The sequence below is a fragment of the Dermacentor andersoni genome, chromosome 10, assembly GCF_023375885.2.
Source record: "Dermacentor andersoni chromosome 10, qqDerAnde1_hic_scaffold, whole genome shotgun sequence".
Taxonomy (NCBI): Eukaryota; Metazoa; Arthropoda; class Arachnida; order Ixodida; family Ixodidae; genus Dermacentor; species Dermacentor andersoni.
The window spans coordinates 66,528,273-66,672,451 of record NC_092823.1 but is presented as its reverse complement, the minus strand read 5'-3'; positions in this window follow the sequence as shown (position 1 = coordinate 66,672,451).

Genomic DNA, 144,179 nt, shown 5'->3' with positions numbered 1-144,179 from the left:
TATCAACTCCGAGGCTGAAGCTGTTTTCTGATGAGGATGATGTCGGTAGCGGTAGGGCGGCGGGATTGATTTCATCGTCGCCGACAACTTCGGCAGCTGGGGGCTCGTTCAGATGTAATGGTTGCGCCGTTGTATGAGATGTAATTGAGGCGGATGAAGCCACAGCAGATTTCGTGGGTATATCGACTGTAGCGATTGCAGGGTCAGGTGTTTTATCTGCATTTAAAACGTTGCTGTGATCAGGAGGACTGATGGTAGCAGCCGAAGTGGAGGCGCTTTCGGCCACAGCACGCGTGTCCTTCGCTGCTTGGAAGGCCAGCGAACATGGCGTGTTGCGATCCGCCACGTCATGGTCTTCTTTTTCAGTAGAGGAGGCCGGCGAAGATGGCGCGTTGTGACTTTCCGAGCTGCATGCCTCTTCTTTTTCATTTCTTGACGCTGTTTCTTGCGGTGTCAGTGCGATTTCTTTGGTTACGGCGTCACGCGCAGTCGCAACCGCAGCTGACGCCGGCGGTAAGGGTGGAAAGGCTCCAGCAGCAGCGTCTGAGTATGAACGCCGCACAGGGCACGCGACCGTAGGGTGACTATCCCCGCAACGCCGACAAGGACGGTCACACCCGTCGCTTTCGTGGCCATGGATGCCACAACGGCCACAGAACGCGGCGGTGCACTGTGCACGGTAGTGGTCGCTGGAACCGCACCGACGACACACGCGTTGCAAGCCGCGGTAGTCGAACGTCACACGATGACCAGAGACTCGCAGATAATTTGGGACCGGGGTTGTGGTACTCATTTCCATACGCACGAAGCGTGTGCCCGTGAGCAGGCCACGTCGTCCGCTCATAAGACCAGCGTTGACAGACAGAACCTTGCCGTATGGTGATAGTGCCTGGACGAGGACTTCGTTCGGGACGAAGGACGGCAAAAAGAGGCAGGTTACGTTGGTTACCTGCGGGCCGACGGGGACGACGGGACAACGCTCGCCACCGATGACGAGGCAGCCAGCATCGACGATTAGAGTCATGGAAGCCATGCTCTTGACGGTGACTTGGAAGTTGAGGCCTCCCATGTGCTGAACGCAGTAGATCTCAGAGAGGCCAACTATTGAGGCCGTCGCGTCGACGACGGTCTCGGGACCATTCCCCGTAGGGACAACAACATCGAAGACGTGGGCCTTCGAGGGAGTCCATGACGCTGTAGGCGCCATGGCGTGAGAGGTGGACGTCCCCGACGTGGAACACGCAGGGGCGTCGGTAGAAGCGCTGATGCGGCATTGGCATGTTTCCTGGCCTGACCTTTGCACCCTGTGCGATGTAGCATTTCCCTCAGCTTAATGTTTTTGGCTTTCAGTGCTTGCAAAGTTGAGTAGCTTCTTTCTTGAATGCAAGCTTTCTCATTCCCATATTTAATTCCTAGTCTCGTTCGGTACTCCTATTCTTCGTGGATAGCTTGTGTTTTTGCACAAAATACATGAAGTGATTGAGTTCAGTATCTGGTTTCGCTGTTGCGCGACTTAGTACTCGTCACTTTATTACGTTTCTCGTATGTGGGAGCCTAGTCAGTTGCATTGGGAAACATTCTCTCGAGGCAAGCACCAGCTCCTGCAGTCCGCACAGCGACGTAGAATGCGAATTTTCACACACCGTGATTGGTGCTCCCCGTTCCGTCCTTTCCTGCTGCAGCCATGTGCAAATTTTGCTTGTGGCCTTCCTCGGCCATGATTTGGCGTCAACGGAGACTATTATACGTGATTACATGGTCCGAAGTGTATGAACTTGATATCTACATGGGTGGAAAGGTCTACAGAAGTGGCTGCAAAATGATGATGCCCAGAAAACCGACCATGCCCGTATTTAGAGAATGTGGGGCACCAAGTGTGGGTCACACATTAGCGGCACACGAAACAAAAAGAACAAAAGAAGCATGCAGGTTGGAAAGGACGTAACGCTGAAGTGCCGGGTACTCCATGTCGCTGTGTTGGCTGCGGCAGTAGATGGTTGCGTTACCCGATTGCTTCGCAATGCAAGTTGCTCATCTTCAACGGCGACTGTCGGTGCAAACAGGTGGGACACTGTCCAATCTGCTTGCGCTGCTGGTTGTCGCTTGTTAGCAGACCACCATGTGCGACATAGGCAAGCACTATGCCTGCAGTAGGACGGTTTAATGTGCCGTAAGCGACCTGTGTGCGTGTATGCTCACTGTTATGTGAATCGTAGCCAATGTACCGTGTACAGTGCCACTGTATAGCTTGAGCGTTATGTTAGAGGCATGCTGAAGTGATTTGATTGCAGAGTCTTGAGGCCCCATAAGGTAAAACTATTGCAATATGTTTTTATTCCAATCTGCTGACGTCAGATTTGCGTAACCGCCGACTCAAGGATCGGGCAGTGAACCGCAGGGTTGTCTTAACAGAGCAATCGAACCCTTTCCTCGTTTTTAGGAGGTCAATTCTGTTTGCTTTAAAACGAATAATATTGCCTAAACTGAACGGCTTGTCTTATCTAATTGGCTGACAAGAGGCGAGGAGCACGCTAAAGTGGAGAGGGATTCGATAGGGCCGATCCAATACACTGAACATCGATAACCGCATGAAGAGGGTGGTGCTGGCGTCTGCGATTGGTCCGCTTTCCCTTATTTAGCTTGAGGTGGCTGGTCGAAAATCGCGGCGGCATGCAACGAAAGGTTAAGAATGCCACTGAAACGGATCCTCAGCAAGGAAGAGTTGGCAGAGTGAGGTCATAAACGTGCCGAAAATGCTCAATAACGTCATCCGGCCACGCAAAATAGTTTATTGTACGCAAATCAAGCCACGCTCTCCGGCCGGTGTGAGTAGCCAGTACGCCAGATCGACGGCAGCCATCTTTTATTCCTCTCGGTAAGGGGTAGCCTACGGCTATTAAGAAAGAAATTCAGTTTTGTTCGGCATATTATTGAATCTTTAACGCACACACGTCATTTTGACGCGGTCAGTTGTCGCGGTTTTGTGACGTCGCATGACAGACAGGTGAAGTTGGTCCAGCCTCAAACCTTTTGACCTCTACCAGAGGGTTATTGGCGAAAAAGCGTCAAATCAGAAATAACAATTTTTCTTTTGTTTGATCCAATCATGCATAATCTGTGTGAACGCGTCATATCAGATGGGGAGCTGTCGCAGTTTTCATGATGTGGCGTAACAGACAGGTGAAGTGGGGGTGGTTCAAAAAAGTTTTTCACCTATCGCGGCAGACTGATTGCAGAATTAGACTAGAAAAGTTTGGAATAGCTTTACGTTATAGCGGCCTTGTTTCAATGCTGCCCCACTTTGTCATGGTTGCTATGTGACATTTGTCGGATGTGGTGGCCTGGTCAGTTGCACTGGGCAGCAGCCTCTCGAGGTAAGCAACTGCTCCTGCAGTCCGCCGAGCAACATAGACTCCCTGTTTACATGTACCGTGATTGGTGCTCCCTGTTCGTACTTTCCTGCTGCAGCCGTTGGTAAAGTGTGCTTGCGGCCTTCTTCGTCCGTGATTTGGCGTGAACGGAGACTAGCATACTTGTCTACATTGTCTGAAGCTTATGAAGTTTATATCCACATTGCTGGCAAGGCCTGCAAAACTGGCTGCAAAATGGTGATTCCCAGAAAACAGACCATGTGCATATTGAGAGTAGATGGGGCACCAAGTGTTAGCGTCACATTAGAGGCCACCGAAAGAACAAAAATAAGCGTGTAGGTTCGAAAGGGGGGAACGCTAAAATGCCGGGTAGTTTACGTCGCTGTGTTGGCTATGGCAGCACCTGCCTGCATCACCCGATTATTCGCAATGCCAGTTACGGCAACTGCCGATGCAAACAGGTGGGACACTGTCCAATTTGCTTGCGCTGCTGGTTGTCACTCGTTACTTGACCGCCATGTGCGACGAAGACAAGCACTGTGTCTCAAGTCGGATAGCTGAATGTGCAGTAAGCAACCCGTAGTGCGTGAATGCTCATTGTTGTCATGTGGATCTTAGCCAATGTACAGTGTATTCTCTGAACCTTAGGCGGTGATTGAATGCCGAGTCTCATTTGATCATGGTTGCCGTGTTACGTTTCTTGGATGTGGCAAACCTGGTCAGCTGCGTTGGGCAACAGACTCTCGAAATAACCATCTGCTGCTTCAGCCCCCCACACAGCGATAAAACTCCCAATTTACACGCACCGTATTTGGTGCTCCCCGTTCGTCCTTTCCTGCTGCAGCCATGGGAAATTATACGTGTGGGCCTTCGTCGGCCGTGATATAGCATGAATAGACGCCAGCATACGTGATTACATGGTCCGAAGTGTATGAAGTTCATCACCACATGGGTGGAAAGGCTTGCAAAAGTGGCTGCAAAATGGTGATGCCCAAAAAACCGACCATGCCCATATTGAGAATGTCGGACACTAAGTATGAGTTACACATTCGCGGCACGCGAAAGAACAAAAAAAAAAGCTTGAAGGTTGGAAAGGAGGCAACGCTAAAATGCCGGGTAGTCCATGTCGCTGTGTTGGCTGAGGCAGCAGATGCCTGCGTCACCCGATTGATTCGTAACGCAAGTTACGGTTACTGTCGATGCAAACAAGTGGGGCACTGTCCAATTTTCTTGCGCTGCTGACTGTCGCTTGTTACCAGACCGCCATGTACGACGACGAAAGTGAGCAGCTTACGGGCGCGCGGTAACGGTTTCAGCGCATCTTGGCATGCAAATTTTATTAGTGCTCTTGTACGTCAAGGTGCACTGCTTGTCTTCTGCCAATAAAGTTTGACGTCCTGGTCACTCACTTGTGGCTTGTTTGTGGGAGCGTCAGTAGAGTCTCTTTAGTCTCCTGGCAATTAAAACACGGTAGCTGACGCATGCCGCAAAGCCAGCAAGGCGAGCACGGTGCGTACGCAGCATACGTACGCTACCGGTAAAAAGCGGTCATATTAGATATTGCCCTAAACAAATTGCATTTTCGCTTCCTGTTTTAGTAGCGTCATCTACTATGCGCACCAATAGCCTTGTGCACCACATTTCTCCAAGACTAACTCTATCTGACACCCTCGAGAGGCTCTCTATGGCCGAACTTATGGCAAGCTTCGGACGACAAAATCTGTACGATAACACACAGGCTAGTGCATTGATCTTTGATCATTGTACTGGCTGTCTGAGGATCAAACACACGGGAGAAAACATTGGGAACTGGACGAGGCATGTGTCTGGCTGCAACGAAAATCCGGAGACCGCTAAGCATATCCTTAGAGAGCGAAGGGATGCACCCCGCAAAACGTAAGGAAACCTCCACTTTCGAGAGTAGTGAGGAGTGGGATTCAAAATGGATTGGAGCATTAACTACTGAGTGGTAAAGTTAGGCAATATACGCTTAGAGTATACGTGGAAAAAGCAGATAAATGTTTGGTGGAAACTGATTTGTTGCAGGCTTAGGTATATCTACAATCTACGTATATTTGGGGGTTTAAGTGACGAAAGAAAGCATCAAGGAGAGCTAGCCACAATTCTAGATTGTGATAGATGCTGTAAAACCTGATTCCATCAAGCAGGCTAGATGACCATCTTTCACCACCACGCTCGTTTCAAAAGAGATGAAAATTAAAGCTTCATTATCATCATCGGCAATAGCGCCGGTTAGCCAAAGCTTCCACCTGATTGTTCATCTGTGCTGCTCTGTTTTCTTCTGAACGTATTATTGTCGGGTGTTTTCGAACTGGCATTTAAAACTTCATAATCAGAATGGTTAAGTCTGTTCACTTACACGCTCTTCGTTCGGCATTCAATTTGCAGAAAGGGAGTATGCGCTCGTGTCGTCTGCTCTGTCTTTATGGAGTCAAACAACTTCCGCTTTGCGTCATCAATGTCCAGACAATTTCATAATGTTCATACATTTGTACTTACGATTGTTTCGAGAGTTTATACCCAAATAATGTGTAACTACTTTACAGCGCTGTCTCCATATTTTTATGGCTTATTCCTTTTAACGACAAATAATTTCGCGTCAGGTAAAAGCATCGAAGCTGTTCACATCGACGCGGCGTTCCGCACGTCACCGACGCGCATCACACATCACCTTGTTTTCAATATGACGGAAGCGTTTGTAGTATGAGAGCGTGTTTTGCAGATCCAAGAGGCTTTCCTTTTTTTTAAAAAAATCTCGATGAGTTTGTAGAGAGATTCTGACAGATATAGAAGTCTCCCTCAATCTCACTGCTCGCCCCTTCAGCTGGGATACTTTAATGTTATCGTCTTTCGTAACAGAAGACTTTGAAATCATCATACTATGCAGTTACCATGTGTTTTCATTGCCGCGTCACACAACTGGTAGCACGAATGTCACTATTTGGCATGTGGCATTGAAACAGTTTTGCTTCATTATAGCCCGTATGCAAACCTGATTGTGCTGTTGTAAAATGAAAACAAAAACAACGTATTTTGCATCACAATGTCTTTCACACATAGCGAAGTTCTCTGATATCTCTCGCCCCCGAAAATGACGCTACGCTATTTGTCAAAAGCTTTCCAGATTTGTTATGTAAACTAATGGCACGTTTATACTCCATAATTTCGACAGCGTGTTGTAACAAGCTATATTTTTTGAATGTCATGGAATTTCTTTCCAACAAAAGACGCAAGTGATAGACAAACACAGCAGATGGTTGTGTTTAAACGAAGGTGTAGATGAAGAGCAAGAAAATAGAAGCAAATCAAGGAACAAATATCAGACAAATGCCCTATTTGATGGCGTGAGAGGTGTCAATAGACCCCATTCTTGTCTCATTTTTTCTACGCGTTACCAAAATCATAAACAATTATGAAAGTCTAGAAGTCGATATTGAGGGCAGAGCTGCGTCGTATATGCACCTGTTCACTGCGCCAGGCTCTTCCTGTTTTTTCAACTGTGACACCTTCGTGTCGAAGAGCTGCATGTGTCATTTCTTTGAAAACCCACTGTATTTGTTGTATTCCGGTACATCAAGCGACTCCCGGCTCCTTAACCTTGTGAACGAAGGTTGCGGGAGCTAGTAGCACAGAATTTAATGCAAAATAAAGACGGTAACACCGACGCGTGCTTATGTACCCACTTTTCATGATGCCGGTCTCTTTTCTGCCCAACAGCTTCCTGCTACCCTGTCAACAGTCCAATGTTAAAAGTGCGGCGTGCATAGAACTTTCTATGAAAATGGCGGCTCCATGGACATCAGCTGACTGACTGTTGCGGTGTAAGTCACCGAATTTGCATCTTATTCTGAAACCTACACAATGAGTGAAATCAACGTGTTTAAGGTTGGCCGAAACGAAGGCCAGTAAAGCAGTTACGAAGGTAAATCCGCCTGGTTTAATTCACCAACAGATCACTGACAAAGGGAGGCGCATCCAGCGGTCCATTGTGTTTCTGATCAGCTGCCGTGGTGGAGTGACAACGAATGGCCATAAAAAGTTCCATGTAATTAGCGTTGCACTTATGGGGTACCTTTAAAGGGTGGTTGATATCACAGGATTTCTGTAATATGACTTTCCGGTGGTTACAACCACTTTCCTGTGTAATATGCTTTCCTACGATTACAAGAAACTGTAATCATCGTGAATAATTAGTGGTGAATTTCATATAATGCAGACACACTTAAATAAACGAGTGTGTCGTCACACAGAAGCGCGCGACCCGACAGCACGTCTTGGCCACCGCAGCATAGGGAGTCGTTCTACGATCCCCTACGCCCCGTTTGAAGACAATGTCACCTTTCGAAAGGGGACATGCCGCCTCTCACTAATTGTTGGGCGGGCCATTACGGTAAATTTAGGGATTTGCCACTTAAAATGAAACTTCAAACGACGGCCGGCCATGAAGCCACCCAGACCTGGATCCGGATGGGCCACAAAGCCCGTGTGGTTGAGGCCATGCAAAGAATCACATATCTTGAATGAACTTCTCATCTAGGCACAAAAAATTCACATCAAATGCAAGCTTTTCACACGCCGCTTTTACCCTATACTTAAACAAACTTATTAGTATGCTGTTTACTACCCAGGATTTGTCAAAATACAATCATTTTATATACAAGCCTGCCTTGTTGAGCCGATTGAGCGGAAGGTCACGGGGATTCTACTTCGCAGCATTGTTTTGCAGCCAAATGCTGTGACCGTTTCTGGAGACTTACCTCTCCACGTGCGGGCCCTGAATGTGCTGTCAATACCACAAAGGTGAAGACGTCGATGGCGCGAATGAGTGTTCACGCAATTTTTTAGCGTCATTAAAAATCAACGACAAAGAAACTAGTTTTATATGCAAATCATTTATGTCACCACACTTTTAGCTATTAGTGCGAAGCGCTATCAGCGCTTCTCTCTCATTTGTCAGTGTTAGGGAAAAACAATAGCCGACCGGTCGGACCCTTTGCCAGGACTCGTTACTGTGGGTAACATTGCAACGCAACATTTGTATATTTATCAAATAACTATTAAATGCTTAGCAAGGGATACGAGTGTTACTCGTATCATACTGTAACTCATGAAGGGTGACCATAGTTACAGTGTTTATTTCGTGGCGAGGATGTAACACTAAGTTTGTATTCTTCCAAACTTTCATCGGCTGCAACCTCCTATGGCACGGCAAAAATTGCGTGGTACTCATGCACTTTATTTACCGTTTATTCTTAACAAAAATTATGTTTGCTTGTTCACTCTGGATGGTAACCACCACAATAATATAGCTACAGGTAATTAATAGTAAAGGTCCCGGCTCCTTCCAAAACATTCAATCGCAATAACAGATTTTGCAGAATATGGATTTCAGGACACGTTCATAATGTAATGTGAGAGAACCTCCTAGTGTCAAAATTTTGCAGTGCAAAATTTTGTTAAACAAGTGTGCAAAGCTAGTAAAAGTATTACCATTCGTCAGAAGTGCCGTTTCTGTAGTCCACCGTTTCTGTAACTGTATGCCTTGCGTCGTCCTTGTCTGTGGTCAGAGCGCTAACGCAAAGCATGCTGTGGCCGCCATCTGGAGTGTAGCTCACCTCAAGATCTACAGTTGTCATCACGATGTCAAACCGTGTATTTAGCTGCAGGAACTAAAGTAAGAAAAAATTCACATGTAAGACAGGTTTCACTCATTTTGTTGTAGCACTAGGCTGGAAGCTAGACATATAAATTATTTTTATATCTGAGCTCGACCTAAGATTGAATGTCAGATAGATTCTACCGTCTAAACATACATACATACATACATACATACATACATACATACATACATACATACATACATACATACATGCATGCATGCATGCATTGGGTTTCTGACCGCCCCTCCCATACGTGCCCACTTTGATCCGTCTGCACCGGCCGAAGTCCACACTGACGCAAGCGCCTATGGCATCGGCGCTGTTCTCGCTTAACATGACAATGGCACCGAGTGCGTGATAGCTTATGCCAGCCGCCTACTGTCACCTGCGGAAAGAAATTACTCCATCGAGCGGGAGAGCTTGGCTTTAGTTTGGACTGTCACCAAGTTCCGGCCATATTTGTGCGGCCGCACGTTTTCGGTCGTCACAGACCACCACGCACTCAGCTGGCTGTCTTCCCTCCGGGACCCGACAAGATAGCTTGGTCGCTGGGCTTTGAGGCTCCAAAAATTTTCATCTAGTGTCCATCACAAGACTGGACGCCTCTACAAGGCGTCCTCTACAGGACGCCTCTGACGCTGACTGCATCTCGCGTCACCCCGTGGATCCTCCCGATCCCGTTGTGCATAATCCAGTCACCTGCCTGATGGCTTTGACTGACATGGTCGACATGCACGCTGAACAACAACGCGACGAGTCCTTACAGTGTATCGTTGCCGGAGTGCAATCTGGCAGCACCCACAGCACGTGCCGCATGTTCGTGCTGCATGACGGCATCCTCTACCACCGCGATATCAACTCTGACGGCCCTGAGTTGCTGCTTGTCCTTCCTCGTCATCTGCGACCCGTCGTTCTCGAACAACTTCACGATGCACCGATGGCGGGGTACCTTGGAGTTTTGCATACATACGACCGCGTACCACGCCGGTTCTTCTCGCCGGGTCTCTACCACTCTCTGCGTCGTTATGTCGCAACTTGCGAATTCTGTAAGCGCGGGAAGAAACCTCCCTTGGCACCTGTCAGACGACTCCATTCCATTGAAGTTCTCTCTGAACCATTCTTTCAGGTAGGACTTGACCTGCTTGGCCCTTTTCCGACAATGACTAGAGGGGCATATTTAACATGGAGACGCGGGCTAGTTGGTGGTCGATATTGGAATGCATCATGTAACCACGCAAACGACAACGGACGAAGCAGGAAACACACACGAACAAGTGGATCGCCGTCGCTACTGCTTACGCGATAGGCAACGCGATAACAAAGGCGTTGCCGAATGGTTGCGCAACCGACGTTGCCAATTTTCTCCTTCACGACGTCATACTCCAGCACGGTGCACCTCGACAGTTACTTACAGACCATGGCCACTCGTTCTTGTCTCGAGTTGTGCACGACCTGCTCCCCTCTTCTGCCACTAAGAACAAGCTGTACACCGCCTACCACACACAAACGAACGGACTTACGGAAAGTCTCAACCGAACAATCACAAAGATGCGGTCGTTGGAAGTCTTCAACGATCACTGCTACTGGGACGCCATGATGGCTTAGGTGACGTTCGCGTATAACTCGTCCCAACAAGACACCGCAGAATATTCACCCTTTTATCTCTTGCATGGTCGAGATCCCACACTGCTGTTTGACACCATCCGCCCTTCTGTGCCACGTGTTGCAACTGAATACGCTCGTGAAGTCATCGATCGCGCTCGCATACACGTCAAGTCACCCAATCTCGTTTATTAGCCCCACAGCCTATACAGAAAGAACTTACGACCGCTGCCATCGCGATGTAAGTTCGCACCAGGTGCTTGGTTGCTCCTCTGGTCACCATATCGTCGGGTTGGCCTCTCCCAGAAGCTTCTCTCTCGCTACACTGGGCCTTATGAAGTCTTACGCCAAATTAACGACGTCAATTACGAGATTTCGCCGCTACACTTTGATGCATCCTCCAGTCAGACGCCTGTCGACGTCGTGCATGTTTGGCGGCTGAAGCCATACTTCGCTCGTAATTCTTCGCCTGACATGCGCCGAGACGGCGCTTCGTCACCCTGGTGTCCTGTTACGGAATGATGAGATAAAAGAGAGGAAGATCGGAGACGCTGTCTGCTGCGTGTTGTTGGCGGTCAGCCATCTTAGCTATTCTGACTCATTCTGTATATATATTGTAAATATAGTTTGTATATACCCGCAACATCCCCGTAACAATATAGTGGATCATCCCCTCCAGCGCTTTCTACTGGGTCGCCCACTTCAGCGCTCTTGCTCCTGAATGCTGCTCGCGCTCGGGGTCCGTGCTCTGTCTAGACTGTCTCCGCTGTGCTGCTCCTTGTCCGATCAAATAAACACCTTAATAATTACGTAAATTAGTAATCTTTCGTTGATTGTTTAAATACGTGCTTCGACGTCGCGTGGTAACTATGTTCGCCTATTCGAAGAATCTAGTTCAACGCCAGGAATTATACTTTTTGCAAGAGGCGATGTTTAAAAAAATTCATAGCAGTTGATAACGCTCACCCCGTACAACAAAACGTGAGCACTACATTCCACATGCGTCAACAGAATTCATTGCCAATAAAAAAAGTCGCATGTGGCCCAGAAGAGCCATTTTTAATGTGCGTTGCATTCTTTGAAAACTTCATGCACTTTGAACGGACCAACTTTCTAAACCACCGTTTTCCCGTGAACTTGCTTTGCTATGTAGCCCATGGTCTAGTTGGTACAGTACCTAACTCCTGTGCTAAGATAACAGAGTTCGACACCAACACTCATACCAACGTGGTCCAGAGGATATGTGCCACTGAATACTTGCCGCTCTTCAATGAAACGCCTTGACACCAACTTGGTTTACTAGGCTTGTGCCACTGTTTATGCGCCGCTCTTGAATAACAAAAATAATACAAAAATTTTCCACTGAAGGGCACATTCGAACCAGCATCATGTTATGACGCTAATTGCTGGAGCCGCAGGAAGAGAAGACAGAGAGATATGGGGTGAGAGGGGAAGGGGAACAGAAGAGAAAGTATAGAGGCGCGCGAGGAGCTGGCTGTTACATGTTTGCCTTGACCATCCTTTTGCTTGCACTACGCAAACCACCTATCATTTCCTAATTAACTCCGTTTAAGCTTTGTCGTGCCTTGCTTGATGTTATCTGCATTTAAGGTTGGCCAGTGCTTGCTACCCCTTGTAAGTACACCATGTAGATAGTTTACCTGCGGTGCTTCCACTTAACAATATATATAGTGTTTCTCTCACATGGCCGAATTTACTTGCTTCTATTTGGAACCAAGATATTAAACTTATTTATGTAACTTCGCGAAGTTCTACAAGCCTGCTTCACCTACGCCGTGAGTCAGCCCGCTATTGCACTATCTCCGGCATCGTCGCATACATTCCTGTTGTCCACACGGACGTAAGTAAGCCAGGGTACCCCCCCCCCCCCCCCCCCTCTGGGAATGCATTCTGGGGATGTATACTAGAGGTAAACAGCGTCGCTGTAACATTGTTTTCAGCAAACACCTTTGCGAACATAGCAGCAAGAGCTTCGTATTCAGCTATCAACTACGCTTTCTTTAAAAAATTCAGATCAATGGAACTCAATCAACATATCTCCAGCGAGGATCTTCCTTCATTTCTTCTTTCTTTTCAAGTTTCCACACGGCTTCCGCGGAAATATTTCTCATGATGCTGACTATCTTGTTAGGGGTACTATTTTCGTGACATTACCATCCGTTTTAGAAACACCATCGACCTCAATATAAGATATCCCATTCTGTAGGTAATTAGCAGCATTACCTTATTTCTAGAATATATTTCGCTTTGTCTGCTTTAAATGATGCTTATATGAGCATCAGTGACCAGTTGTATTGTCATGAAATAAAACTGCTTGATTTTCACAGCCTGTACTCACCATTACGTTCAGCACAAGTACAAAATATTCTTTTCTAGAGATAGCATCATGCGACAGAAAAGACCAATATATCTAGAATGCTAAAGTTTTCGTACACTTATATTTAAAATTTGTTTACACTCTCTAATTATTTTTTGTTGTTCGTTAAGTTTTCTCATATTTTTTTTTTCTTTCTCTAATATTTGTGACCGCATGGTACGTAGGAGTGGTGGGAAGAGCAGGTTATTTCTCTAAAGAACGTACCGCTGCACTGGAGCGATTGCACGTGTATAACCATAATTGCTAGCACAGATATACCGCCGAAAACTGTGTAGATAGTTTGTTCAGGCCAAAATGAGCTATTGCTTTGACGCGCTGTTTAAAATGCGTTAGGAATTATAATAGGCATTACATTTCTTCATTGTAAGTCACGAGGGATGACCATTGCGAATAATAGATGATCAGTACTGTCGTATTTCTATAGAAGAGAATACGGTACGGTATGGAACAAAGCTACACACGCGATAACAAACATCTTATGGAAGACAGTATTTTATATTAGTTTATAATGAATTTATTCTTTGTAATTGCGTTTCCTATACCCGCTTGTGTGCTATTGCTCTATTAAGCTACGAACATTAAAAACCACAAGGCTGCGACAGTAACTGGCTCTAAGAAAAGACAACATCACTTTTTAAGGATGAAATTTCTTGCAATGAATAAAAAATGTTTGCTCCTGCGTTATGCCTTCACCTTTATTGGCTTCGAAAATACATGCACACACACCACCACAGCCATGCCTGGAGTTCCTAAACACTGCCAAAATAACCTAGCATAGATATGTGCGGCGACTAATCGTTCTGCGAGTCCGGCGTCTAGCTGTGGATTCTCGCAGTGGCACAAGTTTGCGTGGCAAGTGGCTAGCAAAATTTTCTTTTATAACGATAGCAGTTATGTCGGCGTGCCAGGCGAATTTCTACCGTTGTTGTCGTCGTCGATATGGACATCGCCATGATTTTGGGTATTAGGTCTAGGGGCGATAACTTCGCTTCCGCGCGCTGTATGCTGTAGGTGAGAGGGAAAGCATGCAGGAGAGAGCCTAGTGGGATGGTGGCTTGGTGGGCGGCGGCGACTTCTCGCACGCCAACTTTTCGCGCGCGCAAGAAGCCGCTTTCTAGGAAAGCGCGCACACTAAGATAGGGGAGGGGGAAGAGGAGCACGGTAGCGCGCGTCTCCACTTCTACCGCGGCCGTGGCTGTGCATGGCGCGGCTGAGCAGGTTTTCGCGAGTCCTAACATGGAGGTCCTCGGCCGCCGTTTTGAAGGCGACCCTACACAGCACAGCTTATGACTTTCTATGCGGTGTGTTCTCGCGTGCCTAAAGATTAAAGGCCCAAGTACGCTGGTTTCAGTAACTGCACACGTAACATCAGCATAGGGTGAGCTACAATCGTTAACTGATGTAAAGTGTATTCTAGACGAGAAAAAATCGGTGATTCATGCAATAATATTATATTTTCAGGGGTATTGTTAAATTGTGAAATATTAGGTGACAATCTATTGTGTGAAACGCTATTAATTTCCTTTCAAAAATATAAATATATTACGTCAACTTGACGCGCAGTGTTTATCAGTCCATGTACGCCGTTAATAAATCCAGCAAGTCGGATTTCCCAAGCGTTGGCCTTGCGAAAATCGTGCTGATGCTTGAAAATTATGTTCTGGTCTTCGAAAAACTTTATGGCTGTGTATGATAGGTCCGTGTAATTTACAAATAGGGCTGGTTAGGGAGGTTGGACGATAATTAGGCCCAGAAGAACGATCACCTGATATAAAAATGGGGCGTTATTTCATCCATTCGCTAGACGTTAGGAATGCAGTCAGTTTAAAGTGCCTGAGAATACAGAGAGGTTACATAGAACAAATACTAAGCATTCAATTCTTTAAAATTTTATTATTGAAGCCTAGATGATCCGCACTAGAAGACGTTTTAAGATATGTCAGTAGAGATAAACACCACGCTCACTGATGACTACCTCGTGCATAGTGATTCCCCTAACGCCGTAAATGTAGGCAATGACTCAACGTTTCCATGAGGGAAAATTGTTACTAACGTATCATCAAGACGTTTAGCGCAATCTAAATTGGGGATAGGAACAGCACTAGAATCACTAAGACTAATGTGAGTGCTAATTCCTGAATTCACCACACGCCAAAAGCGACGAGCATTATTTTCTAGCATGGATGGCATGAGATAAAAAGTTACGGCGAGTTGATTTGAGTAGTGCCTTGTATGCCTTTTCACACGATTGGTCTTTATCATGTGTACTCGTGCGACCTATCTGGTTTGCTGCCTCTACAGTTGCTTGTTTTTGTTATTAAGCCTTCGAAACTTGTTGGTCACCCAAGAACTGCTTTTTGCAGGAAATGGATAAAGCAATCAGAGAATGAGTCGCCTTTGTGAAAACGCATGCGACTGTAGTGGTCAAGCATTCGTCTGCGAGTAAAGGAGAAAAATGAGTTCGTGCCGTGATGCCTCATATCTGCAAAATAAATACATAATTGGTGAAGTTAACACATGTAATCTTTATAAAGGGTAATAACAAAAGATTGGTAGCATTAGAAAAAGAAATAATCAACTTGGTTATGTAGCCATTGCCACCTCAAGGTCGTAAGAAAGAAAATTAAGAAGTTAACACTTGTAACTGGTATACTAGTTTGATGCTAGTATGGGAGGGGTAACGTTCGAAAAACACTAGTAACGTCGTGGTTGCCGCGTCATAATCACAGCAGAAAAGTAAAATAAGCAAAGCTGTAGCGCAGCAAAAAAATAAAAAAAAACTGCTTGTAATCTGCTTGTGACGGCGTTTCAGCTCAGTTGCTACGATATATCTCCCAATAAATGTATAATTGGTCATGTTAACGCATGTACTTTAAAAGATTCTAAAAGTGTGTGCACTGCGGCATAAAGTTTGTAAGCAGGGATAAGGTGCCTCAGAAAGGCTGGCCAACGTGTCGATAGAAGGACCTACCTTCGTCAAAGGCGGCCTCGTCATCCTGTGCATGTTAGTTTTAAAGGGTTAGTGCAGTGACGTCACGTGTGGTTGTTGTCGGTGGCAGTTGGTTATAAAGAGGGAGACTTCAAAGATAATGAGCGCTGTCGCCTGACGTCAGTGAGCGTGGTTCCTAAGACGAGGGGACAAGAGCGGGAGAGTGGGAAACCGGGGAGAAAAGAAGACAAAGGAGAGGAGAGAAAGAAAGGGTTGACACGAAGTGGAAGAGGAAGACAAGAATAAAAAAAAAGGGGGGCATGGAAGGGCGTTGCAGGAGCGAGAGGTTACGGAGCATTAATGGGTGTCATTGGCGGCATGTTTTTGTGGCTTTAGAAGAGACGCTCAGGTGATCAGTGCGCGAGTAGCAAAAAAGACCCAAAAAGACACGAGTTGAAAGATTGACTTTAGTAGCACGGCAGAAATGTTTCGAGTGATTTTGAAATAGTTAAGATGTCGACAAGGAGTCGGAGGTGCAATGCATGGGGTACTTGGAAGGCAGCGGCATAGTATTTCAAGGGACGTTAGCCCCAGTAACTCAACTTAAGTGTTGTTACGGCGGTATATAGAAATGGCGATACCCTGTGTGGCTGAGTCGCCGGCAAAGGTATACTGACGTTTGGGACTTTGGAATGTGTTGGTGACGGTGTTTCAGCGAAGGTAGCCACGGGTAGAAATGGATAATCTAGCTAAATAAGAAAGCAAAAGCGCTGTAGCCGTGGAGCCAAAGAATACTTACGCATTAGTAAACAATTCTCAGAATTTCTGTAGCATTCTCTGCTTACACAATGGCGAGGACGGAGAAGAAGGAACCTCACGACGATAACGGCCACGTTCATGTACGGAAAGGAAAACCGGCAATCCACAGCAAATGGGGTGTACAATTTCAGCTGCTGTTGCAGTAATAACTATAGATTAGCGCCAAGATACGAGAAACAGCGATGTAAATCTCTCTTAAATTGCTTTTAGAAGGAGTGACATTCTTTCATTCGAGACATTCTTTCATTGCGAAAGATAGTCTAGTGCATTGAAACAACATTTGGCCGCACATCTGCTGTTTCTCCCCGGAAAAGGGTAATAGCACTGGTAGTGTGAATATTGAGCATGCTATATGTAGCAGGTCCTCATGCCGCGAATTTCGAACGTGTGTTATTCTTATCGTGCAAAACAATATACAGAGTTATTGTCATCAGAAAGATGGCAAATATTTAGCCAGACATTCGAAGAATTTTTCTTCTTAGGGTGTAGCTTTGTTGTTGGTTGGTAAGCTGGTGAATAAGTTGTGCCTGTGTTATTGTTGAGCTAAGGCGTTTTAAGCCCCCTCCTTTCTGTACAGACCATAATTAATATTTTGTATTGAACCTGCGATAAAAAAGATCAGGTGACTCTGCATGTGACCAGTAGTGCGAGAGTAGACAGAGAAATTAATAAGACCGCTGATGCAAAAGACACCACAGTGCAAAAAATACTCACAACCCCGACCACGCATTTATGTTATTATCATGTTTCAGCCGTTATGTTTATTTCCGGGACGGTCCTCTCTGTTATAATCATACCTCACTGATCCAATTATCATCGCTATACTAGCATTAGAGGTCTACTACACATTCCCGAGATAAGGCACATGATTGTCAGAGCCATTGTGCAAAGGCACGTTTGTTCAACGCTCATGACTACGACAGTGTTGTTACATGTGTTGCAAATTAGCGCTGAGGCAATCGCTCAATTTTCATGGTATGTACACTCCCCTTTTCAAATCTTCACTGATTTGGCTTCCTCCATAGTGCCTATAAGTGTCAAGCCAAAGCAAGAGGTAAGTAGATAACAAGATTCAGTTGCAACAACAAACAGACAATCAGAACATTGGAGTCAGTAAAACTCTACAGTGGCCCAGCAGTACCATCGCATTTGGGTTCATGGACGATGTAAGCGTAATATACTTTTGTATTTTGCCTATGGAGAAATAGAAAACCTGTGCCGCTTTATGTAGAAAGCATTGCTCAGGAAATTCTAAACTCCACGCGAATGGTGCTTTACAATCGCGAATTTGCACGAGCAGCATCGACTGCTTTGGATTGTATGCTGACGCAAAATAAGGGGACGCACACGGGTAGCTTGATTCCAGTCGACGACCCCTGCCTGCGTTAGCCGTTGTCAATGTCGTTAATGTATTGATTTCCTTTCTCTGGCTAGAGGTTCGGTACAATATTAACATTGCTAAGGTATTTAATTTCGTCGTAGTGTTTCCTCCGTGTCAACTTCTCTACTTTGCTAGAAGTTATACGTGAATCTGAAATGCATGGCGAGAGGCGCTATCGCGTTTTTTATAAAAGGCTGTCTGAGAGGGCGGTGCCACCTGTTTTATAAAAAGTAATGGAAAACGAAAAAACAAAACTGATTTTTGTCATAAATGCATTGGCGTCGTTGTCAGTGTCTCTACGAGCATAAGGAAAGTGTTCCGGTTCAACGGGCACTTAGGAAAGCATGTGAAATGAAGCACTGGTCATAAGCGAGAATTGTGAAGTTTTCCACCTCATATAAAGTTCATTGTTATCCACAAAAAAGGTCAGAAATTTGACCTCCGGCTTTATTAATCTTTAAGCAGCCCACCACTCACAAGCAAAGACGAAACGTAAACACCAAATCAGGCGAGTGCACTGTGTGAAACATTTAGGCAGTGGTGGATCGTCCAATGCTTTTGTCTCAAATAAATATAATAATTTGCTGAATATATTGCACCATCTCATTAATATGTCGGTGCACTCTGGATACCTGTGAGCTTACATTATATTACTACGACACGGTCGACAGATGCTGAAAGGACGATGCGCCACGAAGAATACCGCGAAAAGCCTGATATCACGGCGTGATCGAGTTCCGTGCATGATTTTTTTCAGCGCGGCTACTGTAAATATGGCATAGATAGTTTGTTTCTCTGTGCGTCTTCACATGTGACATATTTTATTGTAAAGAAATTTTTTTCCTCGTCCTATGATTCTGCTCAAACCCAACCAATGACGCTTGCCCGCTATCGTTCAGGGTGAGCCGAAAATATTTAACAAGAAGCTTCGTACCAAGTGACAAGAATGAGGAGGGAAAAACTTAGGCAACGCTCATTTGTAAAGGATTAAAAGACGTTATCACTGAAGTTTGTGAAGGAAGCTATGATCGAAGCGAAGATGCCATAAGAATCCATATTCCCATGCAGCTCCCTGTTTCTTATCAGTCGACGAGAGAACAAATTCAAAATCAAGACGGCTTTTCTGGATCGGAACAGTTGAGAATTCTCGGGGTACCTTCTACGCATCAACAAAAACATTGTTTACAAGAAGCTGCGACATTCTAAGAAGAGAACAATGACGTAGTTCTTCTTGCAATGCGGTAATATCGAGGCGCATGAAGCATTTCAAATAAAAAGAACTTTTGTGTCCTTCGCCTGGAACGAAACTTACGATAAAAGGTACATGTGCTTCTATATCAGTTGAGTTCACTTTAATCAGAGTCTACTGCATTTTATTTGACTGTGTATGGCAGATTTTGTTGCACCCTGAAACCCCAGACCCTGGATGCTGAGGAAGAGAGATAATGGCATTTGCTCTGGCAAGAGAACTTATCCTGAACCTCAAGAACTCCCTTACACAGCTTCTCGTCAGTCTGGCGGTCGCCAGCAATGTAGTCATTATACTTTCGACAATGCGAGTACGTGGTTGCTGACCTTACGAAAAGGAAGAAGATCTGTCAGGTTTGGTGCACCTAGGGCTTGCCCAGCTCTGACAATGAAGTTGCATCATCTAGTAGTGAATTTTTCATGACATGTTATTGACGTTTTTTAAATATTGAGAGGGTTTAACAAAGGGCCAAGAACACAAAACCACGCTAATTTTTGATTAGTGAATGAAGCAGCACATAAATAGCTCGCGCGTCTCTTCCGGTCATCGCTGAAGTCTTGTATTTTGACTTGATGTAGCACCGTAATACAGTTTAACTACAGGCTGAACCATTGTGCTTAAGCATTCAGCCTTCCAAATTATGGTGATTTCTGTCCGCCAATCCCCCCTTTATTTTCCCACTACTGTTCGCATTACGCAGCGCGGTTACTCAGTGGCCATAGCATACTGTCGCTGATTCCAAATCCTGTTCGTACGCTTGGGGCTTAACAGGGCTTAACATTAGTGCAATATGGCATCCTTCATCGTTCGAGTCCACATTTCGTGCACCAAAAAACCTTTATTATTTTGATGGAGGCTCTTTTTACTTTCGCTGTGGGTTACTGAAATGCACCCGAATGAGCGAAGTGATGACAAAGGACGCAAAATGAATAATAAATATTACATTTCCAACAGCGCAAAGCCATCGCAACTTAGAACAAAAGTCGCACACGAAGTAGTGTTATGGCCTATCGCAAATGGCAGCATGCAGGACAATTACCACAACAACTTTTCCCTTTTCATTGATGGTGAGCGATGCATGATGGAAGCGGCGCTGGTCTCACTAAAGTAGTGTTGAGGCTCAGTGACAAGTTGATGATTGGAACGCAACAGTTCCTGTTTGCCATGAAAATGCAGACGCCTCAACGGAACCTTCAGATGGAAGCTACATGAGTCCCTTACGTCTGGGCCAGGCAGTTGTACGTACATGCTTACGCCCGTAGCCCTACCACACACGTTCTGCCAACGGGGGTGTGGAATCCCCAGGCCCTGCCAATTCACGAAGCGCAGGAACACGCTAACACGATGCCCCTATCAGGTGAACCCGTAATGAGTCGGGTCCGGATCCCAGATCTTCAGCTCCCGATCCCATGACTTACCGTCACTCTGCGTCGCTTCCTGGCACGCCATCCCCGTTCTACAACACGCTTCCTCTTGTTCGTTTCCATGGGCCTCGTGTGTCACCAAGACTGGTTCTCTCGAACTAGAGTTCCTCACCAATTGATTTGTTTAGGCTTCGTGAGTTTCACCACTTGCTTTGTTTCTCGTTTGTTCTTGTACCACGCCCTCATGCTTGGCTATTCATCGTCCTGTCTTTATGCTAAATTGTGGCAGACCAACGCCCCCTACAGAGCTCAAGGCATGTGCACCTGGATCCGTGATGTTATGCTAACTTTCATGACTGCTATAAAATATATTAGACTGTGTCCTACTCTGCTTCATTAGTCGTCTAACAGCTCAAGTTATTACGCAAACTAAATGACCGCTTACTTGTTTACGTTACGGTGCTCATAGCTAAAAGAATACCAGAATGCCGCCATCTTCATGTTCTTGTAGAACAGCTCGAGAGTCTCTCCTATAGAAAACATGGAAGTGCTCATGCAAGTGCATTTCTCTTCCGACCTTCATCGACAGAACGAAATATTCCAATAGCTTCTTTGAAGGTTCTCATGTATAGTTAGTCACCCCTAGCATTTCGAGAATATAAACAAGGATGGGCGCCACGATCAAACACAGAATCACGTGTCGTGCCCCACCAAACAAGAACAACCTGCTTCCGATGTCGACATTGTCGCTTAATTCACAGAACGCTTAGTCTCAGAATGCCATGGAAAGTTTTCTGTACTCGTCCAACAGCCGTTTATTTTGTTACTCTACTTCATGTGGTATGAACATGTTAAAAGGTTACCACTCAGGTCTGCTGTAAAAAGTGTAGGTTTTCTGTCGCGATTTTTTGGCGTTCCCCTTGCCACATCACGCAGCAAATGTCGGAGAAGCAGAAGTTTTAATAACTGAAATTGCAAGACTGAACGCATGACCTATCAAGTACAACATTTATTTTTTACCTTACACCATAGACACAAAATAGCAAATCGTCCTATGCCATACATAAAGAAAACATGACAGCCCAAATTCAAAAAGCTTTTCGTGACTTCATTCTCACGGCATTTCGTTCTCATGATCAGAGTCATTTGTTAATAAACGACATAGATAAACATACTGATTGTGTGCACCTTCGGTTTATTTCTTGTCAGCGAGTATTTCTCTTGCACGATGACCAAAAATAAATATTAAAGGTTTAGTTGGGATCTTGAATTGAACACTTGGGTTTTACGTGTCAAAACGACGATTCGATTATGAGGCGCGGCGTAGTTAGGGACTCCTGAATAAGTTTGACCAGCAGGGGATCCTTAATGGGCCCCCATTTCACGGGACACGGGCGTTTTTGCATGTCGCCCCCACCGAAATGCGGCTGCTCCTGCTCAAAGTTTATCACGCGACCTCGTGATAAAATCGCAGCATAATAGCCGCTACTGCAGTTGTGAAATTCAGTAACAGTCAATGTCCCTCATGTCCACTGGTGCCATTTGGAGCAAAGTTTTCTGAATACAGAGGCAGTGGTTTCTAACCTCAAAGTTATGATCATCAGCTATTTCTTATGTTAGTAAAGAACATACTTCTCCAATTGGTGCATCAAATGCGCAGTAAACACACGGGGATAGTATTCACAAGAGGCACATATAAAGCACCTACAAACGGCCGCCTTTGCGAAACACGTAGATACACTGGCGTCTGTATGCTTGATAACTGTGTACTTTGTGTTATTCGGACCTCGTTTGTCCCACACCGTTGTCGTATATAATAGAGCAATTGACCAACTTGCCTAGTGTTAAGCTCTAGTTGAACTACTCAAGTCAGTGTGCTCAGACTTAACGTCAGCTGTTCAACTCTGTGTCTGCATTGACGTTTGCTTTGTTGCCACCGTTTCGCAAGCGTACAACAAAATTATTCCAGTTAACAGATGTAATTCTAATATTATCTTAATAGAAGGCGAGTGGTAGAGATGGGTAGGCATGCATAAGCTAGCTAAATAATTTGGCGAAACGAAGTAGCAGCCGATCTAAAGAATGTTTACGCTAGGCCACTCAGTATTTCTGTAGAATTATTCAGTTGAGTTGAGTGATTTCCTGGTGCGTTGTCCGTGGTGTCAGCTCCTCAGTGTCCCCCGTGGCCGGGTCAATGACTCCTCGGGCCTTGTGGGCGTGTTCATTGCCCTCCATATGAAGCGGGAGCGATTTCCTACACTATTGCGACAGTTCTCTCGGGCAGCTGAGCTAATTATATGCTGTGAGTCGTCGGCGCCAACGAGCCCCACGCGAAGCTCCTGCACACGTCTTGGGAGTCAGTTATAATGCATAATGCCTTGGTCAGTGTGAGGGCTAGTGCAATGGCTAGTTTCTCTGCTGACTGTGTTGTTACATCAAGCATGGAGGCACCGACAAGCAGGGGTGTCTTTGTCGCCACCATGACGGTTTTACTCCTCTGCCATGGTATGCAGCTGCATCTGTGTAAATCATCTAAAGGAATCCGCAAGTCTTGCTCATAACGTTGGCTCTTGCTTCGAACCACCCTTCATGGAGAACAGGTAGGTCGCATATTTCTCGGAAAGGAGTGGAGCATGACGTGACGTCGCCACCACCACGGACGCTACATGGCGGAGCCAATGGGAGAGAAAGTAGGGGAGCTCACGAGGAGATAGCCGCTGCCTGTTAGCCTTATATGACCGTTCTATTCCTTGCTCTGCGCTAACAAACTACCATATCGTAAAAAAGTCCTTGTCATCGGTTAGAACATGTTTGTTGAGCTAATGTTGTCTTAATCTTCACTGCGCCGCTTATTGACACAGCGTGTCCTGAGAGAAGGACAAAATAGGAACGTTGCTGCATAAACTGCTCATATGCAGATGAGCCGTCTCTGCAGCTATCGCTTACAGCGCATACGGGGACAAGGGACCAAAGCGCTCTGCAGCGGCAGTAAGATGAACAACTACACTGCTTTCATGGTAATCGCATTAACATATTCCAATCACGAATATGGAATCTGAATCTGGCAACGTTTAACGCTAGAACGTTATCTAGTGAGGCTAGTCTAGAAGTGCTATTGGAGGAACTAGAGGGAAGTAAATGGGATATAATAGGGATCAATGAGGTTAGGAGGACAAAAAACATATGCAGTGCTAAAAAGCGGGCACGTCATGTGCTACCGGGGCTTAGTGAAGAGACGAGAACTAGTAGTCGGATTCCTAATTTATAAGGATATAGCTGGTAACGTACAGGAATTTTATAGCATTACCGAGAGGGGGGCAGGTCTTGTTGTGAAACTTAATAAGAGGTACATATTGAAGGTCGTACAGGTCTGCGCCCCTACATCCAGTCATGATGACTAGGAAATCGAAAGCTTCTATGAAGGCGGGGAATCGGCGATGGGTAAAGTCAAAACAAAATACACTACATTGATGGGCGACTTCAATGCCAGGGTAGGCAAGAAGCAAGCTGAAGACATTTCAGTGGGGGAATATGGCATATGTTGTAGGAATAGCAGGGGAGAGTTATTAGTAGAGTTTACAGAGCAGAATATTATGCGGATAATGAATACCTTCTTCCGCAAGCGGGATAGACGAAAGTAGACGTGGAGTAACCCGAATGGTGAGACTAGAAATTAAATAGACTTTATACTCTGTACTAACCCAGGCATCATACAAGATGTGGACGTAGTCGGCAAGGTGCGCTGCAGTGACCACAGGATGGTAAGAACACGAATTAGCCTAGACTTGAGGGCGGAACGGAAGAAACTGGTACATAAGAAGCCGATCAATGAGTTAGCGGTAGGAGGGAAAATAGAGGAATTCCGGATCAAGCTACAGAACAGGTATTCGGCTTTAACTCAGGAAGAGGGCCTTAGTGTTGAAGCAATGAACGACAATCTTATAGGCATCACTAATGAGTGTGCAATAGAAGTCGGTGGTAACTCCGTTCGACAGGATACCAATAAGCTATCGTAGGAGACGAAAGATCTGAACAAAAAACGAAAATGTATGAAAGCCTATATCCCTACAGCTAGAATAGAACTGGCAGAACTTTCTAAGTTAATCAACAAGCGTAAGACAGCTGACATAAGGAAGTGTAATATGGATAGAATTGAACATGCTTTCAGCAACGGAGGAAGCCTAAAAGCAGTGAAGAAGAAACTAGGAATAGGCAAGAATCAGATGTATGGGTTAAGAGACAAAGCCGGCAATATCATTAAAAATATGGATGAGTTCAAGTGGCCGAGGAGTTCTATAGAGATTACTACAGTGACAGTGGCACCCGCGACGATCATAGCAGAGAGAATAGTCTAGAAGAATTTTACATCCCACAAGTAACGCCGGAAGATGTAAAGAAAGACTTGGAGCTATGCGAAGAGGGAAGGCAGCTGGAGAGGATCAGGTAACAGCAGATCTGTTGAAGGATGGTGTGCAGATTGTTCTAGAAAAACTGGCCACCCTGTATACGCAATGCCTCATGACCTCGAGCGTAGCGGAATATTGGAAGACCGCTAACATAATCCTAATCCATAAGAAAGAAGACGCAAAAGACTTAAAAAGTTATAGATCTACTGTCCGTTGCCTACAAAGTATTTACTAAGATAATCGCAAATACCAATCAGGAACATCTTAGACGTCTGTCAACCAAAGGACCATGCAGGATTCCGTAAAGGCTACTCAACAGTAGATCATATTCACACTATCAATCAGGTGATATAAAAATGTGCGAAAAATAACCAGCCCTTATATATAGCTTTCATTGATTACGAGAAAGCGCTTGATTCAGTCGAAACATCATCAGTCATGGAGGCATTACGGGATCAGGGAGTAGACGAGCCGTATGTCAAAATACTGAAAGACATCTATAGCGGCTCCACAGCCACCGTAGTCCTCCATAAAGAAAGCAAAAAAATCCCAATAAAGAAAGGCGTCAGGCAGGAAGATACGATCTCTCCAATGCTATTCACAGCGTGTTTACAGGAGGTATTCAGATGCTTCGATTGGGAAGAATTGGGGATAAGAGTTAATGGAGAATACCTTAGTAACTTGCGATTCGCTGATAACATTTCCTTGCTTAGTAACTCAGGGGACCAATTGCAATGCATGCTCACTGACCTGGAGAGGCAAAGCACAATGGTGGGTGTAAAAATTAATCTGCAGCAAACTAAAGTAATGTTTAACGGTCTCGGAGGAGAACAGCAGTTTACGGTAGGTAGCGAGGCACTGGAAGTGTTAAAGGAATACATCTACTTAGGGCAGGTAGTGACCGCGGATCCGGGTCATGAGACCGAAATAATCAGAAGAATGAGAATAGCCTGGGGTGGGTTTGGTAGGCATTCTCAGATCATGAACAGCTGGTTGCCATTATCCCTCAAGAGAAAAGTGTATAACAGCTGTGTCTTACCAGTACTCACGTACGGGGCAGAAACATGGAGGCTTACGGAAAAGGGTTCTACCTAAATTGAGGACGACACAACGAGCTATGGAAAGAAGAATGATGGGTGTAACGTTAAGGGATAAGAAAATTGGAGGACGCTTAAGCTTCGCCTTCAAGAGTCAAACGCGACAGCGTTCCCGTCGACCCGCCAAGGGGTGTAAGACAATGCGCTACGGCGCAGCGATCACTTACGAGGCGCCCCACATCAAACTTTGCACCCACCAATCACGCGGTGAGCGTCGAGCAGCTCAGCGTTCGGCGAGGCAACGAAACGTGCGCCTGGGCAAGCGGAACGAACCAAAGAAGTCGGTGTCTCGGAGGGGGAAACAATCTACGCCAACCAAACGTCGTGATCGGCACGGGCAGAGAGATATATAGATAGTGATCTTAAGAAAGGAAGGATGCTTGATTCTGCAACCCGTGAGAATGCACGGGGAAGCGTCGTCAGGGGAGAGGGAGTCGGGGCCTCGACGCGCCTCGCACCGGTCCCCGCACAGCCCCAATGCGCGCGTGGCGCGTCACCTGTCGGGGCAGCGCCATACATTGAGAGGAGAAGGTATTCTGTCTTCGCCGCAAGATGGCTCTGCGTGTGCGGAAAGCGCAGAAGAAATGTAGCGGAAACGCATTTCGCTACTCATGTAACTGCGACTTCTGTAAGTTACATGCTCATAATTACCGATATACACCACAGTATAACTTTCTACGGCGCGTTTCTAAGACAACACCGCATTCACTATGGGCGCTTTTGTACCGCTTTGAAGCATCGAACTCGTGGCTGAGTGGTAGCGTCTATGCCTCACACTCCGGAGACCCTGGTTCGATTCGCACGCAGCCTGCATGTTGGAGGTTGTTTTTATTTATGAATTGCCTGCCGGGATTTTTCGCTCACGGCCAACGCCGCGGACGTCGACACCGACGCCGACACCGACGACAGGCTTTTCTGCGACACGAGCTCCTTAACGCTGTCACGTTAAAAAGAGCAGATTGGGGGAGGGAACAAACACGAAATAATCACATCTTAGTTGAAATCAAGAAAAAGAAATTGGCATGGGTAGGGCATGTAATAAGGAGGGAAGATAACCGATGGTCATTAAGGGTTACGGACTGGATTCCAAGGGAATAGAAGCGCAGTAGGGGGCGGCAGAAAGTTAGGTGGGCGGATAAGATTAAGAAGTTTGCAGGGACAGCATGGCCACAATTAGTACATGACCGGGGTAGTTCCAGAAGTATGGGAGAAGCCTTTGCCCTGCAGTAGGCGTAACCAGGCTGATGATGATGATGATGATACATTAACATACACGTTCTTCTCAAGACGTGTTGTGCCGAAGTTTTTTGGTCGTGGCTCAAGAAAATGCTGATAAGATTACATACACTTTCTCGAATGCTTCTTAGACCATGTATTAAAAAAATCAAGGCTCAGGAACTGCGCTTTTATTCGCTCGTGAAATAGTAGCAGCGTAATTCTAATGAATGCCTTTCTACAAAAGAACATTTCGTACGTAACCTTGGAGATCAGTCTACGCTTGACAGAGGTAGACAAAACGGTTCCTTCTGAAAAAATAAAGCCTTTCTTGCAAGACAGACGAGAAATATTTATAACTCGATTGCGTTTTCCGTTGCTGCGAAATTAAACGTTTTCTTTCGTGTTCAATAGAAAAAGGGCAGTTTCCGTGTGTACATTGACATATGGTCACGTACACATACCTTCTCCGAAAAACATGCTCACTTCTATTGTTCTATAAGAACTCAAACGAGGCTATTTTTCGCTGTAGAATTACGTCATAGCTGCCATGATTCATCAGCTCCTTTTCAACGTCTCGAGTAAAACAAACAGCGCCACAAGGTCTATTCTCCTCCTTCCTTAAGCTCGAAATAAGCGGTGGACGCACGATATAAGCATAACACTTTCGCATGCGGCATGACTGAGCTGCATTGATTAATTTAACCCTGATTGATTTCATTGTAAAGAGACTTTCCAATATAAATACGGTATTAAATACGTGGTGCTTCCATTGCAAAACGCCTTTAGCAGCGCACGAAACGTGCCCCTGGCGGAAGACCTCTGACTCCAGCCCCACGTCTGTCATCACGAAGCGAAGAAGCTCTGAACTACGCTGTACTCCTGTCAGGCAGTTCACCTACCATGCTTAATAATGCGTTGCAGTTGGTTGCCAGTACACTCGTAAGGTGTGCCACACAGGGTCAGTATTAATACCGGTACGTTGGCGGATTCCACTTCGGGCATGCTCACAAAGCGACTGCTACTTAAGAGCGTTAATTCACTAGACACCGCTAAGGTTCTCCCACCTCAGGATTGCCGTCGCAGTGACAGCATTCCGTCGCGACAACATGCCCTGACAACGCGAGCAACAATCTGCGTTAAAGCTCAGCGTGCCGCAGCAATGGCACATCGCAGGCGGTGCTACATGTAGCACTGAGTATTTGCTGTTGTTTATAACATCTAGCGAAGCAATGAAGGGAGCTAGTTGGTGAATGTTCACGATTATATTGAGCTTAGTGTTACACTGACGATTTTAAGTGAAGGACAGGACGTGGACGTACGTAGCGCAATGGACGTGGACGTAGACAGGACGTGGACGTCCACGTCCTGTCCTTCACTTAAAATCATCATTGTTACGCTAAGCGCAATATAATCATGAAAGTTTATAACATCGTTTTCCGTTGGGCTTAGCTGGCATTATTATTACTATAGGGCAACATTACTCTTTTTGTTCATATGTGCCAGCCCAAGTGCAGTTCTTTGTGCAAGGGAGAACAATACAAAACAAGTAAAACATATTAGAGCGAAAGAGCAACTTCAAGAACGCGGGTACGATAGCTACAGATAATTGCGGTGTCAGTTAACAATGAACCAACATAATACTTCTTAAAATTATTAGTGCGGCACGAGGAATGGACAACCTTCTAAAAGTGAAATAAACGGCGCAATCTCGTCGTAACAGTTTAGCATTCCCAGTGTTTTAGGAATAGAACCTCATCATAAATAACGGCTAGCTGCTACCAAAGTACTGCGAAAGTTGTACACCATCATGTCCGTAACCTATAGCATGCTTCTACTACACAAAAAGAAACACATTTGAAAGACCAACAACGTTTGTACGAAGCCGCAAGCAGCAATCTGCACTTACATGATATCCGTCAATTTTGGCTTCATCTCTCTGTGTTTCACAAACCGAAGAGTCGGCAGCAAACGCACTAAGAAAATGCGCGCAGGCAAGGATGGCAGTAAGAGCAAACATTAGGATACCCTTTTACCGTGATCCACCGCTCTTATCTGATTCGCACCTGTATATAGCAGGCTATGCACACCTGACAGCCCCAGGAGGAGTTCAGCGCAAACATATTTATTCGTCAATGTACTAGTGTGAACAGCGAGTGTAATGCATGCTCTATTGTTCCCATAAAAACGTCACATCGAGGCCTTTGATGTAAAACGAATATATAAATCATTTTTAGGGAAATTGCTTCTAACATAAAAGAACTTAATATATAGAGTTTGGAGCGCCATAACCACGATCTCATTTTGAGGTAGACTACCTGGCGTTCTTTAAGGTGTGCCTAAATCTAAGTACACGGTTATTTCTGCATTCCTACCCCTGCTAAATACCGCAGCTATGGCTGGAATATCATGCCACGACTTTGTTCTTAGCAGTAAATAGAAAGTTGCGACAACATTTATAGCGATATGTGTTCAATGATTTTGCACTCTTTTTCTTTTCCAGCCTCAAATTCTAGAGTGTCTATTAAAATTTGCTTTTGTCAAAACACGGGGCCATGTATATGTTGCTTTAGGCCCACATATTTCCTCAAACGCTGTCCAGGTATTTTATTTACTGATGCTGCTTGCCTTTGACAATATCTTGAACTACTCTCTTTCCATACAGGCCATTCTATATGTATATATATATATATATATATATATATATATTGTGACGAAGAAGATCGGCAGGCTGAAAAGCCCTGTTGCCATCGCGCGGCACGTACCCAGCTCGTTCGCTGACTGCGCCCTACCTGCTCGTGCTGAGTTTGTCGCTGCTGCTCTACGAGCTGAATAAACCCCCCCTTTACAATTGGTGGAGGTGCTGGGTACAACCAGAATTCTGGAACTTCGTAATCGGACACTGCAGCACGTCTTCATAATGCCGGAAGAAGGACCACCACAACCACAACCAGCTGCACCGGTGACTACGAGTGTAATTAATGTATATTTACAACTGGTGTATATGGCGTTCAGGCAACTGCCAGACTTCGTCTTCGTCTAGTCCGATTCAAGTTCTTCGTTACCTTCACCGTTACAATATCTTTTCGAACAACTAATTTCTGCTAAAATACAGCTTAGAACTACAATGGAGTGCTGCAGCAGAGTCACACTAGTTAAACTAGTTTTCACAAATACGAAACTAATATATTAGGCTGATTGTAGGATCGAGCACGCCCCACCCATTGCACTCGGTGCTCCGTGCACCTCAAGGCGACAGAAACTCCAGCGATACTGACCTAAATCACTTCATTACGTCTCACAGAACCATTTTTCACGTAGGAGACACCATGCCACACTAAATAGACCGCGCGACAATCACCAGAAAAGACCGTTGAGTGTATTGCTCGTGTACGACAAGCCGCGGTCGCCCAAGCCAGCATGCCGACTACACATAGATGGAGCCACTGCGTAAGCAATATAGCGGCACCTATGAAAAAAGCCGTCTCTAAATAGTCGACACCCTTGACTTGGAATCAGATTTCGATAATCGAGGCATGGGCTTTTCACTCTCGTTCTGCCTGAGCGTAACTTCTTCTGTGCGCAAGTTCGTCCAATAAAAACTTCGTTTTATGAAACCCCATTTCGTGATGCTACGGTCTGTTTCTTCCCTGTTACCGCAACGTGACAATACGTTACAAGCTTGACTGCCTTTGCAACAAGAGAACGTAAAGCAAGTTAAATAAGTAACGCTGCTTAGGGCAGTGCAAGGACCGAAGAAAGAGAAAGCTAGGCAAGAAAAACACTGCGCTGAATAGCTGAGCGAGAAAGTGTAAATCCGTATTTGACGTCTCCCGTTCATTGTCTTCGCGCCCCCAACCAAGTTATTTTCCTAATGCAAGGGTTAAGAAAAAATACTTTCATGCCGAGTGGCTCTTAAAAGATCGACAACCCCTGTCGGGTTTGGTAGGTGTAAACGCTGCCTCCTCTTTTTATATGAAAGTATTTCAATAAAAGCAACGGCACTGTTATTTCAACCCTGAAATTTCCAGGGCACATCATTGAGTTGAACTGTTGATGATACACCACTTGCTAACTAATAAGGATTGTGGAATGCAAGACCGTACACCCTTTACAATGCGGAATGACGCCAGTACATTCAGAGCTTTCGAGTCAATGAGAGCTTTGGAGTCAAGGTTGAGCTTTCGCTCAACCCTCCGGTATTTTGTATTTTAACTTCGTCACTCACTTCAAACGTGCTTTCTTTAGAGGGTGAACCACCGTACTGAAGAGTTCAGCACTTTAAATCGCGCCACCTTTTCTGCGTAAATGCGTGCTTCTGCATTCGCAAGCATCCTTTGCATTCTTTCACCCAGTGCGCTGACTTGGAGGATATTGACACCGTTGCTAATTTCAGAGCGTGCTCGTATGCTTTGTTCACATATTCACGGACGCGCCCAACGTCTCAGCGGTACATTAAAAGAGTAAAAGCCAAACTACACTTACGCTTGCCGACGCTCGAAAGCTCACGCCTGCACGCCTTGGGTTTGCCGCGCCTTGCGATGTATAACGGTTTAAACCTAGAAGCCGCGCGTTGGCGCGCCCACTTGGTTCATTGTTTCCGCATTGGCAGACATCGCACCGTAATTTTTAAGGTGATAGCCTTAAGGGCCTTGTCTCACAGAAAATAAGACGTTGAAGACAGGTTATTCCGACAAGCTTAATCAGAAAAAAAATTTGAACTTGTTTTGATGTACAAAAAAAAAAGAAACGTCAACAGCGATGTCACGTGACATCAACAGCTAGGGCACATTATGATTGAACAGCAAACATTGAAGCTACATACCAGTCTGGAAGGTGTTGCACCTACCGGGAACTAAGGCGTCGGTAAGGTACGAGCTGCGCAGTGATGCCCTCATTGGGGATTTTTATAAAGCGTGTCAACCGTTTCCGCAGAAACTGGTCGTCATTTAAATTGATCAGGTCCACGCAAGCGTGTTCATACATGTGTTTGCGTAAGCAGCGTAGTAACGGGTACATCGCTATCTTTGGCCGCCCCTGTAGTGCCTAAGCACCTCTTTGTCGCCACCACACGAATAATCCCACGCACCACAAGACAACTTTGAAAAGCCTTAGTGGTTGCGTTCTCAGATCCATGGGTACATCGAACATGCGCCAGAGATACAACGAAAATGTTTTTGCAACAGTACAATCAAAGAGGGCATGCCGCTAAGATTGTTTTCTGTCTGAACTGAGAACAGCGGTATTAGAAGATACTCCATGCTGCAGTGCTGTTCCGCGAAGACAAAACTCGCCAACCTCGCATCCACCCGAAGCCACGCCCCCCGGCAGGCGTGGCCGATCTGCTTAGCCTGCACCAGCTGACGCCCCTGCAACGCTGCAGCTCTTCCTGTGTCATGTGTTCTATTGTTAGTGATTTGCACAGCTCCGTTGACGGTGGGTGAACTGCATCTACATCTGGTAAAGTTGATCTAATTTACTGAGAGTTGCTGCTGACATATCTATAAAATTGTGGTGGCTTTTCCGTCGTAGCATTCGTAGGTGTTCCGACAACTTTCCTGCCTGGATATTCAGGATAGTTCACGAGGTCATAAATACCTCGCAATGCCAGGACGGAGCTCATTGTTCTGACACACGGGATGCTAAGTTCACCCAGGCTTCTTGGAAGCCGAAGGAGCGGGCATGCCACTAATACTGCTTTGTCTTGCCAGAGGAAAGAACCGCAGAGTCGAGCTAGCCTCTGTAAAGCCTTGCGGGGTTGAGGGGCTATGCATGTTACGCTGTAAATAATCGCCAAAATGCTGGATTTTTTTATGTAGCGGCACTTGGCTAGCGTCGACGAGAACTTTGATGCCACTGACAGCTTCTTTACTGCCTTCTTACGTAGGTCTGACCAGGTCTCCTGCTCCACTTCGCCAGACGTGAAGAAAAATATTCACAGGACTTTGATCCCTGCCACTCACTCAACTTCCCCAACAAGGATGCATGTAAGCTTGCCAAGGGCCATCGCCTTACTTATGACTTTATTCACAACGGCACAGGATAATTTAGAGTAATCGTTAAACAATCGTAAGAATGTATAGTAGCTGTCTTCGTTTCTCAAAAAGAGGCACACGTCGTCTGCATATTTACACACATCTATCTCACCTTGGCCTGGCAAGAGAAAGCCAAGCATCGTTGGGCAATGTGAAATCCGGAGTCGCAGAGTCACAAGACAAAGAACGAACATGTGAGGAATCAGAGAACATCCTTGCCTGAGACAACGTGTGAACGGGAAAAAATAGTTTAGGCAACCGCTGACGAGCCACTTGGCCAATAACCCCTAATGCAAGAGGCTGATCTTGTCTACGAATTCAGCAGGAAAACCGAATATTTCCAGCACGCTGAACAGGTACCGATACTTAAGACGATTGCAACTTTCGCTTGCTGCAGCGAAAAGAAGTAGCCTGGAAATTGCGTCCTTGAAGCGAAGGTAAAAAATTCCTTTTCAATGCTAAAGATTTAAAAAATTATCGGCCTTGTACACTACACATCTCCGTCTGGCTGATTATGTCTGGAGCAGCCCCGCTTATTCTCTGCGCTGGCACTGACAAGACTATCATGTAGACCGCGTTTTACAACGTAATGGGTCTCCAAGACCGTGAGTCAGAGGCCTGGCCACCTGACTTGGGGAGGAGGGTGATCCGGCTATCGTGGAAAGAATCTGGCCGAATGCCATCGGATATAACCTTATTAACCACGGATAAAAGCGCTTCTTGGACGGCATCGAAAAACTGCATGTAAAATTGGATTGGTATGCCATCTGGGCAGGGCGCAGAGGAGGCATTCGGGCTTTTTCCTACTGTTCGAAGCTCTTCGAGTGTTCCGGGGTCGCACAGGTGCTGTACGACGTTGTATGACTCATGGGGAAGTGCTCGAGAAAATTCCCTCTGTCTTTCGTCTAATCATTTTTGCACAAACTGCCCTTTTCGGCAGCAAACACCTCGGTAACATTCTGTTTAAAGAGTGCGCAAATGCATCATCAGCGTTCACTGTGAGTGCCGTCCGGAAGCGTGACGAAATGCGAACACCGCTTCCACAATTGGACCCGAGTTCAGAGGTGATCGGCGCGATTCCATTGCCACTAGGCTCCAGATCTTGAAACAAGCCTTGACACAAAAATGTGAGTGTTGTTTCTACGTCATGGGCTGAAAAGCCAGGCATAGGTATCGCTATGCCCTAATCAAATGGAAGAGATTCAGGAACGCTTGGCTCCGAAACGCGCCGATAAGGAGCCACTGTATAATTATTCGCACCACGATACTTCCCCTTGGAAGAGCTGTGGCCGTATTTTACCATAAAGTAATAGTCGCCTCATTCTTGGCACTTTACGATAACTAGGTAAATTTCCGTCTCACCTCTTTTAAATAAGAAGAATACAGTGTGTGACTCATGGCGGAATCAAACCACTGCCTTCAAACACATTTGCCGGGTGCTCTAACCAATAGGTCACGCTCACTTTCAAAGAGCCCTGCCAACTCTTTGAAACGCTCGACGCATACACCCCGTTCCGCATCCTCTTCTATACCTGTTAGAGCTCGCATTCTAAGTACCGTATAAACACCACTATCTCCGGGACAGTCCCCACTATCCTCATTACTTTCCTGGTAGCATGCTACGTAGATACTGTGCGACATGTGCCGATCTCATGATCGCCCAGGTTAATTATCCATTGTATTTATTCGCCAGAGTACAAATGTCATCGTCGTTTTGACATACACCACATGGCATACTCATATCTACGTACGAATGTATGACACATAGTTACTGATGACGTCACTATCTTTGCTTTTCTTCCTTACGCGCGTCCGCTACCTATGCACGCGTAGAAACGAACAATTGTCTCGTTGCAAGCTCGCTTCGGATGAGTGGCGTAGAAATCATACCGCTGCGGCCATGTGATAGCTTTCAACGATTCGAGTCCCAGACTTGGACGAATTTTTCTTCAACTCTCAGGCTTTTCCTTCGAAGAACCCGTATGGGTTTCCTTTGTAGCAACTGCTACGAATGGGTGGATGTCTGATTTTCTTTTTATTAATTACTTCTCTCCACCTTGCGGGTTTCCGCAGCACTACTCCGCCAAACACTTGCCTTGGCTTCATGTCGTCGACAAGTTCGACTTCGCCCTGTCATCTGCTAGCCGCCTGGTTAGCTCAAATGGCAGAGTGGCTGCCCCGGAAAGGCGGTGGTCCCGCGTTCGAGTCCCGGGCAAGGACGAATTGTTCTTCAGCTGTGAGGCTTTTCTTTCGAGGAATCCGTATGGGTTTCCTTTGTAGCAATTAGTACGAACAGGTGGATGTCTGATTTTCCCTTTATTAATGAAGAAGCTATGACTTGCATGTTCAATACCTTATTTCAAGCTCCTTGAATGTGTTGCTGTCGAGGGCTGCGGAACGATTAGGGCTTGTTTTAACTCGTTCTCCCAGAAATTTATGCAATGTCACTCCATACAAGGTGGTTGGGAAACTACTTCGTACACGGTACGTGCAGCAGGAGCTACAATATGCAGAAATTTCTTTTGGGTGCGCTAACAAATGACATGCATCCTCAGTCACGGTGCGTACGCGTATTGGGAATTAGTTTCCCTGATTAGGCTTTCACTCGACATTGAGAACCGGCGTTTTTCAATTTCGAGCATGAAATGGAAACTTTTATTCTTTAAATTTCACGCAATGGGGTCGGAGCCCCATTAGTCAGGGGCCCCTCTGGCCTCGGCACCTGATTGGCCTGCCTTATGAAGGACTGTTGAACAGGTTTGAACTGGTTAGCTGTGCCTCCCATTGATCCATTGTGTGGTGTGTTTTATCAAACAGGTGTGGTTCACAATCCCATGTAATACGCTGTAGTGTTGGTATGCCGCCGCACCACGGGCCGTCGGGCCTGTTGCGACTGGGGAACATAGCATTTTGTAATTTAAAGTATTCTCCTACCTTAAATAGCCTGCATGAAGTGGAAAATTTTCTCACTCTCTGATCGCTTGGGTTGGGAACTAAGGCACAGATATATATGCTCCTCTACGGCCAACCCAATGCTACCCCAAAAGCATCGAAGCACCGCGCCTTATGCAATCATCCTCACGAGTTTATAGTGTGGTAGACGGGAAATCACTCTGGTATATCTCCGCTACCCTCCTGTATGAGGTCGATGGAGTTACTCGACACAGCGATCCCTGCGGTTGCTGAAGCAGCATGACACTTGTAAGGTTTTTGCTTTGGCATTGCATTTTGGCCTGTGAAGAACTAATGTCTAAAGTGCATCGCATAAAACGAATGTGACTACTGGTTTCGAGGACGCCATTTCTGTAATATAGGTGAGTGTCCTAGAAGACGCGACAAAGCACACCGTTAAATCTCGGTTCTCATCCGCTTCTATCACGACAAAAAAAAAGAAAAGCAGAACATGCTATAACGCTGCAATGAAACCTCGCATGGCCATGCCTCATGCTTGCACAACGCCCTAATAGAAGAAACAGAGCTTTAACCCAGCATGTACCACTGTTTCGGACGCTCGCGTAGTCATTACACGGCAACGCCACAAGCTTAATTCACATTGTATGGTTTCCCATTATCACTAACAAAAGGTATTTTATTCGTGGACGAAAACGTTGTCCTGCAAAATAGGTAGCCGTGCAATGTAAGTACCCATAACAAATTGAACGCTTGTAGAAGTAAATAGCATAATTATTCCGCAGCAGAACAGTGCCCACGCTGTTGGAATCATGATGTTCTTGAACCACTAATTGCTGCTAAACTACAGCTTAGAATTACAGTGGGGATATTGTAGCAGAATCACATTAGTGAAACGAGTTTTCACAAATACAACACTGATATCAGTGGCTGATTGTAGGATCAAGCCCGCCCCACGCATTGCACAAGGTTCTCCGTGAGCGTCAGCGTGACAGAAACTCCAGCGATATTTACCTAATTGCTTCATAACGTTTTGCAGAACCATTTTTCACGTGGAACACGCCACGCCACACTAAATTCACCTCGCGACACGAGAACAATCACCGGAAAGAAATGGCCGCTGAGTATATACATGATGTACAACACGCAGAGCTCGCCCAAACCAGCATGCTGACTACACATAGATGGAGCCACTGCGTAAGCTATATGGCGGCAACCATGAAACAAGCCGTCTATAAATAGTCGGCACGCTTGACTTACAATCAGATTTCGATATTCGAGGCATGGGCTTTTCACTGTCGTTCTGCCTGAGTGTAACTTGTTTTTGTGCGCGCACGTTCGTCCAATAAAAACTTAGTTTTATGAAACGCCATTGCGTGATGCTCCGGTATACTTCTTCCCTGTTACCACAACGTGACATTACATTACAATCTTCACTCCCTTTGGAACAACAGAACATAAAGCAAGTTGTATAAGTTTCGTTGCTTTGGGCTGTGCAAAGATCAAAGACAACGAAAGTGAGACAAGAAAAACACGGCGCTGAATAGCTGAGCGAGAAAAAATCCTAACTCCGTCTTTGTTGTCTCTCCTTCCTTGCCTTTGCGCCTCCAACCTATTTTACTAATGCAAGGGTTAAGGAAAAACACCTGCATGCCGAGTGGCTCTTAAAAGATCGACAAACCCTGTCGGGTTCGGCAGGGGTAAGCGCTGCCTCCTCTTCCTACATGAAAATATTTCAATAAAAACAACGGCACTGATATTCCAACACAGAAATTTCCAGAGCACATCATTTAGTTGAACTGTGGATACACCACTATTTAACTACTAAGGATTGTGGAATGCAAGACCGTACACCCTTTACAATGCGGAATGACGCCAGTACAGTCAGCGCTTTCGAGTCGTTCGCTCAAACCTCCAGTATTTCTTTTTATTTTAACTTCGTCGACAACTATAAATGTGCCTTCTTCAAAAGGTGAACCACCTTCCTGAAGAGTTCAGCACTTGGAATCGTACTAACTTTTCTGCGTAAATGCATCCTTCGGCATTCGCAAGCACCCTTCGCATTCTTTAACCCAGTGCGCTGACTTGGAGGATATTGACACCGTTGCCATTCTCAGAACATGCTCGTATGCATGGTTCGCATATTTATGAGAGCGAAGCGAAAAAAAGAATAACCATAAAAGCAACAGTCGCGTCCAACGTCTCAGCGGTACATTAAAAAGTAAAGGCCAAATTACGTTTACGCTTGCCGACGCGCGGAAGCTCGCGCCTACACGCCTTGGGTGTGGCGCGCGTTGCGAGGTATAACGGTTTAAACCGACAAGCCGCGCAATGGTGCGCCCACTTGGTTCATCGTTTCCGCATTGGCAGACATCGCGCCGTAATTTTAATGTGATAGTCTTAAGGGCCCTGTGTCACAGAAAATAAGGCGTTGAAGAGAAATTTATTTCAACCAGCCTATGCAGAAAAATACATGTGCACTTCATTTGATGTACAAAAAAAAAGAAACTTCAACAGGAATGTCACATGACATCAACAGCTAGGGTACATTATGATTGAACAGCGAACATTGAGGCTACATACAAGTCTGGCAGGTGTTGGTACCTGCTGGGAATTAAGGTGTCAGTATGGTACGAGCTGCACAGTAATGCACTAATTGTGAATCTAAATGAAGCGTGTCAACCATTTCCGCAGGGACTGGTCATCTTTTAGATTGATCAGGTCCACACAAGCGTGCACATAGATGTGTTTGCGTAAGCGGCGCAGTAACGGTTACATCACCTTCTTTGGCCGGCCCTGTATTGCCTCAACACCTCTTTGTCGCCACCACACGAATAATCCCACGCACCACAAGACAACTTTCAAAAGCCTTCGCGGTTGCGTTCTCGGATCCATGCGTACGCGGAACATGCACCACAGAAAGAACCAAAAATGTTTGTGCAACAGTACATTCAAAGAGGGCATGCCGCAACGCTTTTTGTGTCTAAACTCAGAGCAGCGGTATTGGAAGATATTCCCCACGCTGCAGTGCGGTTCCGCGTAAGCAAAATGCGCCAACCTCGGCTCCACCCGAAGTCTCGCACTTCGGCAGGCGCGGCCGACCTGGTTAGACTGCGCCAACTGACGCTCCTGCAGTACTGCAGGTCTTCGTGTGTTTAGTGTTCTATTGCTAGTAATTCACAGAGCTCCATTGCCGGTGTATGAGCTACATCTGGTAAAGTTGATCTCATTGATTGAAGGCTGCTGCTTACATGTTTATAAAATGGCGGTGGCTGTTCCGTCGTAGCTTTCCTAGCTGTTCCGTCAAGTTTCCTGCCTGCATATTTAGGATAGTTCACGAAGTCATAAAAACCTCGCAATGCGAGGACGGAGCTCATTGTTCTGATACACCGGATGCTTAAGTCTACCCAGGTTCTATGGAAGCCGAAGGAGCGGACGTGCCCCTAATTCTGTTTTGTCTTCCCAGAGGAAAGAACCACAGAGTGAAGCTAGCGTCTGTGAAGCCTTGTGTGTGTGTGGGGAGGGGGTGGAGTGGGGAGGCATATGCTATGCATATGCATAGCATATGGTATGTATGCATATTATGTAGCAGCACTTGGCTAGCGTCAACGAAAACTTTGCGGCCACTGACAGCTTCTTTTCTGCCTTCTCACGCAGGTCTCACCATGTCTTCTGCGCCACTTCGCCAGACGTAAGAAAAACTACTCACAGGACTTTATCCCTGCCACTCGCTCAACTTCCCCATCAAGGACGCATGTAAAGTTGCCAAGAGCCATCGTCTTACTTTTGTCTTTATTCAGAACGGCTCCGTATCATTAAGAGTAATCGCTGACCAAACGTAAAAAGGTACCGTAGCCGTCTTCGCTTCTTGAAAAAAGGCACACGTCGTAGGCATATGTAGATACATTATCTCTCCTTGGCATGGTAAGGCAAAGCCACGTATCGCTGGGAAAAGTGAAATCCGGTGCAGCAAAGGCACAAGACAAAGAACGAACAGGGGGAGGATCAGTGAACACCCTTGCCTGAGGCCACGTGTGACCGGGAAAGAATGGTTTAGGCAACCGTTGGCGAGCAACCTGGCCGATAAACCCAAGCACAAGAGGCTGAGACGAATTCGGCAGGAAAACCAAATATTTCCAGCACGCCTAGCAGATACCGATACTAAACACGATTCTAACTTTCACTCAGTTCAGTCAAACAAATTAGCCTGGAATTTGCGTCCTGGAAGCGAAGGTAAAATGATTTCTTGTCGATGCCGGAGATGAAAAAATTGATCGGCCTGGTACGCTACACATATGCGTCTGGCTGATTATGTCTGGAAAAGGACCACTTATTCTCTCCGCTGGCATGGACGAGAATATCTTGTAGTCCGCGTTTTACAACTTTATGGGTCGCCAAGACTATGGGTCGGTGGCCTGGCCGCCTGACTTGGGGAGGAAGATAATCCGCTATCGCGGAATGTATACGGCAGAATTCCGTCTGATATGAACTTGTTAACCATGAACAAAAAAGCTTCTTTGACGGCATCGAAAAATTGCACGTAAAACTGGATTGGGATGCCGTCTGGGCAGGGCGTAGAGGAGGCATTCGGGCTTTTTCCTGCTGCTCGAAGCCCTTCGGGTGTCGCTGGCTCTCGCAGGTGCTGCACAAGGTTATATAACACATGGGGCAGGGCTCATCAATATTCTTTGTCTTTCACCATAATCATTTCTGCACCAACTGCCTTTTTCAGCAGTAAACTGCTCGCTGACATGCTGCTTAAGGAGTGTGCAAATGTATGGCGAGCGGTCACTGTGAGTGCCATCGGGAAGCGTGACACGAGGGATTCGGGTAGAGGTTGTTTTGGTACGTCGCGCCCGCTCGTATATACCGCAGCATGACTGAGTCGGACAGAGGATTACCCTGGATGACAGCCTGGCTGGCACCTCTAGACGACATTCTGAGTAAAGTTTCGTATTTGGCTTTCAACAAGTCCACAAGTACAGGTAATCTTGCATTGCAAACGTAATCATGTCTGCGTTGCGGGCGGTTCGCATCCGCATAAGTACTTCATTTATTTCATAAGTAATTAGCATTTTTCGATCCCGTCCTGCTCGGGTCTGTAGTGGGCGCTAGGTCGCATTCAAGTCGTCCCAAGAGCGGTACTCCTCGTCGCGCTCCCACAAAGCTACTAATACAGCCCCTATCGTAGCGACGCTTTTGGCACCTGCAAGTAGACTGACGTCCGTGCGCCAAGCTCAGAAGTCAGCAACCAGCTTGTTTTGTGTGTGTCTTCTTTCCAGCACAAGAATCGCTAATGAGAGATTGTAACGAAGCACGACTTACTGAGTATAGGCACCTCCATTTTCTACAAAATGACGGGGCTTCCTGGTTAAAACAAGCCCGTCTTATAAAAAAAGGCATTCTGGTTCTTGGGCAGCGCCATTTCATGGCTTTGGTCAGAAACGTTCATATAAACACCAGCTTTGTGTGCACTTTGCCACATTGAAACCCTCCTGTTTTGAAAGCCTCTTGTTTTTCCTGTTGGAATTAAACACTGCTTCGACATACTGACGATATTTACATACTGACGACTGGTTAGCATTTTCTCTTGTTTTGTTGTCGAACGTGGCGTACCTTCAATTCCATTTCTGTGACGAGCATATAAGCATATTATATTTCAAATAAAATTATTAGATATTACCTGTGGCAATACACATCTGATTATGAGGCACGTTGTAATACTCCGCATTAATTTTCGTCACATGAGGTTCTGTAGCGCCCACTTAAATCTAAGTACATGATCATTTTTTCATTAAGTCCCGTCAAAATGCGATCACCTCTGCCAGAATTGGACCCGCAACCAGAGGTCATCGGCGCGATTCCATCGCCACTACGCTCCAGGACTGCAAACAAGCCTTGAACAAAGAAGGTGACTGTTGCTTCTACGTCATGGGCTGAACGGCCATGGATAAGCATCACTATAACCTAATCAAACGGAAGAAAATTAGGAACGTTTGGCTCGCAAACCCGCCAATAAGCAGCCACTGTACAATTCTTCGCACCACAATACTTCCCTTTGAAAGAGCTTTGGCCGTGCTTTTAACAGAATGTATTATTTGCCTCATTCTTGGCACTTTACGGCAGGTAGTTAGATTTCTGTCTCACCTCTTATTAATAAGAAGAAAATAGTTTGTGGGTGATGGCGCAATCGAACATCTGCCTTCAATCACAGTAGCCCGGTGCTCAACCCATTAGGTCACGCTCACTTTCAAACAGCCCTGCCAGCTTTTTGCAACGCTCGGCGCATGCGCCCCGTTCCGCATCTTTTTCTATCCCTGTTAGATTTCGCGTTCTAAGTACCGTGCTAGACGCAACTATCTCCGGGACCGTCCCACTTTTCTCAGTACTTTCCTGGTAGCACGCTACGTAGATATCGTGCGACATGTGTCCATCTCATGATTACCCAGGTTAATTATCCACTGTACTTGTTCGCCGAAGTACAATGCCATCGTCGTTTTGACATACATCACATGGCATACTCATATCTACGTACGAATGTATGACACATAATTACTGATGACGTTACAATCTTTGCTTCTCTTGCTTACGCGCGTCCACTCCATATGCACTCGTAGAAACGAACAATTGTCACGTTGCAAGGTCGCTTGGAATGAGTGGCGCAGAAATCATGCCGCTGCTGACATGTCATAGTCTTCAATGTAGTCGCAGTTGTCCTCTTGTCACCACACTTTCTTAGAATATTGTAGACAGAACTCTGGCGCTGCAATCGCTGAGCCACCATGGGAATGATAAGTAAATGAATTTGCTTTATCATCGTGCTTGTTGATTCAGACGTTCTTGTGGCTTTGTTTATTGTGCTTTATATGCTTTCATTGTCGTATATTTCAAAGCAATCTATACCCTTCGAACTGCAGAAGACGCTGTGAATACGCACAATGACTACTTAATTGCAACGAATGAGCCTGTCCAGATATCGAGGGAGTGCCTCGCGCGCGAAAATTCATAAGGGCGTTATATCGCTTGTCGATGCGTGCGTCCGTGGCGTAATGGTTTCTATATCGAGCCTCTGTGTTAGGGCTCCTGTGTTCGGATCCTGCCTTCGATCAATTTTAATCATGTTCGTGTAATTATTTATTACGCAGGACATTGTTGAAAATGACAAGCTTACAAAGTTTCGAAGCCGTTTGATGCTAGAGGGACGAAGTTTTGGCAAATCCATGTATACTTCCCATAATTCCCATGCTGGGGCTCAACTGCTCCCATCGCAGCTCCCATAGACGCTAGTGCCAGAGTTCCCTCTAGTAATTACTGTATGAAACTCAATACTGCTCGTGACCCACACACAGTACTGCACAATCTACAGAAACAGGTTGGCCCATCTGATATCGCCTTGCGGAAACCGAGGCAATGCTATACAGCATGTACCTGCAATATGCTTTGCATAAACATTGCTTGCCACAGCGTTTGTAATCTGCACAATTGTTATTTAGCTCGTTCGGTGTAACATCCTACACCCGTTTGCTCAGCTTGTGACCGGTTGTATTCAGAAACCTTTCAGTATTGCAAAAAAAGTAAATATATAGCATTCGGACATCTTAAATTTAGTAGAACCTTTCAATTTTGCATAATGTTGTGTGGCCGTTGACCGCACGGCGTGTCAGTATTCTTGCAGTAGCAAGGCTGACGAAATCAGCGGCACTATGCGTAGGAACGCACGACGATTTACATTTTGAACTATATGTGCTGCGCTGTTCGTTTCAGGAGTATCCGCCGTCGCTACGAGGCCACTGACACCCGGTACGGCCGACGCCCTCGCGATATGATTAGCATTTCAACAGCGTGCGTTCTTTTATATCATTATAATAATATCGCGGGCATCGACCACAAAGAATGTCAGCGCCTTACAGCAAGGAGAAACGGTGAGAACAACGACCGCATTAGCATGCGCACAGCGCACACTCCGGTGGGACAAGCCATGGTTAGTTACATAGTGGCTTTGGCGCTGCGCTGCTAAGCAGCACGCCGCTCGATCAAATCCCGCCAATGACAAATGCATTTAGACGGGGGCGGAGTGCAAACCTGAGCATCGACCTCGAGGGCTTCGTGGTGACTGCGCATGCGTTAGCTGAGACAAGGTGAGAAAGGAGAACAAGTTTGCTTCACCAGATGCGACTTCACATTCCTGTTTGCTTCTTTTTTTTTTTTTTAATCGCTACTCTCGAACTAAGACGGCATGGCTCGCGTCTCGTTCGCGCGTACGCCGTATCCATGATCTTGGGGCTCTCCTTTTGTTTTTTGCGCATGTTTAGAAGTTAAAGTTGCGGAGACTGCGTTGGTCCAGGGCTTGATGACATTTGTTGCCCAGCTGCCGGTGCTACCGCGACGCACTTGGAGCAAAGGTGAGTGTCCTGCGATTACCCGTTCTCCTCCTGACGCTTGTAGAACCAGCGGGTCGCGCATTCGAGCTGGGGTAGATGTGATCTCTAAATTCGAAGGAACGCGAAACGGTTGTCGCAGTGATCGCAGGATAATTGATTGGTTCGTGCCTTCTGCAATTACTACTGTGGTTCCTACGCGCGCGCCGATGTAGAAACGGCGGCAGCTTCCACGCGCCAGCAGTGCCAGCACTCAAATAGTGTGAATATCGTGCAGTGATGTTTATCTCGTGCGTAGGTCTTTTTTTTTTCTTCATCTCTATAGGATGACTACGCTATGCGCCTCTTATTTTTCCTTGCAACACATGGCTGCATTTAATTACCCTTCTCACTGCTTGCGCAGTCCGCGGTGGGAGCGTCAGAGGCTTTCATTTTTTACAGTGAGATAACGAAAGCGTTTTTACTTCACTTAATGCTTCTTAGCAACTCTTGCATGAGCCGTGAAGTTTAAGAATACAACGCGTACGTTGTGAAAGAGCTGGTAGACGAACCCACTATACTGCTGCTGTAGCGTTTACGGGAACATTTAAAATTAAACACATATCTGAGTGTATGAATCGGCTCACCAAGCTTTCTATACACGTTCGTTGCTTCCGTTCATAGATCATATGCGTAGCTTTGCAGCTGTGACCAACATTGTAAAAACAGCAAGAAGGCAGATGACACAAATATTGTTTCTGCTTTAATAGTTGTCTGTGCTGTTTTTAGAATATCAACCAACTCCTTGCACTCGTGCTGTTTGCAGCTAAAACATTTTTTTTCCTTGTTGCATGAGGGGCATTTGTTTCTAATTGTGGCAGTAACGTTGTTAATTGTCCTCGGCCCAGATTGCTGGATGTGTGCAAATTTGTCTAATTTGTTTCATTGTGCTGCTGGCTTTACAGCTTCTGCTTAATTCCTCGGCCTCCCCTGCTGGAAAATCTTATTTGTTTTCAAACAGGTTTTATCAAATAGGGTTATAAAACAGGACCTCGTTTGATCCTATTCAGTCCTGATCTGTTTAAATCCTGTTTACTCCTGAGCCGTTTATATGCTGCTTAGTCCTGTTTAATCCTGACCCGCTTAATCCTGCCCTATATACCTAGTTCAGACCTAGTTTTTGCTACATTCATACCAGGTCTTTTCAGAGCGGACTGATGTCGCCTAATATAATTTACTCTTTAAACCTATTTTGTACACTTGTGTAGTTGCGATCAGCATTGAAGACAAGTAGGTCTGGATTATGTTTGCTCCAAGAGTGCCACTTTTACATGTAGGGTTTGCGTGGTACATTGCTTGATACGAAAATGAACACAATGTTCGGCATAAATTGATTAGCACTACCAAGACTGATGTGATACATCACGAACGAGTTTTGTATGATCCACGAGTACGCTCGCTATGTATGGCCTACAAGAAAATGCACCCTGAAAAGGACTACCTCATTTTCATATTTGCTACAAGTATTTAAATGTAATTCTTGCAAGTTTAGTACATGTTTGATTACTTGTACTCGTCTTACTGCAGTGCTTTTTTGCTGTAATGGTTTGTTCACAAATCTACAGTAAAGGGTAATTTCGGGGTGGAAAATGTCAGGGAAAGTGTTGGCATGTACTTGTAAGTTAAAAAAAGTAAGTGTACTTTGCGTAGGTATTTCTGTACACCGACTTGAGCTTTCATTAAGCCTGGAGTCCTCCGGTTTAAGCAAAAGCATGCCAAACATGTGACAAGCACTGTTTACTGGACCTTCTAATGGTACTTCGATGCACCCAGTCTGCCGAGAGAAGACCGCTGGAATGTGTTGCTTGGGTGAGAGTGAGCAGGGCACCTGAAATAGTAAAACCAATAATTTATCTTCGCTCATGCAACAGGTTATCAGATAGGCAAATGTGCCTATGTTCAGACAGATAAGAAAGGTTGAGCATTCCGAACATAGGAGATAATGAACAAATCTTATTGAAAAATATGTGGTTTCACGCAATGCCTATCTTTCAAGGGAACATAGATTACTGTGGGAGAATAAGCTGGGATAATTAGTAGGCTACTGAAACAAGTGTGATAGAAAAAAGATGCACACATTGTTTGATTAACAATAATTACTATTATTGAAGCAACATAATACAATCACGAAATACCTTTAAAAAGAGCACCGACAGGTTGAGATAATAAATTACTCAGAAAATAAAGCCTACTGCCAGCAAAGTAAATACCGTAGTGTACTGGCTTTGGCATTGCGCTGCTCAGGCAGAGGGCATGGGATTCGAATCCCGGCCGCAAAGGCTGCATTTCGATGGCAGGGAAATGCAAACACCCCTATGTAAGGTCCATTGGGGACACGTTAAAGAAGACTAGCAATCCCGTCAACTTGAAGTTATAAAAACCAGACGAAGTTTCGAGATAAGCAAACTCACAAAAGTAGAAAGCCCTGGCCATGCAAAGACCATATAAAGCCTTTCAAGGTAGTTCCAGCAGCCACTAAATTTCTTGCATAAGTTAAATATAGCAGAAGTGGTATTTTGCGGTACATCACTTTTGCAAGGTATTGTACAATTGGGCGCCTGACATCTTGGGCATATACGTGCAACAGCAATTCTTGCACAGATCATAGCAAACACTGTTGCACATCGGTACTGACACGTCCAAAGCCTAGTTGCACAAGATATCGCAAAACTGCTTGTATGACAAAAAAAGAAAAGTAATGACCTGGCAAAACTGCCCAAGGGCCGAGATTTTGTAGCCATGCCTTCCGCTTGACTATGTGCCATGCTTCCTTCCAGCGTTTTTGACTGGCTTATGCCGAACTGATAACGCAGGTGGAAATCACTATGACCACTGACGAAGTGCGATTAGAAACGGCATTCTAACAAAACTTCAGCCCTGAACTCAATAATAAAGAAAATACCTATAGCATACCAAACATTTGGCGCAGCGCGAAGCATGGCGTAGTGCGCCGGTCTGCACAGAGCACAGCAAGCAGACAACTCGTTGCACACATGTGAGCATACATGTTGTGGAGGTCACGTGTGCCTTGTTCTCATCGCACTTTTTAAGTGGTCAGAGGAACACTCCACAAAGATTATCAATGAGATCACAGCCACACGTGAATAGTAGGTAAGAGTGGCGTAGAATGAAGTGGATTTTGCTACTAAGTTGCGATCTTGCCACTTTTTGGCAATATCATAGTTGCGCACGAAGCATGGAAACCTTTGGGTGCTGACTTTTTCCCTACATCTTCATAGTTGAGATCTCGAGATATCGGGAGCACAGTGCCAAAGCGTTTCAGGATAAGAAGTGAAACATACGTACAGTTAACACTGAGGCAGGAAAAAAATTTGACTTGACTGATATTTCGAGATATCGGGGTTTGAATTAAGAAATGTTTGATGTATAATACAGAATCCCCACTACAGTATTCCTCGTAATCCTATTGTGACGTTAGCATGTAAAACTAAAGGATTTAATTTTTTAATACAAATACTGTATTCATAAGACAAAATGTGTATAGAAAATGGGCTGACAGCTGCTAAATTTACAATAATTTCACACTTTCCAAAACAAGACGTTGTCTTATGTTTTTGAGCAACGTTCTACTAATGTCAAGATTACTCCCATTAGTTTTACATGGTCTATTCTGCCCTACCTTCTGTACTTTTAACCAAAATTATAGAGGCAGTGTACAACCACGGTGCTAAGTACAGCTAAAAAGATTTATGCCATTCCTTGAAGAAGTGCATGGTATTCTTTCAAGCAGCACAAGTGTGCCTTGTGATCATTAGCCTATGCAAATGGGTTTCAAACTTTTTGATGACGCAGCCCCTGTACATGTTCACTAGTCACTGTGGGTCTCCTTTCTTCACTTTTGTCCGCAAAATTATGCAGATTAAAACATTAAGCCGGGCTTGAACCTGTTAATGCATTGTTTCATGAGGATGAAATTGTGGCCACTGACCAAGTCAAGGAGAAAAAACTCAGATTCCGGAGCAAAGACAGATTTCTGGGTTACACCAAGGCAGGTAAGCTCGTGGGCCTTTTTTCCTTCAGAAGGAGCTAACTGATGGCATGTTCTACGGTGTAGGTTAGTTTTGCCAGGATCGGGTGAAGCATTCTGCAGTGTTAAACTCACGCCTTTGCACCAAATGCCAGCTTCAGATTTAGGGAGCTTGCAGAAGACAAGCTGAAGCTAGGTTCTTGGTTTGCATAGGCTCTTTTGATTTTAATACGTCAAGCTTGCTTGCGACTGTTCGTACTGGTGGACCCTCAGCGTTGCCGTGAAGTTGATATAGAACTGTATCACCTGAAAGACGTATCACCTGTATCACCTGTATCACCTGAAATGGCCTGGTCTAGTTGACACCGCGTAAAGAATGCGACAGTTTTCAAGCGCTTGATCTTCTCTCAGGATTCTTGAACTCGTGATCCAAGTAATTTCTTCCTGGCTGGCCGAATCATCGTGAGGCCCCACACTGACACTACCGACGTCTTCAAGCACAGACTTCCCGATACAAATTTTTTGGTTTGCTAGTCTGGTTAAAGAAAAGGTGGCACATACAGGTGGCTATTCTGAACGCCACTAAGACAAACTAGTTGGCTTCGCTCAGCTCGTCTTATATATAAGTTTTGCAGGAGATATTGTCAAAGGTTTGACTGAAATTAATCTAGTCTAGTAACATGACGATAAGGTTGTCGTCATTGACCAAGTGACTATCATCATGTTACCAGTGAGATCAATTTTCTAAATATATGATTAACTCCCACAAAACTATGGATAAGACGTAAGCAAGATGGGCCAGTTCAGTTCACTAATATCCAGAATAGCTACCTTTAGGCGCCAGCTACAGTTCAACAACACTTGCAAAGCAAAAGGTAGCATCAGCGTGGGGCCTCAAGGTAATTCGGCAAGCCAAGAAATTACTGACAGCACGAGTACAAGCATGCCAACAGAAAATCAGTGGATTGGTAGACGCTGTATGCTTCGCAAAGCACTAACTACAGCAGATCATTGTTTAGGAGCTCCCGAATGCACAATTCTATGTCATTTTTATGCCGACTCTAGGGAAGCAGCTCTGCACAGTTGCAAGAAAAATAGCTAGATGCCCCAAGAGAAATGAGCCCACTCAAGCCATGCAAGTTAACTTTACCTTGTCTTCCTACAACTACTCTAAACATAAGACTGCTGCGTTGCACAAGGGAACGAACATCAACATTGGTGCCTGGGCCAACACAAGTCATCTGTGCCGTGTAAGGTGCCGTCAGTCAGCCAACAGATGAGGCCCACACCAGTGCTGCCAGTGTGCTGTACAAATTGCAGAAGGACAGCCCACAAGCTTGTCTGCCTTAGTGTGAACGAGGAAGCTGCTGGGGCTCCATATCCCATCGCACCAGTGAACCGAAACCAACGAATCAAGTTTGTTTCGTGCTGAAAAAGTTGGCTCCATGCTAGCTTTTCCTACAATTCTTTCTAAGCACAGATAACGCTTGGTTTCTTGTGTAGGCATGTAAATAATGAAAAGGCCTGCATCACTATCTGTGAAAAAAAGCATGCAAAAAAGCACGTACAGTACACAGGTGCCGTGTCTATCACATACCATGTCGTGCTGTAGATGCTACATTGGCTAAACCGGCCAATGTATAAATAACTGGCAGTGTGACCAAGCAAACTTGATTCGTGGGTCAGTTAGCAGTGGTAGTGCACTGCTCTTGGTGCACATGCACCTATCTTTGAAAGCTTCTGCTGCTGGAGAGATATCTCAGGCTGTTTTTATAAGTATGACGGGGAACCAAGCACTAGCTCCCGATGCAGAGAATTACTAGACAGTGAGACTGCTTATTATTATTGTAAAACAAGTGTCATGCTAGTAGCCATGCCATGTGTCCTTTTCGTTTTTGTGCGAGCAGCATGTATTCAGATCTATTCTCCCCTTTTAACCTTTCGCACGATAACACTGGGCGAGTAATAAAATGGAACTGTTAGTAGCACTCTGTCTTGTTGCCTCCTTTCCTTGCAAGGGAATTGTGTGCCAAATAAGGCTTTTTTGTGAAAGAGTGCTAGTTTAATGCATAAACTAGCTCCATGGCAGTTTGTAATAAAGGAGTGTTAGCATTCTCTAAAGATGTGTCTATGCAGAACAGTGTCAAAAGAGCGCCTTAAAGAAAGAACATAACTGTATCTATCATAAAGGCCAACCCTTGTTTTTTTGCCTTAACATATTTCTCAAATACTGATATTAAGGTACAAGCTCACCCTATTATATCACCTTGTCAAAGAAGCAAGGCACAGTAGTGCCCGACAGTCGCGTGACCAACTTGGATGTGGAGATCGGCGCTGATCAGCAGCCTAGCATGGTCTGCTTACACTTCCTCTCCAAGTCCAGCCATACCTATAGCAGCTATAAAAGAAGTGAGCTTTATATAGCGAAACAATGTAAAAAATGACCCTGAACAATGCAACTTTCATTAGGCGTAAATAGGATTGAAATGCAAGACATTGTGCCCATAACTAACTTTACTTTGAGCAACAAAGCATCCAAGTTAAGAAATATTATATGTATGAGCTGTCCTTGTAAGAAAGAATAATCGAACGCTCTCTTTTTGCCATGATCCTCCCCTCCCCTTATGCATGGATGTCTCCCTCGCTGAGTAAGCTGCACTGATCCCAGGTATAGTGTAATCAAAGGTTGTCACTTGGTGGGCCAATCCCGATACCTGTGCATGCCTTGTACAATAATGTTAATGTGTATTGTAATGCTGGCCATCCTCCAGGCACTGCAACATTAAAGCACCCATAAGGCTAGTGGTTTTACCTGACAAGGTGAACTAATAAGTGTCCCCAAAAGCATAACTCAGCGTGTGTACCCGGAGGCCGTCATTACACTTCGATAATCATCGTTTTATCGCTTCAACCTAATTTTCATCAACATCATCTGCATCTGCACAAGCTTAGTGCACCAGGGCACCATAAAGAATACCACAATAGCTTCCTATCCAATTCAGCCTTTAAAACAAACAGTGGCAAGTTCCGTGCCATGTTTTGAACGAGCGAAATTATTCTGAAATTGCATAAGCCTTTCCAATATATACAAAAATCACCAGTGCTACGAATTGCATATGAGCATTTTATAGACAGAAAATAACCCCAAAACAGTTGAAGCTTGGGGAAATTGGCAAGAGTTCATTTTGACGGTGCTCACAATGAAAGTGAAAGAGCACTGTGCTCTTTCAATCTCTGTCTGATTGTTATTTCCCCGATATGTGTGCACTGCGAACACATCTGCCGCCTGTCCCTTATATCTTTAGTGTGTATGCACTGTGAATAGAACTGAAAGAAACATAAAGGCCAGCTAATGCTACGTTAGGTAGAATGAGCAAGGAACATACCTTCTGATGCAGTACATCTTGATGAAACAGTTTTCTACCAATATCCTATACCTGCCACTGCACTGAAAAAGGCTTATTTGATTTGCTGTGCAAAGCAAGTTTGTTTTACAGAAGATTGCATTTGTTCAATTACTTCGACAAACTGGTGGTTATGGAGTATAGCGGAAAGGTGGCATCATTGAAAACAACCTTAATTTTTGTGTAAAAAATAATCATACAGTCAACTCCAGAGATCAAGCTAGGTACAATTATTCAGCAGACAAAATGGTGAACTGATCTTTCCACGACTGTTGATTAAAAACAAGTTCTGAAACATTCCTGGCACACTCAACATGTTTTGGTGAAGACAGCATATCAGAATTAAAAATGTTAAAAAGCAAATATTTAGAGTTATATAGTGCTTTTCTGCTGTAATGATTTGTCACTCCTCCAGTATGACTCAGCTTATTGCTGAGCATAGTAAATAGATCCTCTTTACGGATTTTCAGGGAATGATTACAATGAGGAGCCAGTGATGTGGCATCTCTGAGTGCCTGAGAACAGTGCTGGTGATTATACATCACAAACTGCTGACGTGCAACTGAACTTTCGGGCAGTGTCATCTCATGCCACATGATTCATGCAAAACATTAAGGGGCACTACACAGAAAATAATTTTTTGATCTGCGTTAGTAAATTACTCTACCACAATACCAAGAAAACTGCCGTTACCAAGAGAGGAGGCTTCCTATGCCAAAAAAGACTGAATGAAATACGGACGGTGAAACCACAATAAAGTTCCCGCACAGCTTGCCGTGGTGCCTTGAATTTTGACGCAGCCTGCAAAGGGTCTAATTAATTAGACTTTGGCAAATATTGACAACATTGCATTACAAGTGAGCGAGAAACTGAACTTAGCAAGTTTTAAGCAAGTGAACTGAACCGCAATAGTCAAAATACAAGAAAATACTTTGGAATTCATGATGTGCCCCTAACATGCCGGCAGTGACATCCTGGCACAAAACTTGAAAATTTGAATTTTGACCTTCATTTTCGCTCTCTATAATTAAACTCTTATTACAAAATTTAGTAGCGAAAGCGTCCTCGGGGAATACTTATTCCATCTAAAATCATTTAGTGTTTCTCTTTAGCATTTCCTTAAAGCGAAATTTGCAAGCTTGTTTACCGAGTCATGTGACCCTAGTCATCCTATACGCATTCAAACCGTGCACTTATCCTTGGCCTCGTTTAAAGTACCTTGGTATTCCGTGCAACATAACACTGAATAACAGGAGTTAGTGTAAAGGGAGGAACAAATGGGATGTTTCGTGTGTGACGCAACAGCAGAGTTTTAAAGGGACTGACAATAAATTTCTAAGGAACCGGGTCATTTGTGGCACAGTTAAATGCTCATTCTCGGAAGTAGTTATACCTGCATCGGTTCCAATATCACCTCGAAATTTCATAAGCAGAATATTTCGATCAGCATTGCTATCCCCCAATATATAGGAGCCTCTACGCTAGCAACACAGAAGTGACAGCACTGCCAATAGCCTACTTCACTAATTGTGAAAGCAGAATGATGGGTAGCTTTCGCAGGAATGAGTTCAACTTTCATTACCCTTTTGCGAAAAGCTCTTCGGAAAATAAAATGCTACAATAATATGCTGCTGCATCTGTGGTGCCCTATTTCGGCTAGGCATGCAAGTTATCGAGGATAAATTCTTTTTGGGTAAGTTGGTGCTTACTTAACATGCTGCTTTCTAGCGCTAAAAACTCGAAACAAAGCAGAGAGTGAGGGGCAAAAGTAAAGTGAAGACTAGCGCTACACTTACAATCGTTTATTCCAAAAAACAGAGCATCCCATATATACACAGAAATGCAGATGTGCAATCGCATAGAACAGCCAAAGGACGTCAGTCAGGTGAAGGCATTATTCTCAATTTTTATATGCTTAGCAATCCGAATTCCGAATCATAAAGTGTAACAAAAGTTCGACTCACGCGGGCAGACTAGTGGTATGGATATGGAAGATCTCTAACAGTTCAAGTGCAGTTTTTTTTTTGCTTCTGCCTAGGATCCCGACGTTAAAAAACAGTGGTCAGTCGTATCTTTAAAATACTTGCGTTCTCTTATTCGGTCGTTGACGCAACGCCCAATTTGCCCAATTTAGCACTTGCCACAGCTGAGCGTAATCAGGTAAACCACTCCAATGAAGCAATGCACGAAACGCTTAACGAGCTGTACTGTACACCCGTTCGTAGGGCCACCCGTGATCCGGAGGCCGAGACGGGCCAGCTTGTTCGGGATAGAAAATGTACGCCACTTTCTTGACTGTACGCCACGTTCTGTACCTTCACAAAATAAGGCCAGATAATTTTCTGGCCTTATTGGAAGGCTGTCTCATAAGTATTTTTATTCTTTTTGACAATCAATTGTACTTGCAGTCAACTGTACTCCCGAAGCGCCTTTGCTATGTGACCTGTTTCTTTCCGAAATGGACATAACCCTCGACAACTGTTTTAAGAACACGCACGTGATAAAGGTTTTTATATATGTAGACGACTTTGTATTCCTTTTGGACAAGAAGTGTTCTTTAACTGACAATGATGAAATTAGCGCGGTTTTAAGGCCTTTTCAAACTTCATGGCAAGGGCCTGTGTTTTCCCTATGAGATTCCGTTGGAGAACGACCTGCAGTTTCTAGACTTAAATATGACGTTTTTAAAAGAACGTGTTTGTTGGTATTAATCACCATGCTCTAAAAAAGGGCTGTTACCATGCGATTCCGCCCACTCAAAAATTGTAAAACGAGGGATTGCAACAACCTGCCTGGGGTCTGCGCTTAAATTATGTGTGTTCATACGATCAAGACGAGTTTTGAAAATCAGATCGAGCGGCTTTTAAAAGCCGGCTACCCTCGCTAGGTGTTGACGTCAGTGGCGGAAACTTTGCTCTGGAAGCTGCAAGGCAACTGAAGGAAACAAGGAAGCTGAAAGGCCGAGAATAGTACCACAGAAAATCATAGCCTTTGCTACAATGGAGACAGAACATGGCTTGTCCCCAAGATCATCACTGTCAGATTCCTGGTGTAAGAGAAAGTTAAGAGAAAGAGTAAGAGAAAGCCACCGTAGTCCTCCATAAATAAAGCAACAAAATCCCAATAACGAAATACGTCAGGCATGGAGATACAATCTCTCCAATGCTATTCACAGCGTGTTGACAGGAGGTATTCGGAGACCTGGATTGGGAAGAATTTGGGATAAGAGGTAATGGAGAATACCTTAAGAATTTGCGATTCGCTGATGATATTGCCTTGCTTAGTAAAGGGGACCAAGTGCAATACATTCTCACTGACCTGGATAGGCAAAGCAGAAGGGTGGGTCTAAAAATTAATCCGCAGAAAACTAGTGTTTAACAGTCTCGGAAGAGAACAGCAGCTTACGATAGGTAGCGAGGCACCAGAAGTGGTAAGGGAATACATTGACTTAGGGCAGGTAGTGACCGCGCATCCGGATCATGAGACCGAAATAATCAGAAGAATGAGAATGGGCTGGGGTGCGTTTGGCAGGCATTTTCAGATCATGAACAGCAGGTTGCCATTATTCCTCAAGAGAAAAGTGTATAACAGCTGTGTCTAACCAGTACCCACGTACGGGGCAGAAACCTGGAGGCTTACGAAAATGGTTCTACTTACATTGAGGACGATGCAACGAGCTATGGAAGGAAGAATGATGGGTGTAACGTTAAGGGATAAGAAAAGAGCAGATTGGGTGAGGGAACAAACGCGAGTTAATGACATCTTAGTTCAAATCAAGAAAAAGAAATGGGGGGGGGGGGGGGCATGGGCAGGGCATGTAATGAGAAGGGAAGAGAAGCGATGGTCATTAAGGGTTACGGACTGGATTCCAAGGGAAGGGAAGCATCGCAGGGGGTGGCAGAAAGTTATGTGGGCGGAAGAGATTAAGAAATTTGCAGGGACAACATGGCCACAATTCGTACATGACCGAGGTAGTTGGAGAAGCATGGGAGAGGCCTTTGCCCTGCAGTGTGCGTAACCAGGCTGCTGCTGCTGATGATCATGATGATAATGCTGCTAATGATGATAATGGTGATGATGATGATAATAATGAAACACTTGAAGCAGCTTACAAAACTTACAATGCGGTCATCTTCTGAGGACCCTTCTTAGTAAAATGGCGCACCAAAGAACAGTGCGTTTTGTCTTGAATTTTTTACAAATGAAAATGGTACTGTACCTTTGAAAGTACGCAGGGCGATAATGGGTTAAATGTAGTTACTGGGAGCTGAAGAAAATGCACAGGACTATATATTTAACCATTTTCTTAGCCTGTGGTTCCTGCTGCTCATTTAGCATCTGCGATTTTCTACTTTAATGTACGGTATGTTATCGCTGATGCCTAGATAATGTGGGCTACTGCTTTGTCAGGCTGTGTGGGACTGCTTTTGCTGTAGCCGCTCTGTCATTGTTTTTGTTTGAAGATGGAAATAAAAATTAATATTATTATGACCTATATCTATCAATTTCTCAGATAATGTAATGAGAGCAGACGGGTGAATTTGAAGATTGTAGATAATCCCGAAAATTCCCCATACCAGCTTTCTGTTACTCAATACGTGCTACGTTTGCTACAATTGTCTGTCGGACATCCTTGCTCCAGTAATATTTGAGAAATCGCATCATTAATAATAACTAATTATGTATTTAGATAAAACATAAAAATGCAGTCTGACTTGATCCAAGTGATGGCAAATATTACCTTGGTTTGCATCAGCTATGTGACCTTGGCAGAATTTTTAATTTTTTCGCAAGGTACATGGGATACATCGCATGTGCCTTGCGATGTACCTTATAACGATGTCAATAATAAAGGTCGTTGAAACGATTTTTGAACAGCATAAGAAAACCCTGCCGATCCTTCATAGAGGCTCTTGAAAAATTGTGAGCCAAATATCACTCCACTACAAGTAGCAGGGAATTTACTGTCCCGTGTCAAAAAGAGAACAAAAATTGTTGCTTTTGCTTCCACAATGTTGTATTGCAGAGTAATCACGAGGAGGTGGACGCGCCAGCCCTATGACTGTATTTGCTGATCACAAGTGATTTCTAAATAATATATATATTATGTGCATTGTGACGTCAAAGTAGGGGCCGACCTTTATTGAACCTGAGAGACGCGGCGAAGGACTCTAGGCGTCCATTATGACGTTGCGACTATCCGAACGATGAAGAAGGGCGCACACAAGTATGATGATAATATACAGGTGATGAAGAAGTGCACATTAAATACCTACACTAACTTCCCCCGGGCGAGAGCGGCCATCCTGGCCGCAGCCTAAAGGTACAGGTAACGTTGCGTGACGGGCTTCATACGAGAAAGGTGGACCACTTCGGCAGAGCGGCAACGGGAGTCAGTTGAGGGAACAACAGGGGTCACACAATAATTAACGGGAGAAGTCATTTCCAGGACCGTGTATGGATCAATAAAGCTGGCTGAAACTTCTCACACAGCCCAGGGGTGTGAACTGGTGTCCAGAACAGCACTTCATCGTGGGCTGGTAGAAAACTACGCGATGAGATGCGTCATAATGATCCTTTCGGTCCTGTTTTTTGGCTTCGGTATTGAAGCGGGCACGCTGGCGACAATAGTGAAGGCGGGAAACAAACTCTTGGCTGGAAGATGGAGATAAAATGACATGGGCAGAGAAGAAAAAAACGTCGAAAGAGAAACTGGGCGAACAGCCATAAAGAAGGTAAAAGGGCCAGTAACCGGTTGTGCGTTGAACGGTGGTGTTTTGCGCGAAGATGACCAATGGCAAAACTGCGTACCAATTTCTGTGAGCTGGTTGAATGTAGGCGGCTATCATGTCAGAGAGCGTACGGTGAAGCTGCTCAGTCAGGCAGTTGGTCTGAGGATGGTAACATGAAGTAGACTTGTGAGTTGTGCCAGAGGCTCTGGGGGAGCAATTCGCCTACCAGTTCGGAAAGAAACGTCTTTCCACGGTCGCTCAGAAGGACACGAGGGGAGCCGGGACGCAGTATTATGGCTTGAAGAATGAAGGTAGCAACTTCGGAAGCAGATGCGGAGCTGACACAAGCTGTTTCGGCATAGCGCGTGAGGTGTTCGACGGCTGTAACTATCCATAGACTACCAGCGGGAGTCATGGGAAGTGGCCCATAGAGATGAATGCCAACAACTTCGAACGGTTCCGCAGGACACGAGACCGATAGTAGCTGTCTGGCAGGAGCTGATGTTGGCCACTTTCGACGCTGACAAATGGCGCAGGAAGAGACGTATCTCGCGACTTTTGTAGACAGGCCAAGCCAGTAGAAGCGACTTCTTACACGGTTGTAAGTTTTCTGGATGCCAAGGTGGCCAGCAGTCAAATCGTCATGAAATGCCTGAAGGACGACACGAAGGCAGCGAAGCAGTACGTTCCCCCAGCGCCTCCTCTAGTTGTGGCATCACAGTAAGGCCGACCTTTACTGGGCCTCAGAGACGCGGCGAAGGACCCTCGGCCCAATCCACTATGACGATGCGACTGCCCGCACGATGAAGAAGAAGCGCACACACATGATGATGATAATATACAGGTGATGAAGAAGTGCACAATGTGTGTGTGTGTGTGTGTGTGTGTGTGTGTGTGTGTGTGTGTGTGTGTGTGTGTGTGTGTGTGATGCAAATTTTCAGGTAAAGAACTTAAAAATATGTTTAGTTGTGATATAAAACAGACAGAAAAATCCTGTCATTTCGTCGCTGCCGGTATACACACAATTACGCGTACTTACGTCTGCTGCGCGTGCACTCAGATTGCAGCAGCGGCGTCCTGGTCAGCGTAGTCTACCGCGGCCGCTACAGGGTGTTATGACGAGCCTTTTTGCCGCCGGAACATTTATTGCGTGGGGCTTTTCCCACTTTGATTTTCCACTGTGTCAGTTGCTCCGTGCTAACGGACAGCAAAAGGCAATGAAAATCGGGTATTGGTACGATCATACTTGAAAGATTCAAAAAAAGATTGCGCCATCAGGGTACTTAAAGGATGTGTTTCATAGTGGGGCCTATCAGTGATCTCTCACAAAAATGTTTCGGGTGCCCTTTAGGCGGTAATATTTATTTGGGAATTATAAGATCGTTTTCCGTTTACGTCACGAACTAGAAACAGTCACGCAACTTGTAGGCATCAAAGAAAGCCGGGGCATGGTGGAGGTGCATGCCGGGAAGACTTGCAGCTCCCACTCACAATGCGTGAAACGGCGCCATTGTGCTATGTTCATGGTTTCTCTTTTTTCTCATATGTCACACACCTGCTTTGCGTGCACGCACCCAAGCAACAAAGGCGTGCATGGTGCTCTTCGCAGTTACTGAAAAGGGGCCGTATTTCTACTGCGACCATTACACAGCCAAGAACCAGCAAACCTTGTTGGCGAGGTAAATCGCAGATCATTCGCGAATGCTGCATCGATCACGCAAGTGCTCAAAACTGGACATCCGACATTTGTAAGATACTTTCACGGATCAAACTTTGGTAATATTAGTGACGTAACCATGCCAGCAGCTGTACTTTCTTGAGTCACAACAAATTCCATTTCCAGCTTTGTGTACTTGAATGGGAAGGGTCTGATGTGCTCTCCATACTAATGTGCGCTGTTTGTTCTTGCCACAACATATATTTTGTCGCTAGAGGGTAGTGCGCTCAGTGAGATGTTCCTTGTGCGAACACTCTGTGGTGACTTTAGCGTCATTGTATTAGGTCTCATTCACACAGCCGACATTGACCTGTCCCGTGACCATCACAGCCCGTGCGTCTGTCAGTCAGAAGCGAGTGTTTCTTCGCCAGTATCTCTTCAAAAACAGGATTCCTGTGACATCATAACCGTAAATGCAACAGCGAATCAGCTCGCATCATATCCTTGGCAGTACTGCTTGCCATAAGATGTTATATATGTTATCTTCAACTATTAGGTTGATGGGCCGGTTACGCAAGTTAACTTTATACCCGCTTCCGGAACACCTGTGTACAATGCTGGAAAATAACCTAACTCGTAAAGAAAATGTCTTCCTTAGCTAGTTACTGCCAATTATCCATATTGGTTATTTGTGTTCCAGCCCCTTTCATGTGCCGATCACCACGGGACTAAGTTTAAAAATGTGTGCCGATAATACCGAATATAGACGTCGTATCAAGGGCACCGTTGTTCTCGGTGGTGCCGCTAACGGTGGCACTGGCGGTGTGCAATTCATAAAGCTCTGGTACTAATGGTGCAATGCTCTCGGGGGCATAGGTAGCAGTGGCATCACCGTGCGCTACCTGTGCACCTACCTGGAAGATAGATATGGTGCCGGTCACACGGTGCTTCCGGTATTACTGGCATTGGTAGTACCAGCAATACCGGTGGTGTACCGATCCTGACAATAAGTTCCATAATGGTTGCACTGCTGCTCACACCGGAATGTCAGTATTGGTACTGACAGTACCGCGACCCGGTAAAGATGGAACAAGTGGTGTTGTATCGCTGCTCCAATTCCGAGAACACACCTACTACCGGTGGTATCGCTACCTGTGTTACTGGCAATCGGTCGCTGCTATTAGTATCATAGGCACCACCATATGGCATTGACAGTAGAGGTACCAGTAGTACTACTTCAAGGGAAGTATGGTAGCGCGATTCAAAGACGGGACAAGAGAAGACACAAAGGGACACACACAGCGCTAACTTCCAACACTGTTTATTGTCGAAAACCAGGTCGTACTTATACACTCAGACCACATGAGTCACAGGCACGTGAACACATTAACAATCAGAGCGATACATTTTGTGATATGCTAAGCCATGCGCAAAAATGTCAGTTCTTTTTCAGAGAGAGCCAATGATGGTTTGCTGATACATAAATCCCCTAGGGCATCAATCTACTCGGCTTCTATTATAAGTCTAGTGAGTTCGCACTTGTTTCTACCGGTAATTATTGTTGATTCGAAGAGAGGGGAGCACTTATGTTGCTTACAATGAAGGGAGAGAAACCCATCTGATACAAGTTTGTCGACTTTATTTTTGTGTTCGCGCAGTCTATCATTAATGCATCTGCCCGACTGTCCGACGTAATACTTCCCACACGATAAGGGTATACGATAAATAATTGAAGTCTTACATTCTCTGAACTTCTTCCTGTGTTTAACTTGGCAGCTAGGGGCACTTTCTTTCTTTTCTGGTCTTGTTTTCCTGCACAGGCTGGTTAGTTTGTTGGGTGCTGAAAAAACCATATCAGTGTTACCTCGGTGGGCAATTTTCTTTAGGTTGTGCGACAACCGGTGGATATAAGGTATCACTGTTGGTCTTTTTTTCTCTCGGTTACTATCTCTTTCTGCTCGTTCAGCAGTGCCTGATTGCTGCACTTGCCGAAGTATTCCCTCTGCAACTGATGTCAGTACATGATTGGGATAGCCTGCTTCATGTAGCCGCATGGCTTGTTGTGTGAAGGCTTCGTCAGTGCAATGATGGCATGATTTAGTTAGTGCGTTATTGAAACACATTTTCGCAATTCCTCTTTTTACCAGTTTAGAATGGGCTGAATGATATGACAACAGCGGTTGATTTGTCCGGGGACTGTAACACCAGCAAGTTAGTTCATCACCGAAGGTAAATTTAATATCCAGAAATTTGATCTTTTGTTCTATAGGCACTTCGAACGTAACTTCTAGAGGACAAAGGCACTCGCGTATAATGTTACTAATAGCTGAACACTCTGTGTCAAAGTTGTCTGGCTGAACATTCACAAACACCAAAAAATCATCAACAAATCGAAATATTTTAACAACTTTTGTATCATTGATGCGTGAGCACAGGTCTCTGTCTAGCTTGGCTAAGTACAGGTTGCTTAAAACAGGCGCTAAGCAGGATCCTATACAGACCCCTTGTTTTTGAAGGTACGCAATGTCATTTCTTTGCACAAATGTCGACTTCATGTACAAGTCTAAAAGTTCTAAAAAATATTCAACGGTTTTGCCCGCCTTCGTACTAAATCTTACTGCCCCAAATTCATCTATACATGATTGAACACAACTTAACAATTCCTTCTGTGGCAAAGAATAATACAGGTCCTTAACATCGGCTGAGAAGGCCTTTAGTCCCGCGTTACAGTTGGCCTCTACAAAGGCTAACACTTCCTCGGAATTTTTCGTGATGAACGGATCTTTAATTTCGAGTAGGTTAAGCTTGTCTAATAAATAGACTGCAATAGATTTCTGCCATGTGCCTTTCTCCGATACTATTACTCTGAACGGGACACCTGTTTTGTGAGTTTTCGCGCTAAAAAACACATCTAGACTGTCATTCTTGCTTTTTCCTATTGATTTCAATACTTTATCTAGGTTCATGTCCCGGCACATCACTACAGCTCTGCTCTTGACTTTCGCCAGTGAAATTTTTTTGTGTTCATTGAACACGGCTGCTAGTGCTTCATTAGCTTTTTCGTTGTAGCTACCATGTGACAATAATACAAAGCCTCCTTCTTTGTCAGCAGGTAGGACAGACAGTGCATTTTTAACTAAGTACGTAACAACGTGTTTCACAGGTAACTTGGAACTTTGAAGCTTACATTTGTTCAGGACATCCACGCCTTCAGAGTTCATCCTCACGCCTTCGTCTTCTGGTGCACGTCTGGAGATCTGCCGCACGAGAGAAAGTAGCTCCGGTTTCGTGCTCTTAGCTTCCATGGCGAACTTAGGACCTCGTTCTAGGACTTGACGCACCTTTTCTGGCAGGGCAACGCCTTCGGGAATGTGGAGCTTGCTACTTGCGTGGTTCGATGGAACGTGCCGCTCTTTAGAAGCTTCTATCCGGAGCTGCCTCAGTTGATGTTGCCAAAGGTATTCCGTGACTTGTTGTGTCAGAGCAGAGTACTTGCGAACTTGGTTATTCGCCACACTAGGTTCGTAGGTGCAGCGCACTTGTGCGCCGAGGTGGGCCCTCAGAAGTCGCGCTTGCCGCAGCCATTCTGCACGCATAATCTTCAGGATCCTCGTCCCGTGCCCTGCTGAAGGAGCGCATCCTCCGAAGAGGGTTCTGACGTCTTCAGGCAGGAATTTCTCGCGCATACAAAACCCCAGAGACCGGGCTTTGCACACCACTTTGGCTATGAGTGCAACTGTTTCTTCTGGTTTTCGAAGCACATGCATAAAAGAGCCCGATGCACTAGAAATAAAGTTCACGAGGGTTGCAATGTGGGCTTGTTGGTAATGCGTCTTCAAGGGGAGTATGGTAGCGCGATTCAAAGACGGGACAAGAGAAGACACAAAGGGACACACACAGCGCTAACTGAACTTTATTTCTAGTACATCGGGCTCTTTTATGCATGTGCTTCGAAAACCAGAAGAAACAGTTGCACTCATAGCCAAAGTGGTGTGCAAAGCCCGGTCTCTGGGGTTTTGTATGCGCGAGAAATTCCTGCCTGAAGACGTCAGAACCCTCTTCGGAGGATGCGCTCCTTCAGCAGGGCACGGGACGAGGATCCTGAAGATTATGCGTGCAGAATGGCTGCGGCAAGCGCGACTTCTGAGGGCCCACCTCGGCGCACAAGTGCGCTGCACCTACGAACCTAGTGTGGCGAATAACCAAGTTCGCAAGTACTCTGCTCTGACACAACAAGTCACGGAATACCTTTGGCAACATCAACTGAGGCAGCTCCGGATAGAAGCTTCTAAAGAGCGGCACGTTCCATCGAACCACGCAAGTAGCAAGCTCCACATTCCCGAAGGCGTTGCCCTGCCAGAAAAGGTGCGTCAAGTCCTAGAACGAGGTCCTAAGTTCGCCATGGAAGCCAAGAGCACGAAACCGGAGCTACTTTCTCTCGTGCGGCAGATCTCCAGACGTGCACCAGAAGACGAAGGCGTGAGGATGAACTCTGAAGGCGTGGATGTCCTGAACAAATGTAAGCTTCAAAGTTCCAAGTTACCTGTGAAACACGTTGTTACGTACTTAGTTAAAAATTCACTGTCTGTCCTACCTGCTGACAAAGAAGGAGGCTTTGTATTATTGTCACATGGTAGCTACAACGAAAAAGCTAATGAAGCACTAGCAGCCGTGTTCAATGAACACAAAAAAATTTCACTGGCGAAAGTCAAGAGCAGAGCTGTAGCGATGTGCCGGGACATGAACCTAGATAAAGTATTGAAATCAATAGGAAAAAGCAAGAATGACAGTCTAGATGTGTTTTTTAGCGCGAAAACTCACAAGACAGGTGTCCCGTTCAGAGTAATAGTATCGGAGAAAGGCACATGGCAGAAATCTATTGCAGTCTATTTATTAGACAAGCTTAACCTACTCGAAATTAAAGATCCGTTCATCACGAAAAATTCCGAGGAAGTGTTAGCCTTTGTAGAGGCCAACTGTAACGCAGGACTAAAGGCCTTCTCAGCCGATGTTAAGGACCTGTATTATTCTTTGCCACAGAAGGAATTGTTAAGTTGTGTTCAATCATGTATAGATGAATTTGGGGCAGTAAGATTTTGTGCGAAGGCGGGCACAACCGTTGAATATTTTTTAGAACTTTTAGACTTGTACATGAAGTCGACATTTGTGCAAAGAAATGACATGGCGTACCTTCAAAAACAAGGGGTCTGTATAGGATCCTGCTTAGCGCCTGTTTTAAGCAACCTGTACTTAGCCAAGCTAGACAGAGACCTGTGCTCACGCATCAATGATACAAAAGTTGTTAAAATATTTCACTTTGTTGATGATTTTTGGTGTTTGTGAATGTTCAGCCAGACAACTTTGACACAGAGTGTTCAGCTATTAGTAACATTATACGCGAGTGCCTTTGTCCTCTAGAAGTTACGTTCGAAGTGCCTATAGAACAAAAGATCAAATTTCTCGATATTAAATTTACCTTCGGTGATGAACTAACTTGCTGGTGTTACAGTCCCCGGACAAATAAACCGCTGTTGTCATATCATTCAGCCCATTCTAAACTGGTAAAAAGAGGAATTGCGAAAATGTGTTTCAATAACGCACTAACTAAATCATGCCATCATTGCACTGACGAAGCCTTCACACAACAAGCCATGCGGCTACATGAAGCAGGCTATCCCAATCATGTACTGACATCAATTGCAGAGGGAATACTTCGGCAAGTGCAGCAATCAGGGACTGCTGAACGAGCAGAAAGAGATAGTGACCGAGAGAAAAAAAGACCAAGAGTGATACCTTATATCCACCGGTTGTCGCACAGCCTAAAGAAAATTGCCCACCGAGGTAACACTGATGTGGTTTTTTCAGCACCCAACAAACTAATCAGCCTGTGCAGGAAAACAAGACCAGAAAATAAAGAAAGTGCCCCTAGCTGCCAAGTTACACAGGAAGAAGTTCAGAGAATGTAAGACTTCAATTATTGATCGTATACCCTTATCGTGTGGGAAGTATTACGTCGGACAGTCGGGCAGATGCATTAATGATAGACTGCGCGAACACAAAAATAAAGTCGACAAACTTGTATCAGATGGGTTTCTCTCCCTTCATTGTAAGCAACATAAGTGCTCCCCTCTCTTCGAATCAACAATCATTACCGGTAGAAACAAGTGCGAACTCACTAGACTTATAATAGAAGCCGAGCAGATTGATGCCCTAGGGGATTTATGTATCAGCAAACCATCATTGGCTCTCTCTGAAAAAGAACTGACATTTTTGCGCATGGCTTAGCACATCACAACATGTATCGCTCTGATTGTTAATCTGTTCACGTGCCTGTGACTCATGTGGTCTGAGTGTATAAGTACGACCTGGTTTTCGACAATAAACAGTGTTGGAAGTTAGCGCTGTGTGTCCCTTTGTGTCTTCTCTTGTCCCGTCTTTGAATCGCGCTACCATACTCCCCTTGAAGATGCATTACCAACAAGCCCGCATTGCAACCCTCGTGAACTTTATTAGTAGTACTACCGTGTGATGACGTCGGCCATTGAGCACACTTTCTTTTATGTTGGTAGAGCCCCTGAACGTCATCAAAGACACCATCAAAAGTCTTCAATTAACTCTGATATCATGTTTGGTCATCTAATGCATGAAAACTTCAGTATTTTGAATTTTTCTCAGGAAAGAAATATAAAATAATTGTAATTGTAAAGCCGATATATGTCAGCGTCCCATGCTGTGTGGCTTTTATATTGACTAAAAGAGTGTCAATGTGCTAATGCCATTACCTGAAACCTTTGGGGTGGCGTGCATTTGTGCCTCGTCATACTTTACCTTAGGATTAGTGAAAGCACCATCATTGGCCAACACCTTTACTGCTCCTGATAGAAGATATATCCATTAAAGTTGAGGGAGGAGTAAATTGGAATATTAAGGGAGAGTAAGTAGGAATATTTTCAAGGTATTTAAAAATGTTCCGCCACACACACACACACACCACACACATATATATATATATATATATATATATATATATATATATATGCGTGTTTGTGTGTGTGTGTGTGTGTGTGTGTGTGTGTGTGTGTATGTATGTATGTATGTATGTATGTATGTATGTATGTATGTATGTATGTATGTATGTATGTATGTATGTATGTATGTATGTCCTCTTGAGTTCCGGTTATGGGCATTTGTCCAATATATTGGACACCAAATACTCCGCCACTACCCAGGCAGCATGTTTTAGCCCGTAAAACCGAATTGTCCAATATTTTAGACGCCACTTGCGCCACCTATGAAGTTTTGTTGAAGATGCATTAGTAGTTTGGCCACCAGGGGTGTTTGCAATGGCGGCATTCAGCAGCACGACTTTCTATGACGACCGCCGAAAAAGTAAGTTCTATTCCTCATACTTTATTGCTCATTTTTTTTTCTGTAATGAAATTTTGATTAATAAACAGATTTTGCACCTTTGAAGCCATTTTTATTATTACGTTTTCCCTTTGCTACTGCATACCCACTACCCCACAAATGACCGGGCAGAATTCCAGTGTCCAATATATTGGACATCATGCTGTGCTAAAACAGCCGATAATTGTGAAATACTAAAATTCACTTTTCGTCTCTGTAACGTAAAATATCAATTTCTGAAAAGCTAAAAAAAATCTGTGAATTTTAATGCACCCCGGAACTCAGGAGCATATATATATATATATATATATATATATATATATATATATATATATATATATATATATATATATATATATATATATATATATATTTAGTTTTATACGAATTCTCAGTTGTACTGCATTGAGTACAATTTTGTTGTTTTCGGACAGATTCTGTGATCCGACTTGATTTGATCTTACGAAGCACTTTATTGAAGGATGATGTATTTTTTACTCGCATTAGGGAATATCTTTAGATCTTGCACTCTACTCAGTGCCTAAATATGTGCCATTTGCTTTTGAAATTGCTCTGTTATACTGCTGGTTGTATTGCCATTCCTACTGCCGGTTCGTACCTTACTTTGTTTTGTTTTTAATTTTTCTTGCCCATCGTCTACTAGCATGTATACTAAGTTTTGTTTTCCGTTGTACAAATAAGTTGACCATTGTATAATAATGACCATAGTGTTTATTGATACTTTTGCCCCTCCCCATTGTGTTATACCCTGAAAGGAGTCTTTAAGGGACAATAAACGATGATGATGATGATGATGATGAAATATTTGATTTTGTACCCTGCTGCATGGTAATCTCTAGTTTCATGAAAATTGAGAATAAGAATGATACTACCAGAGTCTTTCCATGCTGTGATGGTCATGAAACTTCTCCGTAAAGCTACGGGAGAGCTTCATATGTGACCCCGCCTTCCGCGAGGCGGCGCTAGGGGTCCTATGGGGGCAACGACGAAGGCGCGCCAGTGTGTGTGCAGCCGCAAGACTGCAGGCGGACGGCGGTGTTGTGGCAGCTGCTGTTTTCGTTCATGATTTTGCCTTTGATCACTAGCAAGTGCAGTGCATGTGACGCGCTAACCTGAGATGCCGAAGGCTTGCTGTCTGATGGGTTGTCGCTCTGGCTACAGAGGTACGCACGAAAAGGCCTCACTGTTCTGTCTATCTAGCAGCGTGAAATATGGAAGCAGGCGATACCACGACAGGAAACCGATCGTTTTAGCTTCGACTCCAAGCATTTCCCGGTCTGCGAGAAGTGTTTTGACCCCACAGATATTATTAGGACTGACGAGTTCTTGGTTATGTTAATATACTGTCCCATATTAAACACACTTTGTTTTTCAGTGTATATTATATTTCATCATACACATATTACAAGATCCTCTACAAGATCTATCTACAAGATCCTATCTCTACAAGATCCTATTACAAGATCTATCATACACATGTTACAAGATCCTGTCTATTTGTGAGTTTCTGTTGCTTTTTAGAAAGCTCTATTTTTTTGTGACCCAATTGCTTTTATTTTATACACGTTGTTCCATGCTTCCGATCACTGCGCACATTTTGTTCAATGTGTGACCTCACAACATGTCTTATTTTGGTAGTTAGAGAACAGCCAGCTTGTGAGCACTGGATAAAAAATTTTCATATATTTTTTCGTACTCACTAGCGCCTTCGTCGTCACTGCGTGACCAAGCACAAATAAATAGCCAATGTAGCAAGAGGCTTCAGCAGTGTTTTGCCATCTCCGCAAGTGTCAGCAAGAAGGGCTTCTAAAACTGTGGGTGTTTTCTTCATGTGATCACCTCTGTAGAGCGCTCTAGTTCTTCAAAGTTATTCAAATGCCGCCAAAACGTATAATTTTCAGCGTCAGTCAGCTTGCAGTAAGCGCCAGTCATAAGCTTATGCAAATAATTTTGTGCACTTTCACAAAAGCAAGGACTCGGCCGACGCGGTCGCAATGAGAACATGAACGCTACTGACCGCCACGCCAGGCCTTCCAGTGTGATATTGCAGGCAAGTTGCGGTGAAAATAATGGGAAAGTAATACGCAGGCTGAGCGCACTTACGAAAAAATCCTGTTTATATCAAGCAGCAAGAGAAACAAAGCGCGCTGTTGATCAGAAAGCAGCCGCTAGCAAAATTTACAAGTGCCGGCGTCAATCACGCGCGGTTATTAGTGTCTGGCTGTTCCAGCCAAGCCTTCCGGCAACAACAAATGGACAGTCAGTGGTGCGCGGTTGCTAAACAATGCAAAACGCTTGTCCAAAAGATTGACTTCAACGAGACTGTTGTGCTGGAAACCGAGCCCAATCCGCGCAGGAGGCTGCTTCTTGAGTCGTGGCACATTCAGCAAACACACGTCAATGTTAATCGCTCCCGGCGGAACTTTCCGTCTTCTTACTCCCATGGTGTGCGTTCATTGGCCCAGCGATTGTCCAAACGTGGGTTTAAAAAGCCAAGCTGCACCTCGCCCGCAGTCACACCCTGGAGAAGGAACCGAGCCGATTTCGAAACGTCGGGGTTTATCTAAAAAACTCGGTTTAAATATTTACTTTTATCTTACCTTGAATAATGGGTTAAATAGCATCCATAATGCGCACAAATATCAGCCCCCCGAAAGCACAAATGCTAAAAAATGTCAGCCAGTTTGCCGAAAAACTGCCGCTGCGAACCGCTCGCGCGGCCGTTTTGTGCCCCCTCCTCAACAGATGCGCCGCTAGCGGCACATGCTGTCCCTAGATGAAACTTTGGCCGGAGTTTCGTGACCAGAAAAAGCATTGAATGACTCTGATAGTACTAAAGGTTGGTAGGAGGCACTGTTTCAGTTTTCTACCACAACTAATACGCGGCCAAAGTGGATCGATGGGCTTGACTATGTGATAGGCTATAGTGGGTAACACTAAGAGAAAGACATTCGTGCAATATAGAAGCTTTCCTCCACGTGACGAGCCACCTGCTTTTATAACTAAAGTACACGCTTGGAAGTGTAAACGTTATTCAAAGTTCAATGTTGTATGTTTCATCCTCACTGGTATCATTGGCATGTAGTTGCACAAAAGCAGCACACCATATGTCTAATATTGTGTACTTTCAGCTCATCCGAAATAAAACGTGCGATGTGTTTTTTATTCCCTATACTGAACATTTTATTCCCTTCGATGATCTTATCGTTTAGACTGCTGCTAAGGATTAACAAATATGCGCCTTACATGTTATGTCCAGTTTTGTTTGTAATATTGTTAGCGAGGTATTCATTTCCTCATAAACGTGGTGCACCTTTCTTGCTCCAATCTGTTCACCTTCAAATATATGGATTTCAATTTGACTTTTAATTGAGGTACAGTAAATCGTGCAACTGTACAGTGTGTTACCTGAAGGTGATGTAATTTTGAAACCAGTGGAGCGCTGATATCTTCTTCACTCAGAAAGTGCCTGCGCAGTTGTCGCCGTAAACAACGAATAAATTCTGTAAACAAAACATTGCAAGCCATTGTGCTTGTAGGTGTTATCACGCAGCATCATTGCTGCCTTTCATTTGCAGTCTTGGTGACTGCATACGGTGGCTTCTTTCTTTTTTTTTTTTTACTTCGTGCACAGAAGTTACTCCAATCGCGTCAGTAGGCATCATTCATGGACCCGAGCGGAAGTTATTTACAAGGAAGATGAAAGCTATCAAGTGACCGAGTGCGCTAATAAAATAATTACCTTTTTAGTTGCAAACTCTACATCACATGGATATATTAGAATGTTGAGAGTTAATCATCATAGATGCGTAGTTCTGTACTCAAGCATTTCTGAATGGCTATCTAAATTGAAATATCTGGCTTTGATTTATCTGTTCAACATAACTGCTTACGCACGCAGTACTGAGAAGGGCTGCTTGAAGTCTGCTTGAAGTCCAACCTTCACCGCCAGCACCCCTGACACGTAGTAGCACGGCGTAAACTCAATCAAGCCTTGATTAACTTCGGGTGAATTTTTGCTTAGCTTGATGTATACATTCCTATAGCTCCGAAAGAATATTACACAAGCATCAACGATATTCGCTCGAAGGCATGTGTTCTTTGAAAAATTTGTTTTGATTGAGCTCGAAATTTGCGAATAATAAAGTAAAGCGAAATGAGCAAAGGACGGTCCTTTTTCACAATTAGTGTTCTTTTGCGCACGCATGGAATCATCACATATAACCTCATAAGTACATATATTAGCTTACACTCCATCATAAGAATGAATTCAGAAATTTTATAGATCGTCACAAAATTTCTATTTATTAAACCTTCTAAACCGGATGCACTGACGTATAAGATATGCAAACTTTTATTCATTGATATACGGAAGACTGAAATACCAAATTTCAGAAGGCTGATCTAATTCTCGTACCCACATCTACAATTCTGAGCGTTCTTCAGGCGGAGTTCCGCATGTGCCTGGGCTGTATTGATAATCCTTATTTTTTTGCTTGCAATTCGCAGTAAAAAATTTCTCGCAGCAATTCTGTGTTGCATGAGAAGTCGTGTGCTTCTCCCACACAATGCAGTTAGGTTTATGGTCATCATTGGTTGTGTCCGTGCGTTCTTTGGGTTTAGGTTCAGGCGGAGCTTCCTGAGGCTCATCTTCTGGGGAGAAAATGAAAAAAAACAGGAGGACGGAACAACAGTAATTAAACTGTAGGAAAACATTAACAAGTTCATTTTCCTAAAATATCTGAACAGGTAGTATATAAATTACCAAATATGATGCACGCAATAATAATTACGCCAGTATTCCACATAACGAACCGTATTTACGAAAAGGTTATTAGCACGGCCATTGGCAAACGCCCACATCTCTTCAGTGGCGTGCATAAGGACGTTCACTTTATTAGTTGAGGAAACTGCGAAACTCTATACATAGTAATGTCAACAGTGCCATAAAAGAAAATCTACCTTCGTGAATGATCATACTGCGTCGAGTCGTTTTTTCAATTAGTTTTGTCTACCTTTTTCGTCCGCTTTCCTTTCCCTTTACCTAATGGTTAAATCGTATCAATTTGAACAACCAATATTTTCTACATCAGTTTCTTTTGGCTTCATATTATAATGACTAACAAAAATATGTTGTAACACTGCAGAACGTGCGACGGCTGACGAATACGCTGTCGTTGATGACGACGTGGTGATGTAATCATAATTTACAACCGATAAGTATCCTTCAAGTCATTTAGTGCGGAAAATAAGGGAATGCTAATTTAACGCAACGATGAATACTTTGTAAACGAACCAAAGAATTTTGATGGCAAACGAGGCAATAGCGGCATTCGACGATCTGCATTTTTACCTAGCGTCGCTCCAGCGTTTCGCTGAGGAGTTCGCTGTACACATCGGTCAAACAAGGTCCGCCTCAATCGCAGTCGCAAATTCCGTGTGTGTATCACAATACTCTGTAGCACAAAAAGGGTGAGTTACTTCGTTAAGTCGTTCTACAATTCCTTTCACATGAATGGTTTCTTTCAATCAGCGGGGTTACTCTGCTCTGTTGGGAACGGCACATTGATTTATCATTACAATAAAGTCACCTGCGCGAATAACGATTTTGGAGGTCCTAATTAGTTCATCGTAAAGGCATTTGACTGTATACAGAAATACGCAATAATGTGGACGTGGGAACAGCCATCCCCGTAGCCCAATGGTAGAGCACTGCAGGCGTGTTCCGGAGGTTGTGGGTTGGGGTACTGTCATGAGCCAATAAAGAAAGAAAGACAGAAGAAGAAAACGCAGAACACAAGAAGAAAACAAGAAGACACGAGGGGTCTGTGGCAGAAATAAAGAAAAAATAAGATAGTAAAGAAGAGCGTACGAATAAAAAGAATACAATTTGAAAGCAGAAGGACAAGCGCAAAAGTGCACGCGCAGCTACGTGGCCAATTAGAGAAGGGACACGTAGTTGAAGAGAGTGGCCCAGCTACGCTCTGGGACGAAGGCGAGGAGAACGGGTTGGAGGCCGAACAGGAGAGGTGGATCGCGGAGACGGCGGCAACCAAGTGGAAGCAGTTCATCAGCTGCCACGGCCACGACCCACGAGCTGAGTGAACCTCCCACCGGAAGCCGCAGCCACAGGCTGACAGCGCCGCTTCCCGGATTCCCTGCGGCTACGATCCGCAGCTTGCGGAGTTGACCGGGTGATCCAGGCGTCTAGGTGACTCAACCCTCCTTACCCCCTGACCAGGCCAACCGTGGACCGAACGTCGCACACAGCGACATCGAGTCTACGACGCATCGGCGGGCCCAACGATGTGTCTTCGGAAGCAGCAACGAAGAGATGACGTGGCCATGTCGATAGACTTTATGTAAATATTTTCAACTTCATACTACGTCATGTGCGAGGACTTAAGACAATATTTACTATTAACTAGCTTTGTATATAGTTTGTCATATGTTAGGGTTTTGCCGTTGGGTCGGCATTGCGTGCTTTCTGGGTATATGTATTTTTTCTTATGCTCGTGCCCCATAAAGGCTTTCCCTAAGTCAAACGTTCCTTGCGTTGTGTTTACCACCGTGAGACCGTGATAGGTACCACCCGCGGATAGTCTTTTTTTCGCCCACATTCGTTTTCCTTTATATCATTTCTGCCCTTCAAGTAAGCGCAAAAACTCCTCCTTTGCTTTGTTTTGTTTCTTCTTCTTTTTTGCTGGCTCCATATTGAGGTGACTTAGGCAAAATTGGCCCCTAGGTTTCCCACCGTCTTCTCTGTCAGTTCAACGACAATTTGGAAACCAACCGATGTGATTTAAGTACTTATAAGAGGCACTGAATCGGTCATTGCAGATTTACACCAAATAATTCCCTGTTGCTCTTGAGTAGGCTCGAATAGCAAGAACTTCTGCTGTGCATCTTGCAATAAATTATGTATAGTTAAGTAACACAGTCAACTAACCTCTCGTTTTGTGAACTTCATTTCATTTTTTTCTGACAGAACATAATGCGGCGAGTTCCATCGGGTGCAATATTGGTACGGAGACATCTGCATTTACACTTTCAACAAGGACGCTAAGAGCGGGGCCGCAAAAACAAAGATGACGGACGAAAGAAACCACTGCGTCTTTCCCTTGTCCACTAGCTAAACGCTTCAGCATCTTCTTTCACAGCCAAAAGACAACTGGCTCATAACACTACACTCCGGGAGCGAAAGCACCTACTCGGTGCACGTGAACAGAGACTTCGCGAAAAAAGTAGCATGGAAGTTATTAAAGGGTGTCCGGGGCACGACATGGCTTGACGCACAAAATAGGTACACTGCCCGTGCGGAGTATAGCATATGATGAGGAAGGCAGCAGTGGAGCAATTTCATAAGTTCCATCAGTAAGTTTGCGGCACTCGCGATATGGGCAGGTGTACTGCAAGCGCTGCTTTACAGAAAGTCCACAGAAGGACGAGCGATCCCTGCACAAAGTGGGCGGTCCTGTAGTTGCAACTGTAGGGAGACTGATGATGGAACTGGGACTCAGGATAGAGAGCGAGAGCCTTGACGTGCATGGTCGGTAAGCGCAATAGTTTTTGGAATATATTCAGCGAGGAGGCACCCAGAAGAAAGCACCATGCAAGAAAAAAAACGGCGAATGACCAGCATCTCATGCTTGGAAGTATTGTATGCGAATGTCACGGAAGGAAATGTAACGTACTTATCTTGGTGGTCATAAGACATGCATGGTGAACATGCCAGTAAGTGTTCTATTCAGGCGTCCTGTCAAGTCATTCATCGGTGGACCGTAGGTCGCAGCAAACTTAAGTTGCGTTGCGCAGGGCTATGCAATGTCGTCGATCCCCCGTGGCAGTACCTATCTTCCCCAGTCACATAGTTGCCGAGGGGCTCCATGCCGTGGTATCACGTTATGTAGCAAGAAATCTGCAACTTCAGTGGTACAGCTAGTGGGAAGTACATAGCTAATTGCAAACAGTGTGACATAATTTATGGCAAAGAGGAGCCACTCGGATTAAGAGGCGGATGGGGGTACTGGACCTAGTAAATCTAGGATGACGCGGTGAAATTCCTCGAACAGAATGTCGACAGGCTGAAGATGACCTGTGGGCGTAGTGTCGGCTTTTGCTGGCGCTGGCAAAGGTTGCACGAGCCCCCGTAATAACGCTAAGCGGAACACCCGAAGCCACTAGAAATGGCGGCGAGCGTGGATGTATGTTCATGACATGCCCCAGATGTCCAACCATTGACGCGTGGTGAAGTTGCGCCAAGACAGCGGAACGAAGGTTGGCCGGAATGACAGGCATTAGGTCAGCACCATCAGGGTGTAAAATACTACCATAAAAGTTGTCATTTTAGAGTACAAAAAGCGGAAGGAAGGATCGGGAGCGTGGGAGTACACGTTTTCAATGATGAGACGCGTCATACTGGAAATGTGGAAAGAACACAAAGGCTAGAGTAACTCAGGAGACTGTGCGGTCGATCTACGAGATGACTGTAGAGATAGTCGGCATCCTGGTTGCACTGGGATGGACTTGTACTCGACGGTATGTGAAGATTCTTGAAGTCGCAGTGCCCAAAGACCAAGGTCACCTGTTGGATCTTTGCGAGAAGACAGCCAGCCGAGAGCATAGTGGTCAGTAACGACGGTAAATAGCCACCGGTAGAGGTAAGAGCGGAATTCGGCATTGACCCAGACAAGAGCGAGGCACACTCTCTATCTCTATGATAGAACTGTTTCGCTCGGCAGAGGAAAGAAGACGGATGGCATAAGCGACAACGCAGTCCTGCCCACACTAGATTTAGACTAGAACTATGTCAAGTTCGTGGCTACTGACATCGGTGCAGACTTCCGTGGAGACATATTCGTCGAAGTGAGCCAACACTGGCGGTAACGTCAGTAGTCCAACCAGCTGAGCGAAGGCGAACTCTTCTTCAACGCTTCAGGAGTACTGCACGTCTTTCTTAAGACGGCAGTTGAGCGGCCGTGCTATTTTTGCAAAAGTTATTCAGAAACTCCGAGAACGCGAACAAAAGCCAAAAAAAAGAACAGGCATCCTGATCATAACGAAGTGTTGGAAAGTTGGTAACGGCGCTAACTTTGGTCAGATCAGGCCAGAGCCTGCAGAATCTAGAAGACGGCGAAGATGGCGATCTCTACGCCACTGAAGCGGCATTTTGCAAAGTTAACTTCAAGACCTGCAATGCGCAAGATGCGCAGAATAGCCTACAGTCTACGTAAATGACTGAAGAATGTAGGCGAGGAATCGACGATATTGTCATGTGGTAGTGACGTATAAAGAACACAGTAGCAATACTGTGAAAGAAACTAACTTTTATTGGGTGAACCTGTGCCCACAAAAACAGGCTACATTCAAAGAACGGCGACAACGGCGAACACAGTCGGCGATCGTCAAAATCTGATCAGTGGGTCAAGCGCGTCGGCTTTTATACAGCAGTCATCGAATGTTCCATACTAATCGCTGGGACCCGCGTGTCTTCCATAAATTTCTACGCCATTCGCGTCACGCGATGAAATCAGATAACACAAGGTTCGGCGATAACAGACAGCGGATAGAATCATCGATAGCATTCCAGAAACTTCCGATACATGCAGGCACGTCCCTTCCTGTGCGATAACATTTGTTAGGCGGCGAAACGTGGTCGCCCGATAAAGACAAGTACACGTGTCAATATCATCGACATACCATAGGCAAATGAACCACTTGAAAGTGCGAAAAAAGGTGCTCATTATTCCTTCGAATGTCGCTGGGGCACTGAACAAGCCAGATGTTATGCTTTGAACTCGTGGAGCCCATCGGGTGTTATAAAAAGCTATTTTCTCTCCGTCGTTTTTGTAAAAGGTAATTTGCCAACAGCCGGACCGAAGGTTTATAAAAAAAAATACTGAGCGCTATGCAGAAAGTCGAGGACGTCTTCAATTCACCGCAAAGGGCACACGCAATTTTAATATTCTTCTGTAGATGCCGATAGTAGACGCAGAATCGCCAGGTGTCGCACTTTTTTTTTTCTAACCAAGACCGTGGGTGGGTTTGCCGCTAATTCATTCCGAAAATATTTTCCATCGGAACCACGAAAAGCCGCCGTACACTAAGGAGCTAAAGAGATGAAAAGACATGAAAAGGCGCTCTTTTCGTACTGCTGAGCTCACACGGTCGCCAACCCGCCGTATACTTGCTTAGTGGCTATGGTGGTGGGCTGCTAAACACAAGGTCGTGCTATCAAATTTCGGCTACGATAGCCATATTTCAATGGGGAAAAATGCAAAAAAGAACACCCGTGTACTTAGATTTATATGCACGTTGAAGAACCCCAGGTGGTCGAAATTATTTTGGGGTCCCCCACTATAACGTGCCTCATAATGAGATCGTGGTTTTGGCAAGTAAAACATCGCAAATTTTTTAAGCTTGCCTAATGCATGACAGAGATACTATACTGCATGAATGCTTTGCCTGATTGCTGTGCGCAATGTTAGGTACCGATTTTTGAACTATGACTTCACAAAATTATTCATTGGCAATTCGAAAAAGTTTTGTGAGGCCATCATCCGAATGGAATCGCACGCTGTCACTCTCACAAATAAATTGGGGCGAAGCATCGGGGACCTCGAACGCGCTGATATCTTTAACATTGTTTTTAGCACAATCATTACTAAAGAACTCAGTACATCTTCTCGCGCGCCACTGGCTAGAATTGTGTCTACAATGCCTGCTATCACAATATTTCACGATGTAATTTTATGTTTGTTACACAATGTTAAGCTTTCTTGACGGACAAGACTTGATGAAATCAATTCCAAGCTGTCCAACCAGACACACCATTACCATTTATCTGTGTGTTCTCTCATTCACTTTCTGTAGGTCACCTGCCAAATAATAAGAAAGCTGGGAGTGTCGTTCCTGTCCACAAATCTGGTCAAAAAGAATTCCTACTGAATTACCGGCTAATGATTAAGATGCGTTCCGTGCAAATCATTTAGCATGTTATTTACTTTGACATAAAATTTCTCGATAAAAATAATTTATTTCATCCATTCCAGCATTGTTTTTGAAAGACTTTCTTGTGTCTGACACAACTAGCCATTTTCCTTCACGATTTGCATGTTAAATTCAATGCCAGCATGCAAACTGACGCCGTTTTCTTAGATTACGCAAAAGCGTTTGATAGATTGACGCATCATCGATCACTATCGAAACTAACCCAGTTAAACTCGTACCTCAAGGTTCTCGTTTGAAGAAGTATTGTTAAGTCAACCTCAACACGTTCTTTTTAATAACCATCCACCTCACCCTCTTCCTGTACCCACTGGTGTACACCAGTGTACCCACTGGTGTACCTATCTGGCGGTAGTTCCATTGCTAGATCTCCGATTGTTCTGAATTTGGTATTCGTTGTTGCGTCTTAGTGTGATTAGCTATGTTGACCACTCTTATTTTTTGCCCGTGACGTTTCCGTGTGCAAGCCGTCAGATTCTGATATGGAGTGGTCTACTTTAGATTTTGACTAACCCGCTGCCATAAAAGTTGCGCGTTTTTTGGTCCGAACAACCCCCCCCCCCCCCCCCCCCGCTCCCGTGACTGTCTGAAGTGGTTCCACCATTAATGGCTTATGCTCGTCCTTGTGTTTGTTTATTTTCTTGCAGCGCGGTTAGCTTCCACAGGTTGTACCCGACTTGTTTTTCGCTTCAATCCTGACACTTTTTGCGCTTTAGACATTATTCCTCTCAAGTGAAGCAGGAACCTATAGTATGAGACGGACTGGCGGACTCAGTGGCCCCTCAGTAGAAACCTAGCATAATTTTAAAGCCAAGCTTTCTTCGCGAACCCTTCCGGTCCTTCCTACCCACGACGAGATGCGGCTCACACGCTTGGCAGTACAACTATCCTAACCGCCCTTACAATTGTTTACTGAATAAGTGAGAGACAAAACAAATGATCCCTAAATATCTTCATTACACCTAATATCCTTCAACTAGCCCCGGTCTCTTCTAAGGAACACACTTTCTGGGCCTACTTTTCTATCATTTCGGGTTGGGTGCGTGCCTTAGGGCGCTCTTTAAGCAAGTACAGTTTACTGTTGCACTATTTCCAGGATCGACCTGCTCCTGTCGGCGCACCGACCCCGAATGCAGTGTGTTGCATATTGTGTTTCGGTTTCCCAACATGCAGACCGCTGTGCCACGGCGCGCGACCAACATTGTGTACGGTGCCGTGTTTCCTTTCCCCTGTTGAAATAAAGGCAGTCTGTTTGGTCCTCGTTAACGGAAGATTCCTGCTTCCCTCTGCAGCGATCCGCGCCCCGGACGTTATGCCCAGTCCGTAATTCTGCCCGTCGGCCAGCATCGTCCGACGCCACTCCAATAGCACTACACAGTGCCCAAGCAATTGGGGCCACTCCGAGAGTGAATATCATGCGCGATCACATGTATAACTTCTTGGGCTTTCCGTGCTTTACTGTTCAAACGGACAGGAACATAATCGTTATGGTCTAGAACTCTGTTCATAGTATGATAAGTTGCATGGCATTTCTTTACCTGTTTAACAATTTCGAACATATAAAAGTAATCTGCAGATTCTTCGTATATATCTGAGATACTTTGCACACAGACCCTTCACGACTTGGTCGAAGCTCGGCGCTTCTCTTTTGCAATCCGAATTTAGATAAATAGATGTTCAAATTTTTCTACATTTGGCCCAGTGTTTCTTTCTCTACAAGTGCTGCAAGTATTCAGTATTCCAGACCCTAATTTGATAGCTTGCGATATCAACTAGAAAGAGGGACTCAACATTCTCATAGGTTAAAAGTAAATAAAATCTCACCGCTCAAGCGATTTCCGAATCCTTCAACCTTGACGACTGCACAATCTCTCATCACGTACGTGAAAGTGTAAATTCCGGATGGTGCACCTATACAGGCAAAGAGATACACATTGAAATAGTTAGAAAACAAAGGCTTCAATAATATTTTTCACCAAGGAACAGCATGGTGCCCTAATTGACACAGTTCTGCATCGCTGAAGTCCCTATATCTTTCTCTTTATTATTCTATACATTCCATTTATTCATCCCTTGTTATGGCACAGGTCTGCTGAAAGCGCCTGTGGACACTACTCCATCGATGTATATATCGTGAGCAACGGCAACTACTGTGTTCATCGACTTTCCAATATATTGATCTTGCGGCAGATTTTGACTGCGCCGCAGCAATTGAACGCCACGTCAGCATCGGCCGAGTCCGCGTGTCCAGATAGTATCTGGTCACGCATCGACACCAGAAAAGATGGCAGACTTCTACAGTGCTTGCTATCTCGCCTGCGGCATGATCTAACTCTCTGCAAAGCTACAAAAAGAGTGTTAGCTCTGTTAGCCGTCAGGAGTGTTAGCTGTTAGCCGTCAACTGGCAGTGGCGATGAAGTGTTCATTGCCTTCCTTATGTTATCCCGTTTGCTGCGTGTTTATCCTACACTCCTTTCCTGCTCATATCAAAAAGAATATGTTTCCATGCTAATATCCACTGAAAATGTGTCCCAGATACGTACGTCACGTAATCATCATGACGCTGCTCAATGGAATTGATACTTTGCGTCCTATGCCTGCCTTATGATTCATAACGTAGGCATCTACAAGTTAGCGAGGTTTGATTCACTAATTTAATTTCGCTCTTGATCACGTCTATTTGTAGCAATGAGTATATTTTGGCATCATTTATTTATCACTGAGTAATTGGGTAGAAAACAAGGTACGCGGCCTGAACACGAATTGTAAGTATTTGTGCTTGGAAGTGTCTTGTGCTCCAATTCACTCGGCGTGTACGGGCGGCGGCGTTCCAGACGGGTTTCTGGGGCTTCTTCAAAGCTGATGTGCTGCAACATTCTCTGCTTGGTAGCGAAGCAGCGGCCAAAGTTTTACTGCGCTAGCGTTAAGTGTCCCGTGTCGCATAAAATGCGGTGTTGGCGTCGTAGCCGGGGTTCGCTCCTTGGGAACGAAAATTTGCGTTTAAGCGCGTACTTACGTATACCTATAAGACACGCGTTTCTCTGTGACATGCGGTATATGCGGTTTATAGTGCCCCACCGTTCTTTCACTACAGTTGCTCATGCCTTGTTTTACATTGTTGACAAAGTTATTCCTCGGAATTTAGAAAATGACAACCGACAAACAGATGTCACGATACAAAACGCCGACAGCTCATGCTTTCACGTTAAATCCTCTCACACTGAAATATCAAAGGTGCAAAACAACAACATAAACCTGAAGATGATGTAATTTTCTGGGGGCCTATGCACAATATATGGGATCGGCCCACGCAGGAGGCCAAGTCTCTACCATGTTTAAATGGCAGCGCTCCTAAAGCATGCTCACCACGCGAAGCATGAAAAAGGAAAATGAGGTGAAAGAATGGGGAAACAAAAGATTTGCAATATATACTGCTTGCGAAGTTTGACTTCCTTGGTGTAAACTCGGTGTAACTAAAGCAGCTTCGTTGTTGGACCATCTTCACACACCAGAAGGAGCAGTGATTCTTAATGTGCAAAACCAATATAGTAATCAACAGAACAAAGTGTTCTTTGTTTTTATTTTTCGTTATTCATCTTTTTTTCTTTGTATCAATCTAGAACTCAGTATTTTTTCGTATGTTGCTTTTATGGCCTGCTTTCTTGCGCTTCTTTAATAATAGGTTTTGCATCGGTATATGACTGTAAGACGCCTTTAGTGGGTTGCTGACTGTATTTGTGTCATTTAGGTTGAGGTTAAGCATGAAACGTATTTAGGTCCCAAGCCAGAGCCGTTATCCAGGCACTCAAACGAGAACATGCGGGCAAGTTTCGAAAACGAAACGAGATCATCGGGTGAACCAGTAAAGGGCGCATTACACACGCTAGTTACTTCCAAGACAAGTTGCAAAAAATATTGCTTTTGAGTCCTTCCTAATGCTTGTTCACAATATCAGTCAAGCTGTAAGTTCTAGTACGCTGAAGTTTTATTTGTCATTTCCAATAACGACGTTTAGCGCGGAGTGCTCTGGCCGTTTGAACGAGACGATACTTTCGATGAGGATCTGTGTGTGACAGGTAACCATTGCGTGCAAATGGACCGGTGCACCGCATGGCGTGGTGCGGTGTGATGTGCTGAAGTGCGCCGTTGCGAACATGCACTACACCAATTTTAAGATTGTGTCTATCATATATCATCTCCAACCAGCCTGCATTGCATGTGCCCATTCCGTGCTCACATCTACTTAGATTACGTCAGAACCAGCATTTTTTTTTTATCTCCCAAGGTGCCATTTATTTTACTATTTTTATTATTTTCGCCGCTGAGTAGTTTGTCCCCTGGGCGGGTTCTTGTTGCTATCCACGCCTTCACAACCATTAGTATTCTTTTTCGTTATTCACCTTGACAAGTATGTATTCGTTGTGTAAACGAACTTCTTTGGTACCAAAAATCACGTGACCAATTACCGACGTCATGTCCGCGGCGCTGGACTTGCTGCGGCTTGCACTGTGAAATGCCACGGGGAAAAGCCGCGCTGTCGGACGGACAGCGTAGCCCACCCCCAAAATACTGATCTGACCCACTCCCTAAATTCGAATAAAGTGAACTGAGCTCGATAAGGGTGGCTCAAGGTGAATTATTGCTGATTATGGTGGATTAAGGTTTGTACAAATTATAGTGAGGTACATTGAGGTGTAATGTTTTGTTGATAAGTTAGCGCTCATTTAGAAAGCCGTAAAACATTCCGCTCGTCACCGCCCCGTCATAAAAAAAACGTGCCACAGGCGCGACGGAGCAGTGTACGAATAGGCGATGGTAGTGGCGATATCGACAGCAGCACGGTTTCGTACAGTATTAACTGACCGGTACCACACTCGCCTGAACCTAGATAAATATAATCGCCATTATGCATTGAATACGTTAAATAATTTCAATTTGTTCCACTGTTTGCATACACTAAGAATAAATTGTTTAATAGTACATTACCAACAAAATATCGATTTTGCCGTTGTCCATGTCGCGCATTTCAGCACCGACGGAACGCACAGCTCAGTATTCGATTTGCCACACATGGAAAGCAGATGTAAACAAAGCAGCATTCTTAGCTGTTGACAGCTTCACCTTTGTATTAGCGGTCTCTTGAATTCTGATTGGTCCATTTTGTAGGGGCGGCGCTGCGTCACTATGCTGGCGACGGAAACGTAGAGCACCACTCTACCTCAGCGGCGAACCGTTTTTTAGGAAAAAACGACTCGCAACCCCTCTCCCCTGACAAAAACAGATGCCTTGACGGTGACGCGGCGGAACGTTTGGTGCCTGTGTGAATGAAGCCTTAGACAAGTCCTGATGTTTTCGCATTCAAAACACTTAAGGATGCTTTAGTCACTGTCAACTTTTGTGACTGTGCTCACCTTTTAACATCTGTATAAGCGCACGCGCGCCAGGCGGCCGCAATTTTAACGTCCCAGTTTGGCCACTTATGCACTCCGCATCACGTCGGCTGTGTCTATAAAGCCTTGTAGAGCCCATAGTGATGTGTTGGCTGCTCAGCAGCACAGACATCGCGTGAACGCTATCACTGTCACTGCTTCGCCCTTCGAGAGAAACTGTAATTACCAAAATTCTTTACACATTTATAGACTTGTATTTGGGAATCCGCAGAAAAGCTGCCACAGGTTCTTTGAATAAACGTTTTACTTTCCCGTTATCACGAATTCCTCAGCGAAAGGAATGAATCATTTGTTTGCCTGTACTTTCTCGTCACTGCTGCCAAGTCTGTGCGTGGCCTCACTTGAGTAACTATGTCAAAGGATCCTGCCAAGTGAAATAGGAAACATTTCAGAAATTCATAGGCGATCTCAAAGTCGAATCACGCTATACCTACCGAAGAGACATGCGGAATGAAATCTGTGATTTGAAGAATCAATGAAAGAAAGAATTGACTTTGCCTACAAAGAAATGGATGATTCGAAAGAAAAGGTCAGATTATTCCCCTTCGAGAGTATTCAGACGTTTTTAACGTTGTCATCTCGTCCACGATTGAAAATGCGATTGAAAAATCTATCAGCGACTGCGATATCGAAACTTCTTATCACTCGCCGCACACAACGCGCATCACACTAAAATCATCGTGCATTTCAAGTATTTCACATTGAAGAAAGTAAGAAAGTCCTGACTTATTAACAGCGCCTAGGACTTAACAATTCAAGTGCGAGCATACTGAAGGAACATCTTTGTTCTACACAAAATAGGCTTCTAAGCACGGCTATCAGGCGTTAGATATTTCTAACGCCGGTGAATCTGCGAGTAGTAACACACCTGGACACAGAGTTCTAAAATTTTCAACAGGCTGTCCGACACCATTGTCGTCATATCCATCTCTCGTGAAGACGACATCGCTAAAACAAAATCGGTGTAATCCAACCTGTCTTGCGTGAAGTTTTAGGTCTTAAAATACGCTATCACGACTTCACGCAACTTTCACTTCTTCTCTTTTACACATTTCTATTCCGCACTAAAAGGCACGCCCCGCCCATTTCAAGTGCGATGACTTCAATTATCCTCTGAAGCAATTTACTTTGGGTACAGTCTTAGAAAGCGCCCTAAGGCATGGCATTGCGACGATTAAGATTGGCTTGACCCCAATGCATACAGAAACTGGTTCTTCAATCGCCGTCACCGACGGGGTGTTAGGGTAGAAGCGTGCGACGAATATGGGTTATTCTCACATTATTGTTGCATTGTGCACTGCAGCTCACGACTCCGTCACCCAAGTGACAATTTTAGAGTTTATAAACCTTTTGAAATTTGTGTACCCATTGATTTAAGTAATAGCAGTCAGCTAGTCTGCCTAACAAACACATTTAAATATAGTAACTGCATCCACGGCTTTGCCAACACTGTTTGTTAAAGAGGCTTGACGCACATTATCATTAACCCAAGATTTATCGCAGTATCGTTTTCATTGACGCTTGATTTATTTGTCACTACAATTTGAACAACGCCGTCTCGAATGCTGGAAATATAGGCTGCGATATAAGTTATCTCTGTCCAATCTTGATGGTTCTCTTTTCCGCGAAACTTGTAAAATTAACCAAAAAGAACTCTATTGCAATACAGGCTGGTCTTCTGTTGTAGTCATACGTGACATCAGTGCGCAGTATTGGTCCTTTATATACAAAATAAAAACAATCTGAAATGTTCTTTTTATTTATGTTGCACAATTTCGTTTCAGAGCATTTAGACAATAAAAAAAAAGCAACAAAAACTTGCGTGACACGAGATCACAGTAACGCTATTAATAAGAATTGTTTTATTCCCACCTTCCTGCGCACAAGAATATCGTCACGTTTAAAAGAGTGTAAATCTTTCAGGAACAAACTATACAGAGTACAAGAGCCCCACAACATCACAGCTTGAAATTATCAATATTAAATTGAAATAATTGCCCACTTTTCCAAATTGCAGTTTTGTTGCTGCTTATAAGTGTGCTTTCTTTAAAAACACGGATTTATTGGTGTTACCAGAGCTCGTGAGGATGCGAACAATCATAGGTGGCTGCGCCACTATAGCGGTTATATCGGCACCGGAACCCTTCTACAGAAGTTCAAGCGCTTGAGAAACACGTTCTCTTTCCATGTCGCAGAAACAGGGACAGGGAATGAAGTAGTGCATATGTTTTCTTCCCGATGTTTTACAACAAAATGCTGCCAGTCTTATGTTATCGTTCTGCGAAAACGCTTTTTGTTTCAGTTTCAGTTTATTGACGTAGAGGGGAACTGCGGGAGAATGCCCGTGCAAATATCCTTTGACCAAAGGCCTGAGCAAAAACTGAATTTATTTATTAGTAGCCACGATACAAAGGATGTTGTGCCCCACTCCCTACAAGACTAGTTAAGTTACTGCAGACTTTTACATATAATAGCTTACAAATATATCAAAACTCGTTCGGCCGTCACAGACGAACATGAACATTAAAATCCCAGCGAGTTCATAGATAAAGCTTACTTTGTTTAAACACCCTCACCAACACATTCCAAAGTCCCAAACACCAGGGTACGTTTCTCGGTGCCTCAGCCATACCGGTTGTCGCCAATTCTGTACACCGCCGTGACGACGCCCACGTTTAGCTACTGAGGCAAAGGTCCATTGAGAGACCAAGCCGCTGACTTCCTGCTACCCCATGCATTGCACACCAGAATACTTGTCGCCATCTTAATTCCTTCGAAATTACCTAATGCATTGCTGCTACGCTACTCAAGTCATACTTTTAACTGATGTATTGTTTAATTTCTTTTGTTCCTCATGCACTGACCGGCTGACCCGCTTTTCTAAAGCCGCAAAATATGCCACCGTCGACACCCGTGAAAACTCCGTAGCCTCTCGCTCTCCCTACACCCTCCTATGCTACCTTTCTCTGACGCTCTAACAGATACTTCACCGTCCGCACGTGCCTTTACGTACCTTGAAATGGAGCCGATTTCGGTAGACGTTATGGTATGTGCAGTTTCATTTGAAAAGCTAAAGTTTCCTCATCGGCGGCTGTGGATGATATAAATTACAAATTCCTTAGGAGTACTGCAGCGTATTCGTCTGCTTTCTTGTCACGTATTTTCACTCAGTCTTTGCAGACTTCACCATTGCCGCACGACGGGAAAACAGCAAAGGTGATTCCAGTCCACAAGTCTGGTGATATCCATAACACTTTAATCTATTGGCCGATATCCTTAACTTCTATCTCATTGAAGGTATTATAGCTCATGATCTACTGCAACCTTGTTAGTTTTCTCGAGTCCAATAACGTTTTACGTCAAAGCAGCATAGCTTTCGTAAACATTATTCTTGTGAGACTTATACTAACTTTTGTCTTTCGCTTTAGATCGAGCTCCAGGGATTGACTGCACCTTCCTTGACTTCGCGAAAGCTTTTCACACCGTCTCACATCGACTACTATTAATGAAACTTTGCGCACTTCATCTTGCTTGCAGCTTGCTTAAACAAATATAATCTTTCTTGTAAAATAGAACACAGTATGTTTCTGTTAAGGATCCTCACTCCAAATCATGCTATGTAACATCCGGTGTTCCTCAGAGGTCTGTCCTTGGGCCTCTTCTTTCTCTAATTTAAGTTACTGACTTGCCTGATTCTGTTACTTCTAATATAAGGCTCTTTGTAGACGGTTGTTTTTGTACCGCGTAATTTCTTATAAATCTCACTTCTCCGTTCTTCAATCTGACATTAGTAAAATTTCCTTCTGGTGTGACACATGGCTTATGAAACTAAACATTAACAAACGTAAAGCAATGAGCGTGTTTCTAAAAACTGGCCATTACACTTGTTAAGGCTATGATTTTAACAACCGCCCTCTTTAGTTCGTCAACACCTACAACTACCTCGGCGTTCATATCCCTAAAAAGTTGTACGAGGAAACATATCCACCATTAACAGACCTAACAGTACCTTTGGTTTTCTTCGCCGCAATTTCCTCCTCGCTACCGTTCCCTTGAAACTATTACTATATAAAAAATTCGTGCGTTCTAAACTTGAGTATGCTTCACCCATATGGGACATGTGCACTAGCTCACTAACACAGTAATTAGAATCAGTTCAAAACCGCTCAGCTAGTTTATCCTTTTTAAATACTATCGCTTAGCCAGCGTTTCTAGCATGAAGCAACAGCTTGACCTACCTCTCCTTTCTACTAAAAATCAAATTTCCCGCTTATATCTGTTTCGTAAAATATCCTACACTAATAATGACCTAAAATGACACTTTTTTCGCGTCTAAGCTAATTGTCATCCCCAATTGATCATCGAATGAAGTTTGGGGCGTCACAGCGTAAAATCAACGTATACATCGGAGCCGTCATTCCGAAAATAAGTCAAGACTGGAATCACCTTCCCGCCTCAACCGTCGCTATCACAGACCATGATGTGTTCAAGTCGGCTATCTGTGATCATGTGCTGCCTCATTAGCCATTCTTTTTTTTTTACTATTGCCACTCCTGTCTGTAATGCATGTACGGCCTTGAGAGTAAATAAATGAAATGAAATGCCCTGCCTTTTCTTTCCCAGGTTTTTTCCATTCTTGTTCTTTCTATTTCTTTTTCTCCCCGCCTTCCCACTCTTCCGCTCTTGTGCCCTGGTTTTAGAAACCACGCTATGGACGTCAGGCCACACTGCTCATTTTCTTTACAGTCTTCTTTGCCACCGACAACAACCGTATAGGACGTCACTCTACTAACCCGTTAAAACTAACCTTCTGAGGATGACGAGGCCGCCTTCGACGAGCATAGGTCCTCCTTTGGAAACGTTGGCCAGCCTTTCTAGGGCACCTTATCCCTGTTTATAACCTTTATACCACAGTGTGAAACTCCATCTGTCAGCCCCATTCTTGATTTTAGGTTTCTTAGAGAAATACAAGACATCAATACCACGTTTACAATATTACATTCTTATTTTTGATAGTGACGACCTATTCGTAAAATGTGAGCCTTTGTTTTGCGCTAAAGAAGAAAGAAAAGCTGCAAATTGAGCCCTGAGGTAGAACGAATGGCTTTGTGGGCTTCTTGGCTGAATATTTAGTTATTTCGAATTATTTCCGACGCTAACATGATATCGCAGGACAATGCTGAAGGGTGAAATCTTCCGCCTGACATAGGCCCTGCCACTCGTTCAGGGCACAATGGGCAGGTGACGTATAGAAAAGCAAGAAACATGATTCACATTCAACTGACACTACAGCGAGTAAGTAACGAAAAGATTTTTAGAAAATGAGAACTAAACAGAATTCAAAATTCATTTTTGTAAAGCACACACGGAGAGTAAGAAGTAAAACAGAAATGTTTTATAACCTATAGAGAAGCTAAGGTAGCGAAAATCAAGAACGACTACCATGTAATATGCGGGAAACTTGGAAACATATTGGCAGAGAAATATATGTCGACATAATGTTATTATGAAGATCATATTACAAGCTATTTCATATCATTTTTGAGGTCATTTGATGATATACATCTTTGATGTCAAGCACGCTTGGGTGTTCGTAAAAAAATGGGAAATAAATAATGAAGTTGTTTAGTAGCACAGTTCGCCGGGCATCAAGGAACAATAAATTAGTCGTACTTAAGATCATATTGCCTGTTCCTAGAAAGGTATGCTTCAAGGAAAGTAAGGTCACCTGAACTAGTTGAGCCCGTATAAACATGTTAAGCTGCAGGTCAAGAAGTTGACCAGCATTTAATAGCCTGTTTTAACGAAAAACTCAGGTGAATCATGGTGAAGGCCAAGGCTACCAATGCAGCGAATAGCCATTTTCAGATTATGTCCACATTAAATTCATTTGTAGTGCCCGAAATTATCAAACAGTGGTGTAAATGTGACGGAATTGGTGGGAAGTACAAGCGAGATTTCGACTACCTTTTAACCAAGTGTAATTTCAAATAGCATATCTGTAGACCGAGAGGTTGTAGAATTAATTTTAATGACATAAGGTGACCAGCCTAAACTTCATTGGGAAAGACCACCTTAGGATTGAACAACTCATGCACGTTCTAACATGAAGCCATGGAAACTAATCTGTATAATAGAAACATCAGGTTCATTTTAGTGCCTAAAGACAATAAATTTCATTTTATTAACACCTAAAGAAAGTTTGTTCAGTGACAGCGAAGGTAATATCTCATTTAGCCAATTATTCGCCATAGTGCCTATTTCCCGTAAACAAAAACCAGAAAAGAACACACTAGTATCTTCAGCATACAGAATATCACGAGTAAATTGCATAGTTACATCTTTTACGTATTGAATAAAAAATAATGAACCTAAAATAAAGTATGTATGTTAGTCTGCAATTATTCTATATATCCTTCTGTATATGAGTCCGTAATTATTCAAGTTAGTAAAGTAGCGGTCCTATGCAAGACAACAACTCTGGTAAGTTTCATTCTATCAGGAAAGATGTCAATGGTTATAGCTTTGTTACAGATGTGGTTAGGCCAGACATAATGTGAAAACAGTGATTATTAGTTCGTCTTCGAGAAATCAGTTCCTCCTCAAGTATCATTTTTCAACGACTTCAGCGGATAAAACATTTCAAGTTCCCTGCACAAGAGCTGAAATATTGGATCGCTGCTCGGAAACGGCGTGTATTTATCCAGATCTTCTATTCGGCCACGCAGTTGGGATGGCGCGTCACTAATGAAGACAAATTCAATGGGCACTTAGTTATCGCTGCGTGGATGAATGCGAAATCGTTGGGGCAACGTCAGTAGAAGCGCAGTGACGCCAGATGGCGCCACTGGCGGAGTAACGTGAATCGAGCAGCCACGTCGGTCGCAGCGCTGCGACGTGACGAACGGTGTTCGTCACAAGGTGCGCACAACGCAAGGTCGTAGGTTCGACTTCCATCAAAAGTTGTGGAGTCGAGCCAACAACCCTATTTTAATTCGCCTTAATTAACAACAACGGCCGTGTGTTCAACTCCCACCAACCGTCGAGGGTCCGTAGCCTTTTCGGGCAATGATGTGGTCGCTCCAACGACAGATTGTCCACCTCATGAGCCAAAGCCATATAATGGTTTCGCATTAATAATCATTAAGTTTGACAGCCAACGTGTCACTGTAATTAAAATCTAAATACGCTGGGAAGTATATTGTCTTCGTTACCTTTAATCCAGAATAGGACATCATGTCATCTCGGTGTCATTTGGTATATCCGGAAACATAGCTTTATAGTGCTGAGACCGAGCTTTCTTAGAATAGGAATGCAACTTGTTATATTCAATTACGATCTTTAAATCTTTCAGACGCATGAAAGTTTTTCTAGCTTATCTCGTATTTTTTTGTTCCTTTTGAACAACTCTCCGGTTACCCATGGCTTCTCTTATGACTGACCTGTGTGGTGAACAATTTTTGTCACACCGCCAAAGCCACGGCGAAAGCGTAGAATACGCTTAGCCGTCCGCAATCTTTAAAGTAACGCCTAAGAGGCGGCCACGGCGAAAAGAGAGCATTTGGGCGCGCATCCTCGCCCCCTTCCGGGGATTGCGAGCGATGATGCGCTGGTGTCTGCGTAGCCTCGGAAGTGTCACCGTTTCGCGTGCTGGACAGTTAAGCTTCGTGTGCACATTCCCTCTTTTTTCTCCTCCTCGCTGAGGGAGACGCCAGTGGTGTGTGTGTGTGTGTGTGTGTGTGTGGGTGTGCGTGCGTGCGTGCGTGCGTGCGTGCGTGCGTGCGTGTGCGTGTGTGTGTGTGTGTGTGTGTGTGTGTGTGTGTGTGTGTGTGTGTGTGTGCGTGCGTGCGTGCGTGCGTGCGTGCGTGCGTGCGTGCGTGCGTGCGTGCGTGCGTGCGTGCGTGCGTGCGCGCGCGCATCAAAGGTGTTCTCTCTGCTGGGCCAGTGGCTGTTAAAGTCCGTTGAGTTGTCCTGTACCGAGCGGCGGCCGCAAGCGCGGAGAGGGTTCGTTTCCTCCTCCTACTAGCGAGCGCGTTCCAAAGAGTCCATAAAAGACGCCCCCGCCCACGGACTTCAGCCTTCAGCAGACTCGAGCGAGCTAGAGGGTGGGTCCCTCTCCGGCAGGAAGCTTGCAGAGCTGACCGCTTCATAACGATGTAATAAATTGACTTCGTTAGTCGTTACATGGATCGCATTTAGCTTCAGCGAAAGACGCTACCAGCTCGGTTCTCGACACGCTCGTTCTTGACACTTCCTACATTTCTTATCCTTCCTCACAAATTTACGAGAAAAGGTACGTCATAGAAAGCTTTTATTTCACGTAAAATCGGTTATATATGTTGTACTGGGATACCTGTCGCTGACACATCATATCAGTCTATGGGCCCTATACCATAACCTATTCCAATCTGGTTTTGTTCCAATTACCTGATGTCAAATTTACGTAACCGCTGAGGCATGGATCGCGTGGTGACCCGCAGCCTTGTGTGAACCGCCCAATCAAACGCTCTCCTCATTTAAAGTCGGTCACTTTTATTTGCTTTCGAAAGGAATAAAATTGCCTACATTGAGCGGTCCTTATCTCATTGGCTGACTGACACTAGGCGACGAGCACGCTAAAGTGAAGTAGGTTTAGATGGGACAGAGCCAGTGCAGTAAAAATAGATAACCGGATAAGGAGGGTGGTGCCAGCGTCTGCCATTGGTCCGCCATCCCTTACTTTGCTTCCGGTGGTTGGTCGAAAATTGCGGCGGCGTGCAACTGAAGTTAACCTTCAGTTGGCCGCCTCCGCAATTGGCCGCTAAAACGGATTCTCAGCAAAGGAGCGTTGGCAAAGTAATGCCGTATGCGTGCCGAAAGGGCTCGATAACGGTATAATGCCACGCAAAAAAATTTATTATACGCGGATGACGCGTTTACGAACGACGCGTTTGCTCCCCTCGTCCTTGGAAACTCTTCGACAGTGCGGGACATAATTGCTGAATGCCGCCGCTTCAATGAAGCCAAGAGCCACCGCATTGCCCACCACTTTTCTCGCCTTGATAAAACGGCTGCAATATCTGCCTGCGAGGACCTCTGCCTCCCGGGAACCCGTGCCCGCGGCATGCGATAGTACTGAGCGCATCATCCGCCGGGAGATTGAAGCTGCCTATCCAGTTGCTCCTCAGGCTCGCGCCCCAGATAATTCCCACGCAACAATATCTCTGATCCAGACCGTTGTGCGGCAAGAATTGCGCAGCGTCACTTTGTCTAGTTCATAGACCCAATTAAAGCTTACCCCGCGCATCCGATCTACCGCGAAGTTCGTATGCTTGTTCTAGTTATCGAAACCCGGAAGAATGGCGACTTCTGATGACAGGCCTATCAGCTTCTGCTGTGGATGCGTTGGACATATTTCCCGCCGTTGTCGCAGTTCTTGGAACTCGCAGCCTTGGCCGAGCTTTCGGAATAGCCGGCGCTCGCCAAGTAATCCCCTACCGCCAATACACATTGAAGACGACACCACTACATCTCTTCCCGCACGACCAAACCGTTCCGCTCCGCCCCGCCCCGCCCAGATCTTTCCCGCTTGCCTCTGCCTTGTTGCTTCCCGTCTCCTTCTTACTCCCACCGCTCCTCGGAAAACTAACGGACGCAGTTCCGAGAAGTGAGCCTGCCATGACGCCTCTACCCGAAGCTCCGTACACGCCTAAACAAATTTTTAACTACTGCCTCGCTCGCTGTCGTCCGCATAGACGAGGGTGGAACTCCAGCTCTCAATGCGATGTACGTTGCCCGTGTCACTGTAGCAGGACGCCATACTATTGTTTTGTTTTACGTCTTCTACCAATGCCCACACTATATCATCTTTGTCCTTGAGTTTCTGTCTGCACAATCGGCCGCTATTAACTGCTTTGCGGGTGTTGTCCATATCACCCTACCGCATGCCATTGACACTTCTGATGCTACGCCGATGCGACTGTGTTCCGTCCATTACGTTTGCCTACATCACCGAACCGTGATCTATCTTGACGCTTCACCTGATCTACACGTAGCCGACGGCGGGTACATCGTGTCGCCCAACGTCCCCATCGTCCCCTTCGTTGCCATCTCGCTTCGTATCGGGACATTTTCGATCTTGATGACCGGCCACTAGGTCAAACATAGATTGTGAAACATTGGATACACACAGGAGACACCAGCTCGATTCCCTGATGGTTCTACCGCGTCTGCCCTACTGTCACCAAGTCATATAGAAAGAAGTCAACTAGAAAGCGGCCCGAGATATTCTTAAGCCATCTTGTAGTCCTTGGGCTTCTCCGGTCATGTTCTTCAGCATGAAGTTTGATAGCTGACGCTTCTGTGTCGACTATCGCCATCTCAACCATGTAACAAAAGAACACGTGTATCCGCTGCAGCGGATAGATGACGCCCTCGATTGTTAATATGGTGCAAAATATTTTTCTTCGATAGACCTTCGCTCCGGGTACTGGCAGATTGCAGTTGATGACATGCGCCGTGAAAACACTTCTTCTATCACACTTGATGGTCTCTATCAGTTTAAAGTGATGGCGTTCAGATTACGTGATGACCCGACTTCACTTGAACGCATGCTGGACACTCTCCCTCGTGCTTTTAAGTGGTCAGGCTCACGGTGCTACCTCGATGACTTTATCGTATTTTCAACAATTTTTGCCACGTACCTCGATCACCTTTCGACAATTATTTCTGTTTTCCGCAAGGCTGGGCTTCAGCTTAATACATGAAAATGCCACTTCGGCCACCGGAAACTCACTGTGCTTGAACACATCGTTGATTGTCCCGGCGTCCATCCCGATCTCGAGAAACTTCGCATTGTCATGAATTTTCCCACGCGTACCTGTGCCAGCGACGTTCGAAGCTTTGTGGGCTTTTGTTCATACTTGTGCCAGTTCGTACGCAATTTCGCTAACGTTGCAAACCCTCCCACAGAATTTCTCAAGAAAGACGCGCCTTCATCCGGGGTCCAGGACAAGCTACTGCGTTCGCAGAACTTAGCGTGCGGCTCATTTCACCGCGAGTTCTCGCACATTTTGACGTGACCACTCCAACGGAAGTTTGCACCGATTGCAGCGGTCATGGAATCGGTGCTACTTTGGCCTAACAATTGCAAGGTTGCTACCGTGTTATTCCGTGCGCTAGCCGTGTTCAGTACCAAGCTGATCGCAGTTACTGCAATACGGAACCCGAATGCTTTGCCCTCGTTTGGGCAGTGGGCATATGTGCTCCCTACTTGTGGGTCTTGCCATTCACGCTTATCATCGACCATCATGCCTTACGCTGGCTTTCATGCCTAAAGGATCCTGCTGTACGTCTCGGTTGGTGGGCTCTACGACTCAAGCTGTGCGCGTACACAGTCGTGCTTAAGGCCGACCGATTGCATGAAGATGCTTATTGCTTGTCGCGACATCCAGTAAACCCATCGAAGCTTCCATACAGCTGCAAGTATACCTGTGTGTTGTCGCTTACTGCGTCTCAGAACATCGGAGATGAGCAACGCCGTGGCCTCTGCTTGCGAGACGTCATTCTCCGGCTCACTCCTGAGACACCTTCCCCTTCTATGCCTATGTTTATGCTGCAGGATCGCGTCTTGTAGCGTTAAAACATGCACCCTGACGGTCCTGAACTGCTCTTGGTTATTCCCACACATACTGTCCTCAGTATGTGTGGGAATACCGAGAAGTGTCAAACTGTCCTCTCACAGCTACACGATGTTCCTACCACAGGTAATCTCGGAATATCTCGGACGTATGACCGTGTTCGACATCGCTTTTATGGCCCGGTATTCACTGTTCCTTCTGCTGCTACGTCGCTTCCTGCGGACAATGTCAACGCCACAGGAAACCAGCAGCACTTCCAGCTGGCCACATGGGAGTGATCATATTCCCACATACCTTGTCATCAAAGGAATGTCCAGTCCCACCCCACGGAACACCATTCGATTAATTGATTGGACCACTTTTACTTCCACCATGGAGGATGCTTGTCGAGAGGGCTTGTCCTCTGGATTAGAGGAAGCAATCAAGTCTGCAATGCTACACGCCGCGCGAACGGTCACGGTTTCGTCGAAGCACACGGAAATGGATATAGAGTTGGAGCGACTTCGTGCACTCCGTCGTCGTGCGGAGCGTCGTTACCGGCGTACAAAATCCATCGAAGACCTCAGGACAGCCAGACGACTACAAAAGAAACTTCAACGTCGCATGGGTAGATTGGCATCTCGACGTTGGGCAAGATTTTGCCAGTCACTAGACCCCCAAAGCCACTTTCCCACATCTGGAGAACCATACGTGGTCTACGTTCCTTCCCTGAACAACGCTTCCCATTCAAAGCGCTGGCGCTCTTCCAGGGGCGGCTAGAGGCTGAAGTTGCAGAAGACTTTTGTGCAAGGATCACTGGCCAAGCAACCGGTCCAGGCTTTCGAGCCCCCAGCCGCATCCCTGTTTCACGTGACGGCCGCATGAATCTTTCTTTCATAATGGAGGAACTAGAAGCGGCTCTTGCTCTATACAGGCGTTCTTCATCCGCGGGACCAGATGGAATATCCTACCGCGCCTTGAACAACCTGAGTGATGGCGCACGGAGAGAACTGTTAAATCTCTACAACTTATCTTGGCAGGATGGCATGGTTCCCGAAGAATGGAAGCCGCTTGGTCCCTCTCCTGAAGCAAGGCAAGTCCCCACTTGAACCCACCTCATACCGCCCAATAGCGCTGGCCAGCTGTGTGGGAAAGATAATGGAAAAGATGATCCTTGCCCGCTTGGAGTGGTACCTGGAGCACTACAACATGTTACCGAATTGCATGGCTGGTTTTCGTCGTGATCGCTCTTCAGTAGACAGTGTTGTTGATCTCGCTACGTACGTCCAGCTTCAAAAGTCACGCAAAAGATTATCTGCAGCTTTGTTCTTGGATGTCAAGGGGGCATACGATAACGTATCTCACGAGGCTATCCTCGATGCTCTTGAGATGGTTGGCCTAGGTGGCCGAGTTTTCCAATGGATCTCTCATTACCTTTTTATGAGATCGTTCTTTGTCTGTACCGGTGATGGTAAAACCGCACTACACTACACGTACCGAGGTGTTCCTCAAGGTAGTGTACTAAGCTCTACCCTATTCAACCTCACACTCATTGGTCTCGTTGATCATCTGCCAGCAGCGATCAAGATATCAATGTACGCCGACGACATATGTATATGGACCTCAGGTGTGACACGTCCTCAGATACGTGCAAGACTTCAAAAAGCTGCTACTCTAACAGCTACATACCTCCGCAACCAAGGTCTTGAAATCTCGTCAGACAAATGTGCACTGATGGCGTTCACTCGCAAACCAATGACACCCTACGCCATATCAATAAATGGCCAGATAATTTCTTATGAGAAGACTCACAAATTTCTTGGCATAATCATTGATAGAGATCTCTCATGGAGCCCGCACGTGACCTACTTGAAAAAGCATCTGACAGCAATCTCCCAACTTTTCAAGTTTCTGGGAGGAAAGACTTGGGGAATGTCAGTGCATGCAATGTTAGAATTGTACAGGGCTCTTTTTCTGGACTTCTTGAGATACAGTTTGCCCGTACTGACCAACACCTGCCAGACAAATCTTCGTGCTCTACAGGCTGTTCAAGCTCGGGCTCTCAGGGTTTGTCTTGGTTTGCCAAAATGCACATCGACAGCAGCGACTATTGCGATTGCTCGGGACCAACCTATACAAACACACATTGCGGTAGAAGTGTTGAGAGTGCACATTAGGCACGTTGCCCGTGTCTGTTCCCACCATCTGGCAACAGTACCGTCAGAAAGGCCACAGGCAGCATTTTGTACTACGATTTCGGAGTATTACACCTGCCTCCCATCAGGCTTCACCCCCGCAACTAAGCCATCGATTCCTCCATGGTGTTTGGCTCGACCCGCAGTGCACCTCACCGTACCAGGAATCAGGAAAAAATCTGAGCTGTCATCACCTGCTCTTAAACAAGTAACTCTGCTCCTTTTGCACGAGAGGTACGCCGAACACGTACATATTTATACGGATGGATCGGCAGCTCTCCAGTTTTCCTCTGGAGCCGTAGTCTTCCCAGCGAAAGCCACCACCATCAGTTTCAATACATGTCACCCAACGACACCGATGGCCGCGGAACTTGCAGCCCTTCGCGCTGCACTTCGTCTCGTCAGCCAAGAACAATCTCGAAGATGGTCAATATTCAGTTACTCGAAGGCTGCACTGCAATCTTTGCTATCGGCCTTGTGGCGCGGACCACACGAACAACTGGTATTTGAGATTAGAGAACTCATTCATACCTTAACTGAGAAAGGACACCACGTGACATTTCAGTGGCTTCCAAGTCACTGCGGAGTCATAGGGAACGAACACGCTGATAACGCCGCTCGGTCGGCTCTTCAAGGGGACGAAGAGGAGCCGATACCGTTATCAAGGAGAGATGCCGCTCGAAAACTTCGAATGATCAGCCGTGACATCACGTTCTCCTTGTGGAACGCTGGAAGTTTTCACGACTACGGACTCCGCAATCTTGACTCCTCTCTACGCCTTTGTATTCCAGCTGGACTCTGCCGTCGCGAAGCTACCCTGCTTTGTCGACTATGGCTAGGGGTGGCTTTCACCAAGTCTTTCGCTTACCGAATTGGATGGGCCGACGACGCCTCGTGTGAGGACTGTGGTAACGAGGAGACTTTTCAACACCTTCTTCGTGACTGTCCTCGATATAATTTACAGAGACAATCACTCGCAACCGCGATAGCGCGCTTTGACCAAAGACCTCTCACAGAGGAACTTATTTTAAAATACCGCCATCATAAGCCATCGCAGCAGAGGGCGACGAGGGCACTGTTGTGGTTTTTGAGGGCGAGAGAATTGGACAGGTGGCTGTAGCCTGAACAGATGTTGTGAGGGCTGCAAGTTTCACTGTGCTGTGCGATGACAGTATTCGGTGACAGTGACCTATTGTGATTGTGTGTCTATGCTCCTTCCTTTCCTTATCTCTACTTTGTTACCACTTTACCTCCCCCTCCCCTCTCTCCCCTGCGTAGGGTAGCCAACCGGATCTTTTTCTCTGGTTAACCTCCCTGCCTTTCTACTTTCATCTCTCTCTCTCTCTCTCTCTCTCTCTCTCTCCAGCTGGCCGCCTTAAAACCCTTGCGTACCATCGGAGCCGTTCTTCAGTGGTGTTCTTGACCATCTTGGCCCTCTACCGCTATATGCCTGCGGAAATACGTCACTAGCAGTCACTACCGACTGTACGACCCGGTACGCTATCACTCGGGCTCTCCCAACCAGTTGTGCAACCGCCGTCGCTGACTTCCTGCTCGAAGCTGTTATACTTTATCACGGCACTCCTCGACAGCGTCTCATAAACTGGAGCCGCTATTTCCTATCAAAGGTTGTCCAGGACCTCTTGCAGCCGCTATTTCCTATCAAAGGTTGTCCAGGACCTCTTGCACTCCTGCACTACAAAGCGCAAGTTGAAGACCGCGTACCACCGTCACACAGCGACCTCACAGAGCGTATTAGACCTATCCAAGACATGGTTTCTATGTATGTTTCCGCCGGCCATCGTGACTAGGACGTCGCTCTGCCTTTCGTAACATTTGCTTATAATTCGTCTCGACATGACACTGTAGGCTCTTCTACGTTTTATCTCTTGTACAGAATGAACCCCACGCTTGTAATTCAAATCAATACAGCTTTATTCAACATCTGCAAGATGTTTGGAGCACGGAAAAAAATCCTGAAAAGGCCTGACAGGATCCGTGCACCATAGCATGGCATACAGTGTCCCTTATAGAGGCACCTCCCCACCATTGGTTACACGTCGTCAGAAAACGCCCCTGGCGCCATCTTTATAGTTGTAGAGGCACGCCAGATTGCACGCCTGCACCTTACCGCTTCGCAGGAAACGCAACGACGCTTCTATGATGCCCGCCACCACGATGCCCTCTTCAACCTTGGTGATATCGCCCTTCGTTGGACATCGTCACGGCGAGTGGGCCTTTACGAAAAGTTGGTTTCGCCTTAATCTGGCCCGTACCGTGTCTTCCACCAAGTGACCAACGTCACATTTGAAATCGCGTCTCTCGATTCCACGATGTCTCGACCGTCCACCGATGCGGTCCACGTCACCCGCCTTTAGCGATACCACGAGAACAATCTAGCGAGCACCGGGACAACGCCTTCGCCGCCGGGGGTCATTTCACCAAGCACAGCCAAAGACAAAGTCGAGGGCGGTACAGAAGACGACGACGACGCTCGCTGGTGTTGCGCGGACTCTCTTTCGTCTTCTAGGCCAGTGAATGCTTTGCAAGTAACTGTAAATATATTTAAACCTCTCTTCTCCCGGCAACGTTATTCCTTAAGTCATATTTATTTAATCCGCGTAGTGCTAATTCCGAGGGTGTCGTGGCTCCAGCTATATGCCACTTACTTCCATATTGTCCTACTTTTGTGTGACGCTCGCTTGCCTAGCTCACCCACAGGCATGGACGCATAATGATGACTGTATGGCGCCTACACCACGGCATTGGAACGGAGAGAATGACATCGATCGAATAACAAAGGCATTTAACGACGACGGCATAAAGACAGAGATTTTGTTATTTGCATTATGACTATAGTAGAATGATAACGTGATGGCGATGACATGAGTACAATGAGACGACAACCACAGTATGACGACGATCGCGTGACGACGACGGTATCACGATAACTGGATGTGGAAGGAGAAGTGGCGAAGATGGCACAACCAAGACGGCATGACGACGATTGTGTGGCAACGGATGCATGATGCGTCTGCGTGGTGACGAAGACATGACAACGTTGGCATAACTAGGAATGGGAGACTACAGCACGATTCCAGAGAACTACGAGCAAGTAAAGGCATCTGTGGATCGATGAAGGTGATATGACGACAATGGGATGACGATACTGAAACAATGACAATGAAGGAACAGCGTGACGACGATGGCATGACAAGAGTCAGATGTTGAAGAGACAATGATGACGATCCAACGACCGCGACGGCAACCCGACAGCGGTAGGACAACAAATTCACGACGACGACCATATGATGACAATGGCGTGACAATGACTGTAATAAGAAAGTTCTAGGATGATTATGGCATTACGAGAATAGGATGACGAAGCTTTAGTGACGATGATCGCAATTCCACGACGGCATTACTTTGATACTGAACTACTAACGCGCCAAACAGACGACACAAGAAGAGACACGGGCGAGCACGTCCGTGTCTCTTTTTGTGTCGTCTGTTTGGCGCTTTAGTACTTCAGTAACAGGCACCAACTAGCCCAACAAAAAGTTCTGCTGGAATTACTATGATGGTCTGACAATGGAAGCACTGTAGAGACTGTCGGACGATGACGGTCGGCATAATCACGATTGAAAGAGGAAAGTGCGATTACAATGCTATGACGAAGAATTATTGAAGTATATGGAACGAGGAAGGTGGTATGACGACGGTGGAATGACGACAATGGAGTGGCTATTCAGAAGTGATGACGAAAATAAAATGACAGCGTGACCACGACGCCATAAGAACGATTGTGTAATGGCGATGGCGTGATGGTGCCATGACGAGATTCGGATGACAAAGCTTACAAGATGACGATGCAACGACCATGACGGCATCACAACCCTGAAGACAAACCTAATGGCACCAAGCTAACAGATAACTTGGACCACTTTGTCACAGTAGAAAGGCTGACGACGCCTGCATGATGAGGGTTAGATCACAAAGCTGTGAATGACGAGCATTGGACGGCCACAATGGCATCACTATGGCGGATTGACAACGAATGAATGACTACTGCAAGACAGATACTGTGTCGACCACGGCAGGACAAGTGTTGGATTCCAAAGCAGGAGTGACAGCTATGCAGCATATCACGGCGCATCGAGAGCTCGTGCCTCTCGCCCAAAGCAATAAGAAAACTTGGGCCACTGCATCGGGATAGAAAGCGGGAAGACGACGGAATGACGAGTAAGGTATCACGAAGCAGGATGATGAGAATGGAACGACAACGACGCATCACAACCAGGAGCACATACCTAGTGGCCAAAGCATGTAGGACAAGTTGGACGACTGGGTGCATGCAACAGGCTTAAGAATTCTGTAAAATTCTTCGTCGAGAACATCCTGCTGCGAAATGGCGACCCAGAAGTCCTCATTATTGACAGAGGAACGGCCTTTACAGCGGAGCTCACCCAAGCCATTCTGCAATACAGTCACACAAGGCACAGGAGGACAACTGCCTACCACCCGCAGGCGAATGGTCTTACGAAGCACCTGAATAAGACCCTCGCCAGCATGCTCGCAATGTACGTCGACGTCGAAAACAAGACATGGGATGGCGTCCTGCCGTATGTAACCTTCGCTTATAAGACGGCGTTGCAAGAAACACAGATCCCGCCGTTCAAGCTGGTCTACGACAGGAACCCGACGACGACTCTCGACGCCATGCTGCAGCACGTCACAGATGAAGAGAATCTTGACGCCGCCACCTATCTCCAGCACGCCGAAAGAGCCCGACAGCTCGGCCGCCTGCGGATCAAGAACCAGCAAAGGAGGGACAGTTGACACTACAACCTTCGACGACGCTATGTCGAGTACCAGCCCGGCCACCGTGTTTGGGTTTGGACCTCAATACGCCGACGAGAACTTAGCGAGAAGCTATTACACCGCTAGTTCGGACCCTACAAACTCATCCGACGCATTGGCGCACTTGACTGTGAGGTCGTACCAGACGGCATTTCGCTATCACAGCGCTGTCGCTCACGACCTGAAATAGTTCACGTTGCGCGACTTAAGCCGTTCTACCAGCGCTAATCAACTTTGCAAAGCTGGGACCTTTGGACGTTCTCTTCTTGGACTGCGTTACTTTGGACTTATCGTATCATATTGTGCTTTTTTCTCACGTTATGTTTGTAGCATCGGCACGGTTCTTTTTGAGATGGGGGTATTGGCACGGGGACTTCATCTTTTTCGCGTAAGCGCTTTTCACCGTCTAGCAAATGTTATCGCACAGTGTGGGAAGTGCCTGCATGTATCGCAAGTTACTGGAATGTTATCGATGGTTCTCTCAGCTGTCTGCTGCCACCCAACCGTGTGTAATCTGATTGCGTGTATGCGCGACGCAAATGGCGTAGAACTTTCTGGAAGACACGCGGGCACCATCAATAACTCTGGAACTTTCGAGGACTGATGTACAAAAGCCGACGCGCTTGACCCGCAGATCAGATTTCGACGATCGCCGACCGTGTTCGCCGCTATCGCTGTGCTTTGAGTGTAACTTGCTTTCGTAGACACAAGTTCGCCCAATAAAACTTTCGTCACTCAGATTTGCCGCTGTATTATTCATCGTCACTAACTACGTACTTGAAGACGGACGGACAGACGGACGGACGGACGAAGACTTGAAACAGTTGCATTAGGGAAAGAATGTCGTTCGCATTAAGATATCTAAATGCGAACAAGGTTCTAACAATCTTATAAGTTTAAGATACGTGATTAGCAAATAAAAGAAAATTCGCCACCATCTCATTCTGCACAAGTGGATATAGAGGGAAGCTGTAGGTAACGTTGCACGAGCACACGCGACGTTGGACAGTCACCGCAAGCGTCGTACGTCACGCGCGCACGCACGTGTGTGGAATTGCTGCATATATCCTAGTTCTTCTAGGCCCTCCGTTAAGCGCGAGTGCCTTATTTAACCACGTGGCTTTTTCAAAGTAAATTGCACCAGAACATTTGTAAAGTACGACTTAGATACAAGCTGCAGACATGATAGCTAGAGTTTGTAATTCCAATTTACGAGAAAAGATCATTCTGTTACGCGGGAAATCAAAGACAAATCACTTTTTCCAGCTGCTGATTCAGGTCTGCCTGAGTGGCCGCCGCCTTTAGGTGGCAGTGCTGTTTTGAGTGCGCACGAGCACCCAAATAATCGCGTCCAACTGGAAGCTTACAGCTTGCCTTTAAAATGGATATCTCTCGACATTTCACTTTAAATGCCAGGGCTATTCAGTGTTTTATCTTTCAGATAGGATGTACAACAATTCAAATATGCCTTGGCTCTGCAGAAGGCGATCCTTTGTACCACCGATCTGCATGTAAGCCAATATTGAGGCCTCATGTACATGATGTTGGTGCATAGTTAGCGCCCGCCAGCTGCATGCGTGCGTTCCTGCAAAAAATCCCCACATATCACACATTGATAAGCCAATATTGGTTTACACTGGGTCCGCATATGCAGTGCGAACGTAAGTTTGCACTGCAAGTCCACGTCTAAGGCCAGTTTAGGGCAAATCGGCCTTAAACGTTCTGTACTTTCCGCTATTACTCATTGAAACAAAAGCGCAAGTAAAATGTCCTAACTACGAGAAATGAAAGCCTTGAAGCCCATCATTATTTTAAGAAAGTGAATAGCTTTGCAAAAGCTTTCAGCTATTCGCGCACATTGATAGTCATCGCCGATAGATTCGGTACAATTTCACACTCCAGTTAGCATTCCTAGCCCATTTCAGCCGTTTTTTTGCCTACCTATGTTGCCTGTTTAACCCTCTATTGAATTAAAACTATCCTACCAAGCCTCTCGTCGTCGTCACGTTACAATATCCCTACTATTGTCACGCGATCGGGATCAAGCCACCGTTGTCATGTCATAGTCGCCATTTCATCGTCGCCGTACAACCATCATCATGAGTTCTTTTTTACATAGTAGTACTGTTGCCGTAATCTTCATGTAGTCCTCAATTCAATGTGGTCATTGAATCATCATACTACCTCCGTCTTTCCGCCGACACCATTTGTTATTCGTCATTGCGATATGATTATGCCCTGTTATTTATGTTATCGTCGTCATTCTGTCGTCTGAGTTGTCACGTCTTCGTTGTCTTACCTTTGTTGTGATGCTGTCGTGACTGTTCGTTCGTCATCAATCTGACTTTGCCATCCGGTTCTTGTCAAACCGTCGTTGTCACGCCATCGTTGTCATAATTTCGCGTCATCTCATTTTCCTCACGTCGTTGCAATCAGCTGTCCTCTCTATAGCCTCTCTATAGCTATAGCCTTCATTACAGAATATTCCGCCCACTGTAGTCATGCAATTCTTCTCATACAGGCTTTCTCGTTACATCAACGCTATTCCTGCTTCATCATTCCGTGGTCGTCACTGGGTCGTCGTCATACAATCGTCGTCATGCCGTAATAGTCCTAATTGATGCTGGCAAGCGAGCGTCATAGCAAAATGGGCCAATGGGAGAGTGCACGTCGCACGTAGCCAAAACAGTGGAAATTCCAAAATGAGCATGCAGATTGTAAATAAATGCGTTTCCAGAAATATGGTTGGTCAAAACCTTGCTTGAAAGCTAATTACGTGTACGCCGACGGCGATCCTCAGGTGAGCTCTCCCGCACTTTTTTTCCCAATGTGTTAGGCTAATATATATGCGTAACTACACCCTATAACATTTGAAACTTTGCTCCTAAAGAAAACAATGTGCCTTAACAGCAGGGAAAGTGGAGGGAAGTATACTAGCGATAAAAGTAAACAAAGGAACATCAATAAACTACAGAAAATTGTCAGGAGAGCTGCTTACCACTCATTTCTGTGTTATTCATTTTAACGTACTGTGCACCGGATTCAGGTCTTTCAAATCTGTACGTCTGGCTGAAATCCTCCCTCCAAATGATTAGACGTTTCAGTTGATAAGCATCCACGCCAAAAGTAGAAGTAAGATATACCCGAACACATCTTATAACCAGGTGTGTAATACATCGCCGTCCCCCATAACTGCAGAAAATTTCTTCGACTTTCCTATTAAGTTTGCTCTTATGCATTTGTATTCTGGACGATCCGTCAGGAATATACGGAAGAAGAACAAAAATTTGGAACTGGCGAAGAGCCAAAAAAGCAACTTAAGACTACTCTAATAAATGTCAGTCAGAAATTGTAGACAGTTATAGTCAACAACCAACTGCGGTGTTTTCAGCAGCACTCTCAAAGCCGGAGATTTTTTTCTTGTTGGCAAAGCAACTTCATGAAACACACATGTGACTGCGCTCCCACGCGCTTCAGAAAACAGCGCCTTCAAACAGGCTCAATGGAAGTTACCACTTTAGTTGGCATAGAATAAAAACCAATAACTGTTTGGAGGGCGTAGAAAGAGTGTGTAAGAAGTCCTGTCAAGTACACATGCTCTAAATCAGCTGCTCACTATAGGATATTCAGAGATAACATACTGCCTCTGAACACTGGCTCTCATTTTCTTGGGCTACAATCATTCTATTCTATTGCAGTGATCAGTGCAGCCGCATCTAAAAATGCCTTTCTGCATTATGGTACAGGTTGCAGCTGTCATGGTGGTCTAACACTTTGCACCCTGCTATTGTTTCAAAGCGGCGTCGCGCACCAGGCTGACGCACCGTTACAAGACCCAGATATGCGCACGCGGAGCACTTCCACATTTTGACCATCCGGATGACTCCTTCGTCATTGTCCCGGCATTCAAGCTGACACCGGTGACTTCCTTTCCCGTGAACAATGAAACCTCAGTGAAAGCGGCCTTCAGAGCGTGCTTCGACATCAAGCAATACATCAGCTTAGCCGCCCAGCTAAAAATTCCGTTTTCCTCATGCTACAGGGTAACCACGTTCTTCCTGGTAACTGCTACCGAAGGTATGACAGCTTTCTGCTGCTGCTAGCCTACGCAGTCTACATAGGGCTCATGATATGTTTGAGCGATTCGACAAAAAAAGCGTCCAGCTTTCGGGGATACAGAAGGAAATCATGGTCCTACGAAAAATGAAGCGTTACTAGACTTGATAGCGGGCAAAATCACATTGCCATGCTCTATTGATGTGTTTCGAGCTCCGAAATACGCAATAAATAATGTTATACTTCAACTAATGGAATCTACCATATTGAAAAATAATGCAACTCCAATGCACCTTTGGAATTGATCAGCACGAAGGTATCGTGAGACAACACAATAAAATGGTGCGCATTACGAGAAGCGACGCGCTATAGATATTAATGTGAAAGATGAACTTCAGCCACCATGGTGTGCCCTGCATATAAAGGGGAATTATTATTCAGCATTAAAGTGCATTGAATCACAAAGCATGGCGTGGTTCAACATGTAGAAATGTGCCATTTTGCGATAGTGGGCCTGTTGGTTAATCTGTACTTAAGTCTCGGGCGGTGGGAGGCGATGCTTTCAGGCAATAAACGTAGCGTATGCAGACTCTCGGCCATACCAGGACTGTTAGGGGCAAATAATGGAAGATTCCCAGTGTCATGAGGGAGGCACAACGAATTCCAGCGACGAACGTGACCCCTAGCGTCTATCTTCATCATCAGCTATAACATGCGTCGGTCACTTTCAATGTGCTAGCATTGTTACGGCCCTTCACACACGTTTCGGGAGTAATGTTTCTATGTATGTTTGTATCTAACCGTATTTCTGCCTACCTCGCTGATTTGGTAGTACGTAGTCGAATGGGTGACACATCTGGCTGCTGTGCTTAGGTAACAGCTCTAAACCAACCATCGGACCAACTTGAATTACTGGGTATGTGGCAATATGTACTGTCGTGCAGCTCTTCAACGAACCTCTTTCAAGCCTACGTGGGTCGCTGCAGGTGCGGGAGTGGGTAGATACCACTGTCCGAAAATACTTTTGATGCAGAATTGGATCACTAGGCATGTGCGACTCGGTGTGCTGGTCTTCAGTGAATTGTTTTGATGCCAACTTGATTTACTTGGTATTTGCTAGTAGGTATGTGCCACTAGTAGGTATGTGCCACTTGGGTAACTATGTATGTGGCACTGGGAATGTGCCGCTCTGAATCTCTACAGTGACGAAAAACGTCGCTTATATGTCTTTGATTGTGAGCGGAATGGAAACCACGTCAGAAAGATTGGTCAAGGACAGCAACTCCGCATATTAGCAGGTTACGTGACAAATACACTGGGTATATGCCGCATTTCAATGAGCGCCTTTCACGACAAGAGAGAGAGATAACAACTTTAGTGGGCCTAAAGGTGACTTCATTTGCGGGAGTGGTTTCCTCTTCATTTGAATCCATGAACCGTCTTGGCTGCAACCGCCCTCTCAACCAACAAGATCTGGTGCGAGAAGCGGGAGCTGGACAGCAGCGTCGCCCACTTAAGGGCGGGGGTAGAGGGTAGAGGAGGCAAGACTGGTTTAGGTTTGCAATATTTGACAATGGGTCGAAGCGTTCCTAGCTGCTCGCAATATTTAGATTGTTCGTCAAGTTGAGTAGGAAACATGAGATGAATCCTCCTTGAGTACGGGAACGTGTTGGTTTGCCACAATCTGAGTGTTGTCTTTTGTGCCTTCGTGAGTTGTGGATGCGGTGGTGGGAGCGTTCTGGGTCGAGTCTGTAGTTTTGAGTGGTTTCTTAGTATGATGTCAAACTAGCGAGCTCTTCTTTGTCTTCCGGGGCCTGGCTGATAGGTTCTCGGATTTAGAGTGGGCGAATTCATTGCCCTCGAGGGAAGCAGGAGCGGCAGTCCACACTATTTTAACATTTCTTCTGGCAGATTGGCTGTTAGTATGGGTTGAGTCTTTGGTGCCACTCAGCCCGACGTAAAGCTCCTGTACACTTCTTGAGGATCCCTTATGACGGTTGCCGTAGTCTCTGTGAGGGCTAATGCCAGAGCTAGTTCCTCAGCTTCCTGTGTTGTTGCATCTGGTATGGTGGTACTGACGAGGAGATCCGTCTTTGTCGGCACCACAACGGCTTTCAACTTCTTTCCACGGGGCAATTGCGGTGTGTCGCGATATTGATTGAATGCCAAAAGCATTAAAGTCGATAGTCATCGTGAGATACATATATTGTTACGGTGAAGGGAAGGAAGCAGTTGGATTGGACCAGAGGAAGACGAAGTCTGGCAGTTGCCTGAACGCCATTAACCTCAGTTGTAAATATACATTATTTTACACCCGTGGGACTGCTTTCTTCCTGGAACATTTTGGTGGAAGGTGCGGGGTACAATCACAGAACTTCGCAGCGGACGTCATCTACCTGCCGCCACAATGGCAAATCCTGAGCAAATCCGACAACGCCTGAGCAGCCCGTGCCAACGGTCATCCTCACTCATCCGCGGGACCCAGGGACATTTTGTGGCACGGACAACGCCGACGTCGAGGACTGGCTTACGATGTACGAGCGAGTGTGCGACAACAACAGGTGGGATCCGACAATGATGCTAGTAAACGTGATATTTTATCTAAGAGGAACTGCGAAGCAATGGTACGACACACACGAGGCTGACCTAACGATCTGGGATGTCTGCAAAGAAAGAATGAGAGACCTGTTTGGCAGACCTGTCGGTCGTCAGCTGGCAGAAAAAAAAGAACTTGCGCGCCGCCCTCAGACGTCCACAGAATCCTATGTCATGTACATACAGGATGTGCTGGCCCTCTGTCGCAAGGCTGATGACAACATGACTGAGGCAGACAAGATTGGTCACATACTGAAAGGTATTGCAGACGATGCCTTCAATCTCCTGATGTGTAAGGATTGTGCCACTGTGGGTGCAGTTGTAAAGGAGTACCGGCGCTTCGAACAAGCGAAGGGCCGCCGCGTCGCTCAAACTTTCGACCGATTGCCCAATACCGCCGCGACATCTTCTTGCGAAGACCCGCCGCGGTTCGTTCAGCCCGCCGGACCGGAAGATATCACGCCCATCGTTCGCCGTGAGCTTGAGGCCATGGCTCCGGCTCCAGTTCGTCCCCACTGTCGGGAAAGCGTGCCCGCTATCTCCCTTATACAAGCGGTCGTTCGGGAGGAAATAGCAAGCTTGGGCATTCCAGCTCTCTGCTCGCTCCGCCATAAAAACACCTATCAGATTTCTCCGGCCGCTCGCTCCCAGACGCAAAGCTTTCCGTCCCTCCGTCGCAACCCAGCTGACTGGCGCACAGCGGGTGATAAACCTATCTGTTTTAATTGTTCCGGCATTGGACACATCGCCCATCATTGCCGCAACCACTGGTCGTCGCCTCCTCGATGGTCGTGTCCGAGTCACTACCGTCAACTACCAGACAATCGTACTTTCTCGCCCTATACGCCGACTAGGAACATCAACGCCGACAGTGCTCCACCAAGATCCAGCCGCTCCCCGTCCCCGCAAAGTCGTAGGTCCCGTTCGCCTCTCGTTCACCGCTCTTCGTCCCCTTCTGCAACCGGTCGCTTCGCTTTGGGAAACTAGGCGGTGCAGCTCCCGGAGGTGAAGCTGCAACGCCGACCCGGCCCCACAAATCCTCTGTTGACCCTGCCTACATGTGAAAACCTACTGGACATTGAAGTTGATGGCGTTCCTGTTAGATCTCTCGTTGATACAGAAGCGCAGCTTTCAGTTATGAGCGCTGCTCTCCGCCGAAGGCTCAAAAAGGTTCTGACACCCGCCATATCGGGCACTGTGCGAGTCGCTGATGGGAGTACTTCACCTGTCCTTGGAATGTGTACAGCACGTGTGACCATTGGGAGCCATTATACCGTTGTTCTATTTATCGTCCTTGAACACTGTCCGCACGACCTAATTCTCGGCCTCGACTTCCTTTCGAAACACTCTGCCCAAATTGACTTCTCCGCAGGTGTTGTACAGTTGGATCTGCCGCTTCCTGCCGACGCAACAACTTGTGCTTCACCCCGCTTATGTTCTGCTGATTTTGCAAGGCTGTCTCCACAGGCGGCTACAAATATCCTCCTGACGCTCTGTTCTCCCGTACCTGATGGCGAGTACGTCGTGTCGCCACATACTGAAGTGGTTTTGTCGCGCAATATTGCCCTGCCGAGCACCTTAATCCGGATCCGCGAAAACTGCACTCGCGTGCCCATCCTCAATTTTGGACTGTCGTCGCATGTGCTGCCACACGGTACCGCCTTAGCGCATATCACTCCTTTGGAAGAATTTGAGGTTTCTTCTTTGACCTCTGAATCCTTCCTCGGTACCAACGGACCCTTGTCACCCACTCCAGGGTTCCTCCCACACTGCTCTCGCCATTCAAATATTATTATTAAAGATGTTTTACTCTCTCTCTCTCTCTCTCCGTACTCGACGCCTGCAGACGATGTTTCTAAGATAATCGCCCCTGACCTTCCTTCAGAGCAAAGAGCAGCTCTTCGTCACCTCCTGTCATCTTATCGGGACATCTTTGATTTCGACGAACGTCCACTTGGCCAGACACCTGTTGTCACGCATCGCATCAACACCGGTGACGCCAGCCCCATTCATAGGCGGCCATATCGTGTCTCCGCAACAGAAAGGGCCATCATACAGAAAGAGGTAGACAGGATGATGGACAAGGACATCATTGAACCTTCCAGTAGCCCGTGGGCATCACCGGTTGTCTTAGTAAAGAAACAAGACAACTCGTGGCGCTTCTGCGTTGACTACCGTCACCTCAATAGGATAACAAAGAAGGATATTTATCCCCTGCCTCGCATTAATGACGCTCTTGACTGCCTTCACGGATCCAACTACTTTTCATCAATTGACCTCCCTTCCGGCTATTGGCAGATTAGCGTCGATGAGATGGACCGCGAGAAAACCGCCTTCGTCACACCGGACGGTCTGTATCAATTTAAAGTCATGCCCTTTGGATTATGCAATGCGCCAGCTACATTCGAGCGTATGATGGACTCTCTCTTGCGCGGCTTGAAGTGGTCTACATGCCTCTGTTACCTCGACGATGTGATTGTGTTTTCGCCGAACTTTGGGAGCCATCTGCGGTGCCTCACAACCATACTCACCGTGTTTCGCAGGGCTGGCCTTCAGCTAAACTCCTCCATGTGCCATTTCGGTCGCCGTGAAATTAACATGCTCGGCCATCTCGTAAACGCCGCCGGAATCCAACCTGATCCACAGAAAGCTCACGCCGTGCGAAATTTTCCTGCCCCTTGTTCAACAAACGATGTCCCTAGTTTTCTGGGCTTATGCTCTTATTTCCGGCGATTTGTGAAAAATTTTGCCGAGATCGCTCACGCTCTCACTGACCTTCTTAAGAAAGACATCTCTTTCTCTTGGGGACCACTGCAGGAAAAAGCGTTCTCTACCATTATTGAGCGGCTTACAACTTCCCCAATTCTGTCACACTTTGACCTTTCTGCGCCCACTGAAGTACGAACTGACGCGAGGGGTCATGGCATCGACGCTGTCCTCGCTCAGCGTCAACAGGGCCAAGACCGTGTCATCGCTTACGCTAGCCGCCTTCTTTCCACGCCCGAGCGAAATTACTCCATTACTGAGAGAGAATGTCTCGCGCTCGTATGGGCGGTCGCGAAATTTCGACCGTACCTTTTCGGTCGGAGCTTCTGCGTCGTAACCGATCATCATGCCCTCTGCTGGCTCTCCTCTTTGAAGGAACCAACTGGACGACTTGCACGTTGGGCCTTGCGCCTACAAGAATATACATATTATATTATGTATAAGTCAGGCGCCTGCATAAAGACGCTGACTGCCTGTCCCGCAATCCCGTGGATCAACCGGATGATACCGATGCAGACTCGGACATCAGTGTTCTATCCCTCTCCTGCTTCCTCCATATTGGCGACGAGCAGCGCAAAGAACCTGTTCTTCTAACACTTATGAAACGCCTAAGCTCCTCGTCCAATGACCCGTCCCTCCGGATGTTCACCTTGCGCGATGGACCTTTATACCGTCGTAGTGTTCGTCCTGACGGCCCGGAGCTCCTCCTAGTCGTTCCCAAGCACCTTCGACTCGCCGTGCTCCAGCAACTTCACGACGCTCCTACTGCTGGACATCTGGGCATCACTCGTACATACGACCGCCTGCGGCGACGCTTCTTCTGGCCTAGCATTTATCGCTCTGTGCGCCGTTATGTCGCTTCCTGCAACCTGTGTCAGCGCCGGAAGACGCCTGCTGTGCCTCTCGTTGGTTCGCTGCAACCAATTTATATCCCTACAGAGCCCTTCTTCCGTGTGGGCCTCGACCTCCTTGGCCCCTTTCCAATTTCCATCAAAGGAAACAAATGGATTGCTGTAGCAACCGATTATGCCACGAGATATGCCATAGCACGAGCGCTGCCAACCAGCTGCGCTACCGATGTCGCCAACTTCTTACTATACGACGTCATCCTGCACCACGGCGCCCCTCACCAGTTGCTGACGGATCGCGGCCGCTACTTTCTCTCGAAGGTCGTCGATGATCTGCTCCGCTCCTGTTCTACAGAACACCAGATTGCTACCGCGTACCACCCTCAAACGAACGGCCTCACCGAGCGACTCAACCGCACGCTAACTGTAATGCTGGCCATGTACGTTTCCGACGATCACCGCGACTGGGACGTCGCTCTACCATACATCACTTTCGCATACAACTCGTCCCGTCACGACGCTGCCGGATTTTCACCATTTTACCTGTTGTATGGCTGTGCCCCACCTCGCCCTTTGACACGTTGCTACCTTCCGCAGTACAATCACCCAGCACTGGTTACGCTCGCGATGCTATTGACTTAGCCTCACAGTCTCACGCCTCCCAGTCTCGCAAGCTTCTCAAAAGTGACGCTACGACCTTCGGCACCGAGACTCCCATTTTTCACCTGGTTCCCTTGTCCTTCTCTGGACGCCTTCACGTCGCGTCGGCTTGTCGGAAAAACTACTTTCCCGTTATTCTGGTCCGTACCAGATCTTACGCCAACTGTCCGACGTGACATACGAGATCGCCCCAGTCGGTCAGCCTTCAGTGCCTCCCAACGTCACCAGCGATGTTGTTCACGTCGCCAGGCTGAAGCCCTATGTCCCCCCATTAAGTGAGGCTCTATAACTTGCAGCGGGACGAAGCTACTCCGCCAGGAGGGTGATGTTACGGTGAAGGGAAGGAAGAAGTAGAATTGGACCAGAGGAAGACGAAGTCTGGCAGTTGCCTGAACGCCATTAACCTCAGTTGTAAATATACATTGTTTTACACTCATGGGACTGCTTTCTTCCTGCAACTATATATATATATATATATATATATTGTTACGTAAGAAGACGCAAATGAAAAGCTATATACAAGTATATTTACAACGTAATACGCCGCACTTGGCCAAGAGCCAACAGCCCGCCCTAGCCTCCAATCGTCGTCGTCGTCTTCTTAATGCTCACCTCTTCGTCATCGGTAATACTATTCCGTAGCACTACCCCCGGCGGCAAAAGCGCCGTCCCGGAGCGACTAGAGGCCGGACTCGGAAGCAGTGTAGTAGGCCTTGAGCCTACTGACGTGCAGGACATCACTAGATGCCACAGTAGATGACGAGGTTGAGCTCACAGGGGCAATTTCGTACGTCACAGGTGTCACCTGGCGCAGCACGCGGTAGGGCCCTGTGTATCGCGAAAGGAGCACCCAGCACCTCCACCAGATATGTTACGTAAGAAGACGCAGATGAAAAGCTATATACAAGTATATTTACAACGTAATACGCCGCACTTGGCCAAGAGGCCACAGCCCGCGCTAGCCTCCAATCGTCGTCGTCGCCTTCTGACTGCTCGCCTCTTCGTCATCGGTAATAATATTCCGTAGCAATATATATATATATATATATATATATATATTCTATCTTTTCTCAAATGCGAAAACACCCGTGTACTTAGATTTAGGTGCACGTTAAAGAACCCCAGGTGGCCGGAATTTCCGGAGTCCTCCACTACGGCGTGCCTCATAATCAGAAAGTGGTTTTGGCACGTACAACCCCATATTTTTTTTTTAAATCTTTTTTCATGCGCCTGAAGCTCTTGCGATGCTCCTTCACTATGCCCAAGTAGAGGCGACTGACGCAATCCTCAAGCCTCCTAAGCTAGTTGGTCTTTGTCGTACCTTAGCGCCTCTTCAACGTAGTTTATAGATTCATCAAGAGGCGCGATGAGCTTTGTAGTAAGTGAAAATAACTTTTCCGGTTCCATCCCTCAGCCACGACAACCAAACAGGGTGACAGTCTTAATGATGATAAATAAAATAGCTTGTTTCTATTGCGGATGCCAGAATGTAAAGAATTAAGGGACCTTTGTCACGCTTGGCGTGTGTGTCGCGCGAAGTGGAAAGAAAGCAGACAGAGTAGTCTATTTCGTGATTAAAATACCAATATATTTCTCTGCAGTGAAAAACTGCACAATACGTTAGGGCACATACAAGACACATCTATAATGAGGTACAAGCATAACATTTGGCACAGGTTCGCAAAACAAACTGTTTAAACAGTTAAAATGAAATAACTCTGAGCAGGCTGGGAGAGGAACGGTAGCCGGAAATTGAGCACACTATGTTACGGAGAAGAGAATGGCCAATGTACGACGCTGAGGCAAAGATGGCGCTCCAAAGTCCGGCGGAGATAGCGCCGACGTTAGCCTGCATTCTAGCTACCGTACATTATGTAGTGATCAGCCGGCGAAGTAGACAGCGTGCCCGCCAGGCGCACTGCTCGGCGCATATGCGGCTATCATCCAGGCCACCATCGCTGCAGCGGTTAACAGATGGCCGGTGAGAACCTTGCCCACGATGCGCAGCGCCCGTTGTAAGGTTGCACAATGGGCCAAGCCACGATCGCACCTTCAGCACTCTTGCTACACCCACAGGCAATGGTCAGGTGGCAGTTCTGCGGACAGCCATGTTTCCTGGAGCCTTGATCGCCGGAGTCCGACGCTTCCTACTGCTCGGTAATAAAACGGCAAAGGCTCTATACTACTAAAATGACCATCGTCGATTCCTTTGGAAAAAATTTCTAAAACAGCTTTTCCCGTTGTAAAAGCGCTCATGATGTAAATTGAGACTTAGGATGAACACAGACAAAGCAAAGAAAAATGTGGTAGCTGCTAACTACAAGAATAGGGTGCCACCAAAGTATTTTTTTTAAAAAGAATTGTGACGTAAGCGCTGGGTAAAGTTTTGAAAAGCAGCAAAAGTTGGTTGGAGGTAAAAATAACTGCATGACATTCCTAAGGTACTTAACAGACTTTCTTTCTTTAATATGGGGTTTTACGTACCAAAACCACTTCCTGATTATGAGGCACGCCGTATTGGGGGCTCCGGGAATTCGGACTAGCTGGGGTTCTTTAACGCGCACCTAAATCTAAGTACACGGGTGTTTTCACATTTCCCTCCCATCGAAATGCGGCCGCCGTGGCCAGGATTACATCGCGCGACCTCGTGCTTAGCAGCCCAACACCATACTTCAGACTTTCGAGCAGCTAACGATATATCAGTTGGTATCGAACCATTTCGCCGCCAACCTGGGTCGCTGGGTAGTATGTGGTCAAATCGCTGGTTCACCCGGCTCCTGTTGAGACAATAGAATTCGGAACCACTCATCGCACCAACTATAATCACTGAGTATATTTCAATGTGTAAACATGCGTAGCTCTTGAAGGAACCTCTTCCACACCTACACTGGTTATTGTGGATGTGGGAATGCGTACATGCCGCTCTTCAATGAAACTCTTCCCTGCCGACTTGGATCACTGAATATGTGCCAGTACGTCTATGTTGGTCTTCAATGAACATTTTTGATGCCAATTTGAGTCCCTGGGTGCGTGTGAATAGGTGTGTGCCGCTCTCCAACGGCAAAAAAATATCGTTTAAGTTTCTGCGACGCTCGGCGGAATCGAAACCACGTCACACGTGTTCATTGAGGACAGCAACCCGACTCTTCAAGGGCTGTGCGGCCAATGCACTGGTTCTGTGTCACATTTCCATAAACGTCTTTCCAGCCAATTCTTTAGCGAACTTCGTCGTGGATGCAATTCGTATGGGCAAGTGTATTCAGTAAAATTTCAACAACCCTCTTGCCAGCTTGGGCGACGGTGTATGTGCGAAAAGCAATAATGAAACTAATGAAACAACTGAAGTGCGAGAGCACAGGTGGCATAGAGTCGAACAAAAACGAAACCTTTCAACCACCCGCGTAGTGGTCAGGGGTAATGTGAATGAGTTCTCCTTTCTGCAAATCAAATCAAACTATAGATGGTGAAATTTTTTCGTGGTTAAGTAAAAGAAAATGACATTCACCCAATCTTAATAATTGCTGCAAAGGGTGGACCATCATATGATGCAATACAGTTATTATTACGAGTACTTCTGTACTAGTGAAATATATGAGAAGTGTCTGTCATCGGTCTGAAGGAGTCTCTAACCATGTCCTGCATTTCTCTCAATTTCTCGATTACTAAAGCTCTGTTCGTGATCTTCTTGACACCTTAGACATTAGCGAGCATTACTGTATCACTATAGCTTCACTTATTTACCTTAGTCTGTTTAAGAATACATAAATAGCAAAACTAATTGGTTGTTTAGCAATACGTGCGCTGTGAGACTACCTCGTCGTCATGTTAACCACATACCATATATTTTTCCACGACTAAAGATAAACCAATAAGATTATTTCACGTGACCCATTCCCTCGCAAAACGAAAATATAAGTTAGGATTTGCTTCCACATATGCTAACTGATTACACATCGCCAAACAGTATGTGGAATAAAACAGGAACATGCGCAACCTGCATGACAGCACACGCCGCTGCGGTGGCAGAACAAAGGGCTTAGCGAAAAAAAAATGAGGTGTGCCTCAGGGATTGATGCTTGGGCCAGCTCTGTTCCTTATGTACATTAATAACATAAGCAGTACCCTAATTTCCACTTTCAAAGTATTTGCTGATGACTGTGTTATTATCAGAAACAGTAATAATCATGATGATAATGATACAAATTTTCTGCAGTCGGACCTGTGGATGAAATCGCTTAGTGGTGCGAAAAGTGGAAGATCGGGATGAACACCTCCACAACAAAAGCCATGACAGTTAACACGACCAGTGCCCCCGAAAACTTGCTTTTATGCTAATAATAACGTGGCCATGGAAGAATTGTCCACAGTAAAATATATAGGCGTTAACATTTCTTCAGACCTGACATGGCAGCAGAACGTTGATTACATGAGCAGCAAAGTGTCCAAAACCCCTCGGTATTATCAAGCGCCACCTGTACTTCCCAAAACAAGCGAGCAAATTTTTTGCATACGTTACTTAGACAGAAACTGGAATATGCCGCTATCATTTGGAATCCGCATCATGAACACTCTACCAGCATACTCGAATTTGTCACGAAAAGGTATTCTCGCTGCTACAGCACAACCGACATTAAAATATCTCTAAATATATGCAGGCTCGCAAAAAAAAAGGACTTGTTCCACTGCTATCTCACTTCCACCGACTATATTATAATCACTTGGCATACACAGAAGCCCCTATCAAACCGGCGTTTCGCGTCTTTTCCCAATTAGATCGCCCTTTTTAAGTACAGTCAAAGTTCGCCCACACTAAACTTATGCATCAGTCACCACTATCCCTTTCCATCTACCATTGAAACAAACTGCCAGCTGAAATCGCTTCCAAGTACAATCACGATGCTATTATTAATAAACTGAAGTGCTAAGTGCTGGATGCATACTGATGCATAATATGGTTTTGGCAACCTGTATTTTTATCTTGTAATTTAATCTTGTATTTGCATCATTCAGTCTTGTATGTATAACTCTCAATATTGTATTTCGTGAATGTTTTCTCTCTTTTTACTTGCGGTGCAGTGTATAATGTTCATTCTTCGCAGTTCTTTTTTTCCAACCCCCTCTGTAATGCATATAAGAGGTCCTTTAGGGTACGTGAATAAAAGAAAAGAAAAAAGAAACAAACTTCTGAACGTTGTGCATCTGAGCTTCGTCGGTTCACACTGCAGGATGATTTCATGCATAAAATAAGGGCAACGTTGGAAGCTAGAAGCCAAACGATAGTGCTACAAGTAGAGGGTCGAGTATCTGCTTTTCTAGTGTCCATACCATTTTTCTTTGGAGGACGTGCTCTGAAAGTACGTCCTCTACGAGGAGCTTTGAAAGATGCTACGCCACAGACACGCTGATAGGTAAAGATAGGCAGGTTGCAACTGTTCAATGCATCATTTGAAGTTGTCGCAGAAAATAGGACTATGTAAAACGCACAAGGAATAATAGCTGGCTCAGAGCGCTTGAATCGGCAAGTAGAGTTAGTACGTTACCACTTCTGCGATGCGCCGTGTTTGTAGGACACAGTCTCCGTAACTTCATATGTTTGGTCATCCTTTTCAGTTGTTAAAGCAGTAATGCAGGTAACGCTATCGCCTTCTGGATGAGTGAATACGTCTTTTAAGCTTGTCATCACCAAGTTAACCCTAGTATTTCTTTGCAGGAACTGAAATAAAGAGTCATGAGATTGTTAATGTAAAAAGTGGCATAATATTGTTACCACTATTTTTAGGAGAGAACGGCCCTCAGCGCACGACAAAGAACAGGGCTTGGGATGCTGCACTGACAACCGACTAGGCGATTCACTGAGCAGAAAAAAACATTACAGATAATGTTGCAAAACTGGAAATAAAACTTGATATGGCACATGGCATCAAAACAATTCTAGTGCACTTAGGTAGCCCTAAGTGGATGAAAGCGATAGCCTTGCTACATCTCTCCGATGACGCCTAGGCCTCTTTCGCGTATTTACGTGGACGTCCAAAGGAGTCGGGCGCCGCTACTCACTCATAAGTGAAACGTTTGTGGTGAGCGCTATGCGCGAAGGCGAGTTTCTGGTTCCGGAGTTTCTGTCTCACGCACGGCCGGTGACGCGGATGGGCGGAGGCGAGCGTCATCTTGTGGCCCTTCAAGGAATCCAGCGCCCACACGACCCACGCTTCCCGTTGATGGGCTGTGACCACGTGATTTTTTTTTTTACCATGTCCGGGCACGCCGCTGGATTTTTCGCTTGTTAAGCCATATAATAATATCGCATTAAAAAAGCGATGGTAATAACAAAAGCATGTAATCTCTCAGTCAATAACGAAGACTGGTGGGCTCCCTCCCCATGTCGGCCCATACGATGAATACCACAGGCCTTAAAGATTTCCACGCCCACGTAGCTTGCACTATGCCCCGAGAACGCGTCCACTTTTTCAGGCTAGAGCAAAAAAGCGCACCTAAGTCTAGAAAAATTTGAATTTGTGTATCCCCTGTTTTGTGGGAATTCGACTCTTCCGTTCAACGTTCCGTTTTAAATGGCTCTCCAATAAGTCCCCTAGTCTTCTTATCAATAGTTCAGTTTTTGTTGCAATATCCCCTGTCTCGCTTGTTGAAACCAAGTTACGTAGAAGTACTACGAAAATTGAATAGAGTCAAGTGGATCTGTGTGTAATGAGCGGCAATTTCTTTTCGTTTCGCATATAGAACGGTAGCTCCCCTTCCCGCTATTTCAGCATGGATGGATGGATGTTATGAGCGTCCCCTTTGGAACGAGGCCGTCGGTTGCGGCACCAAGCTCTTGCTATTATACTCCCTAATGTCCTACCTAGATTAAAATATAAAAAAAGAAAACACTATGAGGTACCATACCCAAATTTTCTGATCCCCTAGTGCGAAATAACCTGCCATTGGCTCCCTCTAGTGGTGCTTTTGGTGTCCGCCTATGGCCCCGACGTCTATCGCTAAAGTTCAATAGTGCCTTAACAATTTAAAGAAAATAAAATATTCGCAGCGACCCGAGTGGATTAGAACGCCAGTACAACAAATCTACAGTAGGATATTTTACCTGTCAGCCACTTCCTTTTAGTAACCCTATTCTTCACATCTAGTGCATACCTGACTGGTTGCCAAAGGTGAAGTCCCCGGTACAACTGAAGGAAGCTTAAAATTAACAAGGTCAGCCAGGGAGCGGCTCGGTGCCTTCACTTCGTTTTCTAAGGTTCTTCAAGGGTAACAAGCGCGTGTCAATCATGGGGCAGAACCACCCGACCGGTGCTTCATGCGGGCTAATGTTATAAATAACCGCCATCGGTTGCTCTCTAAGAATGGGGTTTTGCGAAATCAGGGGTCCGAGCGCTACAGTGGCTTTAGGACAGATGCAGTGCCGTGCTTCAACCAAAATAATCGTGCGGAGGGATAATAAAGTGAACTTGACGTAGAGTAATATACACGACGAGGATCAGAAAAGAAATGCCAGTGAGAACGTTGTGCACCACCACCACCACAGTGTTTTTCAAGGACCTTCCATTTTGTTGCGCGATAGAAAGCCAACATATAGTCTGATATATTTTCTTTTTCATTGGCGCTCAGTAATAGGGCGAACAAAGCGCACGTTGCATTAATGGCCTGCTAGTTTCGCGCGCGCTGCCAGGTTTAGTTCCAGTCGACCGGTTCGTACGGAGAAAGCGTAAATTCAACGGTGAACGTGGTCGGCTGCTCTGTGGCACGGCGCGGGACCGATGGCTTTTCATGCATTGAGGGGAATTTCCCGTGCTCCAGTACTCTTGCTCCGGCTTGCAGGGGGCGAAAAAAGTATTATTTTGTGCTTGTATATGACTCCTTACTAATTCGTAAGTGAATGCTGAACGTTGTGCGAGCGGCATGGTCCCTCAGTCCCCACAAGCTGGGTCTAGCCCTGACCGGCCGTGCCCAAGAGCGCCCAGCGGAGCCTCGAACCACTGCTCGCACTCACGAGCCACTTTGTCCTCCACTTCTTCGACTGCTGGCTCCGATTCCATATTTACCACACTTGGACATCCTCACTCCGATTTAAACAGCGAACAGGAGAGGGACTGGCGTCGTATTCAGACGAATACATACCCCAACCTGCACCACCTACACAGAATACACCCCACGAGGTTCACTGACGAGTGCCCGTGGTGCACAGACACACCCACACTAAAACACATCACATGGGAGTGCCCCAGGAGGCCGCCGCACATAGACAGTCCCATATTACACCAACATCCACTAATGAGGAATAGGCAGTGGGAGGCATGGCTTGCGTACGAGGGTCGGGAGAGCCCGTTGGCTCTTCTGGACCAAGCCCAGCGAGCCGCTCGTGCCAGTGGGGCCCTGGAATAGGGGCTCCAACCACCGTGCCTTATTTTATTTAGATTAAATAAAGTTTTACTCTCTCTCTCTCTCTCTGCCCCTCCCTCTGAGAAGTCGGTGATGGCACTGGCCCACGATGGCTTGCAGTGACGGCACCGCACCCGCGGCGGCTGCAAAACCTTGCAGACTGCTGCACCTAACGATGATTGCCAGAGCAGGCAACGTCCCTGTCTCCAAGGCCCTTCAGGAACCCGAAGGCTGTAAACTTGGCTGGCTTCCAGGACGTACGCTTCTCCAAGATGCGGCAGACCACGTGGTGAAGCCTGCGATTTGTCGAGGTCTTGCAAGAACCAAAAGGTCCTAAACCATTCCCGGAGGTACACTTGGTCCGGTCTTCCGCCTCGACCTCGTTCTGACGAGTACACGCAGCAGGTAGCCGAAAGTAGCAGCCACGCGCTCGCTGCCATTCCACCGCACAGAGACCGCACCACGCAGTTAACAAAAGGGCAGCATCGCAGATGATGATCATCGCTCGAATGGTGCCGCTTCCGCTAGGGTTGGCAACTGACCTCAAGCACTCATGAAGTTCTCGTCGTAGCCGTCGTTGAACTCCTCTTCTTCGGAATCGTCATTATCGTCGTCTTCGCTTCCACTACCGCCCGAGTCCAAGGCTTCGCCCTCCTCGGGCTCGAAAGAGGACGACGCGCCGCTCATGTTCTCGGTTCGCTACCCGACAAGCGGTTCTTCCAAGCCGTCTACTTCAACAGCTTGCCTGTACCTGACTTGGCGGCTACCTTTCTATCAACGGCCCAGTCGTTGTCGCTCTCCGACCTCTCCTAGCTGCTGGACGCGGCCGCACCACCGCATTTCGAGCCACGCGTCGTCTCCGTACTTCGACAACTTGTCGCGTTGATGCAGTAATCGCGCCGGCAGCCCCTTGTTCAGTGGTGGCGGCGGGAGCTTCAGCAGCGCCAAGGAGACCGCTCCGCCCCCGTGTCCCATGACAGACCCGATGATAATGACAGAGGAGGAGCCGGGCGGAAACGCTCCTCAGCGAACGCCAGAGCTGCAACTCGCACCCCGGAGATGGTCATGCACCAGACAGGGAGGCGTGGCTACTGGCCGTGGGACTGACCCACGACCATGGTCAGTCCCGGAACGCAGCCGGGGCCCCACGTTGCGGGCGCCAATGTGGGAACGGAGCGGATGCTAAGTCCACGCCAGCAGGGCGCAGTCATGGGCGGCCGCGCCCAAGAGCGCGCAGCCGAGCCTCGAACCACCGCTCGCGCTCACGAGTGACTTTGTCCTGGACTTCGACTGCTGGATCCGATGCCGATGTTCCCACAACATGCACGAGGTAAAAAGTGCGTGCTAGCGGCTATTTATTTATTTATTTATTTATTTATTTATTTATTTATTTATTTATTTATTTATTTATCATACCCTCAAGGTACGGTTGTACATTGCAGAGGGGAGGGGCAAAGTAAATACAGAGGCAAATCACAAAATAAGGAAGGAAGGCAAACAACATGGCAAAGAACATCGTATACAAAATAAGAATGGTAAATAGAAACTTGTAAGCGTGGCAAAAATACATGGTGTAACAAAAAAGAAAGGAAAATAGAAAAGAACATACGATATAAAAATACAAGCCATAATGTAAAATAATGGCATAAAAGCAGTTATTATACAGAACAAGCAAACGCAACACTAATTTATAACATGAAGCTTTGAAGTGTGCTTTTTAAGTTATTGGTTTCAATTATGCTTGTAAGTAATGCGGGTAAGTTATTCCAATCTTTGCTCGTTTGGGGAAGAAATGAATATGAAAAGCCGACGGTGTTGCAGTGCGGAATGTTTACCTTTTGGCGGTGGTCTATGCGAGATGAAATGTATGGTGGTGGTTGAACAAAGATAGAACGTAAATATGTGTTGTGGTAGTAGATTTTATGGAAAAGACATATGCGAGATAGTTTTCTACGGGTTGATAACAGCGGCAGGTGAAGGAGAGCTTTCATGTTAGTGACACTCGCAGTTCTTTGGTAGTTGGTGAGAATGAAACGGGCTGATCGATTCTGTATTGCCTCTAGAGACTGTATGAGGGTGTCATGACCAGGGTCCCATACTGATGATGCGTCCTCTAGTTGTGGACGAATGTAAATTGTGTACAATAAGAGTTTTAGCGATGATGGTGCTTGAGAAAATTTCCGACGAAAGTATCCCAGTGTACGAGTGGCCTTAGATGTTATGTGATCAATATCAGTTTTCCAGGATAGATTACTGGCAATGTGAACCCCCAAGTATCGATATGACGTTACGCATTCTAGTGGGATGTTATTTAGCGTATAGGTGGGGCAGATGACGTTAGTACGAGAAATCCTCATAGTCTTACACTTTATAATGTTTAATTCCATTCGCCACGTACGACACCACTCATTTATGTTATTGAGGTCCTTCTGAATTAGTAGAATATCTGAAGAATTAGTTATTTTACGATACAAGACGCAGTCATCCACAAATAGACAAATGTTCGAGGAAACGTGAGTGGGCAAGGCATTAATATAAATTACGAATAATAAAGGACCGAGCACAGACCTTTGCGGGACGCCGGAGTCAACTGGGGCTAAAGGTGAGTTAGCGTCATCAGTGGTTACAAATTGAACACGTGATGTCAGACACGCGCGAATCCAATTAATTACGGAGGGGTCTATGTTTAGAATGCCTAATTTATGAAGAAGCAATGCATGCTTCACTTTGTCCAACGCTTTAGAGAAGTCGAGAAATATACAGTCTGTTAAAAAACCAGAATCTATATTGGCATGTAGGGCATTAGTGAAGAGGATAAGCTGAGTGTCACAGGAAAAGTTTTTACGGAATCCATGCTGCATAACTGTGAAGAAGTTGCTATTTTCAAGAAAATTAACCAGATGCGTGTATATTATATGCTCCATAACTTTGCATGGTACAGATGGAAGTGAAATAGGTCTATAGTTCTGTGGATCATGGGTTGGTCCAGTTTTGTGAATGGGGATTACTCTGCCAATTTTCCAATCATACGGTAAGGTGCCAGAGTTGTAAGATTGTGAGTAAATGCATTCTAGTTGGATTGAACAGTATTCCGCTGTGTTTTGTAAGAATATAGTGTTAATTTCATCTACCCCACATGATGCTTTAGGTTTTAATTTTTGTACTATGGCTTTGATACCAGTTGAGTCGAAAACGATGAGATCCATGAAATGGTAGTTAGTTGATTTTATCTCGGGCATCGGATCAGGGGTCTGAGGTGATGAGAATGACTGAGTGAAGGTATTGTTAAGCACAGTAGAACACAATAGGTCAGGTACTGGGCCCCCAGAAGTTGTTAGCAATGATATTCCAGTTTTATGCTTGTTTCCTCGTATAGCTTCCCAGAAGCGCTTTGGATTAGTCTTCAATAAATTTGGAAGTGTACAATTAAGGAATGAAAATTTTGCTGACCTTAGGGCTTTGATAATGAAATTGCTGCGTGTTTATATGCTAGCCAATGTGTCTGTTTTGAGGAATGTTTCGCTGTACGGAATATACGTTTTTTTCCTGTTCCATAACCGATTCAGATATGTGCTGTACCATGGTGCTTTATTGTTAGCATAGACGGATCGAAGGGGTACGTGTTGGTGATAAGCACATTCTCGAATGTGTGTACTTTCTCCACGCGTGGGTATGTTAATTCACGTGGGTATGTAGAAGTGGCATATCTCGGGAAGAGTTCGTCATGAGGGATTTAAAAAGCATGAATTGCCACCCAACTAGCGCCTTTCATCGTCCTTCTCAGCTACGTATCTAGTGCGGGCTTTGTTATTCAATGAATAAAAATGACTCCCAGGATTAAATGGGCCAATCCAGAGGCACCTGCCCAAGCTTAAGTGGGACTGAAAGTGCAAACACACAAACAACGTTCGTTTGGCTTAAGCTGCGGCAAGGGGCCTTCTAACGTAAAACTCTACCAATATGTTTTTATTCCAATCTCCTGACGTCAAACTTGCGTAGCTGCCGATGCAAGCATAGTTCGGTGACCCGCAGGGTCATCCGAACAAACTAATCAAACACTCTACTTGTTTATATATGCAGTAACTTTGCTTTAAAAACGAATAACATTACCTACACTGAGCGGCTTGTCTTATCTAATTGGCTGACAAGAGGCGAAGAGCACGCTCAAGTGGAGAGGCATTCGATGGGGCCGAGCCAGTGCACCGACAATCGACAACCGGATGAGGAGGGTGGTGCGGCCGACTGTGATTGGTCCGCTTTCCCTTTCTTAGATTGAGGTTTCTGGTGTAAAATCGCCACGGCATGCAACGGAAGATTAAGAATGCCGCTAAAACGAATCCCCTCCAAAGAAGAGTTGGCAGAACGTGGTTGTAAATGTGCCAAAAGTTCTCGAAAACGCTACCAGGCCACGCAGCAAGCTTTATTGCATACAAATAAACCCATGCGCTCCGGCAGGAGCGAGTAGCCAGCACCTGAGCGATCAGTGGCAGCCATATTTTCATCCTTTCGCAGCGGGGTAGGCTGCGGATATTCAGAAGAAACTTCTGTTTTCTTTTTTTTTTTTTGCATATTAGTGCACTTTAACGCGTAGACGTCACTTTGACGTGGGGAGTTATCGCGGTATAATGACGCCGCGTGGCAGACTGGTGAAGTGGCTCTCGCCCGAAACCTATTGACCAATAGCTGAGGACTAATGGCGGAAAGCAGGCATTCTCAGATCATGAAGAGCAGGTTGCCATTATCCCTCAAGAGAAAAGTGTATAACAGCTGTGTCTTACCAGTACTCATGTACGGGGCAGAAACCTGGTGGCTTACGAAAAGGGTTCTACTAAAGAAGAATGATCGGTGTAACGTTAAGCGATAAGAAAAGAGCAGATTGGGTGAGGGAGCAAACGCGAGTTAATGACATCTTATTTGAAATCAAGAAAAAGAATTGGGCATGGGCAGGACATGTAATGAGGAGGGAAGATAACTGACGGTCATTAAGGATTATGGACTGGATTCCGAGGGGAGGGAAGCGTAGCAGGAAGTGGCAGAAAGTTAGGTGGGCGGATGAGATTAAGTAGTTTGCAGGGACAACATGGCCACACGTACATGACCGGGGTAGTTGGAGAAGTACGGGAGAGGCCTTTGCCCTGCATTGGGCGTGACCAGGATGCTGCTGCTGGTGATGGTGATGATGATGATGATGTGGATGATAATGATGATGATGGTGATGATGATGATGATAAATGGCGAGAAGGTGACGAATCATTAATAACTATTTTTCTTTTGTCGAGCCCAACCATGCATACTTAGTGTGTACACGTCGCATCAGATGGCGAGCTCTCGCGGCTTTTGTGACGTCGCGTGACAGACAGGTGAATACCGGCCCGACCCGCGGCGGAGGTGGATTTCGCCAGTAAGGGGCCCATGTACGCAGCTTCGCCGTTCATCCATCTTCACAGAGTGGAAGTGATATCTTTTTTCATGCTTTTTCACTACATGAGCAAGACTGCAAGCAGTGATACACTGTAGGTAACTTTCCTGGTGCTTCATCATGTGCTTTCTACAGTTGACCTCCATTAATTCTACCCTCATGAGACCGACGAAATTGATGTAATTGTCCGACGGGTTGAAGTAAACAACATGCAAAAACATGCCGAAACACTGTTGATTCATTTGGCAGTATGTGTGTGAGTAACACGCCTGCAAAAGCAACGCAGGCCTGCTTTATAATTGGCCAAAGTAAAATTAAAGTAGAGATGAATTGAAACTTGGAACCAAAGTAGAAACCTAACGCGTAGCTGATATTTAGAATAGCAGCCGATTTTTTAAAGACAGCTTTGCCGTATGACAGTCGTAATATGCGGTAAAGCATATCAATGTCCCAAACGTGGTTTTAGTTTCACACTCGACCGCACAGCGTAGGCAATTTTCGACTGAATTTCCTTCGAAAACAAAATGTGCCCGTTAGAATGAAGTAAATACCACATTCCGACATTGTCAGCTACCGTGATTGCTGGAAAATCTTCCTCGGTTGGGTCCGAAAATAGGCGTTTCAGACAGGAGATGACGTTTGTTTAACGCATTTACTGTCCCCGAAGCTCTGCTGAGACAGACGCTGACCCTAAAAGGGGTCGTAATTGGAATTCGGTCAAGTTCGCATTATCCGGCAAATGCCAATGTTAGGATTGAAATTATGAATGTTTAGGTCCGTAGAAAAAAATGCAGGGGTGCCGGCCGGGACCTTTGGCCAGGGTCGAATTAACCGAAAAATGAAATTAACCGGAGTTGTATTAATGGAAGTTTACTGTACACCCTTTTATGTTAAACAAGGAGTTGCTATTTTAATATGTAGTTTTCCTCTAGCAATGTGGCATTGGTGCCAATTTTAGCATTTGTTCCAATAATCTATTGTTCAAATTTAAAGTACAATTTACAAAGTAGGCGCACACTTTGAGACATAAACCATTTGCACATATAAAGGCAGGACACGCTAACATCTGTCCAATTAAGGTGTGTTGGCTGTATTATGTGCATAGCACGTGGTTGCCTTTTTGGAATGTGGTCACTCTTTAAAATAAAGCTGCATTTGTTTCAAATAAATTGCTCAACTATTGCTTGTGTGTTTTCCTGTGCCCTCTGTTCTGATTGCGCTTTTGAAAGTGCAGTGAGTGACTACAGACTGAAATGCACAAGGCTTTACTTTCTCATGCCAGGAAGCATTTTGTCTTGATAAAAGATCCTTAACTCATCCCACGCAAACACATATTTTGTGTATAAACAAATCAAATGAAAGAGGCTGACCTTTTATCATGGATTTTAAAACTTGGCAGTGTTAAAAACAGAGTGAGGCTGCACAAATCCAATTTACTATAAGTATTATTGCGAAAACCTCATGCATGTGCATAATATGTGCTATCAGCACCAGTTATGCCTTCGTAGAGCCCTGAAACAGCTTACACCACACTGCTTGCTACAGCACTGCTGTGTTCTGCAACCTGAGAGAAAAACTACAAATCATCTCTCTAACTTCAGTAGCGTCAATGACAGCTGTTCCCGCACGTTTAGTGCTATCCTGGCCAGGGACTTTTCGCCCTGTAGGCAAAATAGATGGCCACTTCGGACGTCATTTCGGAAAAAGCACAGCGTAACACGAAAGCCCCCTCGCAGTGCTTTACCAGCAGGTTTTACCAGCGAAAGTGTAGATGGGCATAATATTTAGACCTTGCATGGTGCGGCACAATACCTTGAAGTGCTGGTGCTTCTTGCTCCCATTTACAATGACATGCTTGTGGACCTCACCATGGACCAATCCCACTACTAAATGTTACTTCTGAATCATTCTACCAAGATGGTATGCTGTGGCTATTTATGATCACTGTATAAAACCGGGTTGAATATAGCGTGTCTAAAAAGTAGAAAAGCTGGCATAACCGTAATGAGTGACCAGCAGTAGTACGATATGCGTAAACCGCAAGAATTGCCAAAGCTCATTTCAACATTGCAGAGTTTAAGTAGTCCTGGCACAGTTTTTTTTTTCTCATGCGTGTGTAGCTGTCAATCAGTTATTTACACTGAGAGTTCAAATTTCTTATATGCGCGGCAAATATATCGTTAATGCAAACATTTAAATATGTGCGAAGGGCAGTGTGGCTCCACGATCCGGTGGCATCATTGTATGGTAGGCCACAAACAAATGATGCGTGCTCCAGTTGTTCATGAATAAGCCATGCCATTATTAGGTCATTTAAAACTGAGCATGTTAGGACCTCTCTGCACCACAACATTTGTATTTCCTTTCTGTCTTGTTACACATTTGATGTGGGTTGGGAGGAACCGCTTGGAAAGGGAGGGTGGTGATGCTCTATGTTCCTTGAGAAGTGGCAGTAGAAAAACTTGTAATGCAGACTCATTTTTTCCTGAATCCAAAGACATGCCTGCGAAGCATTTTGCTGCTGAGGTCGTGGGTTCGATCCTGGCCATGGCGATCGCATTCGCATAGGGGCGCAATACAGGAATGCATGTGTACTGTGGAGTGGGACACATTAAAAATGCCTCGTAATAGTATCGTGGTCGTGACTTGCAGAACACCAGAATTAATTAATTTCAATTTATATGTTTTAGGAGAGTAAAAACAATATTTATTTCGTGAAGCAAGTCTTGGCTCACATTAAGAATCGCTCAAAGCACACCCAACTTTCTGTGGCATGGCGTGGTCGTAAAAGCTGCCATCTGCAAGCAGATTAATATAAAAAAATTAAGTACAAAAGTTTAGTATTGGTACTGCTTTGCATGTAAGCACAAGGGAGCACGTGTTTAAAGGCATCATCTCAAGTCTGTGTAAGTATTTATTGGTGAATATCAAATGGCCATATATATAAGGCAGTTATAGGATGTTAAGACAACAGGAAGCGACAAGATTTTTCTTCTGCACTCTTCCTATAGAAACAATATAAGGCTACAACAAAATAGTTGAGCCTAGTGAAGAATTCACTCAAGACCCTTGCCAATTTGGCAGGTTTGCTATTGCTAGAGGATATGAAGGCGAAGCATCTTGAAATTCATGCCCATTGCTTCTTTTATTTGAAATAATTTTTATTTTGTCATTTTGCCAGAGTAAAGCTTGTCGAAATCTGCTAGGCTGATCGTTCGGTTCCATTCGAATGCAGCATAATCCATCTGTAGTGAACTATACCCACCTTCACTGATATGCAGTTAAGTAGATCAAAGCTGATGCTGTAAAAGTGCATGTGACAGAGTGTTTGGAGTGGGCATTCCTGAGTGATGTTGTCTAGAAGACAGTTGTGCGCTCAATGCACACAGCAGCTATAGCATATGAAAACTAGCACTTTATTTTTTACATACCGCAGACCTATAGCAGGGCTTGAGTTAATGCTGGTTGTAATCTGCTATAATTTTAACCATATGGTCATTTTCGTGACGTTTTTTATGCTCCTACAAGTTATTCGGATTGTGTTCAATCAGAATCTCTGCCAAGAACAACAGAAACAGTATGACTGGAAACTGCAGAGTTTTCCATCTGCGTAAGTGGCTGGCTGATTGCCGTATATGCGATGCTTGGCCACCTGGCATTGATCTCTAAATCTCAACTGCTCGGCATGCATACAAAATGGGCTTAGGGGTACACTCTTACCAAAAGAAGCGAGACTAGAATGACTTGCCCTTGACACAGGGCACATACCCACGACGAAAGATTGGCTAGGATTCCTCGTGAATACATCAGATTGCTTTATATTCCCACTAACCTTATAGTACATAACACTGATACCTAAGAAAAAGGAACAACGAAGTAACTAAAAAACAAACAGGTCTACTTATGATTGAGCCACAAGGGGAAAGATGGAAAGGTTTATGTTAACTGTATGAAACAATGTGTTTAAGATGTAATCCTACCAGCTACCAGCAGCCACAATATGCTTATGCGCAAACTAGAATTACTTATCAGGCACACCCCAGGCTGCTCCCACCATTACCTACAAGATTCGAAGGCCAGCATGCAAAAGGGGGTAGCTGTCAACCTTTATTTTCGGCTGAATACCTCCAGCAGAAAAGGAAAAGTTATTCTTATCCACATCCTCACATGAAACACTTAGCAATATTCTTACAAGCCGTTTTGGCACATTGAAGAAGGCACCAGAAAAGTGATGACAATTGAAGAAGCACTCATGTTCATGTGTCGGTTGCAATACAAACCTACGCTTGCTCATTCGAAGGTGAAAGTGCGAATTTCGACATTGTAGAATACTAAATGGCACCATGTACTCTTATGAGGCATATGGAACAGACATTCCAAGGAAGTGCGAAATATTTGTAATCCAGTCCGGCAATGAGGAATTCACTACTGGTATCGACAGAATTTAGCCCGGCAAAAGGGTAAGGCGCTAAATACAGAAAGAACCTACGGGCCTACTATGCAATGATTTTTCCAAACTATCTGAAACTTCAATGTGTGCAAGTCCACAATATCCAGGGACAGAAATAAAAAAAAATCTTGAACATGGAATGAACAAGAAATGTTGCGACAATTGAGAAGTGAATCCATTGTACTTCCTAGTGGCATACGGATAGAGACAGTCGGTGATCACAATTACAAGCTACACATGCTTCTGGATCTTCAGTTGAAATCATGGCAGTGCTGCAGGGCAAATACCACATTCATACGTCCGAGAGGCGTCAGTTAAAATACTGAGTTGGAAGGAAAGCTTTGCAAATACTTCTTCAGAAGTTCAAGTGTCTGACCGGTAAGTAGTTTAGCATGGCTAGGAGAAAATATAATCAATTTCACAAATACCACAATTCCAAAAGAACTGGCACAGTGCTTTGATTTTCAGCAGACAGCTATTTTTTACTAAAAGCCTCTGCGCGCTATAATACCACCTGAGGTAATTTAAATCGAGATCTCATGGATTCGAAAAATATAGCGGCCAACGTAACACTGAAATTTCCTATCTCGTCAACTTAAGCGAAAACTTAAATTTGAAAAGGTTTTCTCGAAAGGAAAACTTTCACAGCCGTAAGGCTGCTGCCCAACGCGAGTCGTAAAAAAAAAATAGGCGCACTGAGAAAGCCAGTAAGACATAAAATAAGCTGAACAATGAATAGACACTTCGTCGACATTTGAAACAGATTGTTAGTGGATATCAAGAAATGTTCAGTGGATAACAGCGAAATATATTAACCGACTGAATGACAGAAGTAAGGATCACAGGATAAGTCTTTCTCTATCTATAGCGATAACGCAGCACGTATTGTGCAATGAAATCGCCCGTTATGCGCAGAAACCGCATTAGGTTGAAGTCGCCAACATGGCGACGCGCCATTTGTTATTTCAGGACCTTGTAAAACAAGGTATTCACCTAAATACAGCGGCGGTTTACCTGTCCGCAAGCCGTTAATTCATACATGGCGAGAGCAAATGTAACGGAGTCCAAGCCCACGACTGCACAAGTCAAACTGCGCTCGCATGAATATCGCGCATACTTGGGCCCTTTCGACACGCACAAAATCACGATCAGAACATCTTGCAGCCGATACGACACCAATGACTAATTCTACGTTCGAGAGTAGCTGTTTCGAAAAGTAAAAACAAACAAAAATATGACGTCACATCCTGTGAAAAAAAGTTGTTATCCTTTCTCACCTTCTCTCACTTCACGCATGCGTAGCGACCACGGAACCCTCGGGGGCAACGTTCAGGTAAGCTCTTCCGCCAAGATGCGCGGAGCGCAGCCCCATCTGGTGGCGTTACGCAATAAAGCGTGACATGACACTTGCGTTGCGCTCTCATTGGTGGACGCGGGCGTGGCAACGCGACGCGGACCGTTCTTTTCTACTCCCAACAGTTACCACGCTGCTTCGTGATTTCTGTGGGCGCGTTCGTCGAAACGACGCCCGAGCCCCTCCGCTGCGTGTCCATCGCACTAAAAAGAAAAATCGCACCATGCGGTTCCAGTTTTAGGAGCCCTTTCCTGCGACCAGCGTCGGCGGCGGCGGCGGCCTAACCGAGCGAACGAGCGCAACAGTGAACGATTAAAGACCCAACGCGTAGCACGAGGTGAAAGACGCGAGCCGCGAACGGCGGAGACCAATGTAAGCGGCCTCTTGTGTTACCTGCGCGAAGGTAACTCATCTAGTGCGGACCCGCCCTACCGCTTCATGAGTGCTCGTATCTGGTCTCAGCCGGACCGCTCGTATGGCACCATCTTCTGCTTGCGTCAGCTCTCGCTCGCGCTTGTGTGGTTGGCTTGGTTTGGTATCGCTCACGTTTGTTGCGATTCTCATAGTTTGCGATTGTACTTCCTGAAAGCCACTCGGCAGCAGCGGTTACACTGGTACCTTCAACGAGTCATGTATAAAAGCCGACACGGTTGACCCACTGAATATATTTTCGACAATTGCCGGCTCTGCGACATTCCTCTCAAATTCTTTACCTCAGTATATCGCGAAATGAGAACACGTTTAGAGCTGTGCTTAAATTTTGGATTAGTGAATAACGTAATCGTCGGTTAATATTTTTCTCTTAAAATTTGGAACTCGTAAAAATTTTGCTTACAGAAATGTGGTGCCCTGAAGTTTGCGACTACATTTCTCGACGAGTGTATAAGTGTGCGCAATCACATTTCATCGTGCCGAAAGAATGGAAATAGTTACGTGTCATAAGGAGGCCCTTCATATATGCTTTTTGATTTAACTTCGAGAAAAAGTAGGCGCTATCGCTCATACAAAAGTGCGAGTTATAGATCAGAAAATACGGTACAGAAACAGTTATGTGTTGCCCACTGTTAGCGTAGCAGCATAATCTATGATTGCTATACTCTTGGGTACCCGGCTGCAGTACCAAAACCCGCGTTTCCGTTTCTCTTTATTTCACTTGACTTTCTGAGTCAGCTTGCCTTTCATTGCGAAAGTTATTGTTGCTTACAACTGATAAGGGGAAGATGACAACAAGCTGTCCCTTGTCACTACCTCTCGACAGCCACATGTATTGGTCCGTCGGATCATGCGTTCAATTAAGTTTGCTTTAGCGGTTTCACAATAACGTTATTCCAATGTCCTTACATATTCTCTGTAATGGAGCGTAATTGAATCTTTGGTCCATCTTCGGGAATCGCACGTTATCCTAGTTTCATGCTCATCGCGTCGAGGGGCAATAAATGGTTTGTTTTCCTCGCTGGGAATGCGCGTATCGATACTATGGAAAAACGTGTGGTCATGATGAGCTCGCCGACGGCGCTGGCTGCGCTTGCGCGGGCGTTTTCCACCACATCACTCAAAGCCGGAGCGCTGAAATGAAGGGAGCACGTATTTAGCGGTTCCCTGTGCTTACACCCAACGTAGCCTAAAGTGAGGCATGACCATGGCAATTGAAACCAACGAGATCCGTCGGGCGTAATTACGTAAAAAACTCGCCCGAGCTCCTCTCACATACCTGCACAGAAGCTCACGCCAAACCCTACCTTACAAAGAAAACTACGGAACATATTGGATAAACTGACAAGCAACGATTATTGCATGGGGTGAATAGGCTTACACGATTTCGAATTACGCGACTGTTTTGTTGTGTGTTTCGCGAATACAGTATGTGGCTTCCAATTTTTAGTCCCCATTGAAGAAGTCACACAACGTTGTCATTTGCAAATAAACACCTCTGGCAGATGAATAGTAATTATTAGTTTTGAAAAGTTCGACAATTCAGTGCTAGCTTTGCTAGCACCTTGTAATGCTCTGACCTTTAGTGCGTGTTTCCAATCATTTTACTCCAGTCGGAGCTGCCTGCGGACGGAAGCTCAATATATCACGGACCAACCCTGGTGGCAAGGTGGATTTAGCGTTGCGGTGCTAAGCCCGAGGGCGCAGATCGAATCGCGGCCATGGCAGCCGCACAACGTGTAGAAACAGGGAATGTTGCCCATTTCTAACTCTAGACAACAATTATTGATGCGTATTCATGCGATTTAACAACACTTTTCGTGACTGTTCGTTAACTGCAAGGCTAAACATGACATTCGTGGAGATGTCACTGACATTGCCAACTAATGTGGCTTTGTCTTCACCCCGACTCGCAGTTGACTGCATTTTTACAAAGCAATGCGAAGGCTCTATGTGGAGCACAGTTCTATATTTGCACTCTCAAGAGGAGCAAGCTTCTGTCACTGAGACTATGAGACTCTCTCATTCGCACAGAAAAAAATGCTGTTGCTGTGTCATTTACCTCACGTGAGATCCTTCTGATAAAGGTCCAATATTTTTCTAAAGACTGCCAATAGACAAAGTAACTGTTTGCATTGGTACCTCAAATGAAATACACATGGCGGAGATATAGCCACTCCGCGAAAGTACTTTTGCAACTGCAACGAAGAGTGCCCTATTAAGATGCATAAACATGCCATCTATAAGATAAAGCAGAAAGCACATGGAGCTCCAACTACTACGCGCAAGCAGCCACATGCTGTAATATATATTTTTCTCATTCTTGGAACTTAGGCTAGCCGCTGATTTTAGTTCAACGAATGTGTACCACAATAGCAGGCGCGTAAGCTAACGTGGGGATTTTATCCTCCTCGATAGGCGTCTTGAGTTGTCTTAACGACAGTATATGCTTACCTGATAGCCATCTATCTGGTTTTCGCCAGGCGTATCTTCCGTACATGAGCCAGTGCCAACATCTTTGTTGCCAAGAGCGACGGTGATATGTGCGTACAGAATGACGACACTGATAACGTACATAGCAGCTCTCTTTGCGGCTCAGCTACACTAAGTACCTCCGACTACAATCCCTTGAGCGAACTATGAAAACATTTCGCACGTACACTTGAAATAGCTCCATGAAAATCTATTCGAAATGCCAATGACGACGCACATACATATTCAACCCATTGTTCACCCACCTTGATGGAGTGCCGTCGAGCGCGGAAGTGACGACACGTACAAGCGGCAGCTTTGCATTTATTTTCTAAAATGTAGCCATGAAAAACAAAGAAATATCTCTAGTTAGAACTTACGTCAGTACTCTAAGTGCACTGTGCAGAGCTTGTATTTGATGTGTCGTGATATCATTCCCGCTGCCGGGGCACAAGTCGCGACGCCACAGTGGTTCCCGCGCAGATCTCAGCGCTAGTTGGCCCGTCCCATCCGTGTTTATATGCACGCTGCAAATGGGTCGGCCTGATTCAATCCGACTCGACACTCATTCAGCCCGACCAGCGAGCGTTTACATGATAACTAGAGTTTATAATAAGCTATGGACATGAACTCGACAGGACAATTCCTGTCTGACAAGCCAACTCGACCCGCTTCTGTCGGGTTCATGTAAATGCCGTGTATGGTAGACTTCCGCAGCGTGTCGGTCGACTTACCGAAGACTCTGTCCTAGGGACATTTGCCTGCTGACCACATATTAAGATGATTCCCGATGTACTTCACGCTGCCAATATGTCCAAACCACTCTGGCGCTTCTCGCGGCTAACCCGCCACTTCATCTCTAGCCGCGCGCCGGCTATCCCGTGAGGCGCCGGAGAGCTTCGATCCCTACAGCTGCGTAAGCGGCGCAGTGTCTGGTTGCACTACAGGCGGCGATGCCGAAAGGGACGCACGGGCACGCACAAAGTCTAGGTGCGCTTTCACTCCGCGGAGTGAACTGGCGCCTCTCTCGAGCAGCAAGAGTCTGCTGTTATTATCGACGAGTACTCTGTGAAGTGCTCAAACTTGGAGTTTACCTTGCGATCGAACTGTAAGGCTTCACATGATAAGCAATTATTAGTCGTGGCACTTATCGATTCCTCCATCCACTCTTTCCATATATATGAACAAACTATGTTCAATTGTCAAGGCTCCTTCAATGTGTTGTGGTCGAGGGCTGCGGAACGATTAGGACTTGCTTTAACTCGTTCTCCCTGAAATTTATGCAATGTCACTCCATACAAGGTGGTTGGGCAACTACTCTGTAGCCAGTCCGTGCAGCAGGAGCTACAATATGCAGAAATTTCTTTTGGGTGCGTAAACAAATGACATGACATGGATCAATCAGTCACGGTGTTTATACGTATTGGGAATTGGTTTGCCAGATTCGGCTTTCCCTCGACGTAGATAACCGGCGTTTGTCAATTGCCAGCACGAGGGAGAAACCTTTATTCTTTAAATTTCACGAAATGGGTCGGAGCCCCATTAGTGAGAGGCCCCACTGGCCTCGGCCGCCTGGTTGTCCTGCCTTATGAAGGACTGTTGTCCTGCTGCCTCTCCGAATGTTTCATTGTGCGGTGTGTTTTATCAAACGGGTGTGATTCCGAATTCCATGTTGTGTTTGTAAGCCGCCGCACCACAGGCAATCGGGCCTGTAGCGAGTGGGGAACATGGCATTTTGTAATTTAAAGTATTCCCCCAGCTTAAATTGCCAGCATGAAGTGGAACATTTTCTAGCTATCTGATCGATTGGGGTGAGAACTAAAGCATAGGAATATATGCTCGTGTACGGCCAACCCAGTGCTACCCCTAGGGCATCAAAGCACCGCTCCTTATACAATCGTTCTCACGCGTTTCCAGTCTGGTAGACGGGAAAACACTCCGGTATCAATCAATCAATCATTCAATCAAAAAGTGAGCTTTATTTAAACAAGTCAAGTAATGTGTACAAAAATAGTTGGACCAACAGCCTGTGGCTAGTAGCTGGTCCAATACACAAAAGTACATATGCAGGTCAGCCAAATACATATCTGCTCAATGAGTAAGAACAGTTTTTACATGAACAAGTACCTTTTTTTAAGGAAGAGCTATTACGTTCGGCTAGACAAGAAGCGTTTACATACAAGATCAAAATTTCTGGTTACTTTTATTTCCACAGGCATAGTGTTCCAAGTTATAGCGCCAAAGAACTCTATTAATCGTTCACCGTATACATTGCTGAAATAAGGAAGGTTTAAGTTAAAGTTAGTTGCTTGCCTGGTGTTTGCACGTGGGAAGTTAAATATGGTGTTGGGTAAGGGATAGTTGGTGTTGAGTATTTTGTGAACTAAACAAGTGATCTTATAATTTCTTAACGCTGGGAAAGAAAGAATACGAAGGTCAGTAAACAGAACGCTAGTTGGGGGATGAACAGAGAGAGAGAGAGAGAAACTTTTATTGACAAATGATTTACGTGCAGTGGTCGGAGACCCTTTAGTCCAAGGCCCCGCTGGCCTCGGCCGCCAGCTTGACCTGTCTTATGAAGGACTGTTGTCCCGCCAGGTCTGAGCTGGTTAGCTGTGCCTCCCATTGCTCCATTGTGTGGTGTGTTTTATCAAACGGGTGTGATTCACAATCCCAAGTAATGTGTTGTAGTGTTGGTATGCCTCCGCACCACGGGCAGTCGGGCCTGTAGCGAGTGGGGAACATGGCATTCTGTAATTTAAGGTGGGGGAATACCCCAGTCTGAATTTTGCGCCAGCTGGCGGCTTCCTCTCCACTGAGTTGTGGGTGAGGGGGAGGGTACTTTTTTCTGGTTGCACGCTGATGAGCGAGAATCTCCCGGGCATTCGTTGGATTGGGGTCATTACAGTGGCTACCTGGGACCGTCCCAGTCGAGTCGGCCCGGTTAATAATACCTCGGGCTAGCGAATCGGCCAGTTCGTTCCCCTCAAGGCCTGTATGACCTGGACACCATAGAATCCGGTGATGATGGGCGAATTTCGTCGGTATTATTGAGTGACATGTTTTGGTCACGTGGCCCTTGAGAAAAAGGCGACATGCTTCTTGTGAATCTGTTATTATGGTGACGCTCTTTTGCGTGCGTTCCGCGTGAGCGAGGGCCATTGCCACGGCTAAAGTTTCGGCAGCCGCGGGAGTACCTGCCCTAACGGAAGCCGTAAATTGTTGTTGTGCTTTCGTGTCGACGATTGCCACTGCGTACCTCCTGATGTTCATTTGGGCATCACTGGCGTTCGAGTGCACGTTCGAATACGCGGCTGCGTCTGTGTATATTGTGTTGTACGTGGGATTATTTTCATACATTGTTCTAATATGATGTACACGTGCTTTTCGCCTTGCTTTATTGTATTCAGGGTGCATGTTTTTGGGTATGGGTGACACTGTTATTCGAGCTCGTGTTGAGGTTGGTAGTGGTATTAACTGTTCGCTGATAAATTGTGGGTGTGGGGAAATACGTACCCTTGTCAGTAGGGCCCGTCCTGCGTGAGTGTAGCTCAAGCGTTCCCTCTGGGAGATTAGTGTGGCTTGTTTTAGTTCTTCGAATGTGTTGTGTACTCCTAAGGCTAGCAGGCGATCTGTGGACGTCCCCTTGGGTAGTCCGAGGGCCGCTTTATATGCTGATCTTATTATGATGTCGACCTGCCTTTCCTCCTCGCGACTAAGGAAGTGGTAGGGCAGGCCGTACGTGACTCGGCTTATTACTAGTGCTTGGACGAGCCTCAGCGTGTCGTGTTCTTGCATGCCCACCTTCCTATAAGTTACACGACGGATCATTTGCGCAATGTTATTTGCGGTGGTTTTCAATGTTTTGATGGTGTGGGATGCGTTTCCGCTACTTTGGAGCCAGAAACCCATGATACGCATCGCCTTAACTTCTTGGACCGTGTGTCCTTCCACAACGATGTTGACAGGTCCGTTGGATATATAGCCCCTCGAGTGTACCCGAATGACCTGCGATTTTTCGGGGGCACATTTGAGGCCACTACTCCTCGAGAATTTGTCTACTTCCTCGGCTGCTTGTTGGAGCACTTGTTCTTTGTGTCCCAGAGAGCCCCCCGCTGCCCATAGCGTTATGGCGTCCGCGTACAGTGTGTAACCCAAATCGTGGATTTGGTCCAGCTGTCGCGCCAGGCGACACATCGCTATATTGAACAGCAAAGGTGAGATTATTGCCCCTTGGGGTGTTCCTCTACTGGGCATATTGAACTTTTGGGAAGCGAGTTGACCGATTCCTATCGTGGCGGTGCGGTTGGCGAGAAAAGCCCGCACGTAGTTGTACGTTCGTTCTCCACATCCCGTCAATTCGAGTTCCTCCAATATTGTTTTGTGCGAAACGTTATCAAATGCTCCCTTGAGGTCTAGTGCGAGCACTAGTCTTTCCTCTCCGCGGGCGATGTTAGCTATAACTTCTTCTCTGATCAGTAAGAATGCGTCTTGACAGGATAGCCCCGTACGGAACCCTATCATGGTGTTTGGAAACCATCTTATTTCTTCGAGGTACCGCTGCAGTCTTGTTTGTACTACTCGTTCGTACAGTTTACCCAGGCAGGACGTGAGAGAAATGGGCCTCAGAGCGCCTATTGAGGGGGTCTTTTTAGGTTTGGGGATCATGATAATTTTAGCGTGTTTCCATTCCGGGGGCAATTGGCCTTTGAGCCAGCTCTCGCCGTTGAACACTTCTGTGATTTTAGTCAGGACTCTAGCGTCCAGGTTCCGAAGCATCGCGTTCGTGATGGCATCAGGGCCAGGAGCCGAGTTCTTGGCGGCTGCTTGAGCTGCCTCAAAGACTTCTGCATATGTCAAAGGTTCATCTAATTTGGAATTCGCCTTTCCAAGGTATGGTCGCGTCTCGTTTGGGGCGTCTGTGTTTAGTGGTGGTCCTATGTATCGTTCTTTCAGTTTCTCTAGTAGTTCCGCGTCTGTGCCTGGAAAACTGTCCGATATGATTTGGAGTCGTTTGTTGTTTTCCGTGCGTGTGCTATCCGGGTCAAGCATTCCACGAAGGATGCGCCACGTGCCAGCCGTTCCCAAGGTGCCCGAGAGGGACCCGCAGAACGTAGCCCACTCGTTTTTCGCTAATTCGTCAGCGTGTCGTTGCGCCTCCTCCGCCAGAAGTGTTATGCGGGCACGTAGCTGTTTGTTAAGGCGTTGCTTTTTCCAACGCTTAACTAATCTGTGTCTTTCGTCCCACAAGTTTACTAGGTGGGAATCTACCACGGGGGCGTCCGATGTACGCTCTATGGTTTTGGTAGTGTCCTTGTGTGTTGACTGGATGAGTTTTGTCCATTCTTGTATGTTGTCGGGAGTCGTTGCTGTGTCCAGGTTCCGTTGGAGCTCCCTGTATTTTGACCAGTCGGTTAATTTCATTGTGCCAATCGTTCTACGTAATTTGGGGGTCGAGAGTGAAATACGAATCAGATCATGATCACTTCCCAAGTTTTCGTTTAGCGATGCCCACTGTGCGTCTTTGATGTTTAGCGTGTACGCGCGATCGGGTGTTGTGTCCCTGCTCACGCTGTTACCTGTGCGTGTGGGCGTGCCTATGTGGTTTGCTGTCTGCATGCCGAGGTTCTCAACCGATTGCTCAAGTAGGGCTCCTTTAGGGGATGTGGACGCGTAGCCCCACATTGTATGTGGCGCGTTGAAATCGCCCAATATCACCATTCTGTCTTTGGTTCCCGCTATGGTCTTAGTGTCCGATAAAATTTGGGGTAGGTCCAGACCTTTGCTTTTAGGAGGGCTGTAAATGTTTGTTATGATGCTGTGTGCTTTGCCTCTTTTCCGCGGTAGCACGCTGATAGTTATGGAATTTGTTTCCCCGGTACGTTGGGGGAGGAATATCATTTGTGCCGTGATTGTCTTGCTCACCAGCGTGGCAACTTTAGGATTTTGGGGGTCGCTCAGAACATAGTAGCCCTGTAGTCGGGCCGGTTTGGGCCCAACCTCCTGAAGGCATATTATGTCCGGAGCTACCTGAGAGCTTTTAATAAATTGCTGGAGGGCTGCCGCCTTTCTAGCGAAGGATCGGCAGTTCCATTGCCAGATCTCTAATTGTTCCGGGTTGTTTGGTTTTGTTTTATCTTTAAGTGTAGTAGCCATGGTTCCCACTCGTTATTTATGCTTTTGACATCTCGGTGTCCGAGCCGTCCGTATCAATTATGCGGTGGGCCGTCTTGGTCTTGGCCGATCCGGCGCCGACTGCTATGGCGCGTTTCTTAGTGGTTGTGGTTTTGGCTGCGGTCTTTAGCTGCTCCGTCACTTGTTGTTTGTGCTTCTCGAATTCTACCAGCATTTGTGATTGGAAATCGAGGAGTTTCTGATTCACAAGGGTTATCATCTCGTGCACTAGTGATTTAGAGGTTTCTGCCAATAATAGTTGGATTTGGGCCATTGCGGGTGGCGCTTCGGTATTCGGTGTTTGTGGTGTTGGTGATTTTGGTTCACTACGTGCGGGAATGTTCGTATTTGAGGTGATTTGCGTCGGTTCTGAGGCCGATTGTCTACGATCTGATTCTAGCTGTTGTATTTTTCGTGTGAGGCGTTCCTCCAACTCTTTAATTTTCTCGTCGGATCGCTGTCGTTTGCGTTCCTCGTCTCGAAGTTGTGCGCGTAGCTGAGCGTTTTCCTGTTTAAGTATTTCATAACCGGGATCTCGCTGTGTGTTTGGTGTGTGTTGCGGAGCATTGGGAGATACAACCGTCGCCCAGTTCACCTGAGGCTTTTGTGACTGCTGGTGCTGCGGGGGTACTGGCGCTTGTGCGGCCCTGGTCAGCTCCCTGGATGGGCTCCTACTTCTTTTGCCGTTAGGAGATGTGGATTTGTGGCGATGGCTCTCTTCCTCGTCCTCTGAGCTGAACCATCGCAGTTTCTTCTGGCCCACTCGCTCTCGTGAGCGGGACTGACGATTGGTGTTCTTGGAACGAATGTTCTTTAGTTTCTGTGGACACTGGTTGCTGCCAGTCTCGTGGCCTGCCGCCCCGCACACGGCGCATTTGATCACACACTCGTGTCCAAGGGCGGGGGGATCCTTCAGGCCGCATTTTTTGCAGATGTTGATCGGGTGGGGGCACACATCCGGTCGGTGTCCCGCTTGGAAACATTCCGTGCATATTTGAACAGTGGGCTTGTATGGATGGAGTCGCATCTCTCCTCCCATGTAATAAATACATTTGGGAAGGGAGCCACCGGTGAACGTGATGAGCGCCGTGGATGACTTGCCTAGCATCCGAGCTCGTTCGATTTGAACTCCGTGTGTCCGTACTCGCATGTTGGCTACTAAATGTTCCATGGGTGTGTCCGCTGGTATGCCATGAACCACACCTCGATAGCAGTTGTCGGGGTCAGCTACGTATGTGTTGAATTGGTGCACGCGTCCGCTCAATTCGAGTAGCGTGATGCGGCGGAGTACGTTGGCCACTTCCGTGCTGCTCACCGATAGAATTATAATGTTCGATCCGGGGCGAGTGCGGAGGATGAAATCCATGCCTGTGATTCTCTCTCGCTTCACGGGTCCATCTTGAATTCGACAGAGATGGTCTTGGATTGGTTGGCTTGCCTTGAGAATGGCACTCGCCAAGGTTGGTATTAGTATGTCTTTGATAGTTAATCCCTTTGTGGGACGCATGATGATTTTTACATCATCCTTTGGTAGTGCTGGCAGAGGTTTGCGCTTTGGATGGTGGAAGCGATTTCCTTGGTTGTCAGCCACACCATATGGATGGTCGTCGCGTTCCCCTCTCGCGAAGTTTGCCTGACTAGGTGAGCCGCGTTGCTTCGGAGATGGGGCTTCCTTGCCTTTTTCGTTCTTCTTACGTTGCTTCTTAGCTCTTTGTGATTCCACAATGTGCCAACTACCGCCAGTGCGGTCGGCCTTTGTCTGGTCGGTTTCAGTGAGGTCCTTGTCGAACTCGTGTTCCATCTCGGTGGATGAAGATTGTTCGTTATAATCATTCAGTGAGTGCCCTGAGGCGGAGCACATTGGTGCCGGTGTTGTGCCGGTAGCCGTCGTTGGCTCTTGAGATGCCTTCTCAGACATTTTCTCTATCGTTGAGGCGGCAGCGGTCTCATAGACCACGCCTAGGCGTAGCGAACGCCGCGCGTTTCTGTGAGCGTTCTTGCCGCGTTTGTTACCCGACGCAGCTGCGCCCGCTTCGGATCTTCAAACTTTGATATTGAGGTAAAAAATTCACCTACCGGTATGAAAAGGATGTCTGGGTGTAGATCTCGTCGAGTATAGTCCAATCAATATCTTGGCTCTTGTCCTACGGTCATTAGAACGGGCTTAAATCGGGTTTCGGTGGAACCGATGTGAGGCACGTCTGCTCCGTCTGGCCCCCTCTGGCGTTCCCATCTCTTTCGAGCTTCTTGCCACGGGCCGCAGCGTCCGAGTTGCTGCCGGCCAGCAATGATTTTATGACTGTTAGTTTCTTTGCACTCTCACTGTAAATAATGTAAATAAACCTCCAGTTTTCATCTCAAAGTCCTCAT